Source organism: Saccopteryx leptura, chromosome 1, assembly GCF_036850995.1.
Source record: "Saccopteryx leptura isolate mSacLep1 chromosome 1, mSacLep1_pri_phased_curated, whole genome shotgun sequence".
Taxonomy (NCBI): Eukaryota; Metazoa; Chordata; class Mammalia; order Chiroptera; family Emballonuridae; genus Saccopteryx; species Saccopteryx leptura.
In genome coordinates this window covers 96604919-96749097 of record NC_089503.1, presented here as the reverse complement: position 1 = coordinate 96749097, position 144179 = coordinate 96604919, and the positions used below count along the sequence as shown (strand labels likewise).

General features: G+C 41.6%; 3 protein-coding genes and 1 pseudogene across 6 annotated transcripts; 1 reads left to right on the top strand and 3 right to left on the bottom strand.

Moving 5' to 3' along the window:
- Positions 1–35690: 35690 nt before the first annotated feature.
- LAYN (layilin) lies at positions 35691–56489 on the bottom strand. Of its 4 annotated transcripts, XM_066371647.1 has the most exons (8): positions 56247–56489; positions 55608–55631; positions 53081–53378; positions 46698–46855; positions 43456–43488; positions 42162–42245; positions 38646–38748; positions 35691–36568 (listed from the first exon to the last, which is right to left on the bottom strand). In XM_066371647.1, exons 1-8 carry the CDS (start codon positions 56329–56331, stop codon positions 36202–36204), a joined length of 1152 nt encoding a protein of 383 aa, XP_066227744.1. In that variant the 5' UTR covers positions 56332–56489; the 3' UTR covers positions 35691–36201. The 4 variants fall into 4 exon arrangements, with proteins under 4 accessions (XP_066227744.1, XP_066227746.1, XP_066227745.1 ...); XM_066371649.1 differs by lacking the exon at positions 43456–43488 and having other exon boundaries at positions 56247–56488; XM_066371648.1 differs by lacking the exon at positions 55608–55631 and having other exon boundaries at positions 56247–56488.
- A 2109-nt stretch (positions 56490–58598) lies between these two features.
- HOATZ (HOATZ cilia and flagella associated protein) lies at positions 58599–92314 on the bottom strand. The gene is made up of 6 exons (XM_066360760.1): positions 92121–92314; positions 87538–87956; positions 85978–86039; positions 62792–62851; positions 62141–62193; positions 58599–59695 (listed from the first exon to the last, which is right to left on the bottom strand). Exons 2-6 carry the CDS (start codon positions 87761–87763, stop codon positions 59638–59640), a joined length of 459 nt encoding a protein of 152 aa, XP_066216857.1. The 5' UTR covers positions 87764–87956; positions 92121–92314; the 3' UTR covers positions 58599–59637.
- A 6480-nt stretch (positions 92315–98794) lies between these two features.
- Positions 98795–131212, top strand: BTG4 (BTG anti-proliferation factor 4). The gene is made up of 6 exons (XM_066360759.1): positions 98795–98868; positions 104357–104557; positions 105010–105147; positions 105704–105899; positions 107591–107745; positions 131160–131212. Exons 2-6 carry the CDS (start codon positions 104385–104387, stop codon positions 131167–131169), a joined length of 672 nt encoding a protein of 223 aa, XP_066216856.1. The 5' UTR covers positions 98795–98868; positions 104357–104384; the 3' UTR covers positions 131170–131212.
- LOC136389715 (U3 small nucleolar RNA-associated protein 4 homolog pseudogene) lies at positions 117168–119231 on the bottom strand (annotated as a pseudogene).
- Positions 131213–144179: the final 12967 nt, after the last annotated feature.

Here is a 144179-nt window from a genome sequence, read left to right as displayed (position 1 = left end):
AGAAGCTTGAACAAGATGAAGTCAAAGACATCACTTATTTTAGTCTCTCACAAGACAATGAGTAGAACACTCACTTTCGGGGTTTGTCACAGGACTAGGTAAGGTAAAGCTTAACAGTGGTCTGACACCCCACAGGAGCGCAGTAAGGAGTCACTCTCAAAAAGAGTGTGGCTCCTTTTTTTCAATAAACATTGACTCTGCCCCTGCTGCATTCCAGGGTGAGCTCCCAGTCTGCTGTGTAAGACAGAAGGAAAGAGCAAACTTAATAGAGAGCTCTTGAAATGACCATAAATAAGATAGGAGCCATCAGAATGGACTGCACAGGGCTTTTTCCATAACGGAACATTGAAGCCCAGAGAGGGAGGGTGATTTGCCTGGATTCACACAGCAAGTTAGTGCCAGAGCTAGGCTACACCCAGAACTAGGCAGAGTATCCAGAAAAATGGGAAGACGACATGTGAATCCTCCTTTCAGAGGTTCTTTGTGTAGTCAAAAGTGTGATGTGCACACTTTGAACTCAGACTTTGTTGAATTCTGGCTTCATCATTTATGTGCTGGGGTCTCTGGCAATTCAGTCCCACCTCTCAAGCTTATTTCTACATTTGAAAAATGGGGATGGTTTTCCCTAGTGGGAGTGGGGCTCAATGAGATTCAGAATGTCAGCTGTTCCTGGAATCACAATAGTGATGACGATGCGATTCTTTAACACAGTGAAAGCTCAGCAGTCTGTGGTCCAGCCTCCCTCCCCCTTCCCGGGAGGAGCAGGGAACGTGGAAAAGCACTCAGCATGTACGCAGCTCTGTGCTAAATGCTTCCCATGTGTTTTCCCACCTCGTCCTCACAGGTACCTTATAAGGTTAATGTTCACACTGTCCCCGTTTTACAGATGAGGAAACAGGCTCAGGAAGAGGAAGTCATTGCCCAGGTCACACAGGTGGGTAGGGGCTGGCAGAGGATGTGAAGAGAGATGGTCTGACTTTGGGCTGTGAGTGTGGGGTAACCACTGGGCTCTCTTTCTCCATTTTGAGGGGGTGGAAAGTGGAGGGGCGTATGTGCTTTGCCCTGTGATGTTATCACAAATCTGTGTTTCTGGGGTCCCTGGCTCTCTAGATGCCTGTGTGACTGAAATGCTAGCTGAGCCGGTGCTGGGAGCACGGGCATGGCAGGGCCTGCTGACCATCATGTCCCTGCAAGTGATTGTGTGGGCCTTGATCTTGCACCGTCTGTCACAGCGGGAAGCTGGCTTTCTGCACAGCCACAAGTTGGCAGCTGTCTTCACGAAGCTGGGCAAGAGCTTCCCACCTGCAGAAGAGCTGAGCCGCTGGTCCAGGACCTGGAGCAGCTGATGCAGAACGTGTGAGTGCAGAGCATGGGGCACGGCTGGGGTGGTTTCCCGGACGGTCCATGCACCGCCTGGGCTCTGTGAGAGCTCCTGCCTCCCAGCCATCTTTTCACTGCCCCTTCTGCTCCTCAACCTGCCAGACCCTTTTCTACCCCAGGACTTTTGCTCTTGCTGTATTCTGCAACCTATCCACATCCCTCATGTCTCATGGCTGTTTCCCTGTAATCATTCAGGCCTTCCCTTAGCTAAGAGTAAATTTCTACCCTCACCCATTTCTTTTTCATATCACCTTATTTTCTTCCCAATTTTTACCACTATTTATACTTATTCATTTATTTACTTGCTTAGTATTTACTTGATTGTTGTCTGTCTCCTCTTTTTGGACTGAACTCCATGAGGACAGTCGACGGCATCTGTGTGGTTCCTCCTATGCCTCCAGCATCTGGGAGAGCCTAATGTCTGGTAAATGCCCAAGAAACAAGAGTTAAATGAGCAAATGCCTCCTTTGAATAAAGGTCTGTTCTAAATGTTGCAAGAGCAAAGTTTAATAGAACCAATATTCTCTCTGCATGGGCCTCCCGTTGAAACTCACATTGAAGCAACCACAAAATTGGAGAGGTGGTTTTACTTGCTCATCTTGGTGGTCAATTATATGTGTTGGATGGAGGCTCAAGGCCTGAGTGTTTGTACCTAAGCACTTCCCACCAGAGTCACTTCCAGAGTTCTACCTGCACAGGCAAACCTCCAAACTGGAGCCTAGTCAGAGATGGCAAATACGTTTTAATTCCATTGGTGCTGGTGGCTGCCCAGAGGACCTTGTTGTGAAAGAGTCCAAAGCTGTGATTCAGCCTCTTGGGAAAGAGTGCAGGGCTTGATTAGCCATGTCTGTTATGGGGAAGGGAAGGGAGAGAGACATGCATGCCATGTGTTCACCATTACTGCTGTGGGTGATCACTCCACCTCACTGGATGAGAAATGGCCCTTTCCCTGACCTTCAGGTCCTGCCTGCTCAGGGCTGCTGGCCAGAATGCATGATGGGCAGGCACTGGAGTTGGCATTGCCACCCCCCCCCCATATGGCATATGACTCTTCTGCCACCAGGCTTTCAGGTGTCTTTAAGTCCATCTGCAAAAGTCCCGGGTGTTGCTGATAACTTCTTAAATGGATGGCTTTCTGTGGGCATTCCATAATATTGAGAAGGACTTGTTAATGGAAGGATTGGAGATGCCCATTCCAGGTGGTTGATAAGAGCCACTCACCTATTCATGCCTTCACTCATTTATGAACATATATACTGAGCCCCTCTGATAGGCCAGACACTGTGCTAGGCCCTAGAGATACAGACATGAAGAAGAACCATTCTTGCTTCATAATAGACTCTCAGGAAGTATTATATTTTGAAACATAATGGAATCACTTAGTCCATGACCTCAAGGTCACAGCATGGAGGGAAACAGAAAAGTGAGCAGGAAGTTGTGCTGCAGAGTCTGAGGGGGCACAGAGCAGGGGCTCCTCCCAGCTCTGGCTGGTGTGAGAGGGCTTTCTGCAGGAGGGGATGTCCTCACTGAGACCTACAGACTGAGAAGGGGTAGCCCGGGAATGCCGTGGGGAGGGAGAGCAGGAAGAAGCAGCGACGTGTGGGAAGTCCTCAGCTGAGAGCCGGGCAGCCTCAGGGATCTGCAGATCATCTCTGGCTAGATCAGGGGCCCCCAAACTACAGCCTGCGGGCCGCATGCGGCCCCTTGAAGCCGTTTATCCGGCCCGCTGCACTTCGGGAAGGGGCACCTCTTTCATTGGTGGTCAGTGAGAGGCAAAGCGCTGCGTCACTCACGTACAGTACTACTTTTGGTGACACGGGACGCAAGCTTCATGGCTCTGGAAGCGCGTCATATCACTTGTTACGGCTAGCAGTGACAAATATGGAACTAGACATTGACCATCTCATTAGCCAAAAGCAGGCCCATAGTTCCTATTGAAATACTGGTCAGTTTGTTGATTTAAATTTACTTGTTCTTTATTTTAAATATTGTATTTGTTCCCATTTTGTTTTTTTACTTTAAAATAAGATATGTGCAGTGTGCATAGGGATTTGTTCATAGTTTTTTTTTACAGTCTGGCCCTCCAACGGTCTGAGGGACAGTGAACTGGCCCCCTGTGTAAAAAGTTTGGGTACCCCTAGGCTAGATCATGGGGTCAGAAAGGACAGCAAGGAGGGGAGAATAGAGAGGTGAACAGGAGAACAGTCACTGAGCACCTTGTCATGATGAGCTCGCTTCTCAAGGGCAGTCAGGGGTCACTGAAAGATCTGTAATCTAAGACTCCCTGTGTCCAGCACTTCTTTCCAGCAGAGAGAAGGCATGAGAGAGATTGGGAGAGAGAGAGAATGAGAGACACACACAGAGAGAGGTATCAGTATGAGGTTCTGGCTTATCCAGGGTTTATGAAATTGTATGTCCTACCACATTTTCACACTCTGTGGGTATTATTATTTTTTTCAACTCTTATTTGCCAAAAGAAATATGGTATTTTATTTGCCATTTCTTTATTTTGTAGAAAGGTTGACATTTGTTCATTTGCATGTTGGTCCTGTTGGATTTTCCTTTTTGAGATTCATTTCTCCTTCTTTACTGTTCTCAAAAGTGAAACCAGATAGGGTCTCCCGGAGAATGTGTGGAACCCCCAAAGCTGCCTAACCTGACTCCACTTGCCATTAAGCACCTGCAAACTTGCAGGGTCTTGTTTGAGGGGGCCCTGGATATATTGTACATTACCTTGTAGAAAGACCAGCACCTGGGTGCCCTGTGCTCCCACCTGCTGGCAGCCCTGGGAATGCACCCCTCAGCACCAAGCCACTTTCTCTTTTCCCCTGGATATGCACTGGATTTTAAAGTTATTAAATACAGGTCATCTGGATATTTGAATCTGAACTAGCCTAGCTTAGAACCTTGGGAAGATTCAGGTGTTTATTAGCAATGCAGGGTCCTCGCATTTGGAGTGGAGTATAAGGATCTTGAGATCTTGATGATCTTCCTTCTCCAGTGAGTTACCCACAGTCTACTCGCTAACCATGAGGCCATAGGGAAATCACTTAGGTCCTCTGTTCCTTATTTTCTCTTTTTGTAAATTAAATAGGGATTGCTGCCACTCAAGAGAAGAGAGGAGAAGGGGCGTTAGTGAGTACACAACATTTTGGAAGTGCACAGTGAGTCTTTTTACATTTTCTTTTCTAACTCAGAATTTTCTGCTGTAAAAGTTTTACAGTTTGAGTCCTCTTAGCAAGCATTCATCCATGTATTCGCTTATTTAACTAATAAGTACTTAATGATCATCCACTATGTGCAGGACACTAACTGAAATGTTGGGAATGCATTGGTCTTACCTGTCATATTATGCCAAGAGCAGTGATCTGTACTTGGCATAAGTACTTAATGATCATCCACTATGTGCAGGACACTAACTGAAATGTTGGGAATGCATTGGTCTTACCTGTCATATTATGCAGGATCTGTAAACTGAGACTCCCAATGACCAGCACTTCTTTCCAGAGAGAGAAGGAAATAGACTCTTCCCACCTTTTGGTATACGAAAGTGCATCTTTACATGCAGTGGGTATTATTATCTTTTATTCTTTGCTTGTTTGCTAGTAAAATATAGTGAAAATACAAAGCAATGTACTTCCCCTCATGAATCTCACATTGTAGCAGAAAAAAGCAGTCAAATAGAAATTGTCATAATATGTGATGAGTATTCCAAGACAGGGGGGTAGTATTTGATCTTCTGCTGGTGGTCAAGGAAAGTGTTTTGGAAGGTTGACAGTTAAGCTTCCACTTGAAGGGTGTGTCTGCATTAGCTAGGGGAAGTGATGGGGAAGAGTGTTCCCAGCAGAGGGAACAGCATGTGCAAAGACCTCAAGACAGGAGAGGACCAGAAAGAAATCCAGGTTCTGGGGCTTCAGTTAATCTTTTCACCTTCTTGTAAACTGTAACGTGTCTCTGTCCTTTACCTGCTATGGGTCCAGGGTCTCTGAAGTTATTGCCTTTGGCGTCTGACATTGTGTTAGTAGTTATTTGAGCAGCAATGCCAGCATGCTGTAGCTTCCCCTAACTTTTTATTTTAAATTTTAGATCCACACAAAAGTTGTAACATTGGTAGAGAGTCCTTGCCTCCCCCCAGTGATGACGTTCTTCACAACCAGAGTACATGTCACAACAGGGAGTATTGCCAAGGGTGCAATATTGTTAGCTGCCCAGCAAGTGTATTTGGATTTCACCAGTCTTTACATATATTGTTTCCATTGCTGTACAGTTCTATGGGATGTTAATACATGTATTGTTTTATAGAAACAACACATTCAGGGTGGAGAACTGTTCAAAAGAAACTCATCACCCCAAAGAGACTCCCTCAGGTAACCTTTATAGTCACATCTTGCTCCCAACACTTTCTGCTGTTTTTTTAAGGCAGCATTTATAAGGCTTATGGTTACAGAACTTCTGATTTTTGGAAGGAGAACAAAATAGTGAAATGGAAAATGTCTCAAAGCAGCATCCTCAGATCCAACACCAAAATAGACTTCAATGATTTTGCCGCCATTTAGTGAAAACTTCCAGGTGTTGGACTCTGTGATGTTCTGTTCTCACAGGTCATCATTTAATCCTCCCACTATCTGGGCAGATGAGTTTGTCATTCTTCCCACTATATACTGAAGCCTGGAGAATGTACTCACCCACCCAGGCGAACAGCAATGGAGGGCGTGGCTGAGCTGGGCTCCCACCCAGTCTGTCTGACTCTGGATCCCTTGTCTTCCACTCTTGGCTGCAGGATGGGCAGAGCTATGCCAGCTGGGTGTAGCCCACACCTGCATCCACCTTCTGGGTGGCCTGCAGCAAGTCACTGACCCACTCCGGCCTGATAGTACTCAGGAAGTCAGGTCCTTTCCAACTCTGAAATCTATTACTTGCCAGACTGTAGGATGTTTGCAAAGACTTAGAATCCAGTACTCAACAACTCAAACTAAAACAAAACTGTTCAATGCAAACATTGCAGTATTGATGGCTTCACATGTTATTTTGAGGAGTCAGACGCCAGGGGGTGGTGTGGAGTCACACCAGCACTGTCCACTTTTCATTTTGTGGACAGAAAGGCTTGTTAATTAGTCTTTCGAGACAACCACAGCTAAAAAGCATTTTGTTGCCTCAATAACATTAGAAGGGTAGATATCATCATGCCTCTCCATGACTTCCTGTCTGGAAGGGAAGATGCAGTATTCCTGTGGCCTCATTAAGGCTTTTATTAGAGCCACATATTAAGCAGTTACATGCCCAGCGCCATAGGAAATTAAGCACCTTATGTCTGTTGTCTCTCTCAAAGTCCTGCCAACAGCTCTACAGACATATCATTACCCTCAGTTTACAGAAGGGACAGCTGAAGCTTACATTGGCAATCAGGTGACCAGAGGAGTCTTGAACTCATTCTGTCTGCTCTTAGCAATCAGGCAATAGTGGCCTGACCTGTGGTGACACAGTGGATAAAGCATCAAACTGTAATGCTTAGATTGCCAGTTCAAGACCTGGGGCTTGCCTAGTCATGGCACATATGGGATTTGATGCTTCCAGCTCTACCCCCCTTCTCTCTCTCTCTCTTTCTCTCTCTCTCTCTTCTCTAAAAATGAATAAATAAACTCTTAAAAAACAATAACAACCAACCAGGCAATTATGGATTGTGATCCCTCTGCTGGTCACAATCCAAACCTGCATGTCCTTTCTTCTCGATAGTAAATACTAGGAAAATGATGCTATCATGGACTCTGTGGGTGGTCCCATCCCTGCATCTTTGTTGGGTAAGTGGCCCAGTGCCCTGAGCATCATCTGAATATCTATTCCTGGCTCACGAGGCACCTCCTAAGGGCCTCTCTTACCCTCCACCACTCTCTCCTACAAAATCATCTGTTCTCTGTCTCTTGCTCTGAGGGTCTTGTGCTGGCCCTTCTTAGCAGGACCCTGGGACATTCTAGCTGCCTGGATTGGAGGGATAGTGAAGTGGGTGGCCCATCTGGTGGAAGACAGGAGGATGAACATTCTGGGACTGAGCAGTGCCAACCCCATCTGCTCTGCAGCGAGGCCCTGTGCCCTGGGATACAACAAAATGAAGATGGCAGGTCACTTCTGAGCAGATCCCACTCACCAAGCTCATCCAGAGACACTGCATCCAGTTTTCACCAGTAACAAGACTCGCCCTAAGCGTCCCGTCCTCTGAGTGAGTGGGGTGGGCAAAGGTGCTCTGTGGAGAGTTAGGCTGAGCTTCTCATTGAGTGTTGGGCAGGGAATGAGGTGGGGCCTTGAAGGTCACTCCAGGCCTCATCCTCTACCTCCCCTCACTCTGCCAGATCCAGAGGATCATACGAGTGGCAGCATGAGATGACCGCCCATCGCTCTCTGCCCATGACGATGCAGAGTCCCTGCACCGGAGCTCCCAGGCTACCCTGTAGTGTGTCATGAACAATGTTCTCATTCAGCTAGTGAGAGTCCACATTAGGCTCAGAATTACACTGGGGTCCTGCTCCATGTTATAAAGAAGTTCCCTTTGGCTCCAGATGCTCACTCATCAATCCATCCATCCTCCTACTCCTCCATCTATCCATTCATCTGCTAATATGTCTGCTATCCATCTGTTCATCCAGATGCCAATGTTTTCTTCTATGGAATCTATCCATGCATTTATCTACCCACCAATATCTCCAGCCAGCAAGCCAGTCACTTCTCTTCTGTGTCTGTATCCACCATCCCTCTCTTCCTGCTTTTCCCACTATTTCTTCATCCATTTGCCTGTATTTATATATTCATTCACCCATCCATCCGTTGTCCATTTATTTTTTATTCCATCTGTCCTTATACCTGTTCACTCATGAATATTCATTATCCATTCATTCTCTCTTGTCATTAATCACTCGGTCATGAAACATTTATATAGAACCTGCTAAGTGCTAGATGCTTAGAATAGAAAGATAAACTATCTCATAGTTAATATTTATTAAGCACTTTCTATGCATCAGACATCATGATAAGTGCTTTTAATTGTATGAATTCATTTCAACCTTACAATACCATTTGAAGCAGATGCTCACACCACAGATTAAAACACTGAGGCCCAGACAGGTGGAGTAAAGGACAGAGTTCTTATTTGAATTCAGGCTTTCAGGTGCCACAGCCTGTGCTACTTACCAGTCACCCTCTGTACCCCTGCCCTGGGCCAGGCCCCAGGGACGGGTGATGAGCAAAGCATATGAAGGCCCTACCATCATGAGATATCTCCTTTGCTGTCCCCTCCCTGGAAACATCAGGGTCAGCGCAGTGTTTGAACTCACTGAGAGGAAGCAGAGGGAGGGCGGTTGGCCACTCCAGCTCTGTGGGCACAGTTATGATCACTGGGAGACCCTGTGCAAGTCACTGCTCCATCCGAGTCTCAGTGTCCACATGATGTGGGTATAACTCACTATTTCCCAAGACCTAAGAAGCTATGAATTTAAGATGCACCATTATTTAACCATCAGGACATTTAAAACATCATTTAATTATATACAATGTTTTCTCACAACTTGAAAATCTTATTTTATAACTTTTGAAAGAGCTCTGAGATTGGTTTGGAAATAGAGTTTTAAAAAATAATACATTGCACTCTCAAGTATGAACAAAGGAAAATATAATTGAAATCCATTAATAAAGATAGTCCTAATTCTACTTACACTTCATGGTCCAATTTTCTGTATATTGGTTGACTTAGGAACTTCCATGCCCTTATTTCTTCACCAAATACATTTTCTGTTCTGTCAAGAGAAAGGATCATCAAACTATAGCCCATGAGCCTAATTTAGCCTTCTACCTGTTTTTATAAATAAAGTGTTATTGTAACACAGCCATACTCTCTAGTTTATAGGTTGTGTATGGCTGCTTTCATGCTACAATGGCAGTGTTGAATGGTTGTATCTGACCCTGTATTGGCTGAAAAAACAAAAAATATCCACATCTGGCCCTTTAAAGAAAACGCTTGGTTACCTCTGATCCAGAGTATGGAAAGTGCAGCATTTTTTCTGAGCACTGCACTTGTTTGTTAATTTGCAAGAATGTCTAGATTTGTGGCATCCCGGCAATGGTGAATATCACATTAGGGCTCCATTGCTCTGTTCCAAGCCATCCTGCATACATAGTAACTTTTCAATTCAAAGCTGAATCCCAGTGTATTCTTTTTGAAGACATTTTATTTTATTTTTATTCTATTTTTATTAATTTAATGCTTATTTTTGGAGAGAAAGGCTAGATAGAGAGAGAGCAAGAGAGATAGAGATAAATTTGTTGTCCCACTTATTTATGCATTCATTGATGATCCTTGTGTCCTTAGTAGTGACCATACCCACTTTCTAGGTGCATCAGGACAACACATTAACCAACTGACCACCCAGCCAGGGATGAAGACATTTAAACAACGCCTGTACTGCACATGTGCAGTAAGCACCATGCACAAAACTTAATTGATTTGACCATATGAACAGCTGTACCAGAGGTTGCATGAGATCAGGCAATGACAATGATATACCAGTGAGATCCTACTGATTTTAAGATGCACCCTCATTTCAGGTCCATTAAAATGTGAAGAACAAATGTACATTACAAAGGGATGAAAGACTGCAGCAGAGCTCCCTGCTGTAGTTGCAGGCTTGGGTGTTTGAACTGAAATGACGTGTGTGTGATCCTGAGTCACGCTCAATGCTCAGACTGTTAGCTGTCAGTCTGTAATGTTGTTGAGGTGAATTTGGTGGAGGAACCATCACTTCTACAGGTGAGACCTGGAGACACCCTTCTCCGCTTGGATACAAAGGAGCAGGTGAGAAACTTTGAGGGCAGATTGAAAGGACAGAGGGTCAGGGTGCCGGGTGAGGAGTACACTGTGGGTATTGGAGAGGGCTTGTGGGAAGTGTCCAGGAGATGGGCCATAGAGCTCAGCTGCCATGTTCCCCTCCAATAGACTGGCTAACCTGATGGTAGACAAATGTCTTCTGCTTTGGAAAGTGTGATGTTGAGAGGGAGAGAGCTCCTGCCTGATTCTAAAGAACCCCAGGCTCCATCCTGCAGCAGGACCCCTGGGCCTCAGGAGGGAAGCGTGAGTGTGAAAGTGTTGGGGGTGGGCAGTTCACAGCGGGATCTATAAAACCCATCCTGGGTGGTTGACTGCAAATGGCTTTGCTTCGCATGGCCACCTATAAGAAGGTTTAGGGTGTTCCAGATGGCCATGACCTTGTAGGGAGTGACTAAACCTTTTGGTTCTGGTTATGTGTCTTTGAGTCAGTGGACCATGCCTGATGTTCACTATGGACTCTGGTACCATGACAGGCCTGAGTCTTTCTCTCTCTGCAGAGGGATGGCATAGAGGCTGTGCCAGGGTACCTGTCCCTGGACCTGTCGGCTGATGTCATGACCTTGAAGTAGCATCCAATGAGCTGATGAACCACTTGTGGGACACCTGAATTATGAGAAGAGACAGGACACCAGGTCCCCTTGGCATCAGGAAGTATGTGTCCTGTTCCTGTGCCCTGGCCCTACCCACTGCTCCATCTGGTTGTTACAGGTACTTGGCGCAGCGTTCCTGGGACAGTGGCCCCATGGGTAACTCAATAACTTGGGAAGATTGAGAAACTGACAGGAAGAATCTTAGGGTGTGGGAGTCAGGCAGAGCCCTGGCAAAATACCACCTAGAAATAACATAGATTTCATAAACCCGCAATGACAAACATTCTGCCATCTGCCGCCAACTTTCCCATCACTCAGTTTAAAAAGGGAGGCAGGAAGTGTCAGTGGTGCACATCTGGTCCAGGGCTCTGCTGCTCTGATGTCCTGGATTTGTAGGACCCAGCAGAGATTGGAGTCACGCTCCAAGAAACGGTTCTGGGGCTCCCTGCTGCAGTGCCCTGCACAGTTAAAGACAGTTCAGGAAGAGCAAAGGGAAGCCGCTGTGCAAAGGTGTGACTGTTAGTTCAGCTCGAGGAGTCTGGGCAGGTGGTGGAAAGGAGAGACTGTGGTGTTTGCAGCTCGAAGTCAGCATCTGATCTTATTTTCCTCTTACCTTGTCTTTCTTTCTTAAAAATGTTTGATTATGAGAATTTCCAACATAAAAATAGAGAGGACTTGAGTAGCCATCACCCAGCCTTAAAGCCATCCACCCACCCCTTCACCCTGATCTTTATCCTGCAGCAGCACGCAGACATCATAGCATTTAGTCTGTAAGTATTCACATAAATAAAACAAGGACTCTTTGTAAGTAGCATAACCACAACACTGTTAGTGTGTTCTGTCTAAGGTCAAGCTTCAGTGTGAGTACTCCTTGGCCTTGTGTGTTGAATATTATTCTCGAAGATGGTCACTTCCTGTGCAGAGGTCAATATCTGTCCTCATGAGGGACATTGGTGGGTGCAGTTGACCCGAGGCTGGGCCACACCGTTCAGCTTTAGCCAGGCCCCAGAGTGTGGGTGAATATTGACATTAGCCTCTGTGGCCCTGCATGTGCCAGTGGAACGGATGCCAGCTGTGCCCACCGACACCTCTCTGTGCACACCAACAACTGCCAGCTCCCAGACTCAAGAGTCTCTTTGCCTAAGGGGTTTCTCCAGCCACCAGGGTCGTCTGCCCATGGGTGGGGCACAAACAAATTGTCAGGAAATGAGCACCGCCCTTGTATACAATGGAGCAGCCCTCACCAGTGCCTGGAATGAGGTCATGTCCAAGATCTCAGCCATCTCACCCTCCATTCAGAAAACTCTGAAATGTGTGATTGGCACGTCCCCCAGACTCCCCCACTTCAGGACATCAAGCCACAGTTGCCCGCAGTGGGACCTTGTGTGGTAACTAACCCTTTACTCCCCGCCTCTCCTTCCCACCCCACTTCACCTCTCCCCTACCTGTGCTTCCTGGGACACCTCCCAGATGAGCTACGTGCACTTGAATCCTTGTCTGCCTTGAGGAAACCCCAGCTGAGTCAGTTTATTCAGACAGGGCTCCTCACATGCAACGATTCGTTGTAATGGGGGCTGTCCTGGACATTGTAAAATATTAAGCAGTATTTCTGGTCTTCACCTACTGGATGCCAAGTAGCAAATCCATCCCCTCCCCACTAAACTGTGGCAACCAGAAATATCCCCAGACACTGCCAAAGGTCCTCTGGAGGGAAAACTGTCCTGGGCTGAGAACTGATGGTTTTGAGAAAAGCTCACATCTGCCCTGCAGTGTGGCTCAGTGACTTGTCCTCTCCAGACCTCATTCCCTTGTCTGCAGAATGGGGGTAACAGCACCCATCCCCCAGCCAGGGTCGTATTCTGAGAACTCAATGAGATGAAAATGTGACATGTGACATGCTCAGTGAGCAATAGTAGGTAACAGTGTACTGAGTGCTGCTGAGTGTCAAGCCCACTTCTCTGCTGTCTGCATCCGAATTCATTTAATCCTCCCCACAGCTGTCACAGACAGGTACCTTTGTTATCACCATCCCCAGTTTTTAGAGGAAGAAACAAAAGGCACAGAAAGGTTAAGAAACTGGTTCAGGGTTGCACAGCTGATCTTCGGCGAGCCTGGGATCTGAAGCCTGGTGGTCCAGCGCAGAGATTGTGCTTCTCAAATCCACTCCCTGCAAGTTATTTGAGGAAGGAGGACAGGCTGGATTCTCCTTTCACCCTCAAGGTCAGGTTTAGCCTACGGGGAAATAGTGGGCCTAATAATTGTTTGTCTGTGTGGGGGTGGGGGAGGGGGTGGAGGTGGAGAGCGTCTCATACATTACACAGCGGGATCCCTCGTGTCTCTACCCACTAGATGCTACCAGCATTAACCAATTCCCAAGTTATAACAATAAAAAAAATCTCCAGACATCACCAAATGTCCTTGGATAACTTCATTTTATTTAACACTCTATGGCCCCATTTGATCCCATGTGATGAATAATGGCTCTGAGCCTCCCTTTGCTTAAGTGTCCTCAGCTGGGCAGTGAGGGGCTGTTTTGAAAGCAAAATTTCCCCAGGTGAGAACCGCTGCTCCAGGTCAAGGACAGTGCAGGGAGAGGACAGCCGAGGGGAAACAGCTGAGAGAGAGGACCGCGATCTCGGAGTCTCATCTTCTAGGTTGCAATCTCGGCTCCACCACTTATTAGCTGGGTGGGCTTGGGCGGGCTGCTTAAATACTCCATGCCGTGTCCTCCCCTGTCAAAGGGGACTGTGGTAGTACGTGTGCTCAGGGAGCGGTAGCTGTTGTTAGTGGAAAGAGGGGGGGGGGACCTCAGTCTAAAAGACAAGCTCTGTCAGGTACTGCGTCGGCGCCTTGGGTGACTAAGATGTGTCATCACGCCGAGCCTCAGCTTCCTCTTCTGCAGAATGGGAAGAGAAATGCAGTCCTTACAGGGCCAGTAGGATGAGAAGGCTCTCCTCTGCCCAGCACGGCCGCAGCACAGAGGGGGCGCTGTATAAACAGCAGCACTGTTCCCCTACTCACTCACAGTACAAGGGGGGACTGTGTGCGGGTGGGCAGGGGAGAGCTCAGAGCCCTAGAGACGGTTCTTCTGGTCATTTCAGTGTTTGTCCACCTCAGGCCATCCATTTCACAGGTGCCTTTTGTTTTGTGTTTCAATTTGTCTTCTACCCCTTGGGCACATGTCCCTTACCTCCATGGGCTCTGCCTTGATGCGGTTTCTCTGAGCTGATCTGTGCTGGTGGTGGCCTGGAGCAGTCGATGGGCGCAAACCAGGTAGGACACCACCCTCCTGACCTGGGCTAGACGCAGCAGCTCGCCAGTGGTCTTTGTGGACCAACTCTGCCATGAGGTCACTTGAGTCTTAGTCCCACTGAAGATGGAGGCAGAGGACAAATGGATACCCTTATGCTGTCCAGCCTCCACCTGCAGGGCGCAGCAGGGAGTGTTGTGGGTTCTGTAGCAAAGGGATCCATTGGTGATGTCTGCAGGGTGGGGACTGGGGGCAGAGGCATGCTTGCCACTCCTGGGCACAGCTGAACAGCTCTTTCTGGGCTGTGTGTGCATCCGTTCTGAGTGTCTCCCTGTTCCTCCACCTGCAGGGCTCCCCTGACGCTCCTCTGTGAGAGTGTGAAGAACCAGATCCTCCCCAGAGCCTTCCACGGATGTGCCTTGTGGCTTTATTTGCCATTGTGGTCTCCAGAGAGCATTCACTGAGTGCCTACTGCATGCTGCGATATCGGGAGCAGCCTGGCCGGGGGTTTGGACCTGTGCTCCTCTATTTCCCAGATGTCTAGTTTTGGTGACATTGCATTAACTTCCCTGAGTTTCCATTTCCTCCTCTACAGATTAGGTATAAAATTTACTTATTTTTCCAAAGAAAGGGCACAGAACAATGGATTTCCTGGTAACAGAGGGTAGGCTTAATCACTGTTGCTTTCCCAGTACCCACCTTAGAGGTTTTATTTTCAAGACTGAATGAGAAGCATGTTTAAGGACCTAGCACTTAGCATGCAGGTCACAGGAGCTCAATAACTGTCCGTTTCCTCTTGATGTGGGCAGGCACAGATGAGAGAAGTGTCCTGATCCCACCTCAGGAACTTAAAAATTAAATTCACAATATAAATTCTCTAATCATTTTATTTTAACAGGTGAGGAAACTAAGGCACAGAGAGGCAGTTACTCCCCTGAAATCAAACAATTAATAAGCAATAGAGCTGAGGGTCAAACACAGATCTGCCTGATTGCAAAGGCCCTGTTTTCAATTGATTCCTGGCAGGGTTTCTTTCCCCGGCCTCTTAGCCTGGATGGGGGAGCTAAAACTTGTGTATTTACAAAATTCTAGAGAAGTATTAATACATCCCACATGGCCTGCAAAATTGCAGTGCAGGTCACATCGCTGGGTCCCAGGAGAGGCAGGGAGAGTGTGAGCTCCCCAAGATCAGGGTTTGCCTGTTCTGTTCCCGCCCACCCCCAGTGCCCAGAGCAGGGCCTGGGATGGAACAGGTTCTGGGTATTTATAGAAGCCAATGGAAGAGCTTGAGGAGGAAGGGGAGAGGCTGAGATGGGTCTGAATGAGGGCACCACGTGCTGAGGCTCACTCCTGATGGTGGCTGGGAGCCCAGGGTCTGGAGCCATTAAGTTGGGGTTCAAATTCCAGCTCCACACTTCCTAGTAGTGTGACCTGGGCCAGTGATGAAACCAGTGCCTCAGTTTCTCCACCTATAAGGTGAGGATAATAAGAGCACCTGCTTCATAGAGTTGTGGTAAGAATCAAATAAGATATATAAGCTCCAGGAACAGCCCCTTTGCACATGGATGACTTGTGTAAGTGTTAGCTGTTATAGCATCATCATCGTCATCGTCATCATCCTCATCCTGTTGTTAGCAAGGGCAAGTCCTTAGACTTAGGAAGGTCCAGGTCCTTGTAAGCAATAGAGATGAGATGATAGGGGACAGCCAGAGGGTGGGGACAGCGTCAAGACAAACATAGGCTAGTATTTTACAGGTGTTTCTGCGTGCCAGGCACTATGCCCTCCAGGTGCTCAAGGTGGAGAGGTGAAGGGTGGCTGATGGGTGGGCATTTCTTTAAAGGTGCAGGGCCATCTCTGAAAGCACTGGGTGCATCTCCCTGGTGACTGACTTATCAGGGCCTTCTCATCCTGCTTCAGTTTGAACAAGAGTGGTCTGCCTCTCCCAGTCTCTCGCTCTTGGCATGGGTGGAGGTACCAGAGGCCACAGTGACTGCAGAGTAACTATCTCCACCCTCCCCTCCCCTCTCTGCCTCCAGCTTGTGAATTAAATACCTTGGATTCCAGTAGAGGCAGTTGTGTCACCCTGAGCAAGGTTGAAAAGGTGATAGGTCCTCCTCAATGTGACAGACCTGTTAACCCTTTGAGTAGTGAGTTTTTTGTTAACCCTTTGAGTGAGGACGTACATGAACATTTGTACTACTCAAAGGGTTAAGCAGTCAGGCCAGCATGTGACTCCACCCTTCTGAGCCTGGCCTTTCTGACCTCTAGGTGGGGGTGATGGGAACTTGCTGCGTCATGAAGGCTCAGTAAGATGTGATAAGCACTCTGGAGACTCCATGACACAAGGCAAAGAGGGTTGTGAGGTGGATGATGACCTTTCCCCCCTCCCCCCTGGCAGGCCCTGCCTACAGCAGATGCCTGTCCACCATGAGAACACACCTGTCAACCCTGGACAATCATGTGATTGCATCTCTGGACTTGCCTTGAGATGCTGGTCATGGGCTGACAGCCGGGATCCAGGAACAGTACCTGCAGGAGACCATAGTAAGTCTTGGCCTGGCTCGGCCTTTGGTGAGCTGTCTTGTAACCTCAGGAATAGACCCACCTACTGTGACAATTCAAGGATATTGTGACATATTTGGATTCTGCTTGCCCAAATTGACATCCCTCTCCTTCTTGAGAGTTCCAAGACCCATAACCTTCTTCTGCCCACAGGGATCAGGAACAAAGAGGATAGAAAATATGCCTGCTTACCTGGAGGGAGTAAAGAATCAGTCATCACTAAGCATTTATTAAGCATCAGCTGCTTGCTCAATCTTGCATGAGGTGCTGTGAGTCCCCAGGGAGAAAGAATTTATCATGTAGTTTTATCTACTTAGATGATGATGTAGTTTTATCTACTAGTAACTAAGATAGAGGGAGACAGCAGGACCAAGAAAATGCTGCCAATGTTCAAACTTTTTTCTCCCACCTCTGTCTTAGAGCCTGAGATTGAGATTTTCTTTTTTAAATTTTTCTGAGGTTGGAAATGGGGAGGCACTCAGACAGACTCCCGCATGCGCCCGACGGGATCCACCCGGCATGCCCACCAGGGGGCGATGCTCTGCCCATCTGGGGCATCGCTCTGCCGCAATCAGAGCCATTCTAGCGCTTGAGGCAGAGGCCACAGAGCCATCCTCAGCACCCAGGCCATCTTTGCTCCAATGGAGCCTTGGCTGTGGGAGGGGAAGAGAGAGAGAGGAAGGAGAGGGGGAGGGGTGGAGAAGCAGATGGGTGCTTCTCCTGTGTGCCCTGGCCGGGAATCGAACCCGGGACTCCTGCACGCCAGGCCGACGTTCTACCACTGAGCCAACCAGCCAGGGCAAGATTTTCTTATTAGAATACACAGAACTTTGGAAGTAAACGGTTGTTTGAGAAAAGTTTCATAGTTTGGGAAATAAGGTTAAACAGCTTGCTATATCATTCAGGGCTTCCTAGAACCTTGACTATGCCAACATGCTTGTCACTCTCAGGAAACCGAGGGCATATACATCATTTCCTCAAATGTATTTGGCCACAGAAACTGTTGTTGGAAAAGTACCTTTCCTGGCTTGTGAAAGAGGGAATCCATGTGGAGAAACACTAGTTTAATTGCTGCCAAGAGCAGGCATTTGGAGGAGATGGATGAACCTAGCAACTTGGTCAGCTAGGCACCTTTCCATCAGGCCCTGGGGAGGCCGTGCTGGTCAGCATCAGGTCAGGCTGGCTCCCACACTTTGGGTGGGGGAAGCTGCTACGCTGTGCCTTGATTTGGGATCATCAGAAGACTTGTTGAGAAACACTGGTTCCCAAGTCTGGGGAAGTTTATAGGTTGTTTTATGTTTGACAATAATAACTGTTTTTCTAAATTACAGGGGGAATGCCTCTTTACTATAACAATTCAAAGAATGAAGAATGCAGGCGTACAGAACAAACATTTTTTATTTTTAAAAATTTTATCTTTTATTTTATTTCTTTGGCTGTAAAGATAGATTCTATTCAGTACTATTGTAAAAGGGCAAGGGGATTTCAGAATAGAACTTACTTTTATTTCAAGCACAAGAAAGATAGCTGTTGATTTATGGTCAAGGAGCAGAGTAAGGGAGGCTATTTATGAAAAATTACTAACAGGAGACATCAGGATAGGGGGTTCTTGCTAAAAACGGGCCAAATATTTATTCATCAAGTGTGGGTAATGAGGAACTTGATCATATATGAAGGTGGAGATTCTCACTAAACTTACAGTAACATTCTTGCTACAACTGAGCAAGTCAGGTGGAGGGCAGGGCCCAAGGATGAGGCCTATTCAAAAAGAGGGCTCAGAGGAGCCTGTCTAAATGTTGACTCTCAAGGACAGTGTTTTTTACAGTACAAATTTTTTAAAGGTCATTTCTCTGCTACACTCCTCTAGTTCTGATCCTGTGAATTAATTGAATAGGCTAGTTTGGTGCAGACCACACCATACATTTTATATAAATATATCTATATAGCTGTATCTTTAACTCACTTTTAAAAGATGAGGCAATATATTTATATTTCAAGTTATCAACTTACTGTAAATCAAGGATGTCTTTCCTATCTTGATGTGCAATACTGAATATTAGAATCATAGCACCTTATATATGGGTGGGCCATAATTTATTCAAATCTAGTGATGTCAGAGAAATGGTGGTGTGAGGGATACTCCCGATCTTTCTCCTTGAAACTTTAACAAATTCAACAACTAAACACAGAGAATAAATTTCAGGAGCACCTGAAATATACACACACCAGATAAACGTATGATCGGGTGAAAAGGCGGCTGAAGATAGAATCAGCTCAGGAAGGAAGAAAGACCGAGGACAGTTTTTCACTTTCCTCACTGACCTGAGGAAGGGCGCTTTTGTTTGGAGCAGGGAGAAGTGGAGAGACAGAGATAGAGGGGCAAGTACTCAGACAAAAGAGAGAACACGGCAGGCACCAGTGTCGGACTGCACTGCTGACCCACCTGAGATTGTGGGCACTGTGCTCTGGCACACTCCAGTGCCAGCATCCGCCTGCACCGCTCTGTGGGAGATCGCGGGTGCTGCGCGCTGGCCAGGACTGTGTGAACATGTGTCTGCACCCTGGGCTCCACCTGAGATTGCAGGTATGGGGCACAGGCATGGACCGGTGTGGGTGTCTGCCCATATCGCTGGGCTTGTGGGTGCTTGGTGCACACATAGCCTATGGTGGGCTCCCAAACAGCGTGCGAGTAATGATGGAGATCGGCTGCTGGGAGCTGAGGCATGCTAGATGAGCTCGCAGGCCCACAGTTTTGCCTGCAAGTAGCAGAGAGCAGAGATGCATTTGATCTGCGCCCTGCCCTTCCCGTTCCCGGGTCCCTGTGGCCCGCAGTCACATCCCTGCCCAGAACTGTGCTTTGAGCAATACTGGAGGAAGGACCCAGCTGTGTATTGCTCCCTTGCTGTGCAAACTGTGATTGTGGTGGATTCCCAGAGCTAAGTCTCCAGGCTGCTAGCTCCTGTGAAAGGTAGACAGATGTGGGGAGAGGCACCTGGAGAACCGAGGCTGCCATTGTTAATGCCATAAAATTGCGAAGCCCTAACAAGCCCCACCTACCAACTCAACTAGAGCCCTGCCTATGTCATTACACTGGAGACACATCAGCAGAACTCTGATGACCAAGAGCCCCACAGAGGCAAAACTTGTAGTACAGTGCCATTTGGTGGGAAAAATTTACCTCACAAAACTGGGAAAAAACGTATTTTTTTTTAAAATGCTTTTTCACATTTTTTTCTTCTTTTTTTTCTCCTTTTTTTTTCTCCATTTGAACTTCATTATTCATAGTTGTTATATTTTTTATTCTTGTCTTTTGTGAGAGTTTCATTTCTGAAACCTTTACTTCTTTTTTTTCTTTCTTTTTTTCTCTCTTCCCTTTTTCTTTTTTCTTTGTTTTTTTTTTTTTTTTTTTTTTTTTTGCCCTCATTCAAATGTTATTTTTCATCAAATTATTATATTTTGGACTCATACTTTTCTTTGTGGCATTTTGATTGTTTTTTCTCTCTTCTTTTCATTTTTCCTCAGTTGCTGTTCCTTGTTCTCTGTGATTTTTGTTCTACTTATCATTATTTATAAAATTTTCATTTTTTCACTGTATTTTTCAATTATTATTTTTATTTTTTAGGTATGTTTTGTTAGTGTTATTAGCAATACCACTCTCAATTTCCATCAAGGAAAAAGAAATCAAATATCATGGATATAAAAGACAGAGATGTAGCTCAGATAGATGAGGAAAAATCTCCAGAAAAAATCTAATTATTTGGAAACCTTGGAGCTAAATTACAGTGAATTCAAAATTAAAGTTCTAAAAATACTTAAGAAGATACAAGAAAACACTGAAATGCAATTTAGTGAGCTCAAAAAACAATTTAATGAACAAAAAGAGTATGTCACCAAAGAAATTGAAACTATAAAAAGGAACCAAACAGAGATGAAAAACTCAATACATGAACTGAAAAATGAGGTAACAAGTTTAGCTTATAGAACAGGCCAGATAAAGGAGAGAATTAGTGACATTGAAGAAAGGCAACTAGAGATACTACAGAGAGAAGAAGAGACTCACAAATTTAAAAAAATGAGAAAGCCTCACAAGAATTGTGGAGAAAATATTCAAACAAATAATGAGAACTTCCCAAGCCTGTAGAGAGAGTTAGAGCCTCAGATCCAAGAAGCAAACAGAACACTGAGTTACCTTAATCCAAATAGACCTACTTCAAGGAACATTGTAATGAAATTATCACAAATCAATGACAAAGAAAAAACTCTCAAGGCAGCCAGGGAAAAGAAGACTACATCATATAAAAGAAGGCCCATTAGGTTATCAGATTTCTCAGCAGAAACTCTGCAAACCAGAAGAGAGTGGACCCTAATATTTAAAGAACTAAAAGAGAGGAATTTCAAGCCAAGAATACTCTATCCATCAGAGCTTTCCTTCAAATATGAAGGGAAAATAAAAATATTCACAGATATAGAGAAGATGGGGAAATTTATCACCAGAAAACCCCCACTTCAGGAAATACTAAAGGGGGTTGTCTAACCAGATACAAGGAACAAAACAAAGCAGAACTATAAGTAAAAGCTTCAAGAAGATCATAATAGAAACAAGGATTATCTGTGACAACAAAAACAAAAAAGGGGAGAGGACTATGATTAGCCGTAGCAAGGGACGATGGTGTGCCGAAGCACTCATGAGATAATGGGCTATAATGAATATGATATATGATAAATATATATATATTTAATTACCTAATGGTAACCACCCTTGAAAATGCCACTACTGAAACACAGCTTAAAAAAAGAAGAAACAGAGGAAAGAAGTATGGAATACCACTAAACAAAGCAAATGACAGAAAAACAAAAGAGAAGAACCAAACAAAACACAGAGTGATCAGAAAGCTATATATAAAATGGCAACAGGAAACCCTTAAGTCAGGGGTAGTCAACCTTTTTATACCTACCGCACACTTTTGTATCTCTGTTAGTAGTAAAATTTTCTACTAACCTACTGGTTCCACAGTAATGGTGATTTATAAAGTAGGAAGTTGCCTGACCAGGTAGTGGCGCAGTGGATAGAGTGTCGGACTGGGACACTGAGGACTCAGGTTTGAGACCCCAAGGTCGCCAGCTTGAGCATGGGTTCATCTGGTTTGAGCAAAGCTCACCAGCTTGGACCCAAGGTCGCTGATTTGAGCAAGGGGTTACTCGGTCTGCTGTAGCTCCACAGTCAAGGCACATAAGAGAAAGCAATCAATGAACAACTAAGGTGTCGCAACAAAAAACTAATAATTGATGCTTCTCATCTCTCTCTGTTCTTGTCTGTCTGACCCTATCTATCCCTCTCTCTGACTCTCACTCTGTCTCTATAAAAAAATAAAGTAGGGAAGTAACTTTACTTTATAAAATTTATAAAGCAGAGTTACAGCAAGTTAAAGCATACAATAATAATTACTTACCAAGTACTTTATATTGGATTTTTGCTAAGTTTGGCAGAATAAAGCTTTATAAAACAACTTACTATAGTTAATCTATATTTTAATTTATACTTTGGTTACTCCGCTACTGCCCAACATGAAAGCTGGAACGCCCACTAGTGGGTGGTAGGGACCAGGTTGACTACCACTGCCTTAAGTGTTAATAATTACATTAAATGTAAATGGATTGAACTCACCAATAAAAAAGCACACAGTAGTAGATTGGATCAAAAAGCAAAACCCAACTGTATGCTGCCTTCAAGAAACACATCTAAGCTACAAGGATAAAAATAGATTCAAAGTGAAAGGTTGGAAAACGATTTTCCAAGCAAACAATATTCAAAGGAAAGCAGGTATAGTCATATTCATATCTGACAATGCTGACTATAAGACAAAGGTAACCAGAGACAAAGATGGTCATTTCATAATGATAAAGGGAACATTGTATCAAGAAGACATAACACATCATAATATATATGCACCGAACCAAGGAGCACCAAAATAGATATATGACATCTACTAACTGATCTAAAAATAGAAACCTATAAAAATACAATCATACTTGGAGATCTCAATACACCACTGATGGTTCTAGATTGTTCATCCAAACAGAAAATCAACAAAGAAATATTGGCCTTAAGTGAAACACTAGAACAGGGGTTGGGAAACTTTCTGGCTGAGAGAGCCATGAACACCACATATTTTAAAATGTAATTCCACGAGAGCCATATAACCACCTGTGTACCTTACACATAATCCAATAAAAAATTTGGTGTTGTCCCAGAAGACAGCTGTGATTGGCTCCAGCCACCCACAACCATGAACATGAGTGGTAGGAAATGAATGGATCGTAATATATATTGTACATGAGAATGTTTTATATTTTTAATGTTATTATTATTTTTATTAAAGATTTGTCTGCGAGCCAGATGCAGCCATCAAAAGAGCCACATCTGGCTCGCGAGCCATAGGTTCCCAACCCCTGCACTAGAACAACTGGATATAATAAACATCTACAGGGTATTTTATCCCAAAATATCAGAGTATACATTTTTCTCCAGTGTACATGAAACATTCTCAAGAATAGACCATATATTTGGCCACAAAACTAACATCAACAAATTCAGAAAGATTGAAATTATACCAAGCATGCTCTCTGACCATAAGGCTTTAAAACTAGAATTCAACTGCAAAAAAAGCAAACAAACCCACAAAAATGTGGAAATTAAACAACACACTTCTAAAAAATAACTGGGTCAAAGCAAAAATAAAAGCAGAGATCAAAAAATATATACAAACGAAAATGGCAACATGACATATCAGAATCTCTGGATGCAGCGAAAGCACTAATAAGGGGGAAGTTCATATCATTACAGGCTTATATGAAAAAAACAGAGAGCCCAAGTAAACAACTTAACATCACATCTTAAGGAACTAGAAAAAGAAGAACAAAGGCAACCCAAAACCAGCAGAAGAAAGGAAATAAAAAAGATTAGAGCAGAAATAAATGAAATAGAGAATAGAAAAACTATAGAAAAACATCAATACAAAAGATCAACATAATTGATAAATGCCTGGCAAAACTGACTAAGGAAAAAAATAGAAAGGACTCATATAAACAAAATCCAAAATGAAAGAGGAGAAATTGCTACAGATATCACAGATATACAAAGGATTATTACAGAATATTATGAAAAACTATATGCCACCAAATTCAACAATCTAGAAAAAATGGATGAATTCCTAGAACAATACAATCTTCCTAGACTGAATCACAAAGAAATAGAAAGCCTAAACAGACCCATAAGCAGGGAGGAAATAGAAACAGCTATGAAAAACCTCCTCCAAAATAAAACTCTAGGGCCAGATGGCTATACTAGTGAATTCTACCAAATTTTTAAAGAAGATTTAGTTCCTATACTTCTCAAAGTCTTTCAAAAAATTGAAGAAGAAGCAATACTTCCAAATACATTTTATGAGGCCAACATAACCTTCATACCAAAACCTGGCAAGGACAACACAAAAAAGAAAACTACAGACCAATATCTCTAATAAATGCAGATGCAAAAATCCTAAACAAAATACTAGTAAATTGAATAAAACAACACATTAAAAAATAATTCACCACATCAAGTGGGATTCATCCCAGAAACACAAGGATGGTTCAACATACATAAAAATGATTAACGTAATACACCATATCAACAAAACAAAGAACAAAAACCATATGATCCTATCAGTAGATGCAGAAAAGACATTTGATAAAACACAACATCCTTTTATGTTTAAACACTCAACAAAATGGGTATAGAAGGAAAATATCTCAACATAATAAAGATCATTTATGACAAATAATCAGCTAATATCATACTAAATGGTAAAAAACTGAAAACGTTTCCTCTAAAATCAGAAACAAGACAGGGTTGCCCACTCTCTCCACTCCTATTCAACATAGTGCTAGAAGTTCTAGCCAGAGTTATCAGACAAGAGAAAGAAATAAAAGGAATTCATATTGGAAAAAGAAGAAGCAAAAGTTTCATTTTTTGCAGGTGACATAATCCTGTATATAGAAAACCCCAAAGACTCCACAAAAAGGCTACTAGAAACAATAAACCAATACAGTAAGGTTGCAGGATACAAAATTAATATACAGAAGTCTATTACTTTCTTATATGCTAACAAGGAAACTTTGGAAAATGAACTAAAAAAACAACAACAACCCTTTTACAGTTGCAACAACAACAAAAAATACCTAGGAATAAAAATAACAAAGAATGTAAAGAACCTATATAATGAAAACTATAAAGCATTATTAAAGGAAATAAAAAAAGACAATGAAATGGAAAAATATTTCTTGTTCTTGGATAGGAAGAATAAATATAGTTAAAGTAGCCATATCACCCAAAGCAATATACAAATTTAATGCAATTCCCATCAAAATACCAATGTCACTTTTTAAAGAAATGGAACAAGAAATCATCAGGTTTATATGGAACCATACAAAACCCTGAATAGCCAAAGTAATCCTAAGAAAATAAAACAAAGCTGGAGGGATTACAATACCTGACTTCAAATTATACTACAGAGCCATGATAATCAAACAGCATTGTATTGGCAGAAAAATAGACACACAGACCAATGGAACAGAATTGAGAGCCCAGAAACAAAAACACATGTATATGGGCAAATCATCTTTGATAAAGGAGCCAAAAACACACAATGGAGAAAAGAAAGCCTCTTCAATAAATGGTGCTGGGAAAATTGGGAAGCCACTTGCAAAAAAATGAAACTTGACTAAAGTTTGTCTCCTTGCACAAAAATTAATTCAAAATGGATCAAAGACCTAAACATAAGATCTGAAACAATAAATTACATAGGAGAAAACAGGTACTAAACTCATGGACCTTGGCCGTAGAGAATATTTTATGAATTTGACTCCAAAGGCAAGGGAAGTAAAGGCAAAGATAAATGAATGGGACTACATCAGACTAAGGAGCTTCTGCACAACAAAAGAAACTGACAACAAAACAGCCAACTAAATGGGACATGATATTTTCAAACAACAGCTCAGATAAGGGCCTAATATCCAAAATATACAAAGAACTCACAAAACTCAGCAACAAACACACAAACAATCCAATAAAAAAATGGGAAGAGGACATGAACAGACACTTCTCCCAAAAAGAAATACAAATGGCCAATAGATATATGAAAAGATGCTCATTTTCACTAGCTATTAGAGAAATGCAAATCAAATGTACAATGAGATACCACCTCACACCTGTTAGATTAGCTATTATCAACAAGACAGGTAATAACAAGTGTTGGAGAGGCTGTGGAGAAAAAGGAACCCTCATTCACTCTCGGTGGGAATGTAAATTAGTACAAGCATTATGAAAGAAAGTAGAGTGTTTCCTTGAAAAATTAAGTATAGAACTACCATATGACCCAGCAATCCCCTGCTGGGTATATACCACCAAAGCTCGAAAACAATGGTACATAAAGACACATGTACCCCCATGTTCATTACAGCATTGTTCACGGTGACCAAGACATAAAACAACCAAACTGCCCTTCAATAAAGGATTGGATAAAGAAGATGTAGTTCATATATGCTATGGAATACTACTCAGCCATAAGAAATGATGACATAGTATCATTTATGACAACATGGATAGACCTAGATAATATTATACTGAGTGAAATAACTAAATCAGAAAAAACTAAGAACTGCATGATTCCATACTTAGGTGGGGACACAAAATTGAGACTAATGGACATACATAACAGTGTAGTGGTTATCAGGAAGAGGGGTTGGTAGGAGAGGGAGAGGGTGGGGGAGGGAGAGGGGCATGTATGGAGTGACAGAGGATGATTTGACTTTGGATGATGGGTATACAACATAATCGACTGTCCAAGTGATGTAGAGATATTTTCTCTAAATCTATGTACTCTGGTTGACCGATGTCACCCTGTCAAATTTAATTGTCTAAAAAAAAAAAAATCTAAGCCCTGGCCAGTTGGCTCAGTGGTAGAGCGTCGGCCTGGCATGCAGGAGTCCCGGGTTCAATTCCCAGCCAGGGCACACAGGAGAAGCGCCCATCTGCTTCTCCACCCCTCCCCCTCTCCTTCCTCTCTGTCTCTCTCTTCCCCGCCCGCAGCCAAGGCTCCATCGGAGCAAAGTTGGCCCAGGCGCTGAGGATGGTTCTATGGCCTCTGCCTCAGGTGCTAGAATGGCTCTGATTGCGGCAGAATGACACCCCAGATGGGCAGAGCATTGCCCCCTGGTGGGCATGCCAGGTGGATCCCAGTCGGGCGCATGCGGGAGTCTGACTGCCTCCTGTTTCCAACTTCAGAAAAATATACACACACACAAAAAATCTATTAAAATCTTCCCCATTGATAGACCTCTGGCCTCTCCCTTTTAAAAAAATTATTCCAAACAATGCTGTACTTGACACCTTTATAAGCACATAGTCTTTAGTAGCATTACCTGTTAGAGATACTATATCATAGCAAAGAAGAAAGAAAGTAGTCACTACCAAACTTCTTTGCTTCCTTTCCATTTCCAGCTTCTTTAGGGTTAAAGGAAAATGGCTGAAATGTATACTCTGAGATGAAGAGGGATGTTACAGGTTATAAAATCTAAACTTTTAACCAGCAGGAGCCCTCTCTGATAATAAGAACTAACACTTATGTAAGCAGTTGGCCAAGTGATTCAAAACCACATGTTGAGGCTCCAAATCCTATTCCTTTAAGGGCTCATGTGGCCTCTGTGTGCCCCTTTTCAGGGGAGACCTTATAATTCTCATTGATAGCAGGCATTTTCTTGAGTTCCATTGAAACCTCCCTCTCTGTTGACAGTTTTGCCTTCTGTTGCTCCACAGAATATAACAATTTTGGGGGTAGGGGTATAAATCTCTAATACCTGGAAATAGCATATTAATTTACAGTAGAGTCTTGTTGCCGCAATACAATTAGATTTAATGTGTATAGCATTAATACTAGCTGATATAAATTAGTACTTATCATGTGTTTTGTATTTCCCAGGGCCGCTTTTCAAAGTGCCATAGCCTGAGTGGCTCTAACAACAGAAATTTATTTTTTCACAGTTCTAGAGGCTAGACATCTGAGACCAAGATGCCAGCAGGGTCGGATCCTTCCAAGGGCTGCAGAGGAGACTCTGTTTCTGGCTTCTCAGCTATCAATAGTTTCTCATGGTTTGCCACCAATCTTAGGTATTCCTTGGCTTGAAGAAGCATCCTCCCAATCTCTGCCATCACCTTCACAAGATGTTCTCCCTGTTTGCTATCTCTCTTGTGCCCTAAGAACATCAGTCATATTAGATTAGGGCCACTGGAATGACTTTATTCATGTTATCTACTTACATCTGTTATGACTCAATCTCCAAGTGAGACTGCATTCTGACATACTGGGGGTTAGGACTTCAACACATGACATGGACTTCAACCCATAACATGTGCCAATACTTTGCATATATTTTGTGATTTTATTTTCACAACAACACTTTTAGGTAGGTAACGTAGGTAATATTACCTCATTTTGAAATTGAAGAAACAAGCTTAAATAATTCAGTAGTTTGTTCATTATTACACAGCCAGTAAGTGGCAGAAACGGGATTTAGAATGTAGACACTGAATCCAGAACCCAGGATTTTAACGACTTCTTTATAATGTATTATGTCTGCTTATATCAGTTTTACTTCCCCTTCCCTTATAACTGCAGAAGTTACTTGCTAGAAATTAATGAACTTGAGCAGTAATCTCTATGATACTCTAACACTGACACCTGGTGGTGAAAACTATTAAAACCCATTTCTAACTTGCCAGTAAAATTTGCATTGCATGAAATGCTTGCTGGCCTTTTGAAAAGAGGAGCCCCCAAATGAGAAATTTGGCTTTGGTAATAGTAGCTTTTAAGTTGTAATTAATAGGAGATATGTAAGGGTTAGGAAATAGTTAATCTACTTGCTCTTCTCTTTTAATGGCTCCCTGGCTTTCACTTTGAAATGTAATGAAAAGTTTACCTTTGCAGGAATGCGGGAGAAAGCTTACATTAGGAAAGGACCTGATAATTACAGGAATTTAAATCACAATAGTTGTTTGTAAAAGCCCAGTCACAGGTTTACTGTGAAAAGTTAGGGCCTATATATTAATTAGACACTCCGTTCACTAATCTTAAATCTTTACTTTGTATCCTAAGAAAACAGGGAGTCTTTTCACAGACAGTTCCCAGAAGCAGATGGTCTGAGAGGCACCAGATCCCAGCTGTTCCTGGGAGACACCTGACCCTGGCTGTCTTGAAGATTTACCAAGGATGCCAGATAGGACCATGCTGATTGGATCTGTGCTACATCAGGAGAACTTGCAGAGGAAGTGTTTCTGCGGCTGAACCCCCACCCCTAGCACATTGTTATGTGATGAACCGCATGGACTTTTATTATTTTTTCTTTCCCCTCTGAACCCTATATATACCTGCAGCACCAGAAAAGTGTTAAGGCAGCTTTGTGGACTGGACTCCCCTATCTTCTCAGGGTATTTCTGAATTAAAGACACTCTTATACACTCAGTCTGGTTCATCTCTTTGATTATGACCAGCTGCCTCAAATCCAGCCTGTTCTGGTAACACTTTCCTCCTAATAGCACCAATACTGTCAAGCAATTATGAATTATATTTGATTCTGCTTTGAAGCAAACACAAGTAATATGAGAAAATAAGAACAGAACACACATTTTGAGTTGTTCTGGAGGGATCTAAATTTTACTGCCCGCTAAGGGATGTAAATTTTGCTAATTAAAATGTTACCCACCATAGAAAATGTGAGTAGCTATTTTGTGATAATATATATTGAACACCTTTATATTTTCAAAAGCTGTATATTTTCAGAACCTAAACTGATCTTACTCTATTTTGATAAACTGGTTTCTCCTGATGCCCTTGCTCTGATGACTTGTTATAGACATTTCCTTCTGCTATGCAAACTCAGGATTCAAAAGCAACTCAAGATTAATTAGCTTTCATTCTTTGAAAAGAACCAAGGAGAGGCTGTATGGAAAAACTAGCTTTGCTGCTTTTCCGACCTGGGCCGGTTCACCCCTCCTTAGGCAACCTGGTGGTCCCCCGCTCCCGGGAGGTCACCATATTGATGCCGAACTTAGTGAGGACACCCGATGGGCATAGCGCACTACAGCCCAGAACTCCTGGGCTCAAGCGATCCTCCCGCCTCAGCCTCCCGAGTAGCTGGGACTACAGGCGCGCGCCACCACGCCCGGCCGCTGCTTTTCCTAGGTGCAATTCTCTAGGCCTTTGCTGGGCACCGCTATCTACAGTTTGCATTTAACATTCAGTATGTCATGCCACAAATTCACAAATAATGTGGCATACCATATTTAACAATAAGTTAAAGAAAAAACCATTTTGAAATCAACTACTTTTAGAGCTGGAAGACACCATCCGGCTTATCTAGTCTAGATAACACCTTGTTTGTGTTTTCACAGGGAATTATGGGAAAGCTTAGAAGAAAGGGGTTGGCTGCATTGACATTTGGAGGGTAATGTTTCTAGTCAGAAAGTAGTCATCATGGCTCCCTGTAACCTGCTAGGTCACGACCAATGTGGGATGTGAGCCTTAGCCTGAGGTGGGAGTACTTACTGATGGACAGCTTTAGAGTCAATTCATTTCAGTCTTGGATCAAATTATTTCAACCACAACATCAGCAGCCTGCCTGTAATATGTTCCTCATAATTACAGTGCCATGTTTGCAAATGCTTTTACGCAAACATATTCAAACTAAGAGAAAAGCTGCAAGTACAATATGAAGAAATTCTCTCCCGCCCCAGAACCATCTAAGAGTAAGTTGCCAACCTGATGTTCCATCATCCCTTAATCCTCTAGTGTGTGTTTCCCACAAACAAGGAGTTTCTCAGCAGAGGCAGATTTAATGGTGGGCGCACCGGCTGTACGCCCTGGGCTCTGACTTCTGAAGGGTCTTGCAAAACCCCAACTTTAACATTTAATAATACATAATATTTTTATTTATTTAAAAATATGGTTAACATTTATTTTCCCTGTCTCTCTCTCTCTCTTTTAGGGGACCCAATATTTTCTTCTGCCCCTGGGGCTTCAACTGACCTTAATCCACCTCTGTTTCTCAAGTAACCTCAATATAGCCAACAAATCAGGAAACTAAACCCAAAATGGTACTGCTGTCTAGTCCTCAGACCCCACCCAAGTTTTGCCACATGTTCTAAAAACGTTTTTAATAGCAAAGGACTCCGTTCAAAATCAAGCAGTGCCTTTGGTGCCTTTGTCAACTCTTTGGTGATTTTCACTCTAGAGAAATTCCTCAGGCTTTCTGCTCTCATTACCTTGAGATGTAAATTTTGCAGTTATTTTAGAGAATGTTTTCGCATGATGTTTCCTCATAATTAGATTCAGACTATGCATCTTTGGCAGAAAGATCACAACTGTGATGCTGTGTTCATCTCATTATATCTGATAAATGGTATGCAATTTCAATTTCTCCCACTATTGACAATGTTCACATTAATCATTTAACTTAAGGTGGTGTCTGTATGCAGTGTTGCCTTTGTAATGAGTAAGAATTTTGTGGAAGGAATAATTTGAAACTATGTAAATATTCCAAACCTCATCAAAATATCAACTTATTCTTTAAAAAAAATTTTTTTTGTATTTTTCTGAAATTAGAAGTGGGGAGGCAGTCAGACAGACTCCGGCATGCACCTGACTGGGATCCACCTGGCATGCCCACTGGGGGGCAATGCTCTGCCCATCTGGGGCATTGTTCTGTTGTGGCTGGAGACATTCTAGTGCCTGAGGTGGAGGTCATGGAGCTGTACTCAGTGCCCGGGCCAACTTTGCTCCAATGGAGTCTTGGCTGTGGGAAGGGAAGAAAGAGACAGAGAGAAAGGAGGGGGGGAAGGGTGGAGAAGCAGATGGGTATTTCTCCTATGTGTCCTGACCGGGAATTGAACCTGGGACTTTCACATGCTGGGCTGATGCTCTACTGCTGAGCCAATCGGCCAGGGCCTCAATTTATTCTTTTATATTAATGTGGACTCATGGCTTTCTATTTATTCAATAGGTTAATCCACTGCTATAATTATTTATTTTGCTGCTGTCCCATGGTTTGCCAATATGGGCCACTGTAAGCTGGCCTGTGATATATGATATGTTTCTATCATTCTTAAAAGCTTCCTTGCTTTCTGGCACAAACTTATTTTCTGAGATAATCCAGGAGTTTTCCTGTTCCAGTCAGAGCGTTGGCTGTTTTTTTCAAGGAGTTGTGCCTTGTTTTCATAGAGAATGTTACTGTGAAGTCATAATCTGAGTGCTAGATTTGGATATATATATATATATCTATATATATATCTATATATATATCTATCTATATATATATCTCTCCATACACACACACACACACATATACACACACACATATATATATGCATATATATACTCCATATTGAAAACCATGAGGTCACACCAATATTTCTAATTTCAGTTTAATACTACAGATTCCACTCCAGTTTTCTCCCTTTTTGTATGAGCAGACTCTTGTCTCTGAAGTGAGAAACCAGGCTCTTCTTTCCCTTAGTACACTTACCTATTCTTCAGTCCCCCAAATGTAACCAACCTCCCTATGTGGCTGCCCCAAGTGCCATGCTGATGGCCTCCTCACCTACTCGGGCCACACCTGAGCCAGGTTGACCTCTGCATGGTTGCCTTTCTCACCCTGCTTAGGCCTGGCACCCCATCATGAGCTACCAAGTCCCCTCACCTACCTCTTCTGACCTACCTACTAATGGCTTTAGCACTGAAGTTTCTAGGAACAGAGAGGAAGGAAAGGGAAGGGAAAAGGGAAGGAGAATAGAAAGAGTTGTACAGAATTAAAAATGAATTATAGCAAAGTCTCCTCTACTCTTTTATGTTTTTCCATTTGTTTTGTTTTTTAGTGAGAAAGAAAGAGACAGACAAAAAGGGAGAGAGATAAGAAGCATCAACTCATAGTTGCAGCACTTTAGTTGTTCATTGATTGCTTCTCCTACGTGCCTTGACTGGGGCAGGGGGCTCCAGCAGAGTCAGTGACCCCTTGCTCAAGCCAGCAACCTTTGGCTCAAGCCAGCAATCTTAGGCTTCAAGCCAGTGACCTTTGGGCTCAAGCCAGAGACCATGTGATCATGTCTATGATCCCAGGCTCAAGCCAGCAACCCTGCACTGAAGCTGGTGAACCCACACTCCAGCCAGGTGAGCCTGCACTCAAGCTGGCGACCTTGGGGTTTTGAACTTGGGTCCTCAGGGTCCCAGGTTGATGCTCTATCCACTGCACCACCACCTGGTTAGGCAATTTTTATTGATTTTTAAAAAGACAGAGAGAGCAAGGGAGAAGGGAAGTATTTCAGTCATGCAGCTTTTGGTTATTTCCCGTGTATGCTCTGACTGGGGATAGAACCAGCAACCTGTTGTTTCAGGATGACGCTCTTAATTGACTGAGCTAACTGGCCAGAGCCTACTCTTTTATGTTTTGGTGTATTTTCTTGCCTCATTAGAATGTATGGTCTATAAGATGAGCCTGTGTCTGTCTCATTTACCATTCATACCTAGCACTTAGCATATTTCCTGACACAGAGTAGGAATGATTAAGCTTTTTGAATAAATGAATGAATAACATGAGAAAAAAGAGCTTTGTAGCTAGCATGTTAACAAATGTATGTAACCTACAACCCAATTTATCCAAGCCTTGGCCTGTGTGTCACATCTAGCACAGTGTATGGTGCATAATAGGTATTCAATAAATTCTCTTGAAGTGGATAGACACAAAGAATTATTTGATATACACATTTCATCTGTTGTGTGTGTCACAGTGGGGAAAAAAACCCTGGGCACTATGACTTATTTATTTATTTAACAATTTTTATTTATTAAGTTGAGAGAGAGAGAGAGAGAGGAACACTGACCTCTTCCTGTATGTGCCCTGAACCAGAATCAAACCAACAACATCTGCGCTTTGGGATGAAGCTCTAACCAATTAAGCTATCCAGCCAGGGAAAAAGGAACTATGGTTTTAAATGATGAAACAGATTTACTAAATTTTTAAGTGATATTTAGATAAATAAACCAATGTTCAATTTGAACATAAACACTTAGTAAAAGTTTGTTAAATTAATAAAGTGCAATTATTAGAGATAGAAATGGGTTGGATAAATTTAGGCTAGTAAATCTGAGGAGGAAAAGAGAAATAGAATAATTTAAAAGCAAGCTAAGATTGGCTGCGTGCAAACCAGAGGGCAGAAGCTTGTGGGTCCCAGGGCGGGTAACACACAAATGAAATGGGAAGTTGTTGAAGAGGTCATTCTGATCATAACCTTAGGAATGGGTCCTCATCTCAAGTTTTAGTGACATAATTCAAGCAAGTTGTTAACACGAGTTACCAGCTTCTTCCTTCTTCCTAGGCAGTGGGAGTGCTTAACTCACTTACCTCCCAAACCAGGTGGAGTGTAAAAACAGGTCCTACAAACTTTTGAAATATTAAGACTATTTTAAATCAGTCTGAAAGATGGCTTGTTCATCCAGTCAACAAGGATGGATTGTCCACTCAGTGTGAGGTGCTGTCTGTGGTGTAGGAAGTACAAAGCTGAAAGGGAGGCAGGACCCTAGACCTGTGGCGTTTTCAGCCTAATTGTGTCCAGGGTCGAGGAGTACAGGAGAGGAGGAAGAGACAGAGCACAGAGCCAAGGTGTGTGAAGCAAAACAGGGACTTCAATAATTCAGAGCAATGAATGAGTCATTTAGTCCACGTGGTCACTGTTTTTGCTTGAAATGTAATTCCATAAATTTCACTTCCTTGAAGCAGGCATAAATGATTTATTTTTTTTAAAGCAAGAAAGAGAGATAGAGAGAGACAGATAGGAAGGGAAAGAGATGAGAAGCATCAACTCGTAGTCGTGGCATGATCCCATGTCTATGATACCATGCTCAAGCCAGCCACCCTGCACTCAAGCTGGTGAGCCCATGCGCAAGCTAGATGATCCCATGCTCAAGCTGATGACGTTGGGGTTTTGAACCTGGATTCTCAGCGTCCCAGGTCAATGCTCTATCCACTGCACCACCGCCTGGTTGGACCATAAATGATGTTTTTGTATACACCTTGTTCCTTGTCCCAGTAGGATAGGTCACTGGGCTGTGGTTCCAATCCACTGTATTCAATACGGCTCTCACCCAGACTAGTTAACTTTATGTAGTTTGGGGTTCTATATGTGAATCAAAGTTTTGAACTCTTTAAAATAATATATATGAGAAATGGTTAAAATAATAAGATTAGTAAACTGATAGAGGGAGGTGGCTGGTGATTTAAATAATGGCCTTCAGGGCCCTGGCTGGTTTGCTCAGTGAATAGCGCATCAGCACAGTATGCGAACATCCCAGGTTCAATCCCAGTCAGGGCACATATGAGAAGTGACCATCTGCTTCTCTCCCCACACCCTTTCTCTCCCTCTTTCCTTCTTGCAGACAGTGGCTCAATTGGTTTGAGTGTTGCCCCGGTGCTAAGGATAACTTGGTTGGTCCAAGCGTCGGCCTCAGGTGCTGATCACTCAGTTGATACAAGCACTGGCCCCAGATGGGGGTTGCCTGGTGGATCCTGATCAGGGTACATGTGGGAGTCTATGTTCCCAACTCTCACTTTAAAAAAAATTATAATGGCTTTCAGACCTTCAAAGGGTAAATGACTGATGTTAGGCCACGAAACCTTTCTCTGGATTTGAGTAAAAAAAATATATTGGAAATAGTCAAGTTCCTAAAATAAAAGGGAAGAATTGTTATCATTATTAGTAATATTATGTCAATGCTGCACTAAAACAAATGCACAGACAGAACAAAGTGCAGTGTCAGGGCTGGGAACACAAATAAGCCTACAAGCCAAGACTCAAATATCATTTTTAGTTTCTAAAGAATTTTCAAATTTGGATGTCAGGATCAATTAAAAAGGTTCCATGAGACCACATGCAGAGGAAGTGCTGTCGACACACCGTCACATTCTGCATCCTGCTTTTTATTTGCTCTGATTCTCTGACAAAAAGAGATATAAGAATTGTTGATGTGCAGGCCAGCCCAATGCTAGCATGTGTGGCCTTTGAAATCGTCTGTAATTTCCGCCTTTGTGATAACATGGGCTGCTGCATGCAGAAGAAAAGCAGCACCTAGAGGGAAGTGGGTGTCCGAAGTCCCCCAGCCACAGCCTCATCCCTGCCCATGACAGCACTCTCCCTTGCAAGTCAGCTATCACCAAGCAACTGACACTTATTATCTACCATGTGCCAGACCCTGGGCAAGGTGCTCTCTCATAAGGTCGAACTGGGATAAGGATACGCCACATCTCGGGGATTCAATGAGGGCTAACAGGGATCACAGGGTCACAGGGTTGGCTTCAGGACCTGACAGCATTTTCATAGTGCTTCTGAGCGTTTACCTTATAGACAATAGAAGAATTTTGCTGCTCTTTTCTCTCCTGTTCTTGTCAGTGTAAGTGTTTTTCTTATGTCTTAATAACCATATATTTCATTTTCCACCCATCCAGACTCTTTGCTCCTCCCCATTTGGTCTGGAGAGATCTCGTAAATGTCATTGGTTACAAAACCGCCACTCTCTATGCTTGCCAGAGTGACGAATCCACTTTCAGACGGGTTCACAGCCATGTTGTCATAGTCACAAGACATGTCATCAGGAGTGGCTTCTCCTGAACACACACGGAATGAAATGTTCTTCAGGTCGGGCCGGGTCTCGGCTAAATCAGCTTCACTTTGTTTTTGTATGACATTGTAAACCTCTAGGTCTGGGCTGTGCCCTTGGCAAGGAGAGGGCCAAATGCTATGCTGCTCCTTTGTGCTGGGGCCTGGCTGCTCCCGTTTCCTAGGAGAGAAAACAGGGCTGAGTACTTTAGACAAGGGGACTGAGAGTACCCCTGTGCCTCCTGGTCAGATAGGAGGAAGTCATCCTGGGCAGTCACAAGCTGCACAGCTCAGCTATCTAAATTTAACAGGTCAGGGCTTTCTTTGAGTAGAGTAGGGTGACAAAACAGGACAGTATTGTTATGTTTGAAGTGACTGTATAACCACCATTCACTGCTGGCTGCTACAGCACAGAAGAGAGGCGCTCATCCTGGGATCCTCAGAACCCCAAAAGGTCCATGAATAGAATATGATGGGGAAAATATCACATTAAATACCATTTCTCCTGTCAGTGAAATTAAGCATGTTCTTCAATTCTAAATAGGCAATAAGCCGGAGTAGAATTAGTAATATCTCCGACTTGATGAACAATAGAAATCATAGATATTTTCATATCATATCGCAGTTATTACAGATGCTTTAAAATAGTTTACATTTACCTCTACTTCAAAATTATGATCATTATACCCACCACTAAATAAAGAAGCATTAATAAAGAGGCACATGTATTACTATATCACATTCACTTCTGGAAATATTTTGCTAAACTATATGTTAGGATAATTGCTTCCCTTGCAATTCAATGTATTTTTATTTTATGCATTAAAAAATATTGTTTTGGGCCCTGGCCGGTTGGCTCAGCGGTAGAGCATCGGCCTGGCGTGCGGGGGACCCGGGTTCGATTCCTGGCCAGGGCACATAGGAGAAGCGCCCATTTGCTTCTCCACCCCCCCTCCTTCCTCTCTGTCTCTCTCTTCCCCTCCCGCAGCCAAGACTCCATTGGAGCAAAGATGGCCCGGGCGCTGGGGATGGCTCCCTGGCCTCTGCCCCAGGTGCTAGAGTGGCTCTGGTCGCGGCAGAGTGACGCCCCGGAGGGGCAGAGCATTGCCCCCTGGTGGGCAGAGCGTCGCCCCCTGGTGGGCGTGCCGGGTGGATCCCGGTCGGGCGCATGCGGGAGTCTGTCTGACTGTCTCTCCCCGTTTCCAGCTTCAGAAAAATACAAAAAAAGAAAAAAGAAAAAAAAAATATTGTTTTGGGAATGAGTCCATACACATCACCAGACTGCTCCCGGGGTCTGTGGCACAAAAACGTTACCACCTCTGAAATAAGACCCCAGCTTCAGAGTCACTATCCCCAAGTCCTGGTGGGTGCTGAATGGACGGAGTAAGGAAGGGCCAGAACCAATGCAAAGTAAACAGAGGTAAAACATATCTGCAATTCTTTGAACGGAATTCTATTTTCAGATTAAAATAGTAAGAGCTAACATTTTTGGGTGCTTACTATATGCCCATTTTGCATGTATTAACTGCTTTATTTCCAATAATTCTAGAAGGAAGTTGTTATTAAATGAAGAAGGTTCTACATTGGAATCTGACTAATTCATCTTAAATTGGTCATCAAAGGGCATCAAATCTTAAATTGGACCTTAGTTCTCCAGTTATAAAGTGGGCATACCAGTCTAGTCTTCTCCCATGTGTACCATAGTAATGGGGAATTAAAAGGCTCTGAGCACTTAAATAATCTCAGCACATGAACCACAGAGTGGCGCTAAGCTATTGGTATAGCTATTTTATAGCAATCTTTAATTAAGTATCCAATGGAAAGAAAAATCAATTAAGAGTATTTGGCTATTTCATTTTGAATAAAAGGGATTTAGTTTCATATGTTTTCCAGAATGCTTTGAAAGAGATGTTTTTCTTATGGCTCACCATCCATTCCTTCACTCACCCAACGAAATTTTTTTGTAGTGAGAGCATGCATTTAAGAGAGCACTTCATTGAGGGGTGAGTTGATATAGATGACACAGTTTTACCCCTCAAATCATATAAAAGAGTTAAGAGTGCAAGATCACTTTCAATCACAACTAAGCAGAAATCTTGGTACTTATAAATGTCCTGAGCATGGCAGAGAATTTACTCTTAAATATGCAGTGGTGGTTTCTGGGACATGCCATGGCTTTCAATTTAAGTGAAGGAGGCAATGTCCAAATCTCAAAGTGCAGAAGACACAAAGGATTACCCGATGAAGGTTTTACTTGCCTCCTCTTCCAGATCCAAATCCAGCATACAACTGTGGTGACCACAAGGAGGAGGAGAAGGGGAACGCAGGAGATTAAGATATAGGTAAGATTCCAGGCAGCTTCTGAAAAGTAAAGCACACATTAGTGATGCTTTTATATACTTCAAAACAGGCTTAAGAAAAAGCATAACCAACATGATCAACACAGGGTATTCCAAAGAGCATCTACTTTTTTATTTTTTTTATTTTTATTTTTTTTACAGAGACAGAGAGAGAGTCAGAGAGAGGGATAGACAGGGACAGACAGACAGGAACGGAGAGAGATGAGAAACATCAATCATTAGTTTTTCATTGCGCGTTGCAACACCTTAGTTGTTCATTGATTGCTTTCTCATATGTGCCTTGACCGTGGGCCTTCAGCAGATTGAGTAACCCCTTGCTCGAGCCAGTGACCTTGGGTTCAAGCTGGTGAGCTTTTGCTCAAACCAGATGTGCCCGCGCTCAAGCTGGCGACCTCGGGGTCTCAAACCTTGGTCCTCTGCATCCCAGTCCGATGCTCTATCCACTGCGTCACCGCCTGGTCAGGCAAAGAGCATCTACTTTAAAAAATGAGCACTTTCTACCTGTCCTATTATCCTTGGTAATAGAGAAAAAAATTTAAATTTTGGCCTAACCAGGTCGTGGCACAGTGGATAGGACATCAAACTAGGATACTGTGGACCCAGGTTCGAAACCCTGAGGTTGCTGGCTTGAGTGTAGGCTCACCAGTTTGGGTGTGGGGTCGCTGGCTTGACATAGGATCATAGATATGACCCCATGGTTGCTGGCTTGAGCCAAAGGTCATTGCCTTGAACATGGAGTCACTTGCACTGCTGGAGGCCCCCCCTCCCCATCAAAGCACATATGAGAAATCAATCAATGAACAACTAAAGTGCCAGAACTATGAGTTGATGCTTCTCATCTCTCTCCCTTCCTATCTGTCTGTCTCTCTTGTTAAATTTTTTTTTTTTTTAATTCTGGAATCTCATGTAAAATGTCAGAAGGGCAGTGTTGTTAATTAATTTTTATTCTAGAGAAAAGATATTCTTTCTCCCTATCCTTTCTCTCCCTTAATGAGAAAGGGACTGCTTGGGCACAGTTGAAGTCTTTGACTCTGAAGACAGAAATGGTAGTTCCCAAGGTGGAGTGAAGGACAGGGAGGGTAAAAGAAGCAAGTTAGGAGTCTCAGGGTTATTACCAGGAAGGAGAAAGTCACATGCAGCCCATGGATCAGACTATAGAACAGGCATCCCCAAACTATGGCCTGCGGGCCACATGTGGCCCCCTGAGGCTATTTATCCGGTCCCCGCCGCACTTCCAGAAGGGGCACCTCTTTCATTGGTGGTCAGTGAGAGGAGCACTGTATGTGGCGGCCCTCCAACAGTCTGAGGGACAGTGAATTGGCCCCCTGTGTAAAAAGTTTGGGGACCCCTGCATAGAACCTTCCCCTCATTTCTGACTGAGACTAACTGGATCCAAGTGGGCCCAAGAGAAGTGAGGGGGGAGGAGTGGAAGTTGCTTCAAAGTCTGCTTTACTGACCTCTTTTGTCCTTTAAGTCCTAGAACAAGAGAAATTTTCTTTCAAGGGGCTTTGGGAGGAATCGAGGATTGAGGGCTGACCCCTTTCCTATTCTTACTGGTCCAAGATTCCTACCCATCCAGAGGCTGCTGTTTTGTTTTTCTGTGAAGCTGAACCCCCCTACACACAAAATAAAACCCACTTTAAATACCACCATAACAACAAAGAGCAATAAAAATTCCAACCACCTCCTGCAGAGCACTGTGTACTTTTATCAAAACAATTTTGCATACTATCTTTTGTGGAATAACAAATTTGGTAGGCCTTTGTCCCTGGTTCCTGGAAGGGAGGGGCTCTAAATCTTTGAAATTTTCAGATAATAAGAGTGACTGTTATTCCTGGTCCCCTCAGACCATTTCAGAGTTTATGCTGACAGAGATGTCTCAGGTCGGGGGCAGGTGGAGAGGAAATGGGACCTCGACGCTGAGTTCTATTACATGGCCAATGATCAAATCAATAATGCTAAAGTAATGATACCTCAATAAAACTTCTGTACACCAAAGCTCAACAGAGCTTTCTAGTTGGTGAACACATCTGGATTCTATAGGGAAAGGACACAAAAGTTCCCCACTGGGAGCCTTTCAGACCTTACCTTATGTATTTTTCATTTGGCTGATCCTGATTTGTATTCTTTATAATGAAATGTAGTTATCAGTATAGCATTTTCCTGAGTTCTAAGAATGATTCTCCTGAATTACTGAACCAGAAGAGGTTGCAGGCACCCCCTGGATTTATGGTCAGCTGGTTAGATGTGCAGGTAGCCTAAGCATCCCAGAACTTGTGGCTGATGTCTGATGTGAAAGCAGTCTTGTTGGAGTCTGAGTCCTTAACCTTGTAGGGTGTGGGCTAATTTGGGGTGGCTAGTGTCTGAATTTAACTGCAGTACTGCAATATCCTATTTTATTTTATGGACACAGTTTCTCTGGTAGGTGAGAAAAATATTATTACTTCCATTATGCAAATGATTGAACGGAAGCACCGAGAACTTAAGTGGTTTTCTTATAGTTGCCCAGTGACAAAAACCCGGATCTCCCTCTTGAAACTCAAGGTGAGAGTCGAGGTTGAAAGTCCATTAGTGTTCCAGTTTATCATCCCATTCATTTTTATCTTTTATGATTTAACTTTTGAAATGTTTTTGCCCATTTCCTCTTTTTGTTTCACAAATGAATATTAATTATGTGTATTATGCATCATGGTCTGGGTCCTTCTGCTCTTATTTCTTTTTTTTTCCAAGTGAGAGGAGGGGAGATAGAGAGATAGACTCCTGCATGCGCCCTGATGAGGATCCACCTGGCAACCCTGACACTCTGCCCATCTGGGGCTATTCTGGCAACTGAGATATTTTTAGCACCTGAGGCAGTCTCCATGGAGCCATCCTCAGCACCCAGGGCCAATGCTCTTGATCCAATTGAGCCATGGCTGTGGGAGGAGAAGAGGGAGAGAGAGGGAGAGAGAGAGAAAGAAAGAGAGGGAGAGGGAAGGGGGAGGGGAAAGGGAGGAGAAGCAGATGGTTGCTTCTGTGTGCCCTGACCAGGGATCAAACCCCGGACATCCATACACCAGACCAACACTCTACCATTGGGCCAACTGGCCAGGGCCTGCTCTTATTTCTCTACAGCTATTCTTTCAGTCTCTGCCCATCCCCCTCCCAGGACTTCTGGGTGGTTCCCAAGGCTCTATCTCCATGCAGACTTTTTATCCCATGTAGTTTAATCTCCCCATTGTCTTAGAATAGTTCCACTTGCATATTTCAGTGACAAAATCTAACATTTCATGCAGTTTTTGCAAAGTCACAAATGCCCTGTCTAGTTCCGTTCTTAAGTAGCTGTGGAAAAAAAGAAAGTAGAAATGCAATTGTGGGTAATTTTAGATCAAGAGAGTCCCATGATCTATGTTTCCTGGAGAGTTCTGTACATACCTTTGTTTTCTTTAAATGTTTCTTTGGCATCTTCTTTCTCTGTGTCTTCTGGAAGTTTGGGTGTGGCTAGCTCTGTTCTTTCACCTGAAGACAGACACATGAACTTGAGAACCTGGGGGAAGGTACCGTAATCCAAATATTCCCTGAGGTCCTACCGGTTTCAAGCAGTTTGACCAGTGCCATTTAGAAACACAGAAAAGTAAAGGGTGTTAGGTTCAGGTCCAGGACCCCTTACCGAAAGCCTCAACTAGCCAGGTTGAACTTTAGGTGACCGGGGGCCAGGGCAGTTCCCGTGACTCTCCACCTGAGCAATCCTGATTGCTATCTTAACTCTGCCTGACCCTAGGACAGGACATCCTGCCAGTTAGTCATCCCCCATCACTTCTCTGAACATTTAGTTACTTAGTCAGCACCCGTCCCCATTGTTTAACTGCCACAGGTAACAGAAGTCTTGCCCCTGCGGTGGGAAATACCGCCAAACCCTATCCTAGATAGGCTGAGGTTTCTCTTCCTCCGGCTGCTGACGCCACTAGGGTCTCAGCCCATCTGTTCTGAAGATGCATAAGTACATTTCTTATAACACTCATTAGGACTTGTGAGTCCCTCCTTTGGCAACCTAACAAAGGGGACAATTTGTTGTCTTAGAGGTTTAGCTGTCTTTATCTTTCTGGTGAGACTCTTGCTGCCAAGATTCATGCACCGAAACCTTGGTAAGAGTTGCCACTGAGTGATGGATGATACATGGAGGTTAATTATACCAGTCTTTCTATTTTTGTGTATATTTGGAAATTTTCATGTTTAAAAATTTCAAAATACTTTAAAAAAAATAAAAAAATGCCCAAAGCTGGGGAAAAGCTAGGCTTTGTGCACAAGTGATCACTTTGGTTTACTAACTTTCTTCCAGGCATCTAGTAAGACAAAGGTAGTTTATTGCATGACTGACTGAAGTTATCAGGCTGGCAGTAAGGCTCATACAATACTAGGGGAAGAGTCAAGGACTCACTTCTGGGACCATAACTGATCAGTTTGGTTCACTTGTTTCATTAGACAAAGTTATTCCCTTTATATTGTCAATAATGACAAGTAACATCCATAACCAAATTTGCAACTGTTACACTTTAGCTTTGAGTGTAACAGTTGCAAAGAGCGAGATTAATGAATTACTAGTCACTGCTGATGTGGCAAATGCCTGTTTACATGTTCTGGGTTAACACCAGGGACCATCCAACAGAAAGACCACATGGTTCTAAACCTATGAAGAAGGGCTGTGAATTAGACCAAAACACAGGCTTACCTCCTGGCCCCATGGAAGGAGCTGTTGGTTCCTCTGTAGCAGAAGGAAACAAAAATGAATATAATAACTAAATTTCCATCTGAATGAAACCAATCAGATCCTGGCATGCATTTATTTGCTCATTCAGTTATGCAATAAACTGCCTTTGTCTTACTAGATGCCTGGAAGAAAGTTAGTAAACCAAAGCGATCACTTGTGCACAAAGCCAGCTTTCCCCAGCTTTGCTTGGGCATGTTTTTTATTTTTTAAAAAGTATTTTGAAATTTTTAAATATGAAAATTTCCAAATATACACAAAAATAGAAAGACTGGTATAATGAACCTTCATGTGTCATCCATCACTCAGTGGCAACTCTTATCAACAGATGGCTACTCTAGTTTCAACACTAACCTCTACTCTTCCCCCACTCCACTAAGGCCTGAGTTATTTTAAAGCAATTTAAGACATTTTAACTATTCTTATTGGGATGTTTTAGGAAGCAACAAACACTGATCTCCAAGCAATGGAAGTAGTTGAGGGGCTAAGCAGACCACTGGCCAACCCCTAAGTATAGACTAGAACCCTGAGTCATTCTAACTATTTCAGAGCCTCAGGAAAGTCAGGTTGCATGGACAGCCTATATCAAATGATTTTACTTTTGGCCGTGAGTGTGCCAACTTCTTGTATAGGCAGTCACTTTCTTATGCTAATCAGATGCTCTAGGATTTATAGGGATGGGGTCATGAAGGGCAAGATTTCAGAATTCACAGTTCTAAGCCCAGAATGCCAAAGCCATTCAGAGAGAAAAAAACTTTTAATCATCTTCTCATATATTCATGAATTTGTAGAAGTAATGGAAATCTATTAATTTATTTTAAAAAAGACATTTCTATAGCGCATGTTATATGACAGAAACATCATGCTCCAAGTGTTTTCTGGAAAGAAACACAAGTTATCCTGATAACAGCCTATGAGGTAGGTGCTATTACTACTCTGATTTTGTACATGAGGAAACCAAGGTACAGGGAGGTTGCACAACTCATTCGAATCAGCTACTAAGTAGTAGCCGAATTGGGATTTGAATAAAATAAATTCAAATGAAAATTAAAATCACAAGGAAACAAACTCTGTGCTAGCTAATGAAGATAAAATAGCAAATGAGAAATGGTCCCATTCATCTAAGGTTCTTATACTCTACAGTTTGGCCATAAGATATGGACATACAAGACAATATTGATAAATACTGATTTGCTGATGTTATAATACAAAGTAATTCAATAACATCACATGATCTACTCATTGTCCTGTTTTTCCACGGCCCAATTCACTGTGCAAGCTGCAGCAATCAGCACATTAACGCAGTGTTTCCTTTAGTCCCACAGTATGTCTGCAAGGCATCGTCTCTGACCACCTGTCTCTGATTCTCTCGCCTCTGAAAACCTGTCTCTGATTTTCACTGGGTCTGCGCATGCCTTAGCTTACCCCAGAAGTTACCAAGTGTTCAGAGCTGGCTAGTATGCCACCTACTACTCTGTGGCCGTGCTGTCAAATCTAGCTTTAGGTGTTTTCAACCAGTCCCTGCCACTCTGGCATAATGGATGGTGTGCCATCCTGTTTGAACCACTCTGGATAGCCTTCCCTGAATCGGTCACATGCAGGGATTAACTGGCCAAACACATATGTTTCAGACCTCATGCCAGCCATGTGGTAAAGGGGACAAACTTGTAAACAGGCAGTTTTGAGAGGCAATGGAAGGTTTTCCAGATGAAATTTTTTTAAAATTTCTTATTTTGAAATAACTTCAGATTTATGAAAATTTGCAATAGTACAAAGAATTCTCATATATTCTCCACCCAGATGTTATCATTTTATATTTCATTTAATTGTCCTTTTTTTATTTTTTGTATTTTTCCAAAGTGAGAAGTGGGTTGGCAGACAGACAGACTCCCGCATGCCCACTAGGAGGTGATGCTCTGCCCATCTAGGCTGTTGCTCGGTTGCAACCAGAGCCATTCTAGCTCCTGAGGTGGAGGCCATGGAGCCATCCTCAGTACCCAGGCCAACTTTGCTCCAATGAAGCCTTGGCTGCAGGAGGGGAAGAGAGAGATAGAGAGGAAGGAGAGGGGGAAGGATGGAGAAGCAGACGGGTGCTTCTCCTGTGTTCCCTGACCAGGAACGGAACCCGGGACTTCCACAAGCCAGGCTGATGCTCTACCACTGAGCAAACCGGCCAGGGCCAATTGTTCTCTTTAGTCTCTCCCACCCCTCATTTTTTATTGCTCTGAAAGGTGCCCACTAAGACAGCCTCTGTCTTTGCAATCACCCTGCCTAAGATAACTGCATAGTGGGTAGGGCCAGGACTCCAGAGCAAAGAATTCATTTTAGGGGGTAGAAAGGAAAGAAACCTTTGCATAGCAAATATTGCCTCAAAAGCATAGTCCAATTCAAACAATTTAAAAATGATAGAACTATTTAGTAACCAACTAGATAAAACAAGCCATTCTACTCCTGTCAGGAAAGGATGTAGAATTGGAGCCAAGCAGTTGGCTTTAGGGAGTAGAGAAACTTCAAGGACAGACCAAAAATCCCTTCAAGTTTAGATCCAAGTAAGTTATAGTGCAGGAGTTTGGGAAACTCCAGCAGAATGAGACTATAGTCTTACAGTGAAAACCCTTAACAGATCTAGAAGCAAATGCCAGTTGAATCTGCAAGGTATACAGGGGTGGCCTGGGAATCTGAGCTCAATGATGTTCTGCTCTTTGCTCAAAGTCTGTGAAATTGGTGTTATTTTTATCATCTATCACCTCTGATCATTATTGTTTCCTTAAAGCCCTAGAAAATAATCTCAAATGGCTGTTAGAAGACTTATAGGAGCAATGGCCAGCTTCTTTTCATATTTTTTTCTTTATTCCAAACTCCTACAGCCAACACCACATAAGGAAAGAATAAGAGTTTGCAATTGTCTATGTAGAGGTTCTTTTGTTTCCTGAAGTTCTCACAATTCTGCTTTATTATACTTAAATTAGACCCCTTCTTTTCTTCATCCCATCTCCTAGAACCTGACACCCCTCTCCTTTGCTAACATTACTCCTCAATAAGGAAGGGGCACTACATTTCCTTTACAAGAATCCCCAATGTTTAATATTGCTGGCATTTGCAAGAAGCTTTCTCAGAGACCACGTAAGTTCTTGAAACTAGCAGCTGCTAATGAAATGGGAAAGAAAATTGAGATTCAGCCACATAACTTGGAAGCGGATTCATACCATCGGAATATTTGCAAATGAAATTGTTCTTTATGTTGCATCGGTCGTCATTCCACTGGAACATATAGGGGCCCCCGAGGCCCTTGGGTGCTGATGGCTGATGGTACATGACGACGCAGATCTCGCTGCCACAGGAAGGCTCATCCACATACCAGTTCCTGTAGGAAAGGGGTCAACAGTGGAGGCAACTGGAGAAGGATACCACATGACGTCAAAGCCTTTGTTTCCCCATCAGATTCCACTGAGCCGTGAACTTAAGATTCTGCTTTAGAACACGATGCAGAGAGAGAGAGGAACTGAAGTACTGCCAGTGAGAACAGTCACGTGTGTTATAATAAGGACATCACAACTAATCATCTGACATGCGCCACAACTTCTTTGTAGGGAGGGAGGAATAAATTACCATATGATGTCTGCAAAGTAATTATGAGGAAAAGCAGCTAGTGGTGCAGCCTGGATATCTTATTTCTTTCTTGCTTTTTCATAACTGGGTTTGTTTTCCTTTGTTTAGAAATCAGATGCACTGAGAAGAGGCAGGCTGTATCTCATCCAGAACTGACCTTGCTCTTATCTCCTCACACTTTCCTAGTCCTAGGAAGACTTTCCAAAATGTAGAGGCAGGCAAAGCAGGGAAGGACAGGGACGAGAGAAGGGGGGCCATGCAGCTTTGTCTAGTTGCTTTTAGTTCATCAGGCTGATGAGCCCTCTGTCAGCCTCCACTGCTAAAGTTCTCATCTTTGTCTCCCTGGATCCTGGATGGGCTGCATTAGCAGCCTCGGCTCCACTGTCCAGTGGTACTTGGAATAAACGGTGCTGCCATCCAGCTGGAAATTTGGGTGCCAGATTTTGGATTCCATAGAGAGTCTAAGTGTTATGAGCACCCACGCCATACATTGACCCAAGGCTGGGCTCTAGTCTGTCTGTTACCACCCAAGCTGTTTCCTTCCAGCATTCAGATCTTGCCCTGATGCTCAAATTATTAGCTGAGCCCTGCTACTCTGCATAACTCTTGCCAGAGATCCTCCTTAGGAGATAACTAAGAAACAGGTCTCCTCATAGCACCCCATTATGGCTCTGCTTGAGTGCTATGTTGACATCTACCAAAAGGAACATCATCTGCTGTACCTACCCCCTGGGTTTTCTGTGCCTGGACAACAGCTCACTCTGCAACACTGCTTGGACACTATGCTTGGACAGCGGGCGCCCCCCATATGCCTTACGTGGTATCTTTGCTAGAGCAGGTTAACATGCCCTTGGTCTGGGCCTGGGCTCTTCACTTCGTTAGTTACCTCCAGGCTATTTCCTAACTCCACTGGTGGGCCTCCTACACTGACCTGTTCTCCTTCCCACTGGCCTATGGCTTTATGTTATTTCTTTTCACATATGATAGAATACAGGGACTATTACAGCTGGCACTTGGTTTCTGGACTTGAGCCAGCTTTAAGGCTTGGAACTCACTGATAGGAGAGGCTAGGTTCCAAGGAGGAAAGACCCTGCAACACCATGGCAGTGCATATGGTCATAATTTCCCCTGTTCTCCAAAAAGGACCTATAGCCACTTACTCCAATAACCAAGCACTGAGAAAAAAGAAAACCCAATTATTATAAAGACTTGGACACAAGGTATAAGTTGACATTGATACCCAAAGACTTGAGGTTTCATCAAAGCTACACATTAGAGTGGGAGCATTTTGGGTGCAGGTATCAAGTGGAATCCTGGCCTGGGACCAGCACACAGTTGGATCCAGTATTCAGTGGTCCTTGCCAAGCCCTCAAATATATAAATTGAAAGCCTATAGGGTAAGAGCTATAATAGTGGAGAAAGCCAAGTGGAAGCCTCTGAAACTACACTCTTCCCTGCTCTCTTCAAGAGAGTAAATAAAAACAATGTCTTATTCAGGGGGAGATGACAGAAAATAGTGAGTAGAAAAAGTAGAAAATGCAAGGGTGATATTCTCTATCATATCTTTGTTTAATTCACTAGTCTGCCTTCTGCAAAAAACAAACAAAAAAACCAAAACAGGCAAATCCTCAGTGATAATACTGAAGCCAGTAGAAGATCACTGCAGTGCTATGCCTTACGTGGTATCTTTGCTAGAGCAGGTTAACATGCCCCTGGTACCTAGTATGGGAGACTGCAAGCTGACAAAAGTCCTCGCAGTTTAAGGCTTAAGCCAAAGGGCTAAGCTCTTCCCCACAACCTCTGATTGTTTGAGTAAGTCGGTAAAGGCAATCTACATGCCCTTCATCACAGCTCCATGTTAGCTATAATGCTGACGGTTTCTACTTGTCCATTCCCCATGTCCCTTAAAGATACTGGAGGCAGTTTTCTTTTTACCCTTTGTTTTGTGAAGTTAAGATGTTATGCATGGTGGTGGGGGGGTTTCTATACTTGTGAGAATTAGTTTACCTTGGAAATGTGACTTTGTGTCTGAGCTCTCTTTGTTCCGCAAATGGCTTTTCTCTCTGCACTATAAATAAAGTGCTTTGGGGGTGCAGGCTCACTCTTGCAGACCATCAGTCATGGCAATGAGTCCTTCTAATCTCATTCTTTTTTTCTCCGTGTTTATTTTCTAATCCTCCACCATTCCTACTGGAGACCTGCATAATTACGAGTCACACTGGCTTGCAACACCTAGTATGCAGCTTTAATGGACACATTCTTTCCCATCTTTATTAGGAAAATGAATCAGAAACAGTTTGCATTTATTTGGAGTGGACAACAGTACACATGTATAGTCTTCCCTCAGGACTATACAAACTTTCCTGCCCCCTGCACTAATATGATATGAAAAGACTTAGACTGCCTAGATATCTTGCAGAAAATCACACTGGCCCACTATATTGCTGACACCATGCTCATTGAATCGGATGAGCAAGAAGCAGTTGGGCCTGACCTGTGGTGGTGCAGTGGATAAAGCGTTGACCTGTAATGCTGACGTTGCTGGTTCGAAACCCTGGGCTTGCCCAATCAAGGCATGTACAAGAAGCAACTACTATGAGTCGATGCTTCTTGCTCCTCCTCACCCCCTTTCTCTTTCTCTCCTCTCTCTAAAATCAATAAATAAATTATTAAAAGAAAAAAAGAAGCATTTAGTATATTGGAGGCCTTAGTAAGACTCATGTGCTCCAAAGGTTGGAGATAAACCTTATGAAGATTCAGAAACCTGGCACTTCATGAAAATGTATAGGTGTCTAGTGATCTAGGGAATGCCAGAACATACCTTTCAAATTAAAGGAGTTCATGCAGTAATTTGAAGCAGCCTGCAATAACTTGATGAAGGAAGCATGGCACTTAGCTGGCCTCTTTAGGTTCTAGAGGTAGCATTTTTCACACCTAGGAAATACAGCTCTGGTCCAAAAAACCAAATGACACAAACACAGCTGGTTTTGAGTGGAGTCCTGGACTAAAAAGGACTCTGAAGCACATCTGGGCTGTGGTTCCCACAGACTTGCCAGTTGGACCATATGACCAAGTAGACCCTATTCTTAGAGGTATCAGTGGTAGGAAAAATAATGCCATGCAGAATTTATGAAAAGCCCCAATGAAGAGAATCACAATACAAACCCCTAGGATTTTGTAGCAAAGCCATTCCATCTGTAGCTGAGAATCACTTGGCTTGCTACTATGCAAGGAGCACCAAGAGACCATTTAATCCAACTTGCCCATCATGAGTGAAGAACTATCAGAAACACATAGTAACAGGTCAGGCAGGCCTTGAAGCAATCCATTAGAAGATGGAAAAGGTTTATATAGGACTGAGAGCATTGTATGAGTAGGACCACAGGGCACTGTATGAGTAGGTACAGCAGACTGCCATGACATCTCCCATTGTTGCACCACAGTCTCCTCCTCAGCTCACACCTGTAGCTGTATAAGAGGATCCCTTAAGTGGTATCTATCCCTTATGTGGTATCTAGTTGACAGAGCCAGCCCAAGCTTGGTTTGTGGCTAGGTCAGCCAGGTATGAAGTACAGCTCAGATGGACAACAGCTGCACCAGAGCCCCACTCAAAAATGATCTTGAGTAAAAGTATGGGGATAAGGAGCTATTGGATAAAGTGATATGACAAGAAAGATGGAAATAGGCATAAAGTAAGAGACTGTCATATGGTAAAGGCCATGAGAAAGCATCTGGCATGGAAGAAGCCCTAAACAACGAAGGAGACACAACGACTCAGCTAGTAGATGTCAGCCAGCCTGTTACCAGCTGCCCCAGTGCTATGCAATGGACATCTACTAGAATAGCCATGGTGGTAGGGATGGAAGCCATGCATGGAGTCAACATTACTGGTCTCTACTCTCCAAGAATGATCTAGAGACTGCCAAACATCTAATCTGCCGCCAATAGAGACAGATGCTCAGTTCCTGAAAAAGCTCCAACCCTGGGAGCCCAGCCTGGCACTCGGTAGCAAGTTCACTCCACTGGACACCTTACAGTGATTCATTCTGACAGGAACAGACACAGAGTCTGGGTATGGGTTTGTCTTTTCTGCCTCAGGGCCTTAGTCTGCATCTCTGTCCAAAGGCTTACACAGTATTTTATCTACCAGCACAGAATCCCAAGTACCATCTCATCAGACCAAGGGGCCTACTTTTATAGTAAAGGAGTGGGATTTGCTAGTCGTGTCATATATCATACTCTCCTGAAGCTGCCGGCTTGACAGAGCTGTTGAAAACACAGCTGAAGCACTAGCTTAGGGGCAAGACTTTGTGAGAACAGAGCACCATCCTCCAAGATGCAGTGTACACTTTGCATCTGTGACCTCTGTTATCACCTTGTGTTCCCGAGAGTAAGAATCCATGGGTCTGGGAGCCTAGGGGTAGAAGCAGCAATAGCTTTATTACTGTCACGGACAGTAGAGGAAGGACATGGATAAATGTCAGCTGTGGCCCTGGGACCAGCTGCAGTGGTGGGGAATCTGTACTTCTGGTCTCTGCAATGCTGGACTCTCTGAGTTTAAAGGTCCTGATACCCAAAGGATGCTCATTAGAAAATATAACAAGAACCTTATTAATTATGAGCCATGGCTGCCACTTGGGCATTCTGGGATCCTTGTGCCCAGGGACCAGCAGGTAGGATTCATTATCTTGGCAGAGGGTAACTAACCTTGATCATGAGGAGGAAGTATGTCTGCTGTTACACGTTATGGGCAGAGAGAAATATGTTTGGCACTCAGGTTATTTACTCAGGTACCTGTTGGTACTCAAGTGCCCAATTTTGATGTTTAATGGAAAAGTGCCATCACCGCAGCCTTAGAAGTACAAGGTGACTGGGGCCTCCCACTTCCTGAGCAGAGTGTGAGGGGAATGAGGACTGGACAGCAGAGAAGACTAACTCTCTCTCACTGTGGCCGTGAAACCAGATGCAGTGGTGGAGAATGCAGTCTGTCTATTAACCATCTTTCTTAAGTTTCTCCCAGGAAGAAATGCCCATGAGAATCATGGAGGAGGTACTCCTGGAACTTAGATGAGGATGTGGATCTAATCAGCATAATGGCTAGACTTTAGCAGATGCTGACATGCTGTCTCAAATGTAATAGGTAAAAAAAAGATAATATTTTAACCTTCCTTCTTTTGATTGAGTTTAAACTTTTCTTTTTCCATATGATTGTTTGCCAGTTAGATTTTGTATTTTCTGTAATGTTTGCTTAGGTCCTTTGACTCTTTATCTTTGGGGTTTATTAACTTAAGTAGATGTTTAGTGTTTTATTGACTTATATAAACTCATAAAACAGATACTCCTTGTTAAATTTATTACAACATTTCCCCAGCCTTATGTCTGCCTTTTAATTTGATATTTTTTTTATGTTTGTCCTTATCACTGCATTTCTTGGGGTGTGTGGGGGTGGGGAGGCGATAGCAATGCCATAGTCCAGGGTGGGTTGTGAAATGAGTCAGTCTTGATGCTGTGGGTTTAGGAGGGTTCTACAAACTCCCGGCTTCCTTAAGTCCTCTCTTGGCCAATATGTAGAATTAGGTCTTGGCTCTGATTTCTTGCCCGTCATTATGATTGCTGTGGTCTGAGGTCCTAGCGTAAATCTTAGCCCCCCAGACATTCAATCTTTCACTGGAGTTCTAGTCTGAAGAGCCAGATAGCCAGAGCCATTGGCTTGAAGCATTGCACACCACTGAAACAATGCTCCGGGCCACACCCTCCTGAGCAGGGCTCTCTGGATAGGAGGAGTCCGGCCCAGATGGAGGCTGACTCACCACCTTCACCACACTGCTTTGTCAAGGCTGTTCTGGTGCTGTCATCTCTTCAGGCCTGCTGCCTGGGTAGGCCTTCTCCTCTTCCTCATGCCCCAACACCCTGGAGCTCGCCTGCTTCCTTTTTTTAGTTAAGTCAGGTGAGTTAGCCACTGTGGGTTCCACACACTTACCTGAAAGTTGATATGCTGCCATCGGTCCAAGTGTAGAGGTCCTGACAGGCTGTGCTGTTGCTTTGCTTCTCATCATGCCTCCTGAGCCCAATCCAGAAATCGCCATCAGATGCCAGGAGGTTTTCAATGAACTTTTCTATCAGTCTCTGTTCATCTTCAGACTCGATGCTGACTAGCTGGCCCCCATCCCTCTGGCAGGCTGCTCTGGCTTCCTCAAAGTTCAGTCTTCGAGAAGCATCATGGAAGTAAATGACTTTATAACAAGGCCTCTGTGTTCCACCCCGGCAGACTGGCTGCCCTAGAGAACAAAAAGAAGTCAACTTATTTCAGTGTTCTCCAAAGGGTACCAGGGCAAGATGCTTGGAGTCATGTGAATGAAGCCATCCCCTAGGGCAAGAATTCTGATTACTCATTTGTGGACTGTTGTAATGTCAGTTAGGGTATTAAGAGCAAATTCATAACGCTGACAGCATGAAGATGCAGTGAGTTAAACTATATTGTGTAGGGACTCCATGTTTTGTTTGTTCCATTACAGATTCTTGAACAGCAGACATTTTTGACTATCCTTTAAAAGAGAGGTAGGTGAAAACTTAAGGTTTCACTTAAAGGCACACAAATCACTTTCATGCTATTAGGGAGTCTTGGAGCTTTAGGTGAGTCATCTCTGATGCTCCCTTCAGAAAATACAGGCATTCTGAAATTGAGTGTGGGCTTTTCTACCCTGTATCTCTCTGCCTATGTGGCTGGAATGAGAATTCACCCAATCCATGGTTTAAGCAGAAGCTACGAGCATCAAATCCGTGAGGTTTTCTGCTGCTGATCTTGCCTAAAGACAGCGCAGGTTTACTGAACTCTCAGTATGTGCCATGACCTATGCTAAGGTGTTTTATATTTATATACATTATTTATCTCATTGAATTCTCATTGTAAGCCCATGATGTAGATATTGCTTATGCCACATTTTATAGATGAGAAAACTGAGGCTTAGATAAATTAAAGAATTTGGCTAAGGTCACACAGCTATCAGCAGCATTGCCTAAGTCAGAGCCCAGATTTAATTACAAAAGCATGCAAGTAACCAGTGAACTGTATTGGTCACTCCCCCAGGTTTGGGTTGCACTGGGAGCGCAGTAATGTGTTTCATATGACTGACACCTGTAGGGTGGAAGAGTACATTGGACAGAAGTGAAATTCCACTGAGGAGCAAATAACCAGTCGTTCACCGCCCTAGCTAGTATTTGGGTACCTGAAGCATTGCTGCACCTGAAACAGCCTCATTATTTCTTTGTTTAATCAACATGTATTGACTGCATAGTCTATGCCTAGCACTGTGATCAAGTGCTGGGAAGATGGAATCAAATGCCAGTTCCTAGCCCTCAGGGTCAGACAGAGTAGGTTTCTAGATCCAGATGTACAAAATGAAAACCAAATTTCAACAAGAGGAGAGCCAACTCGTGGGCTGGGGGTGTGAATGGCTGCCATAAGCAAGGGGTAAAGGATTTTGGTTTGGGAACCTCTTTCCAAACCTTATGGAATGTTCTCATTTTCCTAATTTGTTTTGTAGCTGTAGAGGGAGCCAAATAGCATTTATTATTGTCAACCCTGCCCAGAATACAGGGCCAAAGGCCAGTTAACTGCATTTTCCATGCTAAGTGGGAACAGAGTACATCCAGATAGTACAGAAAGCACCTGTGCTTTTATTTTGTTTCTTCTTTCATTGCATTGGTAAAGAAATTCTCAATAAGCAACAAGTTATAAGACTTTTGCATCTTCTTTATTTGTGTCATTCTGCTATGTTAAATAAACTCTAATAGGACTGGAGTGCCAGAGAAATAGGAGGCCTCAGAAGTGGGGCATTGTCGCTAAAGAGGTATTCCAGAGAGGCTGTGGCTGGGCTGCTCCCTGGGGAGAAGGCTGGGACAGCCCAGCTTTCATGAGTCCTTACAGGCAACTCCACATGAGCCAGCACAGGACAAAGCATGAGCCCCAGGAACCCCAAAACAAGTGACCAGCAACACATAAACTGGAGTTGAATTTACTGGTAGTCACTACTAAACCCTGTTGGATTATCAAGGGAAAATATAACACCTTAAAGGAGTTTCCTGAATGGTCCAGCCTGGCCACATATCCCAAGTCAGCTGATGAGTGCCAGAGAGAGAGCCAGAGCTGGCAGGTGGCCCAGGGGCACATCTGGTTCCCCTGCCTTCAGGAAGTGTCTTTCTCTTCTTATTTGCAGGAAAGGGGGCGGGCAGGGGAGGGCCTCCTGTTTCCTAGGATCAACGGCAGAAGCCAAGCAGCCCAATTCAGTACCTCCCTTTTTGCCGCCCAGCACCCCACTCCAGCCTGAAACCAATTTCAGGTTTTTTAAATCAGCCGCTCAAGCACGATAACAGAGCGCATGTTCCCATTCTCTTCCATCCCTCTTGGCCAGTCAGTCGCCTGCGAGGCGGACCTGAGAGGGAAAGGGGCCCGGTCCGTCTACGCACGCCATGCAGAACGCATGCGAGAGAGAAGCAAAGCACTGTACCTCGTTTGAGATCCAAGTTCGAGGCTGCAGAGACACGGCAGGAGGAAGGAAGCAGAGAGAGTCATTCCTCGGAGTCAGGCGGGACTCGTCCCGCGCAAACTAGGCTTCTTTCCCAATCTTCCAGGCACGGGATTCAACCATCCCTCCCCCCAAGCCCCAAAAGACCAGGAGTAACAGGCTAGGTTTCCACGGCACAGCGGACCCAGAATTCCCATTGTACCCGCCGTCTCTGGGGTCAGGAGACCTCCCCGGGTGGGGGGCAGGAAGAGGGAGTTGGCGAGTCCCACCTGCATGGGGGTGCCGGGGTCGGCCGTGCGGCACTTAGTGGCGGGGGAGCCCACTGAGGCAGCTTAGTGGAGCGGGAGCCCACTGAGGCAGCTGTGCTCACTGCCTCACCCAGCCTACGTCCCCCGAAGTCTCGTAACCTCGGGCCGGGAACGCACTGCGAGCGAGGCAGGTACGCAGGAAGCCGGCACGGGTCCGGCCACGGGGCTACTGCTCCCCTAGACGCTGCGTGCGCGGGACGGCCGAGTCCGCTAGCAGGGTGGACTCAGGCCACGAATGGCCGGAGAAGAAGCGCAGCGGCCCCGAAAGCGCAGTGGGGGCGTCAGCCGAGCCCGCCCGGCCCGGCGCACTCACCACTTAGCAGGCGACTCGCCGCGCCCCGGAGCCCCGCCAGCAGCGCCGCCAGCAGCACGGCCGGCAGCGCGCCTCCCGGCCGCATGGCCCGGCTCTGGGGCGCCCTCGGCCGCCCGGGCGCTACCGCGGTGCAGCGGACGAACCCTCAGCGGTGTGCACAGCTGCAGCGGCGGCGGCAGCATCTCTGGCGGACCGACGGACCCCGCACCGGACGGGCTTGGGAGGGCGCGGAGCCAGCCAGTCGCTCTTCCGCCCCCTGGGACGTCACCAGGCGGAGGGGCAGCCTCGCCGGCTGGCCCGCCCCCATCGCCTTCTCTAACGTGTTCGGCGCCAGAAACCCGCCCGCTAGAGACGAGCTGGCGGAGGGAGCCAGCTCCCCGCCCCACAACGAGCTTCTCGGGGAGATCCTGTGTTTGCCTAGGGCTCAGGGCTGGGAAAACCTCGGTGTGGCTTATCTGAAATCTGATGGAGAGAGCACTGTGGCTGAAAACAGGACTACATCTCGCCCCACTTCTGGGGGGCATAGCCAGATTCACTCAGCGCTGCAGAGTGGGTCAACGGGAGTGGCAAGGCACGAAGACCTGGGGGAAGGGTAGGGTGCAGGCAGGCGCACGGGGCGGGCGACTCCTGAGAAAGGCGTGGTGCATGCAGAGAGCAGAGGCTGAGGTAGGTCGTGTGCCACTGGCCAGACAAGTTATGGGACAGGGTGGATGACGTCCAGAGAAGGAGGAAGAGTTGGAATTCTGGTTGAGAGGAGAGCACTCCTCCAGAGACCAAATTCAGAGTCACCTGAATTCAGCAAGGAAATACTATTGTACTGCTTTTTGTAAGGCACGTGTTGGGAGGCTGGGGGATTGTTCAGCCCTGAACTTGTGATAGGAGATGACTGTTCCCCCAGCACAGAGTGATCCCAGGTCCTCTGGAAAAGCTTGCCTCATCAAAGTGTGCTCCTTCTTCTAAACTCTCACAGTAGTTATGTTTTACATTTGCTTCTTACAGTAGGCAAAATGTTCTCAAATATATCCCGACAATAACATTAGCCTCCTGTGTAAAAACGAAGGTACTAAGTGGCCAAAGGTGGGTCTGATCTTGCCTTGTCCTCCTCCATAAAGCTTCCTCCAGAAGCTCTATTAGGGCTACCCGCTTCTGGGCTTTGGTCTCAGCTTGAGCCACTGCAATTCTAGACCAGCAGGTCTGAGTACAGGCTGGGGTGGGGGTGGAGGCAGTGAGGGGAGTGGCCTGTTTCAGGACCAGCTGATAACATGGGGAAGCTCTGCTACTGCAGAAAACAGGAATTTATGGGAATTTCATTTACAGCCAGTTTTTATTTCCAAATTAGAATATCTTGTATCCAACATACAGTCTTTCTAGGAATTTCTTATTCTCCAAACAATCAGAGAGCTGCTATGATGAAACTCAGCCCCAGGGTTGGTATCTGATACTGTTTCCAGTCCTGCTTTTCTTTACTTAATGTCTGTATGGCCTTTGCGAAGGAATTTCTTTTTAATTTTTTTGCCTAAGTTTCAATTAAATCTTGGTAACACTAGAAGTGGCCTTTAGAGTTTTGTGAAGGGTTGATAAGGCAAACAGATATTCAAGTGTGTAGAAAGCTGGACACTTAATGTCAATTGCAAAAGATTTACTCCCAATATTACATCTATTACAACTTAGAGAAGCTGTTGCCTTGGTCCAATTAATTGAATTGTGCCCTGATTTCTCCCTTTGATACTCTGGCCCTAGGTCCAGATAGATTTTGTTAAGGTATGCAGTCACCCTGATGTGGTAGATTGCAGTATCAACCCCAATTCTTCATACCACCCTGTATCCACACCCTAATGTGACTTTGCAATTCCTCTTACTAAAGGGGCAGAGTATATTTCGCTACTTCCTGTCTTTGTGTTTGACCATATGACTTGTTTGGCCTGAGTTTCTGAGCCTAGACTGGAAAAGGCTTCATATTTTTATTTGTTCTCTAACTTCTCTACCACTCTCTGAGGAGAACAGAGCTCAGAACCCATCCCCCCACTGCCGCCTCCGCTGCCACCACTGGTCCATGTATATCCCAGGGAAGGTACAAAGAGTAGAGCTGCTTCAATCAACCGCCATGTAGTGGAAACAGACCCGCCCTAAGGTCCCACAGTCTGAATGAAGCACAGCTGTCTGGCCAAGCCCACTGAGGCATCTATGTGATCAAGAGTAAATGTTTTAGGTCACATTGTCATGCAGCATTGTTGCAGTAATACCTAATCATTACACCTGGTAATGCAGGGAGGTGTCACCAGGGGAAGGCTGGTTGCCAAGAAAGCTCACAAAACGCAAATATTTTATTGGTGAAATTATCTTGGTCCAGGGTCCAATCCTCAGTCTGATAAATTCAAATCCAATCTGAGATACTAATATATTTACATATTGAAAAATATAATCATCAGGTAAACTGATGTTTGCATTGGCATATTGAACACATACTCTCCCTCTGGGCAAAAGATTACTCAATGAACATGGAATTAGAACAAAAGGAATTAGTTAAATGATTTGAAAGTTTAGGCTTTAATAGCCTGCGGTGTCCATTTTCACTATAGAGAGCTATCTGTCTGGCAAACAAACACATTACCGTGATAAGTTACATTTTATTCTTAATAGTGCTGAGATGAGATTCCCATTTTAAAACTTTCTAAACTTTCTTTTTCTAGGCCTGACTACCTTTTTTGGTTCAAAAAATTTTTCTTCAAATAGTGTTGTGGCAGAAACTGCTAGTTTTCCACTAATATTCATTCCCTACTTCTTTTAATAATAGAGTTCTGAATTTTATATACCAGGGAATGACCTTTAAAAGTGAGGAAGGCTGGCACTGTGTACCTGTGTGTAAGACATAGGAATGTTAAGCCAGCTATTCACTGAACTAGAAGCTATTCGTTTCTGACTTCAGACATCTTCCAGAAACTAAATAATCCAAATTTTGGGAAACAGACACATATATATTTTTTTATAGCGAGAAGACTAAAGTTTATAGGACTGCCCTTTCATCCCTATGTCCTTATTGTTTTTTCTGGTGATCTACAAGTTGGGACACATAAAGCCCTGTTTCTTGTTTATCTGATAATCATAATATAGATCAAATACAGTAATTCTGGAAATAAAAACAAGGTAAGTAGGAGTTTGAGAATGTATAAGATGACAGAGATGGTTCTTGAGTGGTGTCAAATATAGTAGTGTACAATAAGAAAAGTAGATACGAGTATTCAATAACTGGTAAAATTCCTAAAAGTCTGCATACTTAACTTTTATTTCTTTTGTCTATTTTAATTAATGATCCCAGTGATCCTGATATAAGAGTAGGTTGTTTCAAAAGTAATGATCTAAGTAAGCCAATCTCTATCATGTATTAATCACATTAGTTCAAGGCTTTGACATCTTCTTGATCTTCTTTATTTGACTCTGGAATCACTTTCCTGTTGGCAATAACATGGATCAGTTCCAATACACAGAACTCTGTAGGTGTGAACACAAAGAGGCATAGAAACAACTTTGGAAAGTTTCCCCAGTAAAGATGTACTGTCTTGGATTGTGACTAATGCATTAGATTTTTCAACTACGTGTAAATTTATATGTGGGAGAAGTGGTTCACACTTCTGATCACACTACTGCAGAGTGTGATCTGAAGGGCATGGGAGAAGACCTCATAACCCTAAATATGTTTTGCTCACCCAAGACTCAAACTCGAAAGATTTCATCATTAGCAATTGGTTTCTTTGGATTATCCGTTGTTCTTTCTAGTCAGCCCTCTTTATAATGAAATATTCCTGGGGTGGATAATAGACATATTGTTACTAAAATCTTACTCTGTATACACTTTCTAGTTCTTTCGGACAGAAAGGGACTTGGATTATTTTAAGATCTGTTGGAGAAGGAATGGTAAGGGTATATCTGTATACCTATGGCATGTTTGGGCAGGAAGGAAAGGATGGAGAGAGGAAAAAAAGAGGGCAAAATTAAAGTACAATATTTTACAAAATGTCTAAAATATTCCAAAAATTAAAAAAAGTTTATAAACTAATTTACAGTTAAAAACATCACTTTCTAAATTAGGTAATGCTGAACCACATATTTCTAAATACATTGTATTTTTCGTTACAAATATTTTCTGAATCCATAAATGTCAGCAGTGTGCTAGGCACTTTGGGAAAGTCAATTTCTTTTCTTTCTTTCCTTTTATTTTTTATTAAGTTGGAGGTGGAGAGGCAGAGAGACAGACTCCTGTATGCACTTGGACTGGGATCCACCCAGCAAGCCCCCTATGGGCAATGCTGTAGCCATTTGGGTTGTTGCTCTGTTGCTCAGCAACTGAGCTATTTTAGCACCTGAGGTAAAGCCAAGGAGCCATTGTCAGGGCCAACTTGCTCTAATCGAGCCATGGTTGCAGGAGGGGAAAAGAGGGCCGGTGGTGGAAAAGCAGATGGTCCCTTCTTCTGTGTCCTCTGATCAGGAATTGAACCTAGGACTTCCAGACATTGGCCCAACAGTCTACTACTGAGCCAACTGGACAGTGCTGGGAGACCCAATTTCTAATAGAACTTGCAATACAGTTATTGACAAGTTATAAAAATGTGAAAAATTAAATAACAGCTCAAGAGATAACAGCAGTAGAATAATTATAAAATATGCACACAAAGTAGTGCTTCATCCATTGACAAAAGATGGTAATAATATAGGAAGCTCAGAGGAAGAAGATGTCACAGTGAAATGGAATGAAATTCAAGGTATCAGGACAGAGGAGGAAGAATGAACAAGGTGATATACAAAAGAAATTGAGTAAGCATTTAAATCATTAAGGGAATTATCTTTTCAAGCTGTAAAATAATGTTTTACTCTTGGGAATATCCACATGGGTAGTAGCAGAAACATTCTGATCATTCCTACAAAAATATGAACAGAAATTGAAGCACCAAGAAATATATCTTGATGCTATTCAAGTAGTAGTCTTTATCCATTATTTAAATCAGGTAAGTGAATCTTTTGATTGGACTAGTTTTTCTCAGAAGTTAAGTCTAATCATCTGGATAAAATGCAAGAAATTAAGTTGCTGAGCATTGTATAAACAATATAGCCAGGTAATTGAATGATCTTCAGAAGTCTTTAAAATCAGTGTGCATATATTAATTTTTATTTAATAACATTTGATAACATTAAAAGGAGTTAGTTTCATTAGCAATAAGATAAGAATAAAAATTCTATCACTTTCTTATTTGTTCTTCCCTGAATGTAGTATGCAAATAAATACCTGTCAAATTAATGTTGTTAGCCATATTTGGAATTTAGTCATAATACAAAAAACAGAGAATTTTTATTAGGATTTTTTATTAGTGGAGGAGAGTTTTCTTTAAACTCTTCTGGACCATGTGCTTGGTCCTGCTCTAACATTATCCAGGGGTAAGGCTATTAACCACTATGAGGGTAAAGTTCTGCTATATGAATTTATATTTAGCAACCTTAGGCATGACATTAGTGATACCAGCATTAATAATTGAGCAGACTCACTGATTTGCAGGTGAAGCTATCTGTGGGTAGGGCAGAGAGGAGCTGAAGAGCATGGGCAGATGAATATAATAACCCAGGTTGAGAAAGGAGGGGAAGAGAATGTGTACAGAGAGATACAACCAAGACTGATTTACTTTCCTGTTTACACCAACTTTTGCTTGCATATTTCACAGATAAGGAAGTGAACACACAGGCTGTAGTGTAGACAAGAAGAAAGTGTAGTCAAGGAAAGAAATCTCTAAATCAGTGGGTAGGTTTTCATATTTACTTTGCATAGGGGGCAAAGTAAATATGAAAAAAGAAGTGCTGCTTTATGAGGGAACTAGAAAAGTGAGAATATTCGACAGAAGTGAACTTACTTTGCTTTGTGTGCTTTGGTCTGTGGTTTATAAGGGAGGGAGATCAGTTCTTTCTAAACAAAAGAAAACAAAAATAAAATTAGAATGGAAATGATTTACTTCTTATACTGACTGAAATGTACTTGAGAAAAAAAATCTGAGATAAAATTTACCCAGAATTTATACAGACTAGCTTCTTAAATCTGGAGACTGTGGGGTCAGAAATGTTCCAGGTTAAGGAATTTGGGTTCATTCAGCAGAGTGTATTTGTAAATTCACAAGTGTACAGGGTGCTATTATTGTTTTTATTGTTTGTTTCTCCTCATTTAGCATTTGTTTTTGCATGATCTAAGTAAAATCAGTCATGATAAAACAAATATTATCACTGAAGTAGCCCATGTTAATGTCCTACAGTTTCATACTATGTGAAAATACGTTCACTGACAATAATCCCTCATTTCTCTGTCAGCACAGCTGGTACACTCTGCAGATACTTTGGCTTATCAAGGATTGCCAAATTATCTGACATCTATACTCTGCCCTCCTCTAATATATATATAAGGCTCTGGACCATGTGTGTCTAGATTTAAGAGGTTAATCTACAAAATCTTTGTGAACTTGACATAGCTCACCACCCCCAGGTAGATTTATCCAAATGCCCATCAGTCTTACCGAGATCCTTTCTTCTCTTTGTTTTCTTAAGAGTTGGAGAATCTCATCCCTCCTTTTAGCCTGTTTGGAGAGAGAGAAAAAAAGAAATGGGTGAATCTTTTTACTCTTTTTTTTTTTTTTTTTTTTTTAATTTTTCTGAAGCTGGAAACAGGGAGAGACAGTCAGACAGACTCCCGCACGCGCCCGACCGGGATCCACCCTGCACGCCCACCATGGGGCGACGCTCTGCCCACCAGGGGGCGATGCTCTGCCCATCCTGGGTGTCGCCATATTGCGACCAGAGCCACTCCAGCGCCCGAGGCAGAGGCCACAGAGCCATCCCCAGCGCCCGGGCCATCCTTGCTCCAGTGGAGCCTCGGCTGCGGGAGGGGAAGAGAGAGACAGAGAGGAAGGCGCGGCGGAGGGGTGGAGAAGCAAATGGGCACCTCTCCTATGTGCCCTGGCCGGGAATCGAACCCGGGTCCTCCGCACGCTAGGCCGACGCTCCACCGCTGAGCCAACCGGCCAGGGCCAATCTTTTTACTCTTTAATAATAAAGTTTTGTGTGCATTAAAGGTAAATTTTTTCCCATTTTTCTTCTTGCATTTTGGGGCAGAATTTAAAAATATTTTTTTTTGGATATCAGCGTAATGGTGGTGTGAGAGATACCCTTGATCTCTCCCCTTGAAATTTCAACAAATTGAATAGCTGTAACTCCACAAAGAAACCCCAGTTGGGCTAGCAGGCTTGCCTGAAAGGATCTGTGCATTGGATAGACTAAAAGTGGGGAGGATAATGGGATGGGTGGAGAGATGTGAAGCACTTGAAGTGGGTCTCGGGTTGATGTAAACAGGGAAGGTGCCTGGACTGTGTGGGATTTTATCTGCCAGGGACCCAGAGTGTCGGAGTTTTCTACTGAGAGGAGCGGAGAGATTGGGGGGCATTTGGAGAGATACTGAACCAAAGCAACAGTAGAGTGTGGGGTTACTGCCAATGTTCCCAGGGTCTGCCAGCAACCGACACTTGAGACAGAGACTCGGAAATACAAACTACAGCCCCCCCAGCCTCCCGGATCCCACCTCCTTCCCCTCAAAGGGCACAGAGAGTGACAGAGACATACTCCACAGCTAGTTCTACAGGGCTACATTTTCCCCTGAAGAACGGAGGTGCTCTGTGTCTGGTCCCCTGGTGTGTTGAGATGCAGGAGGGAGCACCTGGAACAGAGGTGGGTTTAATGGCAGGCACATCGGGCACACACCCTGGGCCCTGACCTCTGAAGGGCCCCACAAAACCCCGACTTGACACTTTTTTCTAATGACACCAAGTTTGGTTTCATCTCTGCAATTTTAACATTATTAATACATAATATTTTTTATTTATTTAAAAATATGGTTAACATGTATTTTTATTTTCCCTATCTCTGTCCTTTTTTTAAGGGGCCCAATATTTTCTTCTGTGCCCAGGGCCTCAACTGACCTTAATCTCCCTCTGATCTGGAGGTTTGAGATCGCCATTGCTGTAACCATAAAGCCTTCACAGCATGCCCCACCCCATCATGGTGACAGCAACATCTCAGTGGAAGTCAGCCAGGGGATTTTACAGAGCTAAAGCTTGTAATCAAGTGCCACCTACTGAAAAAAACAGAAAAACCTCTTGCAAATGCAAAACTACTCCTTTTCATTTACTTGTTTATTTAACCTATTTTAAAATGTTTTTTTTTGGTTTTTTTGTTATTTGTTTGTTTTTTTATTATTTTTGTTCTTTAATTTTTGGTGGCTTTTCTCTTTTATTTTCTATTTTTTATTTCTTGTTGTTGTTTTCTGCTTGATTTCTTAACAATACCACTCTCAAATGTCATAAAGGCTGAGACAACTAATATAATGACTATCCAAAAAAGAGATGCAGTCCAGAAATAAAATGAAGAATCTCCAGAAAGCAATCACAGTCACAAGGAAACCTTGGAGTTAAATGATAAAAAATTCACAATTGAGGTTCTGAAAATGCTCAATGAGATGCAAGGAAATGTTGATAGACATTTAATGACCTCAGAAAACAAAATGAATACTTTACCAAGGAAACGGAAACTTTAAAAACAGAGATGAAGAATTAAATGCATGAATTGAAAAATTAGCTAGCAAGTTTAGCTAATAGAACAGGCCAGATAGAGGAGAAAATCAATGACATTGAAGGCAGGCAAATAGAGATGATACAGAGAGAAGAAGAGAGTCAAGAATTTTAAAATATGATAGACCTCTATAAGAACTGTCTCACTCCATTAGAAAGAGCAATATAAGAATAATGGGTATATCAAAGAAGAAGAAAGGTAAAAGGGAATGGAGAAGGGAATCTAGATGAAATGGATAAGTTCCTATAACTATATAATCTTCCTAGACTGAGTCACAAGGAAGTGAAAAACCTAAATAGTCCTACAAGCAGGGAGGAAATAGAAAGAACTATCCCAAACCTCCCAAAAATAAAAGTCTAGGACCAGATGGCTACACTAGTGAATTCTACCAAACATTAAAAAAAAGATTTGGTACCTATCCTTCTCAAACTCTTCCAAAAAATAAAAGAAGGAGCAATACTCCCTAACACATCTTGTGAGGCCAACATAACCCTGATATAAAAACCTGGCAAGGACAACACAATAAAGAGAAAAATACAGACCAATATCCCTAATGAATACAGATCCAAACATCCTAAACAAAATACTAGCAAATCAAATACAACCATGCATTAAAAAAAATGATATATCATGCTCACGTGGGATTCATTCCAGGAGTGCAAGGATGATTCAATATACATAAATTGAGCAATGTAATGTGCTACATTAATAGAACTAAAGACAAAAATCATATGATTCTACTAATAGATGCAGAAAAGACATTCAATAAGACACAACACCCATTTATGTTTAAAACATTCAATAAAATGAGTAGAAAAGAAAGTACTTCAACATAATAAAGGCCTTATATGACAAACCATCAGCTAAGATTATACTAAATGATGAAAAACTGAAAGTTCTTCCTCTAAAATCAGGAACAAGACAAGGATGCCCACTCTCTCCACTCTCATTCAACATAGTACTAGAAGTCTTAGCCAGAGCAATCAGGCAAGAAAAATAAACAAAAAGCATTTATATCAGGAAAGAAGTAAAGATATCACTTTTTGCAGTTGACATAATCCTGTATATAGAAAACTCCAAATACTCCATAGAGACTCTTAGAAACAATAAACACAGTAAAGTCACAGGGTACAAAATAAATATACAAAAGCTTTCCCATATACCAACAATGAAACTTCAGAAAATGAAGTGAAAAAATTTTTTTTTTTACAATTGCAACAAAAAATAAAATACCTAGAAATAATCTTACCAAAAGATGTAAAGGCCTATAAACTGAAAACTACAAAGCATTATTTTATAAAATGGAAAAATATTCATATTCATGAGTCTGAAGAATCAACCTAGTTAAAATGGACATATTACACAAAGCAATATACATTTTAATGCAATCCTCATTAAAATCTCAATGTCATTTTAAAAAGAAAATGAATCAGCAAATTTGTATGGGACCATAAAAGACCCTAAATAGTGAAAGCAGTCCTGAGAAAAAAAAATGAAGCCAGAGGTATGACACTACCTGACTTAATTATTCTACAGAGCCATGATAATCAAAACATTATAATATTGGCAGAAAAACAGACACACAGACCAATTGAACAGAATTGAGAGCCCAGAAATAAAACCACAAAAATATGGTCAAAGCAGCCAAAAACACACAATGGAGAAAAGAAAGCCTCTTCAATAAATGTTGCTGGGAAAATTGAAAAGCCACATGCGAAAGAATGAAACTTGACTCTGGTTTGTCCCCCTGCACAAAAATTAATTCAAAATGGGTCAAAGACCTAAATATAGATCTGAAACAATAAATTACATAGAAGGAAACATAGGTACTACACTTACAGACTTTGGCCGTAGAGAACATTTTATGATTAGACCCCCCAAAACAAGGGAAGTAAAGGCAAAAATAAACAAATGGGGCTATATCAAACTAAAAAGCTTCTGCACATCAAAAGAAACTGAAAACAAAACAAAAAGGCAGCTAACCAAATAGGAGATGATATTTATAAACAACAACCCCCAAAAGGGGTTAATATCCAAGATATATAAAGAACTCACAAAGCGCAGCAACAAACAAGAAAACAATCTAATTAAAAAATGGAGAGAGGACCTAAACAGACACGTCTCCCATAAAGTCATATAGAAAACAAATAGATATATGAAAAGATGCTCATCTTCACTAGATATTAGAGAAATGCAAATCAAAAATACAATGAGATATCACCTTACACCTGGTAATAGAATAGCTATTACCAACAAGACTGGTAATAACAAGTGTTGGAGAGTCTGTGGAGAAAAAAGAATCCCATTCACTGCTGGTGGGAATGTAAACTGGTACAGCCATTACGGAAGAAAATAAGGTGATTCCTCAAAAAGTTAAGAATAGAGCTACCATATGACCCAGCAATCCAAAAAATTTGAAAACACTGGTACACAAAGACACATTCAACCCTATGTTCATTGCATCATTATTCACAGTGGCCAAGACACAGAAACAACCAAATTGTGCTTTGACAGAGTATTAGATAAAGAAGATGTGGTACATATATACAATGGAATACTACTCAGCCATAGAAAAAAATGATACCTTTCCATTAACAACAACATGGATGGACCTTAAGAGCATTATACTAAGTGAAATAAGTAAATTAGAAACAGCTTGGGTGAACCTGGAAGTTGATGGGGCAGGGTCTCAGGGAATCACCAGGATGGGGGAACAGTGTTAGCCAGGTTGAAGGAGACCCAGGTATGGCACCTGCCTGTGGGCTCTGTGGGGGGAGGGCTCAGAAAAGAAACAATGGCTTCTGCCAGCTCATGCTTCAGACTTTCCCCAAATTTCTCAAACAAGCAACATCTGGCCTCAACATGTCCCACTCCTCTCATTAAGTGAACCCAAGCCTGACACTAGCAGCAGTCTCCCTTGGTGTGCAGCTCGGCCTCTCCTGCGCACCTCCAAGCCTAGAAAAAGTAGTGACCATCTGCCGATCACTTTGTAGCACATGCCTGGTGGCCCCAGGCTGAACAGAAGTGGTGGCTGACCTTGATCTTTACCTCCTGGGAGACCCAGAACCAGCATACCTGGTGAACCACTTTAGATCACATCGAAACACCACCCAACCACCTCCACAAGCTACATATTCAAAAGGCAGTTTCAGTCATCACCAGAGTCCTGCTGAAATAAGTCTTGCTCCAGGAGTGGGCCCCTGCACAGCTGATCCTCCATGGTGGTCATAGCCAGTCTTTGTGGGTCACAACCACTTGGCCTGCAGGTAAATCCATCCCATTTATGTGCCAACAGCAATCAAGGCTCAACTACAACAGAAGGGTGCACACAGCCCACATGGTGTTGGTGAGGGGGAGTGAACTGCACCTGTAGTGCCCAACTTGGGTGACCAGGGAGGCTGTGCCCAGGACTCTCTAGGACACCTATTACATTAGACCACTTAACCAAGCTGGGGAGATGTAGCAGCTTTACCAAATACATAGAAGCAAACACAGGGAGGCTGCCAAAATAAGGAGACAAAGAAACATGTCCCAGATAAAAGAACAGAGCAAAACTCCAAAAAGACCTAAACAAAATGGAGACAAGCAATCTACTAGATGCAGAGTTCAAAACACTGGTTAAAAAGGTGCTCAGTGAACTCAGGGGAAGGGTAGATAAACATAGAGAGAACTTCAACACCATAAAAAAGGACATGGAAACCATATAAAGGAACCAATCAGAAATGAAGTATACACTAAGTAAAATGAAGAATAATTTACTAGGAATCAACGGTAGAGTAGATAAAGCCAAGAATCAAAACAGTGGTATGGAATACCCAATCAGAACAGCAAAAAGAAAAAAGAATTAAAAAAAACGATGATTGTAAAAAGCCTCTGGGACAACTTCATGCCAACATTTGTATCATGGGGGTGCCAGAAGGAGACGAGAAAGGGCAAGAATTAAAACCCACTAAAAATAATAACAGAAAACTTTCCTAATCTGGTGAAGGAAATAGAAAATACAAGACCCAAATATGATAAAGCCATAGAGGCTCACACCAAGACACAGCATAATTAAAACTCAAAAGTTAAAGACAAAGAGAGGATCTTAAAAACAGCAAGAGAAAAGCAGCCGGTGACCTGCAAGGAAGCTCCTATAAGAGTGTCAGCTGATTTTTCAACAGAAACTTTGTAGGCCAGAAGGACTGGCAAAAAATATTCAAAGTGATGAAAAGCAAGGACCTACAACTAAGATTACTCTTCCCAGCAAAGCTATCATTTAGAATTAAAGGACTGATAAAGAGCTCCCAGACAGAATAAGCTAAAGGAGTTCACCATCACCAAACCAGTATGACATGAAATGTTAAACCTTTCTTTAAGAAGAGGAAAAAAAAAGATCAAAAGAACGAACAATAAAATGTTAGCAAATACGTATCCATGAACGATTGAGTTTAAAAAATATATATAAACGAACAAGCAGAACAGAAACAGACTCATAAATAGGAAAATTTTTTGATGGTTGCCAGACGGGAAGGGGTTCCGGGTTGGGTGGAAAAGGTAAGGGGGTTAAGAAGTACAAATTGGTAGGTACAGAATAGTCATGGGGTTGTAAAGTACAGCATAGGCAATACAGTCAATAATATTCTAATAAAAACAATGTATGGTGTCATATGAGTATATGATTTATCAGGATGATGATTCAGTATGTATATAATATCTATACACTGAGATGTACACCTGAAACTAATATCATGTTGTATGTCAACTATAATTGAAAAAAAATCCTGATTTTTAAAAAGACTAGAAGCAAGAAATAACTGAGCATAATTTCATCTACAGTGACTGTTTCCAAATAAGGTCACATTTTGAGGTGGCAGAAGTTAGAACTTCAACACAGTTTTTTTTTTTGTTTGATTTTTTATTTTTGTTTTTTGAGGGACATGCGTCAATCCTTAATGAGCACCTATGATATCATACTATTGTGCCAGGGGCTGAACAAAACACAATTCCTGCCGGCAAAGTGATTGCAGACTTGTGGAGAAAAAGACAAGTAGTTTTAAATGTGCTATGATAGGGTAAATATAGAGTTCAATTAGAGAACTGATGATGGATCCTTACTTCAGACTAGAGTGTGTATGTATCTCTCAGAGGACTCAAAAATGTCCCAGAGGAGGTGATGTCCAAGCTTGGACCTGAAAGTGGTAGTCACCAGATAACAATAGGGAGAGGATAGGGAAGAAAGCTTTTCAGACACAGAAAATGGAGTGTGCAAAGCCACAGAAACTGCTGCATTGCTAAATGATTCCTCAAGATGAGTATTCTGTTCTGACACCTTCAAGAGAAGCTGAACACTTAGGCAAGCTCTGAGACACGTGAGAGGAAGAACCTGTGTCAGCAACTGGGCCAAGAATGCTGGTGCTTTGGCTTTGCATCATTCTGCTCAAGTCATATTAATCTTACCTTTTATGAGCCTGCAAAGTTTTTTATTTATTTTGGGACAAGATTTCTACTTTTTATTTAAATCTCAATTCTGCTATGATTAATGGCAAATAATATCTTTCCTCCTCACTGTAATCACTAATTCATGGATTAGAAGTTTGTGATCTTGGATAAATCAAAGAATCATTTCTCTGAATCTACATACACACTCTAGTCTGAATTAGGGATCCATCATCAGTTCTCTATAAGGAAACTTGTGAGAATTTAAGATAATACAAACATTGCTTAACATAATTCATGCCATATGGTGGATAATTAATAAATGGTGGCTGTTATATTGTGATGATGATGATGGTGATGATAGGAAAGTTTTCTTTTAATGCTTCCAAAATGTAGAAGAATTGGGAAAAGAATTTCTGATGATTCAATCTCTGACCTATTCATGAATAGAGTTTGGAAGAAAAAAGGAGAAACAAAAGATATCTAAGATATTATTTGCCCTGAATTATGTGGTGAAAATTCCTTTCTCCACAATTCTCCTGTGTATTATAAACTTTCTCTTTAGTTAGTCTTCAGGTATTAAAAAAGCTCTTAACACACATAGGTCTTTAAGAGGAAGGTCCTTTTATAAAAGATTTGGTTTTCATGTGAAAATACATATCTTCCTTGTATTGTGGTTGATATTTTTTGACCGAAAAATTTATCAGATAGTATCTGGTAGTTTTTATTTCTAGGGTTAGGGTTAGGGTTATTTCCCTAACCCTAACCCTAACCTTAACCCTAACCTATCTACATTACCAATTTTTTCTTTTGACTACTATATTATAAAAACTAATTTGCTAAATTTAATCTTAAAATATCTTACAGCAGTATTGAATTGATTTAAAAATTAGCTTTTTGCTTAGTTACTTGGCAACCATCCCAATACTTAGAAAATCTTGAATCTCTTGAAACCAGTATGACATAGTAGTTGAGCAGCTTGGCCTCATTGCCAGATGACCTAGGCCCAAACTATTTTTGTGGTATTTTAGATGTGTGACCTTGAAAAAGTCATTTACATGGTCCAGATTCAGCTTCATAACTGTTATAGAGGTATTTTAATGCTTCTCAGAGTTTATCTGAGAATTAAATGGCAATGTGAGTAAAGGACTTATAGTTTATATGCTATATAATTAGTTCTCAAAAATATTATTATTATATAGTGGGAGGAGCAAATGGGCTGAAAGCAAAAAACATGAAGAAAATGAAGTAAGAAGCACCGGGAGCAATATATTAATTGAAATGAAAGAATTTAAAAATTATTTGTTCCTTTTACTGAATATAAATGCAATATATGCTCATGGCACAAACATCAGAAAGTGTGAAAGAAAGCACATAAAAGAAGATAATATTTATAAAAATTTATTGCTGAATTTTAGGATAAGTTTAAAAATTTATAACGTAGAAATTGAGAACCTTAAAGAAGCTTCAGAATAAATAATCTAAGTATTTAAAAATAATGCGTCAAAGGGAGAAAGGCAACTAGGGAAGCAGTGGGCTTGTTCAGTGATCATAATACAAAAAAGACATGGCTTAAAGTTGCTTAAAGGTGGTGATAAGCCTGGCTCGACTGGGATACAGGTATACAGGTAGGATGTTGAATGGCATCATATTGAGGACCTTGACATATAGCTTTGTGTAAACTTAATTTTTTTTATTATTATTACTTCTTAGGTGAGAAGAGAGCAGATAGTGATGCAAAGTCCCTCATGTGCCCCAACTAGGATGCACCCGGCAACCCTGTCTGGGGCCAATGCAGGTACCAAGCTATTTTTAGCGCTGAGGCTAATGCACTCCAACAGAGCCATCCTCAGCACTCGGGGCCACACTCAAACCAATGGAGCCACTGGTTGCAGTAAGGAGAGGGAGAGAAGGGGGAGGGGGAAGAGGGGTGAAGCAGATATTTGCTTCTCCTATGAATCCTGACTGGTAATCAAACCTGGGGATGTCCATAAGTTGGGCCAATGCTCTTTCCACTGAGCCACCTTTCAGGACCAGAAATTACATTCTAAATTTAGAAAATTACTTAAGCAGAACCAAGGTTTTATGATTTTATAGAGGTTGAGAACATTATCTTTTTTTTTCTTTTGGCTCCAGAATTTAAATTCTAAATCTGTGCCAAAGATTGGGAGTTAAATGTCCAATAGGATCGCTAGGGGATTTTAGTTTTTATTCTATACAAAGTCTTAATTCTTAATAGGTTCTGTTTCTGTTTGACATTACAAATGCAATCTTGAGGAAGGTGAGAATTTTTCTTAGCTTGTGGTAAAACTATGTATTAGTAAAAAGTCTCACTTTAGGCTTGATTCCAAAAGGCAGTATGAACCTCTTAGCTTGTTGATTCTGATAAAAGAATGTTTCAACTATGAATATACTCTATGAATTTACTACCATTCCTTGTGTCTATTAATTGAAATATGCTATGTGTATTCTATGATTTCTTATAGTAAATTTATTTCTATTATAATGAGATACAGAACTGTTAGCCCTCAAATGATTTGCTATACACTTTAAAAATAGCCTGAATAATAATTGAAAAAGGCTTTCTCTAGCACTAGTCTGATTTTTAGAAAGTAGACCTAAAACAGTAATCTATGGGAATGGATAAAAGATGTTAGAGGATTATTAATCAGAGAGGGGAAGAATGCTGACTTGCAGGAAAAAAAATGCTTATCTAAGCACCTGTTTGTACTTTCTGGAAATTGATCCTGGCTCATTTCCCAGCCCTGACATATACAATTTCATTTAAAAAATGACAGCTTACTAAAAAGAGAAAAAAAGGTATCAGTCATTACATAAGAGTGAGTTGATATGTTTTTTAAAATGTGGGTTTCAATAAAATATTAATTTATCTGTTTTGAAGAAGAAAAATGTATATTTTCTTTTTCTGTTACATATATCTTAATGAAAAACCAGTAATTACTTGAAGAACAGAGCTTTTGTTTTAAAACATTTACACAAAACAAATGCATGAGAGTAAAAGTATAGGTGACTTTAAAAACTGATTTACTGTTGTTTTAAAAGGCATTTAGATTTGGCCCTGGCCAGTTGGGGCAGTAGATAGAGCATCAGCCCTGCGTGCAGAAGTCCTGAGTTTAATCCCTGGTCAGGTCACACAAGAGAAGCGACCATCTGCTTCTCTTCCCCTCCCGCTCCTTCTTCTCTCCCTCCCCTTCCCACAGCCAGTGGCTCCACTGATTTGAGTGTGGCCTTGGGTGCTGAGGATAGTTCGGGTTGCTGGGTAGATGCTGGCCCGGGTGCATGCGGGAGTTTGTCTATCTCCTCTCCTCTCACTTGAAAAAAAAAAAAAAAGACTTATTTTTTAAAAAGCAATAACTGGAATTTGAATTTTAGTGTTGAGAAAAATATGAGCATAAAATGAGCACTCCATTTTAAAATTCAATAAACTATAGATATTATATATTAAGGATACTTCTGTATATGATTGAATTACATCCATACTATTGATGATTCAGTTTGCAATAATTATCAAGGCTTGTCCTCAGCAAACAAATAATTAATGTCTTCATCATGTTAATGGTTACATAGATATGATGAATGGAACTGACTTTAATTTCAGGTATGTCTTCCCTGTCCTACCCATTAGGAAGAAGGAAGTTGTGAGGGATCCCCAATCCAGATGATTCTATTTCATCTCTGGCCTGTGCTTTTATTTTATTTTATTTTTTATTCTTAAGGGGAGAGAGAAGGAGAGAGAGAGTGAGAGGAGGGAGGGAGAGAAGGAGGGGGAGAAGCAGGAAGCATCAACTCTCATATGTGCTTTGACCAGAGAAGCCAGTGTTTCGAACCAGCGACTTCAGTGTTCCAGGTTGGCACTTTATCCACTGCGCCACCCCAGGTCAGGCTGGCCCATGCTTTTCTAGCCCATATGTTCACTGGTCTATTTGACAGCTCAAATTGGCTTTTCTTTTCTTATATCAAAGATATCTCAAACTCAGTAAATCTAAACTGAACTTTAAACTTCCCGCTTCCTCCAAAAACACTTCAGCACCTGAGCTTCATTTAATGTTCTTTGTTTCAGAATACAGCACCACCCATCCTGGTAAGCAATCCAAAACCCATGATTTATCTTTGATACTTTGCTATGCCTCCCCTTCCATATCTGATATGTAACTCAAGTCCTAGTTGTTTTTCTTGCTAAATATCTCTCCAATCTATTTACCTTTTCTTAATCCAAGCTACCATCACTTTCCAACAAATGATTGCAATGGGTCCACTCTAGTTTCCCCCCTTCTCCTCTGGCCACTTTTAATTCATTCTTCATATTACAGTCTTCTGAACTTTTTCAAAGAAATCTGATATTATCATCCCGAAACCTAACACCCTCTGTGGCTTCTAATTTGTCCTTACTATTGCCTAATCTTTATATCACCACACTGGTCTTTCATCTTCTGAAATGTGCTGTCTTTTCAAAGCATAGGGTCTTTGCTGGCTGATTCTGCTGCCTGGAATGCTTTCCCAAAGCTTCCTTCACCCCTCCTTCTGGCCTAATGTCAATTCTTCCTTCAAATCTCAGCTTAAAGTTTGTAGAAATTCTCCCTGATTCCCTTGGTTGGTTCAATACTGACCTATTAAATGTTCTCCAAACACCATGTGCAATTCTTTCATAAATATTTCTCTTCTTGATTAGATTGCAAAATTTGTGTAAGGACAATCTGTATATATTTAAAAGATTTTTTGTTGCTCTTTATTATTGTGCTCCAGTGTCTAGCAAATCATTTTTCTTTCCGTTTTTATGTATTTGGTGCTCTGAAATTTTATTTTTTATAATAAAAGTTTCAGAGTTTAGATATACAGTTGTCTCCACCTTATTAGTGGTTTTGCTTCTCATGGTTTCAGTTACCTGAGGTCAACTTTGGTCCAAAAATATTACATGGAAAATCCTGGGAATAAAAAAACTCGTAAGTTTTAAATTGAGTGGTGTTCTGAGTGGCATGATGAAACCTCATACCCTTCCACTCTGTCCCACCTTGCAGGTGAATCATATCTTTGTCCAGGTTTCCATCATGTATACAATATGCACCTGATAGTTACTTAGCTGTCTCAATCATCATACTATCATGGTATTGCAGTGCTTGCATTCAAGTAACCCTAATAGTATCCCAATGCTTTATGCCTTGAGCATCACAATGCCTTCATTACTCATCTCACTTTATTGCATCACTTAGGCATTGCGTCGTTTCACAAAATCACAAGGAAGGTGAGGACAGTATGATAAGATACTCTGAGAGAGAGAGAGAGAGAGAGAGAGAGAGAGAGAGAGAGAGACCACATTTACATAACTTTTATTACACTGTATTGTTATAAATGTTCTATTTTATTAATAGTTATTGTTGTTAACCTCTTACTGTATAGGAAAAAACTGTATAGATAGGGCTCAGTACTATCTGTGGTTTCAGGCATCCACCGGGGTCCTTGCAACACATCTCCTGTATAGATAAGGGGAGACTACTGTACTATACTAAACAACTAGTTTTTTACTGAATTATTGTTACCATGAAAATAAGCCTTTTTAAAAGTTACTTAATAGAGTTTATCTCTTTAATACAATAAACTGTAAACTGATTTTTAAAAATTATATAAATTATATTTTACTTTTTTTGAGAGAGAGAGAGAGAGAGAAAGAGAGGGACGGGAAGGGAGAGAGATGGGAAGCATCAACTTATACTTGCATCAGTTTAGTTGTTCATTGATTGCTTCTCATACATGCCTTGATGGGGGTGGTCCAGCTGAGCCAGTGACTCCTTGTTTAAGCCATGGCCTTAGACTCAAGCCAGTGACCTTTGGGCTCAAGCCAGCAACCATGAGAACATGTCAATGATCTCGTGCTCAAACTGGTGAGTCTGTGCTTAGGATGGATGAGCCCGTGCTCAAGACAGCAACCTTGGGGTTTCAAACATGAGCCTCAGTGTCCTAGGCTGATGCTCTATCTACTGTACTACCATTGGTCAGACTGTAAGCTGACTTTTAAATAATATTTTTTGGCTTGCTCTCCTCCCTACCCCCAAATTACCATGTTATGCCAATTTGTTTGTCATATACATTGATGGCTCTAAAATAGTTTTCAGGGAATAACAGACCTGTTTAGCAATGTGACTATAGTTTGGGAAAAGAGTATATACTTCTACAACTTTGCGCTTTTTTTTTGTATAGCCAAGCCCCTCACTTGTAGCAACGTCCTGTATCGAATATTGTCTTGTCCCCTGTTCAATTCTTTTTTTTTCATTTCCTTGTCTAGTATCTCAGCTACTCTGGGACAGTGGTCCTGGCTTATTTTCCACTCTTGACCCTATATCTTAATTATAATATCAACGTTTTGTACATGCTGTTGAAACTTGGCACCATGACCTTAAATTTCTATTGTCTTTTCCTGGTATCACTTCCTTCAAAGAACATACAATGCTCATCTTCTGTGGCTTTTTTCTGTGACCTAAAGATATTTTCACTCTGTTGCTTGCACACCCTTTTGCACCACTGCCTACATGCCTGGTCAGTACCTATGAGTCTGTGAGGCCTCTGAGTCTTGGTCAATCCTATTTTGAACTGTCCTCCTATGAAATGAGTGTCTCATATGCCATCAGTTTAAGATGGCAGGCTATCATGCAGGATCCTTGTCCAGACAAGTTAAATCATCCATTTACTCATTCGTAAGCATTTATTTGATAGAGTAGGCAATCATTTACTACTTTTCCAGCCCTGTGATTATAAAGTCAAAGAAGTTATGCTTTTTAACCTTAATGTAGAGCCTGTAGGAGAAATACATCAGCTACACCACAGCACTATATGTCAGGATTATGACAAAGGAATGTACAGGGTCCTAGGAAAGCACAAAGGAAGGGCATTTGTATCAGATTGGGGAGTATGTAAGGATAAGAAAGCTTGAATGTGACAATTGAATAGTTTTTAAGTAAAAGTAGGCATTAGGTAAATGGCAAGAATGGGAGAAGGGCCTTTCCAGATAGAGGAAATGGTAGGCTCAATGTCACAGAGGTATGAAACACCTTGGTGGATTCTTGGAAACACAGGTGGCTCACAGTGGCTGTAGTGTGAATTGCACTTAAAGGAGAATGGTAGTAAATGAGGCTGGGATGGTAGGCAGATAGTGAGAGACTTTGTATATTAAACTACAAAAATTAGGGGATCATGGAACGTGCAGATACTCCAGTACTTTCAGCCTTTTGTATAGTGCATTTTCACTAGTGAAATAAAAGTTGGTTTTGCATCTCATTTGCTAATTAAACAACTTTCTTTGACTTGTTTGCTTTTCTGATGTTCTTGTTTAATAAAAAAACAGCAAATGCTTCTTTTTTTATTGCTTCATATTAATTTTGAAATATTCCTTAATTTTTATGAGCAGTATTCAATTCAACCCATTTTAGTACAGTCAATTCTCATTTGTGGTAGCTATGCTCTAAAGTTGCTGTGAGCTCTGGCCAGTTTGCTCGGTGGTAGAGCATCTGCCTGGCATATGGAAGTCCTGGGTTCAATTCCTGGTCAGGGCATAGAGGAAAAGAGGAGAAGTGTCCATCTGCTCCTCCAACCCACCCCTTCTTGCTTCTCTCTCTTTCTTTTCTCCTCCTCTCCTGCAGCCATAGGTCGATTAGAGCAAGTTGGCCCTGGGCGCTGAGGATGGCTCCATGACCTCCGCCTCAGGTGCTAAAAACTGGATCTGGTTTCAAAGGAGCAAGGGCCCCAGATGGGTAGAGCATTGACCCATAGTGGGCTTGCTGGGTGGATCCCAGTCAGGGCGCATGCAGGAGTCTGTCTCTGCCTCTCCTCCTTTCACTAAAAAAAAAAAAAGTTGCTGTGAACACTGGTTAGCAAATACTGAAGCATTGCTCCTAGGTTCCTGCCTGCCTTTGATCACATTTCATCAGTGGATCAATATATAACCTTGTTTTATGTGTGTTTTTCTTTAAATACACCTTATTTAAAATTCATTGTTGATTCATCAATATTGAATTCCTGGCCAGCATCACTTATAACTCATGTCTGAACAAACCTCATCTATTGCATGTATTTCCCCCATAGGACACACCACTACTTCTTGCACTTAAGAACACTAGACAGCGCTTCGGCCCTTGGAAGCTTTTTAAAATTTTTATTTCTTTTGATTTTATTTATTTTTAGAGAGAGAGAGTAAAGAGAGAAAGAGAGAGAGAGTGAGAGAAAGGGGGAGGAACTTGAACAGGCAAGCTCAGGGTTTTGGACCGGTGACCTCAGTGTTCCAGGTCGACACTTTATGCACTGCACCACCACAAGTCAGGCTTAAACAGCAAAATTATTTTTTAAAAAGCTAAAAATATGGCACTAAATAAAACTGCAAGAAGGAAACCTGTTTCTAGTGTAAGACTCAAAACAAAAGGGCAGAGCCTCATCACCTATCCATCCTCACTGAGGAATGTGTGTGTTTGGTTAACTCAGAATTTTCACTGTTCTGTGAACGTCTAATAAGGACTTTGAAAGCACCATGAGTATTGATTTCAGAGTTACAAAGAAATTGTAGCTAGTAAGTGAATTTGCAAATATTACCCACACAGTAGCTTGGGGAACTGTAAAATCTCGAGAGCCAAGTAGACAAATGACTGCATCACCTCAGGCTCTGAGAGCGTTCTTGACCACTTCACGTGCCTAACATACCTTATCAGAGGAAAATAATACAATGATGAAGTGCGTATAGATACATACATTGTTTAACTTTATTATCTGGCTTCAATATAGCTTGCCCATGTTTTTTCATCTTGCCTTTCATAGAGGCAAATGGTAAGGGCAGTTACTGTTTTGATTTCAGGTTATGTCATGATTCTTTTCTGAATCTCCTGACCCACAGAATAATCCAGTTCTTTACTACATATTTGATTTGCCCTGTGGCTATTCCAGTATTTACTAATATGAACAATTAGGCATCATGTAACCGACATCATATTGATAGTTGATAGTTTTGCGTGTATTTAAAAATACATGATCCTTTTTCATTTTGCTTCATTCTGCATGTAATAGTTTCATTCAATCATTACAAACAGATGATCAGTCTGGGTCCCTGTCCTATTGTACCTTAGGGTTTTAATTTCTTCCAAAGATCTAGCCACTGCACCACCACTAGTCAGGTGAAAATTTTCTTGATCTGAATTCCCTACATCTCTGGTTTGGCTCTAGGACACTGACTTTTAGTGATTCTCAGTATGCCTGTTACTCTTTTGAAAGTGTAGGATAACAAACATTAGTTTTATTTCCACTTTCATAATTCAGTGCCTAAAAATATACCTTATGAAGCTTCTTAAGATTCTTCTTCTAAGAATGTCCTTACTATAGTACAGTTCACAGAAGTGACGTATAGCTAACTCACTTTTGATTTAACTTACACTATGATTGATATTGGTTGTATAGGTTGTATGATAGGACAGATTAAAACCCTATTCCCAATAAAGTGTTTATTTGAGATGTGCAGATTGAATACTTTCCTTTTGAAAATATTTTATATTCACTCCTATTAAAACTTTGGTTCCAGATGGACATTTCCAAATATGTCATCTATATATATGCCTTAAAATTTCTCTCTATATGTTCTGATCTCTTCTTCCTTCTCCCAGCAAATGAATCATTTACAATTCTTTTCATAAAGAGATAATCATCTAAAGAGCTTTCTGAAATGTGACAAAACTAGAAAGTAAATTAGTTTTGTGATTTCAAGGAATGAGCTGACTATTCATTTATTATAATGTCTTCAGACTACTTTAGAACTCTCGGAGGAAGAATAATGGTCCAGTATAGTGCTATAAGATTTTCTTTATGGACAGAGTAAGCCATCTAATCTTGATAGACTCAATTGTTTTTGGTTTTCTGCCATGGATATCCATCACAGAAATAGAAGCTGGTATTATTAGCATTTTTTCCCACTAACCAAAAAGTTATAATGTATATCTGGAGAACATTCAAAAATGGAAGATAGTAAAGTTTCAAAAAATTTCAACAACTGAAAAATCAATAACAGTTTAGGAGAGAAATCCATAAAGTATTTTTAAGAGCAGTGAAAAAAAATTTTTAGTTTTTCATTAAATTTAAGGAGATAGTGGAAAAAAGAAAACCTTTAAGGAATTGATCAAAAAAAATATTTCCCCATTTTAAAATGAAACTTATTCCAGAAATTTACTTATCATGTATATGTTCAAAACATGTAGGAGATACTCTTAAATTAAACAGATTATAAATGTTTTGTTAGTTAAAAAGAAGTTCTAGTCCTATTTATTTTCTGCCATCAAGATAAAAATTCTAGAATAGTGGTGGTAGCAATACAGAGAGAGTACAATAGACAGAAAAACAGTGGTACCCAAAAAATAGATTCTGTGTTTTAGTAATTAGAAGGAGTCACCTTTGCTCTCATCATATAGAGACCCATGAGATAAAAACAAAACTAAGGCCCTGGTCGGGTAGCTCAGTTGGTTAGAACATTGTCCAGATGAGCCAAGGTTGCAGGTTCAATCCCTGGTCAGGTCACATACAAGAAGCAACTAATGGATGCATAAATAAGTGGAACAACAATTTGATAATTCTCTCCTTTTCTTTCTAAAATCAATCAATCAATCAATCAAAAAATTTAAAAAAAACTCAAGCCTGACCAGGTGGTGGCGTAGTGGATAGAATGTCCAACTGGGACACAGAGGATCCAGGTTTGAAACCCCCAAGGCCACCTGCTTGAGTACGGGTTCATCTGGTTTGAGCATAACTCACCAGCTTGAGACCAAGGTCGCTGGCTGGAGCAAGGGGTCACTCAGTCTGTTGTGGTCCCCTGGTCAAGGCACATATGAGAAAGCAATCAATGAACAACTAAGGTGCTGCAATGAAGAATTGATGCTTCTCATCTGTCTTCCTGTCTGTCTGTCCCTATCTGTCCTTCTCTCTGTCTCTGTCTCTATCACACACACACACATAAAAAAATAAAAACTGAGAAGAGAGGTGATATGCAAAAATTGGTCCTAAAGCAGATTTGCAAACAGATTACCTTTGGGGAGTAATCTTGCAAAAATTATCAGCCTAGAAGATTTTCCAGATGAATATATGTGAAAAGACTAAACAGAGTGGAAATATCACCATAGAGAGCGTACATCCACTCCTTCATTAATTCAATTATTTATTTAACAAATATTTGAGTTTCAGTAACTGGAAAGTCATAGGGGTTGTTAACACCAAATAAAAAATGACCTATGCCCTCATGGAGGAAAAGAATACTAAGATTTGTTGAGGACAAACTATGGCCGGGCACTTTATAACTTATATCAACTCTCTGAGGTGGTTATTTATTTATTTATTTATTTATTTATTTATTTATTTATTTTACCATATGTGCTTTTATATCTGAGGAAGCTGAGCCTTACAGGTGATTAATAGGTTGGTCAAAGTCACACAAATAGTAAGTGGCAGAGTTCCATACCCACTTTGTCTCCAAAGCCCACTATACTACGGTGCTTGCAATCGAGTGGCAAAGACAAAAACACACCCAATTACCTGTCACACAGATAAGAGACTGTGATAAATACTAGGAGAGAGGTATATGGGATTTGGTAAAGAAGCACAAAGAAGAAATCCGTTCCTATGCTAGTCTCTAGGTCACCTTTGGCAAGGCCTCACTGGGAAGGTAGTATTTGAGCTTGGTCTTGAAGATAAATGGTGAGAGCATTATAGACAGAGACATAAAAGTTCATTGTAGGTTGAAAAAAATAGCTATTGTCCCACAGGGCTGGGAAAGATGCTTCTCACACTTGTATTCATATGGCAGCTTTGAATTTTAGAATATTTGGCAGCATACCTGAACAATACCATGGCCAGCAGTCATTATAACACAATGAGTCTCATGGGCTCTGCAGTTAGGATACAGGCTTTGAATCTTGGCTCTGCCACTTCCCAGTTGGGGGAACTTTGGAAAATCATTTAAACTTTATTTGATTAAATGAAGATAAGTGTCATGAGGCTGTTTTAAGAAGAATATGAGTAGACATGTGTAAACTTCTTAGCATAGTAGTATATTAGGACATGGCATAGCCTCACTAAATTGGCCATAGGGAATACTGTATCACAGTAGTAGTTGACGATATCGATAAGAGCCTTCAGTTACTGCAGGATTGTCTTGGTTGCTGTTTGCACTTGTTATTGTCTGAGGAGAACTGTACTATACTTTGCAATATTGACTAGACTCTCCTGTATACTCACGAGGCACAGTTCCAGTAGCATTCTCTTATTTTTCTGCTGGCCTGCTATTTTGTTAGGCCTCTTCTACTCTCAAAAGCATAGTTGTCTTCTATACTGCATTGTAGGAACCACATTTGACTTAATGTACAATTTGGCAGATATCACAGAATAATGTATATGTTTAGGCTTAACAAAAATATATTTCACCCACTCATCACTTTGGTAGCACATATGGGGAGGGATATGTGGCCTAGCCTAGTGGTTGGCAACCAACTGTAGAGAGCAGTTTATGATGGGGACGGGAGAGAGGTATAAAAGAAGGAAGAGAGTGGTAGGAGAAGTCAGGCCATGTCAGATTGGAAAGGAACTTAAATGCCACATAGAAGAGTTTGGTCCTGCAGAAATGGAAAGCCATGGAATAAAATAACAGTAGGTGTATAGACTGAACTCTGTTTCCCTCATATTTCTATGTTGAAGCCCTAACCTCCTAGTATAACTGAATTTGTAGATAAGGCTTTTCGGGAGGTAATAAAATAAAAGAGTATAGGGAGAGATAAATGGTGATGGAAGGAGACTTGACTTGGGGTGATGAACACACAATACAATATACAGATGATATATTATAGAAATGTGCACCTGAAACCTATATAATTAAAAAAAAATATTGCAAGAGAGAGGAAAAAAGAGAGAGAAGAAGTATCAACTCGTTGTCGTGGCACTTTAGTTGTTCAATGATTGCTTCTCATATGTGCCTGACCGTGGGGCTCCTGCCAAGCCAGGGAGCCCTTGCTCAAGCCAGCAACCTTTGGTCTTAAGCCAGTGACCATAGGTCATGTCAATGATCCCATCCTCAAGCCAGCAACCCTGTGCTCAAGCTGATGAGTCCACGCTCAAGCTGGCGACTTCAGGGTTTCAAACCTGAGCCCTCAGCATCCCAGGTCAATGCTTCATCCACTGTGCCATGAGTGGTAAGGCTGAAACTTTTATAATTTTATTAATCAATGTCACCCCAATCAATTCAATAAAAATATATAAAAAAACTAAATTATACACCCTAGCCAGCTTGCTCAGTGGATAGAGCATTGGTCCGGCATGTGAATATTTTGGTTTTCATCCCTGGTCAGGGCACACAGGAGAAACATCATCTGCTTCTCTCCCACTCCTTCCCCCCTTCTCTCCCTCTTCCCCTCTCACAGCCGGGGGCTTGATTGTTTTGAGCAAAGGCCTCAGGCACCGAGGACAGCTCAAGTTGCCTGGTGGATCCCAGTCGAGGTGCATGCAGGTGTCTATCTCTCTATCTCCCCCTTCTCACTTAAAAAAATTAACTTATCAAGGGGTGAGACCTAATATGATAGGACTAGTGTCCTTATAAGAAAGAGACATCAGTGCTTCTCCTCTGCCATGTGAGGACTCAGTGAGAAGGTGGCCATCTACAAGCCAATGCAGAGTCTTCATAAGAAACCAACTCTGATGGCACTATAATCTCAGACTTCCAGCCTCCAGAACTATGAGAGAAGAAAATTCTGTTGTTTAAATCATTTAGTCTGCGGTATTTTGTTCCAGCAGCCCCAGCAGACTAATACAGTAGAAAAGCAGCATTTAGTGCAGTACGGAGAATTGCTCTGCATATTTTTTGTTGGGTTAAATCTATACATTCTTTGAAACCAAACTCTTTTGAGAAGAGCTCTTCATTCTTTAAACTTGATTTTAATGTGCTTCAGTATATTCCCATAGTATTATGTGCATATATTTATCATAATAATGTATCATAATTCTTGAGTTTAATTGGCTATCTTCCCCACTAGATTGTAAACTCCTTGAGATCAAGAATCACATCTTATCTTTACATTCCCAGCATCTAGTACAGTACTTGGCACAGAGCACGTTCTCAATAGCTATCTGTGGAATTAAGGAATTCCTAAGTCAATAGAAGAATGCGAGGCAAAGAAACCAGTTCTAAGAGTTCTAAGACTACTAATATAGTAGTCCATTAGCAGAACATCACCTGTAACTCATACCATATGGTCTTCATTGTATGACAAAAGATAAAAAATTTGATAATACTTTAACCTTTTATATCTAATCCCTCCCCAAAATAAAATTAAATGAAACCTTAACTCCAAAAGTGCTGAAAAAGTTGATTTTTAATGATTTTTTGCCTCTAAAATATTAGGCTCCTTCCCTCCCTTTAAATCCTAATATAAATAAATATACAGTGTCTAATATCCTCAAGAGAGAGAAAAAATGCTGACTATTTTTAATTACCTAATTTATTTGGAGGAATCACCAACAGCCTATAAAGTGAATTAATGTGATCAGCAAACCCAAATGCATTGTTTTATAATTTATGCAGAATTCCCGATAAGTCTTTCAGAGTTTGCCAATATGTGTGCAATGATTAAAGACATTAGGCCAAAGCAAATACTCTGTCTTTGCCTTTAAAGTACAGGAACAGTTACAGGACTGGAATTTATCCATTAATCAAACAAAATATTTCTATAAATCACTGCATTAATTGCTGAGTTAAAGGCTGTGACCACATCATGAAAAGCAAACAAAGGATATTACCAAAAAGAGATGTGTTTAGTTGATCTGACACCACCAATGTGTTTAATTTCAACCCTTAGTGAAAATGGTTCTAGATAACAGACTTACTCCTCTGATCATTTCACTTTTATCTATTAAGACAGTCAATTATATTTATCTTTTTGTACTCTCACAATATTTCTGTTCTTGGAGCATGAGTTGGTGCCTTATTGGATGGAAAGTATGTGAATACATTTTTCTCCATTATTCTGTTGTTCCTATACTTCCTTGGGCTTTTGCAGAGACTAAGAATAGTCAAAAATTTAATCAAATTTATTTTTTTCTCTTCTTTCTTCCTCTTTTTTCTTTTGTGTGAGAGAGAAGAGAAAGAGACAGGAAGAGAGAGAGATAAGATGCATCAACTCATAGTTGCATCACTTTAGTTGTTCATTGATTGCTTCTCATATGTGTCTTGACTGGGGGTGGGGGAGGTTCCAGCTGAGCCAGTGATCCCTTGCTCAAGCCAGTGACCTTGGGTTTGAGCCAGTGACCAAGGGATCACTTTGATGATCCCATGTTCAAGCCAGTGGCTCCTTGCTTAAATTGGTGAGCCTGCACTCAAGCCAGATGAGCCCATGCTCAAGCCAGTGACCTCAGGGTTTTGAACCAGGGTCCTCAGTCTCCCAGTTCGACACACTCTATCCACTTCGCCACCACCAGTTAGGCTAATGAATTTTTTAATCTTCAATTAAAATTCTAATAATGGTTTTCCATTTGCTCAAGCAGATATACCAGAAATAAAAAGTTCTTAATATACATATGTTAAAAAATGAATAATTGGGATTATTTAGAAAATATAATGAAAATCCGATGACCTTCTGAGATGTTGGCCTACCTTTTGGAGATACTTTTCTTTCTCCTCCATCTTTAGGGTTTCAGCAATGACATCTGTATCCTCTAAAGAAAATAAATTCAGATTCAATCTGAAATAATTTTTATCATAATTTTACAATAATATTGATATAAAGTTGCATAAAGATTAAAAGGTAATACATAGAGTAGGAAGGTGGACACAAATACATAGTGTCTTAAAACTTTATAAACCAGATTCATAAAAGATTAGAGATGGAATTAATTAGCTATGGCTGTGAGGATCTGGTAATCTCTTTAGAAGATGAGCAAGCCTGAGCTTAGAGACAAGGAAAGGTCTCTAAAAAGAATGTATTTGCAGTATCAGAGATTCCAATTTCTACATTCTTATTCAACACATTATAGAAATTTAGGTATTTTCCTTTGAATAAATAGGGTGGTTCCTGAGGTAGGGTGTTAGTATGCAATTCAGAAAGTTATGCCAACGTGTAAAGTTGTATCCTTTTACTTACTACCTATTTTCTGAAGAATCTCAGAATCAGGATGTTGAAAGGTATGATATTGATACTTGGTACTTTCTGTTTTCCTCAAGGTCAAAAGACTGTAAGTAATTTTTCTCTAAAGATGACAAAAGAATAGAAATCTCTGGGAAACCACAGGATTAAATGTAACTTAAGTTTTCTATGCCTACAAAATTGCATAATAACAGTTTCCACAGCTTTGGCTTTACTTAAGTCTTACGGGCCAGGGAACTTGTCTCTTCATGTTCAGTCCGCCTTCAATTTCCTCTAGGGATCTCATGTTTGCACTCAATTGTGTGCATACCTATTTTTAATATCCTTTCAGCCAGTATATAATATTTCCCCAGATTATTCTATACCCTTTGGCCAAATAGATGCCGAAGCCTAAAGGGATATTTTAGGATGTACTTTTGGATGTAACAGAGATACCATTGATCCTTTTTGGATAGGATTGCTGAGAAGTTTAAAGAACTATTTATGTAGGGTCTTGACATTTCAAATGGAAGATTCTTATTTTAGAATTAGGTTTGATAGACAGATGGATAAAGAAGATGTGGTACATGTATACAATGGGATATTAACCATAAAAACGAATGAAATCTTGCCACCTGCAACAACGTGGATGGACCTGGAGGGTGTTGTGCTAAGTGAAATAAGTCAAACAGAGAAAGACAAATACCACATGACTTCACTTATATGTGGAATCTAAAACAAAAGAAACAAACAAAACAGAAACAGAAACAAACTCCTAGATACAGAGAACAAATTGATGTTGCCAATGGAAAGAAGGTTAGGGGGATGGATGAAAAAGGTGATGGAGTTGATAAGTACAAACTATGTAGGATGAGCACTAAATTCACAGGGGAGGGGTATCATTTGGTAAGTTATATAAATGCCTAATCACAATGTTGTACACTTGAAACTAATATAATATTGAATATCAACTATAATTAAAAATCATTTAAAAAGAATTCTGTTCAGTAGTTTCTCCTGGGAGAAGTTCTGGTATCTTCCATAGTAGTCAGAGTGGAGGCAGAAATGACCAACAGGAGGTGAGCACTCACCAGCGCCACCGCTCTTACGGAACCGCACCGTGGGCCGAAGCTGACTGCGAGCTCCGGACAGCACCAACTGGGATTCCTTAGGAGAATACATTGAAGCCGCGGTCCAAAACTGCTTGGCCAAGTTAATGTCCTTTTCTGAAGAGCCCGTGAACACCAGCAATCCCTGGGGACAAATTTCACAGGACTCCTTTGCGCCGCTGGGACTTTCACTGGGCCTCGTATCCATGGTAATTGAGGACGCTTCTCCAAACTCCCCGGCCCCTCTCCCAGCCCCGCCCCTCGGAGACTCGTCAAATTGGCAACAACCGGCCTCTAGAAGCCCTCAGTTTTCTCCGTAGATGTTGGGGTCCCGGCGTCCGTTAGTGGGCCTTCTTAAGTCCACTTCTGCAGTGATCACAGGCTTCGGGACCAGTCTTAGACTGGAAGTCGAGACAGGAGAGTTAAAACATCAATTTGGGGGCGTGTCCTGACCTTTTGGAGTCAGTGGGGAGGCACTTGGCTCCCAAGGCTAGTCAGTCAGCTTTCTACCCGCCTCCCCATTCTTCAGCTTCTAGCCACCAAAAGATATCTAAATAAAGCTGTCAATTCCTTAGCCCCACGGCACACCCCCAACTTCCACACCAGATTGCCATAGCTCAGCACCCCCTAGGGAAAGTTCTGGGCCTGCTTTGGTTGGTGAATTAAATAGGGCGGTTAGCATCATATTAGAGGTCTGAACTGGGCCGATGGGTACTCATGTACCCATGAGTAGTTTGTAGTGTAATCCCCTCCCTCATCCTTTAAGCCAAATCTTAGGAAAAAAAGCTGGATTTAGATTGTATGTACTTATGGGTCCCACTAAAAGCTACCTAGACTGCAACAGTTATAAACGATTATTTAAAAGAAGGAAATACTCTGATAGGTGAACTCAGTCACAAAAAATATTTTAGGAAAAGTTTTGTTAATGTGGCCTTATAAAAATATTAACAAGTGCTTGTGAATAGCTTTCCCAGGAGGTTTTATCTAGGAACAATTTAATCACTTCAGTGATAAGAAAGTTGTAATTACTGTGGCAGGAATTGAGGTGATTCTCATAAAGGCAACTTAGGAAACGAACACATGCTAATAACCACGATTTATGACGTTGTGGCACTTTATTCTTTCCAAATATTAATACAGTCTCGTAGAAAAGATACTTCAAAAGTTGATCATCATAAGCCTCTACAATGCCATAGGTCCCCAGGTAAGGAAATCCTACTCTCCAATATATCTGAAAGTTTTCTGGTTAAAATCCTGAAGAAATATTGAAAATTTATTTATAAAAATACACATATATTACAGACGTTGTATATTTAGCAGCTAAAATGTTGATTTCTCTCTTGGCTGAACTATTGATAAAGAGGCAGCAACTAATACTAGGGCGTTTCAATCCTGCCTCCCCCCAACCCGCCCCCCACATTGATATGCACAGGTAGCTCATTTGGATGAATTCCTAAATCTTTTTACCTGGCCGTGTGGTTAGTGATTGGTACTATTAGCAATCAGCTAACTACACTGCCTAGTAACTAGACTCACAGAAAAAAAAAAGCTTATTTCCATCATAAACCGAAGCCTCAAGTTGGCGCCCCATGCATTGTGATAGGCAAATCACTGGTTCAGCCGTAGCTTACTTAGCTCACTTTAGTTGGTGGGTTTGTGAACACCTTACTAAATTATGAAAAATAGGCACGATGAATCACAAGCTATACAGCATTAAACGTTGCATAGGGGGCTCCTCCCAGCAGTTTAAAAATCTGTATCTTAACAATTAAAGCCATTAAAACCCATATATTTCGCTTTCCTTTCATAGGATTGTGCAATCTTGCTTTCACTCCTAGAGAAGGGAACATTTTAAGTATCTAGAAGCAGCAGCCGCCGGAATTTGCAGGCGTTTACTCGCACTTGGGCAACGCTCTCCACGAGCAGCGCAAGGCCCATCAATTGCTGACGCATCAGATCTCGAAGCGCAGGTTTTGCCGCCGAGGGTAGGCGATCTCCTCCCGGCGGGGCGGCAGGTGATGCTGTGCCTTGTTTTGATGGCAGTGGAGTTAGTGATTGCAAGCATCAGAGTACAATCAGCTAATTACACTGCCTACAAACCGAGCACCGGGCGCCCGCGGGCTGCAGCTCCCGGACGGTCCGCAGCGCCGACGCGGTGTTTCCGAGCAGGGACCCTATAGTCGACCAGGGACGACGCCCGAAGTGCCTGGGCGCGAGGCCCAGGGCGAGGGTCTCTGGAGGACGCCGCCAGACCCACCGGGGACCCTTGCCCTGCCCGCAGGTTGCGCTGCCCCCGCAGGATTCGCCGCGCCCGCTTGGCGTGTCACAGCCGGCGGGCGGCGCTCCAGAGTAGGCCTGCAAAACGGGGCCGGGCCGGGCCCCGCAAGCCCGGGTGACTCTCGGGAGCGCCCTGCGGGCTGACTTCACCTCTGCTTCGGGTCCCGGTTTCCGGCCTCGGGTGCCCCGCAGACTCCCGCACTTCCCAGGGCAGGTTCCCTTCCCTTTTCCTTTCCCTGGCGCTTTCTCGGCTGGGCTCCCACCTGCCGCACCCCCAAGCCGGCGGCCCCATACTACTTATCTACAGTTCCCAGCCCAAGCCCTAGAGCCGGCTCTCTCAACCCCACTCGCCCTGCAGCTCTGAGCTGCCGAGTGACCGTGGCCGTGGTGAGCCAACCGCCCTTGGAACCCCGCGGGCAGAGGGGCGGGGCGAGCACGAGCTGGGGCCGGGTGGGGGAGGGGCCGGGTGGGGGAGGGGCGGGGTGGAGGAGTCAAGGAAGCTGCGAGAAGGGGCGGAGGGTCGGCCCCTGTGGGGAAGAGGCTCAGGACGCCAATGCACAGGTTCTTGAAAGTTTCTGTACCCAATAAGACAGGAAGAACAAAGAGCGCCTTATTCCCTCTTCCTCTTCAAGAAGCCCCGCAAGCCCACTTTTCATGCCTATCCCGGTTAGGGAAGACAGTTTGCTGGGTACCAAACTAAAGGCTGAATTTTCCAAATGGAGATAGGCCTGCATATCCATCCTGCGATGTGCAGAGTACTGACTGAGAGTTTCACTTACACTCTTGCATTCCTCATATCTTTGGAGGGCCATGCGGTGAGGTGGAAGGTTGGGTCTTCTCTGTAGTCAAATATTGAGCCAGCCAGTTTGTTAGATAAAAATATGGTCCTCATGAGATCAAGGCCTCAGTTTTGCATTATCAAGATCTGCTTTAAGCAAAACTGTTCCTATTTCCAGCACATATTTATTTAATTGCCAACTATGTGTTCAGCACCAAAGGTTTATCCCACTCTCCAGGCTTACAATCTAGGTGGTAACAAAAAGTGAACACATTATTTAATGTCCAAGACAGTATATAATAAATTACTAAACTGGGTAGAGACAGAAGGTGATAGGGTGGACATGGAGCAGTGCAATTGGTCAGGGAAGAAGGTTCATGGACTTGAGTAGGTCCTGGAAGCAAGACTAAAGACTAAATTTGGACATTCAGGGTGAGGTCTGGAAAGGCCAGAGAATATTTTGTGACCAGTTCCATTTTCTTACGCTCACAGTGTCACCTTTGATGTAGATGTGCTTATGTGTGTATTTGGAGTAGATGGGGCAAAGAGGACAATTATAGAGAACTTCTGGGAGGCCTCTTCTAATAATTGTTTCTTTAGTTATTCCTTCCACCCTTTTTCTTCAATGAATGAATCAGAAGAGGATAAAGAATATTCTCTGATTACATACTTTGTGGAAAATTGGAAGTAGCTCCCCTACCCCTAATATAGTCTTCATGAACCCAGTATAGTGCATTATTGTTGACCCTGAAAGCTTAGTTTTAAATTATTTTCCACAAAGGAAAGCTTCCCAGCTATGGATTGATTTCCTAAACCCAGCAAATGATCTTGTAGATGCCACTAGTAACATAGATGGGCAGGTGATCATTCACACACATTACAAACTCACTATTAATACTCCAGAAGAACTTCCCAAGGATAAGTTTTAATAGGTTATAGCATTATCTTTGAATATGAAAGCATATATTTTGGTCAAATTCATCATTTGTTCTATGAACACCAAAGTGAAGAATAAGAAACCAAAATCAAGTATAAAATGTACAGTTCTGAAAACGCTAATATAAAAATTAACTTGCAAAGTTAAATTGCAAAAGACAGGTCATTTACAACTAACTATAATTTGTATTCATTTTGTCTTTGGGAGAGGCATAATATTGCAGGACACATTATATTAATCTCTTATATGCCTTTAAAAATGTACAATAATCCAAGCCATCCCAGGCAACACCCTTGAAATCAGAGCTAATTATCCTCTGAGCTCTCTAGAGATAACTGTACAGCCAATTTTGCATTTTATAGTTACATATATTGATACATATATAAATAAAGTCAGGAACAAAATACCCTCCATTCCATTAGTAATATGCTGCCTTTTTAGTCTTGATTAGGGCATAGTTACAAAAACAATTCTGTTCTTTCATATTGTTAGTCATTTTTTTCCCAATACAAGACTTAATGCCTCTTTCTGATTGATATTTTATGATTGTTAGCTGAATCTTGCATGTCTTACCTCAGCTGCATTGCTGCCATCCAAGGCAATGGCTGTGGTAGATGCCTTGAAATTTAGGTTTTTAAAAGTTTTCTTCTAATTAATTAAAAAAATATAAAAGTCACCAAGATGCATTGCCTACTAAAATAAAATTTTTAAAGGCAGTTTATTTTGTAGGTAGTACAACTAAAAAAGTGAAACGAGAAAAAAGTGTGTGTGTGTGTGTAGCCCTGTTTTGTTTTTAGAATGCTTGTTCTTAGAGTTGTTGATTTGTCCTGCAGTTACTAGAGAAACTCCAAGGATCGCGTTCCCTTTATGGTTCATGTCCAGGCATGCCTGGAGACCAGGGAGACCACGGTTTAATCTAGGTAAGAATGCCTGTGGTGTTTAAAATGCCCAAACACAAGATTGTGTTTGTCTTAGACGGCACCAGGAAGGTACCTTTTGGTGGAATTATTTACTGTTTTATTCAATTTCTGGGTTTCTGGTGAACAGTGAGATGGGGAAGGAGCCCTGAAGAAAGGAGGTGGGATTGGTGATTAGAAGGAAACCAAGAAGAGTGTGGAAAACAAACAGCTTCTGCTTTAGCTTTGACAAATTTACAGGGGCTAAATTTACCACCCCTGCATGAAAGACTAGAATTGATGGAAGCCGGGAATTACAAAAGATGGAGACAACTCACTCCCTTCTTTCTACACATACGAACACACCAGCTGAGCTTTGTCTATTTTACACAGCTTTTGAAGTGTGTTGTTAGGGAGAAGAAAGTGAAGAATCAGGCCAATTAGAAATTATTGGAGTTTATCAGCTTCTTCTTCAACTTGTTTTTTTAAATGTGTGTTTTTCTCTTAGGAAATATAAAACCATGTTTTGATTTTTATAGAAATCAATAGATGTCAGATTCTCTTATTAACATTCATGATATTACATTTAGGAACTAGCTTATGTGTTGAAGCAAGATTGAAGTCAGCTCAGTGCCTTTGAAGAACTAAACATCAATGAATCTGTTTAATTATGAGAGATTTTCTCTTTCTAGCTAAAAGGAACTGCCAGTGGTTTGCATAATTTTATACTTCTGATTCCATTTCATTGTACTCTCACTAGTAAGAGTGCACCAGATTCTTAATTAGCTCCTTGTGTATATTTATTGGTTGATAATGTTGCTTTCAATATGGAAATGTTAAAATAATCTTTTAGTAAATCAGAAACAATCTAAAAATGGGCTTTATAATTAAAGTTCCTTGAGCTCTTAGCAGTACAGAGTAATCATGTTACATATTTACCATCTTCAGGGTTTTAAGATCTAGTTGGAGAGATACACAATTTGTAAATATAGATATTTGAGATAGAGTACAGTCATCCCTTGGTATCCACAGGAGATTGGTTCTAGGACCCCACGGGATACCAGAATCTGCAGGTGCTCAAGTTCCTTATATAAAATGGTGTAGTGTTTGTATAAATATATAACCTACATACAACTTTCTGTATACTTTACCTGGTTACTTATAATACCTAATACAATGTAAATGCTATGTAAATAATTGTATCGGGCCCTGGCCTGTTGGCTCAGTGGTAGAGCGTCGGCCTGGCGTGCAGAAGTCCTGGGTACAATTCCCGGCCAGGGCACACAGGAGAAGCGCCCATCTGCTTCTCCACCCCTCCCCCTCTCCTTCCTCTCTGTCTCTCTCTTCCCCTCCCACAGCCGAGGCTTCATTGGAGCAAAGATGGCCTGGGCGCTGGGGATGGCTCCTTGGCCCCAGGCGCTAGAGTGGCTCTGGTCACGGCAGAGCTATGCCCCGGAGGGGCAGAGCATCGCCCCCTGGTGGGCAGAGCATCGCCCCCTGGTGGGCGTGCCAGGTGGATCCCGGTTGAGCGCATGCGGGAGTCTGTCTGACTGTCTCTCCCCGTTTCTAGCTTTGGAAAAAATACAAAAATAATAATAATAATAATAATTGTATCATTTAGGGAATAATGACAAAAGAGTCTGTGCATATTCAGTACAGACACACCATCCTAAGTACATGTCAGCAGTAGTTTAACATTTAAAAAATCTATATTATTGATCCATAGTTGGTTGAATCTGAGGAAGCAGAACCCATGGATATGGAAGACCAATTATATATTAACTATATTAATATATACAATATAATGTATATATTATTTATATATTTATATTGCATATAATTATATTGAGTACCAAGATGGTACTTAATTATTATGTGTTTAGGTTTAGGCATGTTTAGTTTTAGGTAATAAAAGGACATTGCGGTGGTATTAGGTACAGAGTTGGAATTCTGGAAAGAGACTGGAACTAAAAAGATTTTCTGGTTTTCTGAAGCTGTAATAAAGCTGTGAGGGTAAGTGAGATCTCCAAGAGAGCAATCTGGTTTTATTTTTTCATTGCTCCTCCAGCAATTGTTATGGTTCACTCTGGACAGCAAAGGTGACTAGTAGTAATGTGTTATTTTCACATAATAGGGAATAGAATGAGGAAACTAGAATTGTGACCAACCTTGAGAGCATCTATCTCCTATTTAAGGGCTGGCAAGGGGAAGTAAATATTGAGAAGGATTAGTCTACAGGGAGAAGCAGAAGAGAGGATTCTCATAGAAGCCAAGTTGTTTTAAACAGGGTCATATACACATATGAAACCAAGAGTAACCACTGCCTTGGCACCACCACATCATACGCTTTGGTCAGTGGAATTAGCCATAGGGCAGCAGATGATTGCACTGACTCTTCCAGAATGTTTTGTCTCAGTGTTTGATGCAGTGAATCAGTAAAGGATCCATAAACTTTTCTATTAATAAATAGATTAACTTTCCTGGACACTTTCCACCACTGATTAGTCCCTGTCACTTCTTAAAAAACAAACAAAAAAACCTCAGCTAGATTTTTAAGAATGATAAGAGGTAAGTTTAAGGTTCAGTACAACTAACAAGAAATCAGGGTGCACAGCTGAAGAAAATCTATTCTCCATAAAAGTTCTGGGATATGTTCTGTAATTCTAAGAGCCAAAAAAATAAAATTGGCTGATTATCTTGCTAATTATTTAATTTACAAGCATGAAAATACTTTATGCTATTTTTTTAAAGCATCTCTCTATGTCTAATTATTCATATTTCTCTCTTTGGCACTTAATCCTTTTCTCTAGGTGGATTTATACTTTTTACTTATAAAAAATTACATAGCTTTCATTTGTTATCTTTATTTCCTCTAATCCATAGAATGTATTTCAAGAATTTCAACATGATTAATGTGAATAAAATTCACATTATCTTTCCCCTCTCAGCTCATCTATAGCTTGTTTAAATCTCATGCTCAAATCCTATTTCTTGGGGGTAAAATTTTCCTTGGTGCCTTTAGCTCATCTTGATCTTTTCCTCCTCTAATTCCTTTTGTCTTTAGTCTATTTACTCTGCGATTAGTATCTTCCATTAGCAAGGGAGCATTATTCTTCAATATCTAATTGTATTTTGAAAGAAAGCATTTGTAATAGTAGAGTGCGCTGGTATATATAACACACAATTATTATATTAGCACAGCATATTGTCTATACATTTTCTTACACCCTGAATTCTTTTTAGTGGACTACCTTTCTTTTCATATTGACATGCATAATGCCATTTACATTATGAGTGCTCAATAATTCACACAGAAGATTCAAATAGTCAGAAAAATGCTTACCATAAATAAAGCACTGTATGGTAATTTTATGAGAAAGAAGTATTGTGTAGTTTAAGGTTCATTTATCATTATGAGTTTCACTTAGATTTGGCAGCTCTACTTTAATTTCTTTTGGGTTCAAGTGAACATTGCCTGACTGTACAATTTTACTAGGTAACATTTGGGTGTATGGATTTTGTTTCAATAATTAATGTAACTTCCTTAATATGTGATTTGAACACAATGGGATTGAGTTTATGCATGGGTTGCAGAATATTTCATCACTATATAAAATAGTGTTACTTAGTTGCTTTTATAAAAAAAATACATTTTTCTGTCTGAAATAAGATTTTTGCTAAAACATCTGCATTTTTTCTCTCATTATCAATGACACGCACTTGCAAATGGGTGGATGAGCCTAGGGATATAATTTACAACTTAAGGAAGGGAAGCTAATGAAATCAGATAGGTCTGATTATAAGACTAGTTATGATAATCAAAAGTCCAGTGAATCTAATGTTTAATTTTTAGATGACATTTTAAATTATTTTTTATTTTTTTAGTGAGAGTGAGAGAAAGAGGAACTGACAGGGACAGACAGACAGAAAAGGAAGATGATGAAAAGTATTAACTTTGTTGTGGCACTTTAGTTGTTCATTGATTAGTTTCTCATATGTGCCTTGACCAGGGGCTCCAGCTGAGCCAGTGACCCCTTGCTCAAGCCAGTGCCATCTGGGCTCAAGCCAGCAACCTTGGGCTTCAAACCAGTGACCTTTGGGCTCAAACCAGTGACCCTGGAATTATGTGTATGATCCCACACTCAAGCTGGTGACCTGGCACTTGAGCCAGGTGAGCTTGTGCTCAAGCTGGGTTTCAAACCTGGGCCCTCAGCATCCCAGATCGATGCTCTATCCACTGCACCACCGTCTGGTCAGGCTATTTTGTCTATTTTTAACTGTTATGTGCAAAAATATTTTTATTTTATAGCTGAAGTTTAGATAAAGCCAAGAAGGCAAATGTGGAATGAGATTTTCAAGGTTTACCTTTATTGATGAATCTTGTGGGGCTTGAAGATAGGTTTGCAGTCAAATTGAATTCATATTAAAATAAAGAAATGCAATTCTAAAAACTGTTACTTGTACAAGGTCATTCTGGTCACTTTCATGTTTTATACCATTTGATTTTTTGTTACAGGAGGTAGAATGCCTTTGATACTCCCCTTGGTTCTGTTCTTCATCTTCACTCCGAATGGCCAGAGAGATCCCATGTTTCTCGTTTTCTATGGTGCCTCCTGCCTTAACCAGAGTTCTTCCCCTCTTCCCAACATCTCCAGAAACAGCATGATCCCTTTATTCTATTATGGATAACTCATTTGACACTTCCAAAAGGAAATCATGAAAAGACAATGTTAATCAAGGGAATAAATGTCTTATAATCAGAATATTTGGCCTCACATAAAAATGGTGGAAAGCTATTTTCCTTGTTCAAATTTCAGCAGCCATTTGCTATTCTATCTGTATATAAGGCTGGCTTAGGCTGGCTCAGGCTAGACATTATGCTAAATTCTAATATCCTTTCAATGGACATCACTACCTAGATGTTTCATTGCCATTGAACACTCAGTATACCTTAATCTGAACCAACCATTGTTCTTTTTATCTTGGCTCTTTTTCTGAATTTGATTATTTCAGTGATAACATTATTGTCTTGGTTACTAATGCTTGAAACTTGGAGTAATTTTTGAGTATTGGATTTCTCAAACTTCATATTCAAAAGCTGCTGTGTGCATATCTGATTTCCTTCTCTAGATTATAAACCTCTTAAAAGGCAGATATATATTTTTTCAACTCTATAGCACTTAGCAGAGTCTAGTATGTGGTTAATGGTCAGTAAATAGTCACTGAGTAAAGGTTAATTATAACAGAAGGGTTGGTTGTCACTAATGTGTAGGAGGTGATTTAAATAAAGTGTTTAAAATAATCATAAACAAGTAACTGAAGGAAGTCTTGTGTTACGTTTAGTTTCTCTTTGCTTGTTCTTCCCTGAAATTTAAGTGCATTGTTATCCTACTTCCTATTTCTACTTCCAAGGCCTGCCTGGGCCTGTTCAGAAAATAATGGTAGGAGAGTGTTCAAAAGCTTATCAGCTAATGTGATTCACTAACTCAAAGTACAATAGAACAGTATGGCATCTGGGAAGGGGAAAGAATAAAAGAAATATTAAATATTTGACACAATTTAAATATTATCCATGCAAACACGAATCATTTGAAACAGAAGAATGTATGTGCTAGTGTAGATGTTGCCTTGATTTCTGAAGCAAATTATATTTAAGCAATATATGAGTAGCCTTGCTTTCAATTTTGTTATTTCTAATATAAATTTAAAAAGTCTCTTAGCAAAAGTGATCCTAGCAAAGGTGAGGATAAAAAGAGAAGATGCAAAATTTTTATAATAATATTTGTTAGGCTTAAGGCATTACTAAGCAATCAAAAGTATAAAGTAATTCAATTTTTTTTGACAGCTGGGAGAGCTCTAGCTTAACAATATTTTACCTTTGCTGCACATTAGAACTACATGGGGAGTTTTTAAAATCCTGATGCCCAGGCTACACTTTAACCCAGTTAAATCAGAATGTCTGGGAGTAGAACTCAGGCATCAGTATTTTAAAAAGATATTTAGGTGATTTCAAATTGCAATTTGGGAACCCAGGCACCTGAGGAAGGGGAACAAGTAATATATCATGGAAAGTTGAAATAAGATGCTATAAAAGTGGAAGATCAAAAAGGTCTTAGTCACACATTTGTTTTTGTTTTATATTGTTCTGGGTATATAGTACTTAAACACTTACTGAATTGAACTTGCCATATTAAGTCATATCATTATTTGATGACAGCCACTGTGTTTCTATAGTCCATATATTATCATTTTTCTTAAACATTCAAGCTATTACACTAGCCAGTGCACCCCCTAGTATCTGTATTTCGTCTTCATCACTGATGAGAGTTTTAACACTTACACCACCACTCCAGCATGTTGGGAGCCATCCATATCCATTCACACTCTACTACCATGAGCAGTGAGATTTTTATTCCAGCCATCAGGTGAGTAATCCAGCTCCCAAATCCCATATTAGTGCCAGCTTTCTTAAGACATTCCCAGTACAAACTGTATTAGATTGGGTTTCATAGAAACAAACTCTGAGATCGGCGTTGCATGCAGCGGTTTACTGGGGAGTTTTCTTGAGAGATATACCTATGAATAAGTGAGAAAGAGAAGATTGAGTAGAGGGAGAGATGGACCAGTGGTTGCAATTAAAGCCTTAGCCTATTTTATAAAGAGCTCTGGAAATGGATGGCCCTTCAGAATCGTTGCAAGCTGAAGCAAGAGGACCAGGTTTCTGTTTGTCTTTGTTAGTTGGTCAATGGCTGCAGGCTACCCCTTGGGAGAGGGGCAGATAACTTTACTCTGAGGTAGTTTCTCTGAGCCATGCCCTAGGAGGTGGCAGCTATGAGCCAACAGTATCTGTTAGTTCCATCTGCTGGAGGATGGTTGTGTTGACCCTGAAGAGGGGAACTGTTATAAAGTTCAAAATGACTTATCTTTGGCAAAAGGGAGTGCTTCCTTTTTGGGTTCTTGTGTCTTCTGACACTATCCTTTGGTTTTGTATAGCTTCCTTGCTTTCTGGTATAAAATTTGCCAGGTTCTTCTAGTATATTACCTGCACTAGAATTGGAATCAGCTATTTCTCCAAGGACTTATTTTTAAAGAGGTAGTTAGAGACCACCAAAATGAATGTTAGAATTCATTAATTTTAGGCCTTCCCAATGGACAGAACTAAAAAATATATATTTTTTAAAAGAAAAAATCGCCCTGGCCGGTTGGCTCAGCGGTAGAGCGTCGGCCTAGCGTGCGGAGGACCCGGGTTCGATTCCCGGCCAGGGCACATAGGAGAAGCGCCCATTTGCTTCTCCACCCCTCCGCCGCGCTTTCCTCTCTGTCTCTCTCTTCCCCTCCCGCAGCCAAGGCTCCATTGGAGCAAAGATGGCCCGGGCGCTGGGGATGGCTCTGTGGCCTCTGCCTCAGGCGCTAGAGTGGCTCTGGTCGCAATATGGCGACGCCCAGGATGGGCAGAGCATCGCCCCCTGGTGGGCAGAGCGTCGCCCCATGGTGGGCGTGCCGGGTGGATCCCGGTCGGGCGCATGCGGGAGTCTGTCTGACTGTCTCTCCCTGTTTCCAGCTTCAGAAAAATGAAAAAAAAAAAAAAAAAAAAGAAAAAATCAGAAGTTCATATTCATATTGCCATCTCAAATTTAACATTATGGGATTTTTATTTAATTTCTTTGATTTTATACTTTAAAAAAGGATTTTATTGTTCAATTCCCAGCCAGGGCTCACAGGAGAAGTGCCCATCTGCTTCTCCATCCTTCCCCCTCTTTTTTTCTCTCTATCTCTCTCTTCCCCTCTGCAGCCAAAGCTCCACTGGAGCAAAGTTGGCCTGGGCTCTGAGGATGGCTCCATGGCCTTTGCCTCAGGTGCTAGAACGGCTCCAGTTGCAACAAGCAATGCCCCAGATGGTTAGAGCATCACCCCCTAGTGGGCATGCTGGGTGGATTTCTGGTTAGGTACATATGGGAGTCTGTCTCTCTGCCTCCCAGCTTCTCACCTCAAAAAAATAAAAAAAAAAATAAGATTTTATTTATTGATTTTGCAGAGAGAGGAGAGAGAGGGGCAGGAAACAAGGAGTATCAACTCACAGTTGTTTCACTTCAGTTGTTTATTGATTGATTGCTTTTTGTATGTATTTTGATGGCACAAGCTCAGGGCTTTGAACTGGCAACCTGAGCATTTCAAGTCGATGCTTTATCCACTGCACCACTACAGGTCAGGCTGATTTTATACTTTTTATCTTCCTTTCCTTCTATTAAAAATCTTTGTTCAGAATATTAAATATTTGTATTTCCTTATTCTCCCCCATCTCATATATGTTTCAAAAAAGTAATGCTACTGTTCCTGTAAACAACTAGTCTACAAAATAACTTTAAAAAAATAACCCTTGCAGCTATCTCTAGAATATGTTCCAATGGGTTTTAGAGTCACTAGATTGTGTGAAAGCACTCTGCTTGATTTTATCCTCTTCAGTTTTTTAATTCATTATTTGTAGCAGGACACATTCTTGTCAAATTTACAGAACAGGCAGCCAAAAAGATAAGAGAATTTATTAGAAGACAAAAATGAGGGTCACAGATAATATGGATTCTTTTTAGTGATGGTCTAAATTTGGTTCAATGAGATATGATAGGTTTAACTGCATTTAGGTAGTTTTATACTCCACTTAATCCACAAAGCATTGGAAAAGACCTATAATAAAATGATAAATATAAACAAATTTATTGAAAAGAAAGGCTACCACTCTTTGAGAACATACTATATGCCAGACACTCTGCTAAATGCTTCATATAATTTTTAAATTTAATATTGGCGAGAACCTCATAAGGTAATAGCAGTAGTATGAACACTAAACTATACTACAGCTAGTAGTAATGTCTAGCATTTGCAGATCATTTCTTGAGTACCAGGTGCTGTTTGAGGCAGTTTATACTTCAACAACCACACAGATTGGGTACTATTGTTATTTCCTTTATATAGATTAGAAAATTGAGGCACAGAGAAGTTAAAAATCTTGCTAAGATCACACAGTATATTGAGTTAGGATCCAAATCCGGCAGTTGGATTCTGTGGCCTTAAGTATACCTCTTTCATGAGAAACGATGACAGTATCATTTACAACAACATGGCTGGACCTTGAGAACATTATACTGAGTGAAATATGTAAATCATAAAAAGCTAAGAACTATATGATTCCACACATAGGTGGGATATAAAACTGAGACTCATGGACATAGATAAGAGTGCAGTGGTTACCAGGGGGAGGGGGAAGGGAGAAGAAGGAGGGGGATAGGGAGGGGTGGGCATAATGAGGGACAAATATAAGGTGACAGAGGATGATTTGATTTTGGATGATGGGTTTAAAAGAGAATCAACTGTCCAAATGATGTGGAGTGTTTGCCCAAAATCTATGTACTCTTGTTGACCAATGTCACCCTGTTAAATTTAATCATTTAAATTAAAAAAAAAAGTATACTTCTTCCCCCTCTTTTTTTTTTTTCATTTTTTTTTTTCTGAAGCTGGAAACAGGGAGAGACATTCAGACAGACTCCCGCATGCGCCCGACCGGGATCCACCCGGCACGCCCACCATGGGGCGGCGCTCTGCCCACCAGGGGGCGATGCTCTGCCCATCCTGGGCGTCGCCATATTGCGACCAGAGCCACTCTAGCGCCTGGGGCAGAGGCCAAGGAGCCATCCCCAGCGCCCGGGCCATCTTTGCTCCAATGGAGCCTTGGCTGCGGGAGGGGAAAAGAGAGACAGAGAGGAAAGCGCGGCGGAGGGGTGGAAAAGCAAATGGGCGCTTCTCCTGTGTGCCCTGGCCGGGAATCGAACCCGGGTCCTCCGCACGCTAGGCCGACGCTCTACCGCTGAGCCAACCGGCCAGGGCTCTTCCCCCTCTTATAGATGAGATTCTGAAGATTAGAGAGGTTGAGAAATTCCATGAAGTCTCTTGTAAACTCAAGATTGGGATTAAATTCCACGGCACTTGATTGAACAGCTGATTTCTTAACTGCTCCACTGTAATGCCTTCCTATAAAACTATGAGGTAACTAGTAGTTACAGCAGGTGCTTCGACTATTATTGGTTCTAATCTTGATAACAACCCTAGAAGGTTACTATTTCACGGACAGGAAACTGAAAGGCCAGGAGGTTAAGTTGCTCCAGGTGACAGTTGTTAAGTTTATATCAAGGTCTGACTCCAAAGCCCATATTCTTAAACATTATACTGTGTAGGAAGATACAGATATAATTAAATAATAGCTTTAGTAAAAAAGACTACTTGCAAGTTCAATGTGAAGCAGTGGTATGTTGCTACTGCCACCAAGGTATTCAGAGCAAGAGAGGAGACAGTCCCACTCTGTTCTGTAATGGCAGAGCACACCTGGAGTATTGTCTGTGATTCTGGGCTCCACATTTTAAAAGCTCCACCGACATGCCTGAAACTCAGCCAGAAGTGAGTGCTGACTGTGGTGAAGGCTTTGTAACATCTAGAAGAAGAACTGTTAAAAAGCTGAGACTAGGTCCCAAAGAGGAGATTCAGAGAAGGCTGAAGAGCTAGTATTTCAAGTGTCTTTATGAGGCAGAGGATTAGATACAACCCAGAGGAACAAACTGGGCTGCATATATAATCCAAGAGTGGACTTGGCTCCTCATAGATTGGAGCTTTTTAGAGATGAAGTAGGCTTCCTGGTCAGAGAATGAATTCTTTTTCATCGACAAGAACCTGAATGACCACTTACTGTGGGTGTAAAAGACTTAGATGTCAGGTGCAATAGTTCTTCAATTTTAGGGCATATACAAATCAACAGGGGAAGGAACTTGTTAAATGCTGATTTCCAGGCCTCACTTTTAGAAGTATTGACTCAGTAGATCTGGGATAACGTCTAAGAATCTGCCCTTTTAACAAGTAGCCTGCTGGATCCAAACCAGGTGGTCAGTGACCGCCTACACTTTGAGAACCAGTGAGACTAGATAAACTCTGACATCTCTTCCACTTAATTTGCGAATAAACATTTTTTAGTAAAAAATATGTGTGGCCAACTTATAACTTTTCAAAGAAAGCTGTAAGTTTCATCAGGATTCAAGACAAAATTCTTTAATATGTTAGTTATAATTAGAAACAAAATTTTGGGGATGTGGGATATGATATTAGGATATGGAAGGAGAATGCTTGATTCTCAACCTGTCAAAAATATAAGACTTTGAAAGTAAAATGGAAGATACAAATACAGTTTGATAATCTTTTAAAAAAACCTAGCTACATCCAACAAGGAGCAATTCATGAGGAACTTTAAAAAACTAATTATCCTAAATGACAGCACCTGAGTAAGGTTAAAATTTACCAGGCTTTGGGGCCCACGCTTATATAAATTTCAGCCTGAAACTAACAAAACTGATGTGGGTGAAAGTTAGAAACTTAAAACATAGCTGGTTTCTAACTTGCCCTCTTTTTCTTGGGGCTAAAGAATTTTTGCATGCAGGTATAGTTTATTTAATTAATCTTAACTTTTACTTAAAGTGTGCAACCTGAGAGGCACATTTTAAAACTATACTGTATCCTGAATGGTGTTTTGCTCTCTGTAAATATGTTTTTAAAAAGTGCAATTACTGTCCTCTATAAGGGCTTTTCCTTTTACTTATGTTGTGAAATAATGTTTTATTTGTTTCTTAAGAGTATTAAAGTTTAAAAAAGATGTATTTCCTTTGAAAATTGTTAAAGAAAACTGGCTAGTTGAGGAAGTGCTGCTTTGGGCTGTTTTGTTGATTGATAGTATTAATGTGCTTATTTAGTTTATTAAAACTGGTGAATAATTTCTGTTTTAAATTTAAGGTGCATAAAATTTCTGAATAACAATGACAGGTCGGTAATTTAGGCCCTTGTTTCTATTTAATTGCTTCTTCTTCCTTTCAATGGTTGCAGACCTCCTCGTAGACTTTTTTCTTGAATCATGAGAGATGAAATTGCAACAGCAGTCTTTTTTGTCACAAGATTGGTGAAAAAGCATAACAAATTGAGTAAGCAACAGATAGAAAACTTCGCAGAAAAGCTGATGACTATCTTGTTTGAAACATACAGAAGTCACTGGCACTCTGATTGCCCTTCTAAAGGGCAAGCCTTCAGGTGAGATCTAGTGTGTGGCATGGCAAAGGGAGGTGACAAGTATCGGCAATGATTTTGTTGGCAGTTTGTGGGATGTAAGCTTTATGGACTCAAATTTATTAGTTTCAGTAGGGACTTGAAAGAGTTGCATAGGTAATAGAGCAGTTGATTATTATAGCACAAACCCTCTAATGTGAGGTGGATTAAGCAGTTTCTAACTTGTGTTTATGAAAGATAATGCAGTGAACCTTTGGTGAACTAATTGTGTGGCTTAGTGATGCAACTCACATTCTGAGTTGCTGTGAGAAAAGTTGATGATTCGCTCTTATTTGTACAACTGTGGAAGGCGAGGAAGGGGTGGGGGAAGACTGGGGTGAGGTGAGAGCTGTGTGTATGGCAGCAGTGTGCCTACAGCAGGATTCTGCTAAAGCTCCTGTCACTGTGCCTTTGTTCCCCTACCCTTGTTTTTAAAGGTGTATCAGGATAAACAATAACCAGAATAAAGATCCCATTCTACAAAGGGCTTGTGCTGAAAGTAACGTGGAATTTTCTCACCTGGGACTTCCAAAAGAGATGACTTTATGGGTAGATCCCTTTGAAGTTTGCTGTAGGTGAGTAATCTCATTGAAAGTAAGAGTTTGTGTTCTCTCTGACAACTGGAAACTTTAGGTTTATGAAAGGTGATGCTCCCAAACCCCAGGTTAGCAGGGAGGGCAATGGTTGGTTAAGACTTTAGATGCAAACTTTATTAGATAACACAGACTTCCAGCAGGGGTGGGAAGTACAAAGATTTGGCATATTTTAACTTGATTTTCATCCCTGCACCCTATTGCCAATAGTAGATTATAATGTTTAAGTATTACAGGCAGTATCAAGGGGGAAGGAGACTTATCTACCATGGGGCAATTCAGTCCGTTAGCTGAATCAAAAGAAATTAGCCTTTGTCTTTTTCTGAGAGATTAACCAGGATAGCTCTTACAGAATACCCAATAATTACAAGTGTAGTAGTTGAAGGTCTCTCAAATGGCTTTGCTCTCAAGTTATTTCAATTTGTTTCTCAAAAGCAATTCTTTCTTTAAGTTAGTGAGTGGTTTCCAGAAAAGCTGAGAGATAAAACTGAGAGACCTTGAATCTCAAACAGATACTTTATTTTCCTTTCCTACTTAGGTATGGTGAGAAAAATCATCCATTTACAGTTGCTTCTTTCAAAGGCAGATGGAAGGAACGGGAGATCTCCCAACAGATCCTTCATGCTGTCAGTAGAGCCACACTAGACTATTCCAGCACTTCCTCGGGTGAAGAAAGTTGTAACAAAGAACCTCAGACAATTCCTAAAGTCAGCAATCCAAAGAGTGTTTACCAGGTAAAGTGTGTTTCAGTTTTTCTGTATATTTTTATTCCTATTCTAATTCTACCAAGGATATGTTCACTGTAAAAGCAAAGAAACAACAGTTGGAAAACATGGAAAAAACAGAACTAACTACAAAGATTAAAGTCACAATATTTAATATGCTGACAAAATGTTTTTTGTTTTCTTCTATATGTGATTCCTCTACTTGGCTGAGTGCTCAGGATCGAACCATCTTTCGCAGTCACATTTTTTCCATATAGTATGTGAAAGCTTCCTTTCACCTAAATTTCTTTAGAATTAATAGTAAAATTAGTGGGCTTTTTTGACAACAGAAAAATAACATAGCACTTATAGGTAATTTGGAATACTAAGGAATAATCAAGGTCTGCAATCTCATCAGCAGACCAGTTTTTATAAAAAAATATTTTTATTACCACAATCCATAGAAAGATAGGCACAGCTATATATTAGAAATAGGTTTCCTGAAACAGTACTTACCCTTAGTAGATACAGTGCTCCCAACACTTTGCATCAAGTTAATTGGATTAAATTCAACCACCTAAATTGATTTCATGACTCACTAATAGTGCAACTCACAGTTTGAAAAACACTGATCTAGAGAGATCTGTGTTGATGCTTTGTATGTATATACTTGTATGTTTTCTTAAAATAACCACTTAAGTATTAACATGTTAAAGCAATACTTAAAATTTTAGTATGCATTTGCTTTCCTATTAATTTACTTAGTTAATCTGCTATTGGCAGATGTCTAGACACTTTCCACATTGTTGTGATATAAAAAGGCTGATAATTTGTACAGCAATATTTGAATTTTAAATTATTTCTAGAGACTTGATTCTCAGACAAGTTCTTTCAAAGCAATATCCTTTCAAAGTATAGTCTGCAAAACATCTGTATTGGTCATTTGGGATGTTTAGAATGGATATTTCTAGACATCAGCCTTAGAGATCATGATTAGACAATTTTGGGTTTGGCCAGTCAGATGGGGTGAGTTAGGGAGAAATTAAGAATATATAGAAATTTTTTTTTTTCATTTTTCTGAAGCTGGAAACAGGGAGAGACAGTCAGACAGACTCCCGCATGCGCCCGACCGGGATCCACCCGGCACGCCCACCATGGGGCGACGCTCTGCCCACCAGGGGGCGATGCTCTGCCCATCCTGGGCCTCGCCATGTTGCGACCAGAGCCACTCTAGCGCCTGAGGCAGAGGCCACAGAGCCATCCCCAGCGCCCGGGCCATCTTTGCTCCAATGGAGCCTTGGCTGCGGGAGGGGAAGAGAGAAACAGAGAGGAAAGCGCAGCGGAGGGGTGGAGAAGCAAATGGGCGCTTCTCCTGTGTGCCCTGGCCGGGAATCAAACCCGGGTCCTCCGCACGCTAGGCCGACGCTCTACCGCTGAGCCAACCGGCCAGGGCTAGAAATTTGCATAAATGTGTTTTTCATGGTTTTAGTTTGATTAAATAATTAATTTTGTTAAAAGGTATGAAGTTGACTTACTTTATACCCCCAATAATGTTAGCCAATTTTCCAGAGATGATTATCTACTTTTATTTCTCTTCATTTGTATTTCTTATACTTTGAAAAGTTTAACTTCTGACTTATTGGTTTTATTTCATCCATAAAGCTATCTTATTAGTTTCCAGAAGATCTTTATACCACACCTTTTTCATTTTTTTTTTCCAGGTTGGAAAGTTGAAACGGCCCTTTCAATCTTGGTTTCAAATCCCTCACAAAAAATATATGGCAGATGGCCACCTGGGCCTCCTAGGAAATGTTTATCACGTGTTGCCTAAGAACCCTAAAGGTCCCAACCTTGCTTCTGGATGCCAGGTGGACAGGTACCACTGGTTCAACACAAACCGATAAAGTAGTGCTGGACACTCAGTGGGACAGAGCTCACAGGAGCCACTTTATTTTATCCAAAATGAAACTAATCTAAGATTGAAAGTCCCATGAAACAGAAAAAATACATTAGGGACCAGTGTGCATGATGGTGAATCCTCTCACTCAAATTATAACTTTTCTGAGCTGTACTTTTAATTCTTATATAATTTTATATGAAGTTTTATGTAGCACAGAAAAAATACATTAGGGACCAGAGTGCATGATGGTGAATCCTCTCACTCAAATTATAACTTTTCTGAGCTGTACTTTTAATTCTTATATAATTTTATATAAAGTTTTATGTAGCACTAAGTTTTTTATGTAATAGTTTTATGTATCACAAATGTACTCAATAAGGTAATAAAATGAAGATATTGAGGTATGATTAAGATTCAATGAATCATTAAAAGTAAGTTTAAATAAACATTATGTTTTTAATATATTCCTTGTTTATTTTGTTTTAAGAAAACTTTAAAAGTTTGTGTGTTTCTTCATTAGCCATTAAAAAAAAAAAGTAGATCTTTATTTCAGGAGGAGGAATCTTTATAATACAGTTTTCTAGTTTCTGTTTTGTTAACTGGCTGTTATTTTTATTTCATAAGGCCAATGAGAGCTTGTTTAAAAATTACTTAAGATACATACTTCCTTTTTTAAAAAATTGGTTTATTTCTAAACCTCTTAATAAACTTAATAATTATGATGATAATAATTAAGAGTGATACATGCTCACCATAAAGAATTTAAGCCAAGCAGAAAAACACAGCGCCAAGAAATTAAAAATCAATCACATCTAGCCAGAAATTACCATTATTAACATCAAATGGTGACCATTTTTCCAGCCATCCTCTTATACACACAGATGGAAGAATATACAGACAATCTGATAAGAAAACCACTCTACAGAAGCTGCTTGTTAAACAATAGATCTTAGCAAAATGAAGAAACCTAAACTGAAACAAAGAATTATTAAAATGGTCATGATTTTCTATCACAAAATATTTTATTTCCTGAAAGAGTTTTTATTTTCATTTTTTAAAGGAAAACACTAAGAGGTTGCAACAGTATTTATTTATTTATTTATTTATTTTTATTTTATTCTATTTTTGTGTTTTTCTGAAGTGAGAAGCAGGGAGACAGAGGGACAGACTCCTGCATGCGCCCGACATGAATCTACCCAGCAAACCCACTAGGGGCAATACTCTGCCCATCTGGGGTGTTGCTCCATTGCAACCAGAGCCATTCTAGCCCCTGAAGTGAGTTCATGGAGCTGTCCTCAGTGCCCGGGCCAACTTTGCTCCAATGGAGCCTTAGCTGCAGAAAGGGAAGAGAGAGATAGGGAAGAAGAAGAGGGGGGGGGGGAGAGGGTAGAGAAGCAGATGGGCGCTTCTCCTGTGTGCCCTGACCAGGAATCGAACCTGAGACATCTGCACGCTGGGCCGATGCTCTACCACTAAGCCAACTGTCCAGGGCCTATGCAGCAGTCTTTAAAACTTAAATATTTTTATACAATATTGATTATTTATTGCTATGTAAGCTGTAGAAATTAGCACTCTTAATTTTTTCCTTGTCTCTTATTTCTCATGTCATTTTTTTAAACCGAGATGTAATTGACAGATAACATTATTTTCAGGTATACAACATGATTTGGATATTTGTATACCCTGTTAAATAATCACCACAATAAGTCTAGTTAAGATCCACCACCATACGTAGTTATAAAAGTTTATCTTCTGGTGAGAACTTTAAATATTTACTCTCTTGGAAACTTTTAAACATGTGACATTATTATTATTATTATTTAGTGAGAAAGATAGAGGGAGAGAGATGAGAAGCATCAACTCGTAGTTGCAGCTCCCCAGTTGTTCATTGATTAATCTCTCATATGTGCTTTGACCGGGAGGCTACAGCAGACCGAGTGACCTCTTGTTTGAGTCAGCGACCTTGGGCTCAAGCTGGTGAGCCTTGCTCAAACCAGAGGAGACCATTCTTTTTTTTTTTTTTTTAATAAATTTTTATTAATGTTAATGGGATGACATTAATAAATCAGGGTACATATATTCAAAGAAAACATGTCTAGGTTATCTTGTCATTAAATTATGTTGCATACCCCTTGCCCATAGTCAGATTGTCCTCCGTCACCCTCTATCTAGTTCTCTGTGCCCCTCCCCCTCCCCCTAACTCTCTCCCTCCCTCCCTCCTATGTCCTCCCTCCCCCCACCCCTGGTAACCACCACACTCTTGTCCATGTCTCTTAGTCTCGTTTTTATGTTCCACCAATGTATGGAATCATGTAGTTCTTGTTTTTTTCTGATTTACTTATTTCACTCCGTATAATGTTATCAAGATCCCACCATTTTGCTGTAAATGATCTGATGTCATCATTTCTGATGGCTGAGTAGTATTCCATAGTGTATATGTGCCACATCTTCTTTATCCAGTCTTCTATTGAAGGGCTTTTTGGTTGTTTCCATGTCTTGGCCACTGTGAACAGTGCTGCAATGAACATGGGGCTACATGTGTCTTTACGTATCAATGATTCTGAGGTTTTGGGGTATATACCCAGTAGAGGGATTGCTGGGTCATAAGGTAGTTCTATTTTCAGTTTTTTGAGGAACCACCATACTTTCCTCCATAATGGTTGTACTACTTTACAGTCCCACCAACAGTGGATGAGAGTTCCCTTTTCTCCGCAGCCTCTCCAACATTTGCTATTACCCGTCTTGTTGATAATAGCTAATCTAACAGGGGTGAGGTGGTATCTCATTGTAGTTTTGATTTGCATTTCTCTAATAACTAATGAAGCTGAGCATCTTTTCATATATCTGTTGGCCATTTGTATCTCTTCCTGGGAGAAGTGTCTGTTCATGTCCTCTTCCCATTTTTTTATTGGATTGTTTGTTTGTTTGTTGTTGAGTTTTATGAGTTCTTTGTAAATTTTGGATATTAGGCCCTTATCTGAGCTGTTGTTTGAAAATAACATTTCCCATTTAGTTGGCTGTCTGTTTATTTTGATATCAGTTTCTCTTGCTGAGCAAAAACTTTTTAGTCTGATGTAGTCCCATTCATTTATCTTTGCCTTCACTTCTCTTGCCGTTGGAGTCAAGTTCATAAAATGTTCTTTAAAACCCAGGTCCATGAGTTTAGTACCTATGTCTTCTTCTATGTACTTTATTGTTTCAGGTCTTATATTTAGGTCTTTGATCCATTTTGAATTAATTTTAGTACACGGGGACAGGCTGTAGTCGAGTTTCATTCTTTTGCATGTGGCTTTCCAGTTTTCCCAACACCATTTGTTGAAGAGGCATTCTTTTCTCCATTGTGTGTTGTTGGCCCCTTTATCAAAGATTATTTGACCATATATATGTGGTTTTATTTCTGGGCTTTCTATTCTGTTCCATTGGTCTGAGTGTCTATTTTTCTGCCAATACCATGCTGTTTTGATTATCGTGGCCCTATAATATAGTTTAAAGTCAGGTATTGTAATGCCCCCAGCTTCATTCTTTTTCCTTAGGATTGTTTTGGCTATTCGGGGTTTTTTATAGTTCCATATAAATCTGATGATTTTTTGTTCCATTTCTTTAAAAAATCTCATAGGAATTTTGATGGGAATTGCATTAAATTTATATATTGCTTTGGGTAATATGGCCATTTTAATTATATTTATTCTTCCTATCCAAGAACAAGGAATATTTTTCCATCTCATTGTGTCTTTTTCTATTTCTCTTAATAATGCCTTGTAGTTTTCGTTATATAGGTCCTTTACATTCTTTGTTATGTTTATTCCTAGGTTTTTTTTTTGTTGTTGTTGCAATCGTGAAGGGGATTATTTTTTTGAGTTCGTTTTCTAATATTTCATTGTTGGCATATAGAAAGGCTATGGACTTTTGTATGTTAATTTTGTATCCTGCGACCTTACTGTATTGGTTTATTGTTTCTAATAATCTTTTTGTGGAGTCCTTCGGGTTTTCGATGTATAGGATCATATCATCAGCAAAAAGTGATACCTTTACTTCTTCTTTTCTGATATGGATGCCTTTTATTTCTTTGTCTTGTCTGATTGCTCTGGCCAGAACTTCTAGCACCACGTTAAATAAGAGTGGAGAGAGTGGACAACCCTGTCGTGTTCCTGATTTAAGGTGGAAAGTCCTCAGTTTTACGCCATTTAATATGATGTTGGCTGATGGTTTATCATATATGGCCTTTATCATGTTGAGATATTTTCCTTCTATACCCATTTTGTTGAGAGTCTTAAACATAAAATTATGTTGTATTTTATCAAAAGCCTTTTCTGCATCTATTGATAAGATCATGTGGTTTTTGTTCTTTGTTTTGTTGATATGGTGTATTACGTTAACCGTTTTACGTATGTCGAACCATCCTTGAGATTCTGGGATGAATCCCACTTGATCATGATGTATTATTTTTTTAATATGTTGTTGTATTCGGTTTGCCAGTATTTTGTTTAGTATTTTAGCATCTGTATTCATTAGAGATATTGGTCTGTAGTTTTCTTTGTTTGTGCCATCCTTGCCAGGTTTTGGTATGAGGGTTATGTTGGCCTCATAAAATGTGTTTGGAAGTATTGTTTCTTCTTCAATTTTTTGGAAGACTTTGAGTAGAATAGGAACCAAGTCTTCTTTGAATGTTTGATAGAATTCATTAGTATAACCGTCTGGGCCTGGACTTTTATTTTTGGGGAGGTTTTTAATATTTTTTTCTATTTCCTCCCTGCTGATTGGTCTGTTTAGGCTTTCTGCTTCTTCATGACTCAGTCTAGGAAGGTTGTATTGTTCTAGGAATTTATCCATTTCTTCTATATTGTTGTATTTGGTGGCATATAGTTTTTCATAGTATTCTACAATAATTCTTTGTATATCTATGATGTCTGTGGTGATCTCTCCTCTTTCATTTTGGATTTTATTTATTTGAGTCCTGTGCCTTTTTTCCTTGGTGAGTCTTGCCAAGGGTTTGTCAATTTTGTTGATCTTTTCAAAGAACCAGCTCCTTGTTTTATTGATTTTTTCTATAGTTTTTCTGTTCTTTATTTCATTTATTTCTGCTCTGATTTTTATTATCTCCTTTCTTCGGCTGGTTTTGGGTTGTCTTTGTTCATCTTTTTCTAGTTCCTTAAGGTGTGAAGTTAAGTGGTTTACTTGGGCTCTCTCTTGTTTGTTCATATAGGCCTGAAGTGATATGAACTTCCCTCTTATTACTGCTTTTGCTGCATCCCAGAGATTCTGATATGTCGTATTTTCATTTTCATTTGTCTGTATATATCTTTTGATCTCTGCGCTTATTTCTTCTTTGACCCATTCGTTTTTTAGAAGTATGTTGTTTAGTTTCCACATTTTTGTGGGTTTTCCCCCCTCTTTTTTGTAGTTGAATTCTAGTTTCAAGGCTTTATGATCAGAGAATATGCTTGGTACAATTTCAATTTTTCTAAATTTGCTGATATTGTCTTTGTGGCCCAACATATGGTCAATTCTTGAGAATGTTCCATGTACACTAGAGAAGAATGTATACTCTGTCGCTTTGGGATGAAGTGTCCTGTAGATGTCTATCATATCCAGGTGTTCTAGTATTTCGTTTAAGGCCACTATATCTTTATTGATTCTCTGTTTGGATGACCGATCTAGAGCCGTCAGCGGAGTATTGAGGTCTCCAAGTATGATTGTATTTTTGTTAGTTTTTGTTTTAAGGTCAATAAGTAGCTGTCTTATATATTTTGGTGCTCCTTGGTTTGGTGCATATATATTAAGGATTGTTATGTCTTCTTGATTCAACTTCCCCTTAATCATTATGAAATGACCATTTTTGTCTCTGAGTACTTTTTCTGTCCTGTAGTCAGCATTATTAGATATGAGTATTGCTACACCTGCTTTTTTTTTGGTGTTGTTTGCTTGGAGTATTGTTTTCCAGCCTTTCACTTTGAATTTGTTTTTATCCTTGTTGCTTAGATGTGTTTCTTGTAGGCAGCATATAGTTGGGTTTTCTTTTTTAATCCATTCTGCTACTCTGTGTCTTTTTATTGGTAAGTTTAATCCATTTACATTTAGTGTAATTATTGACACTTGTAGGTTCCCTACTGCCATTTTATAAATTGCTTTCTGTTAGTTTTGTATCTTGTTTGATTCTTCTCTTTTGTTTTTCTATCATTTGTTTTTGTTTGTTTGTGTTCCATACTTCTTTCCTCTGTTGCTACCTTTTTTAAGTCAAGTGTTTTTGTGGTGGTTTTTTCAAGGGTGGTTACCATTAAGTAATGAAAAGGGTACCTACCATATTCATTGTAGTACCCTATCTTATAAGTATTTCTGCACTTCATCGTCCTTTGCTACTGTTAATCTCCATCCTCTCCCCCCTTTTTTTTCTTTTGTTGTCACAGTTTAAGTTTGGTTTTATTGTGTTCTTGGTGGAGCTGTTACTTGTGGGTTTGTTTTCTTTTGTTCTTTGAATCTGGTTGGAAAACCTCCTTTAGTATTTCCTGGAGTGGGGGCTTTCTGCTGATAAATTCTCTCATCTTTTCTGTATTTGTGAATGTTTTTATATCTCCTTCGTACTTGAAGGATAGCTTTGATGGGTATAATATTCTTGGCTGAAAATTCCTCTCTTTCAGGGCTTTAAATATTGGGGTCCACTCTCTTCTAGCTTGTAGAGTTTCTGCTGAGAAATCTGATGATAATCTAATAGGCCTTCCTTTATATGTTGTACTCTTCTTTTCCCTGGCTGCCTTGAGAATTTTTTGTTTGTCATTGGTTTGTGTCATCTTCATTATGATGTGCCTTGGAGTGGGTTTGTTGGGGTTAAGAAAACTCGGTGTTCTGTTTGCTTCTTGAATTTGAGGCTTTAGTTCTTTCCACAGGCTTGGGAAGTTCGATGAGACCATTCTTAAGCTGGCGACCTTGGGGACCCAAACCTGGGTCCTCCACATCTCAGTCCGACGCTCTATCCACACTGCGCCACTGCCTGGTCAGGCAACATTGATTCTTTAATCAGCATTTTGAAGTTGTTAGCATGCAAATCCTATACAGTACTTGAGATTTATACCAAGAATTTCATTTTAGAGTAGTTAAAAGAGGTGTTATATTTTTACATTTTGGTATCTATCCATGTATTTACTGGTCATAGAGATAGAGATATGCTTATCTTTTATTTGGTCATCTTAATGAACTCATTAATTCCAAAAATTATTTTTAACTTTTTGTACATTCCATGGGATTTTCTATGTAGACAATAATGATATCTGTATATAGGGATAGATTTATTTCTTCCTTCTCAATCTGAATGTCCTTTCTTTTTCTTCCCTTGTTGTAGTAGCTAGAACTTCTAACACTGTGTTAAATGAGAGTAGTGGGGACATCCTTACCTTGTTCTAATCTTAGGGGAGAGCAGACAGTCTTTTACCATTATGTAGATTCCATTATGTAGATTCTTACCAGTTTTGTAGATGTTCTTATATCACATTGAAGAAGTTTCCTTCTATTTCTATTTTTCTAACAGTTTTCAATATAAATGGGTCACATTTTGTCAAATACTTTTCCTGTATCCATTGTTATAAACTTGAGATTTTTCTGCCTTAGCCTGTTGATATGTGAATTACATTGCTGCTTTTGAATATTGAACCAACTTTGCACCTATGGAATAAAGCCCACTTGATTGTGGTGGATAATTATTTTTATATATACATATGTTATAAATATATATAAATATAATATATACATATATTATAAAAACTTCACAATGTAATTTGGAGAGTGATCCCTCTTCTGTTTTCTGGAAAAGATTATGTACAATTATTGTTAATTTCTGTTTTTAAATATTTGGTAGATTTATATGGTGAAGTCATCTGCACCTGGAAAATTCTTCTTTGGCAATTTTAAAATTATGAGTTCAAGTTTCTTAATAATTATAAGGCTATTCAAATGATTTATTTTCTGTTGGATGAGTTGTAGTAGTTTGTTTTTTGATGAATTGGTCCGTATTATCTGTTGAATTATTTTTTGTAGAGTTGTTGTTTGTTTCCTTATGATTTTTTAAATGTCTGTAGTAATACCTCTCCATTGATTCCTAATATTGGTATTTGTGTTTTCTCTCTCTTTTTCACTGTCAGTCTTGTTAGAGGTTTGTCAGTTTTATTGGCCTTTCTAAGAAAAACAGATCTTTACTTTATTGAGTTTTTTCTTATTGTTTTTCTGTTTTCAATTATGTTGATTTCTGCTGTTTATTATTTTCTTCCTTCCACTTGTTTTTGGTTTATTTTGCTCTTCTTTTTCTAGGTTTTTGAGTTAAAAGCTTAGATTATTGATTTGAGAGTTTACCTGTTTCCTAATATATGTGCTATAAATTAGTGTTATATATTTTCCTCTCAGCAAACTTTGATATGTTCACTTTTCATTGTCATTCAATTCAATGAATTAAAAAAAATTTTGAGATGACTTCCTTGACTCTTTGATTATTTAGAAGTATATTGTTTAGTTTCTAAGTGTTTTGAGATTTACTTTTATTTTTCTGTTAGTGATTTCTAGCATAATTCTATCCTGGTAGGAAAATACACAATTTACATCTTCAATTCTTTCAAATTTGTTTTATACCTCAGGATATCTTGATACATGTTTATTGGGCATGTATAAAGAATGTATTTGGATGTTGTTGTAGGACAGAGTTCCAGAAGTGTTAATTAGTACTATTGGTTGATAGATTGTATTGAGTTTTTCTATATTCTTGATGATTTTTCTATGTAGTTTTATGAATTGTGGGGGGGGGGGTGTTGAAAATTCCAACAATAATTATAATATGTCTATTTCTCCTTTCACTTCTAGCTGTTTTTGTTTTACATATGGTATACCTCTATTGTTTTATGTATACACATTTAAGACTGCTATGTCTTCTTTGTAGTTAATCCTTTTATCATTAATATCCCTCTTTGTCTCTGGTAATTTACTTTGCCCTGATGTCCTTTTACCTGATATTAATATAACCACTCTTGGTTTCTTTTTATTAATGAGCACATGGTATATCTTTTCCTTCTTTTTATTTTCAACTTGCTTATATTGTTATATTTGAAGTGAGTTTCTTACAGATAGCATACAGTTGAGTCATTCCTTGTCTTTCAGGTGGTGTATTTGGAATATTTATATTTATTATTGATATGTTAGGTCTTAAGTCTATCATTTAATTTCTGTTTTCTGTTTGTTCTCTCTGTTTTTTTTATTTGTTTTCTTTTCCTTGCCTTTCTGTGGGTTACTTAAACATTTGTTAGAATTACATTTTAGCTTATGTATACTATTTTTTCTTAAAGAAAAACTTTGTTTCATTATCATTATTTGTGAAAACAAACAAGGTAAAACAATTCAAGAAAGTACACAGGCAATGCCCTGTTTTAGGTCCCAAATTTCTTCTTTTTTGATGGGTGTAGGAGCTGAGCAATGATGTCAAGAGGTCTTCTGCTACCACCAATGTTCTTTCATCCAAAAGATCCAGGAAGAACAGAAGCTTATATATCTTAGAAAATTTAAAGGCAGGGACTGTGTGCCTCCTGATGACATCTGATTCATTTATGAGAGGAAGTAGATGGTAGAGCAGGTTTTGTCATTTGGAAGAGATAGTGACTTGATAATTCAGAATGTGTAGGCATCATGGAGAAGAATGTGCATTGGTTTCTTGGAATAAAAATTGATGTATTTGGTGGGAGTATGCCTTTGGAGCCAAGAATGATAAAACACCTGCTTCTGGATGGTCTGGCTCTACTCTGTATAGTGTTTGTCTAGGATGCTGTATTCAAATATCCACTGGTCAGAATGAGCAGTGACAAAGTTGTTGGTATTGGGGATGATGGTCATAGCAGATACAGGGAAACTAACTGTAGGCAAGCACCTGACAATGAAGCTTTAGATGTTTTACATGCTCACATGGATGCCCCACTGGTACCTGATACAGCTAGCCAATTCCCACCTAGGCTGGTTGCCAAAAGACCTATGGACTCCACTGGCCCTGAGTAAAGCTGGAAAGTAGGCAGGTGTTTGAAGCATCATTCTAACAACTGAATCATGTGTAGAGACCCTTGATTTGATGGCACGAGAGCTTTGCTGAATCTTTTTTGTTGTTGAAGCTTGAGAAAACAAAATCTGAAGGGCAGAGTAAAAGAACACTGGCATTTTGGAAACCCCTTTGGAGGCTTAAATTGTCGTGTTCATAATCCAATTGATAGAGAAAAAACTGAGAAGCTGTAGGATAGGCTATCCAACTTCTATGTGGGAAGATATTGCTACAGATAATGTTCTCAGGGTTCCTTTGTCTTGAGGTGCAATAAATGATCTGCATCTTTAGAGAGTGGAAGGGTATCCTCATGCTTTCCTGTTGCAACTGTAGATCCTAGTCACCAAAGACCCAAGAGATAAGAAAACTGGAAGAGGAGAGGCTGCCTCCTTTTTGAACAAGAAATGAAGTATCGATGGGGAAAAATGATATTTCAGAGAGCAGCAGCATCATAATTCTTCATCTTCATTTTCTCCAGGATAGGAAAAATGACTAAGTGGGTGTCAGTGCTTCAAGATATCACTGCTGTAGGGCTGCAGGCCATGGTTTGAACATCTTGGGTAGGATGCTGGAATGTTTTTGTTCACTGTTTCTCACTGCTCTTGGAAGTCACAGAGACCACCTGATAATGGAATACTGTCCTTTCAGCTGCGCTCACCACAAAATTGTCTTCTTGATCAGTACTGCAATAGGCTGCATGTCAGCACTTGCAATGAGATGAATCTTCACAAGAGTCCCAGTAGCTGGCTCCCAGAACTGCACCTTTCCAGCAGAGTCCACACTTATGACAGTACCATCTGACAAGAAAGCAATGCCCTATTTGATACACTTCTGCTTAGATATACCCATGTGCTGCCTATCCAGAAGCATCTTATGAATAATGCTACCTGATTTGACATCAAACACATTAATGTACTCTATGAGCCTGTGGCAATGTGGGTATGAGAGGGATGCTAGCTGAGACTCAGGATGTGACTTTCCTATCAAAATTTCTTTCAAACTGGGTTTTGGATGATATGAAATAGTTTCACAGTTCCATCTTTATAGTCAACCACTTTGGGTTGTGAGAGCCAGTGGGGCTGGAAGCTATGCTCCAAGTGGATCCTCCAAAGGCATCCACAGAATACTTGAGGTTTACTGCTTGTGAACCATACCCACCAATCTCTGTTTAGCCCAGCACTAAAGAATTGCTGTCCTTTTGGCCAACACAGAGCTTCTGTAGCTCAAGACTCACAAGCTGGGAAATATTTCTCCTGAAAATAGTTTACTGACAAGTTATAAATTTTCACAGTGCCATCTGTTCTTGAAACAGCCAATCTGTTTGACTGGTTATTGTAAGCCACACAGCAAATCCCTGATGAAACATAACTAAACAAATGTGATGGACAATAAATTCACCTATTCTCATGGATGGGTGTTCTCTTCTTTCTATCCTAGCCCTATGGGAATGTGCTTTCCCATGGTCTTACCAGAAGTGCTCAGTGCCTATATATAGTATTTTTTTTTACTTTTTTAAAAATTTAATTGTGTTTACATAGATTCTAGGGTCACCCCGAATGCCTCCCCCTCCCCCATTCCCCTCAACATCTCCCTTGCCCCCCTCCCTACAGCGCCCTCCCCCTTCCCTTCAGGTTTATCCCATCCTATCATCCCCTTTCCCTTTGTCCTCTTTTCCTCTGGTCTCTTTGATCCCTTCTCTGTCTCAATTCCGTTCCTCAGTTCTCATTATTCCTTGGATTCCTCAAATGAGTGAGGTCATATGATATTTTTCTTTCTCTGCCTGGCTTATTTCACTCAACATAATAGTTTCCAGGTACATTCATGTTGTTGCAAAAGGTAATATTTCATTCTTTTTCATAGCCCCATAGTATTCCATTATATATATGTACCACAGCTTTTTAATCCACTCGTCCACTGATGGACACTTGGGCTGTTTCCAGATCTTTGATATTGTGAACAATGCTGCCATAAACATGGGGGTGCATTTTTTTTTTCAGTCGGTGATATGGTGTCCTTGGGATATATTCCTAGTATATAAGTGGGATGGCTGGGGAAAACAGTATGGGGATTCCTCAAAAAATTAGATATTTATAGTATTTTTTAATATAGACTTTTGAGTCTCTTTGTATTGCTTTTATAGTGGTTGCTTTAGGTATTGCATTATTTACATGTCATGGGCCACCAGTGTAGTCATTTTATCAGTTCATGTGAAGTATTGAAACCTGAACCCCCTTATTGTTTTTTATCCTTCTCCTTTTCTAATATAATTGTATTAAATATTTCCTCTACATATATTTAGAGCCACATCAACAATATTAAAATTTTTACTTCAACTGTTAAATATAATTTAGAAGTCTATTATATTTATCCTTATTATTGCTTGCCATGATTTTCCTTCCTGGTGTTCCAACATTTTTTCTTTTGTTTCCTTTCTTTTTAAAGAATTTCCTTTAGCCTTCCTCTCAGGTTAGGTAGGGCTATCACATATTCTTAGTTTTTCTATACCTATAAATGTCTTGATTTTTCTCTTCATTCCTAAAGAATATTTTCATTGGATATAGAATTCTAGATTGATTGTTTCCTTTTTTTTTCCAGTTCTAGAAAAATGTGCCACTTCTTCCTAGCTTCTATGGTTTCTAATAAAAAATATGTTATCAAAATTATTTTTGACTATAGGTAAGATGTCATACTTCTCTGGCTGCTTTCAAGATTTTTTTCTCTGCTTTTAGTTTTCGGAAGTTTGCGATATATTGTAGTGTGGATTGCTTTGGATTTATCCTGTTTGGAATTCAGTCAGCTCTTTGAATCTATAGATTTTTGTCTTTTCCCAAATTTTAGTAGTTTTCACCCACTTTCCTTGAGTACTTTTACAGCCTTCCTACTTTCTCTTCTCTTTCTGAGACTCTGATGACTTGAACACCAGACCATTATTTTATAGTATCATATGTTCCCAAGGCACTATACATTCTTTTGTTCAGTTTTTTTCTCTGTTTTTTTTGGAATGGTTAGTTTCTATTGTTCTATCTAAAAATCCACTGACTTCCCTTTCCCTACCCCCAATTCCTTCCATTTTACTGTTAAGCTTATCCAATGAACTTTTTATTTTGGTTTTTGTATTTTTCCATTTTCAATTTTTCATTTGGTTCTTCTTTGTTTTCTCCTTTGCTTGGGGATTTATAGTTCCTTGCTGAGACTTTTTATTTTTTAAATTTGTTTTGAGCATGTTCATAATTGCTTAATGAAACACTTCTATGATGGCTCCTTTTAAGTCATTGTCATATAATTCAATATACAGTGTGCCCGTAAAGTCATGGTGCACTTTTGACTGGTCATAGGAAAGCAACAAAAGATGATAGAAATGTGAAATCTGCACCAAATAAAAGGAAAACTCTCCCAGTTTCATACCTATTCAGTGCAGTTCGATGTGGGCTCACGCACAGATGTTTTAGGGCTCCTTAGGTAACTATCCCATATAGCCTCTACAGACTTGTCACTGCCTGATGGCCTACCAGAACGGGGTTTCTCCACCAAACTTCCGGTTTCCTTCAACTGCTTATCCCACCGAGTAATGTCATTCCTATGTGGTGGCACTTCGTTATAAATGTACCAATATTCAAGTTGCACTTTGGTCACAGATTCGAATTTAGCGAGCCACAGAACACACTGAACTTTCCTCTGTACCGTCCACATCTCAACTGGCAGGGCTAGTGGGCTGCTCTGCTGTATACACGGTGTTATGTCATCATCTGCACATGCGCACATGCTGCCACATCATCCTACAGAAACTGGGAGGGTTTTCCTTCTATTTCAGTGGTTCTATTTGGTACAGATTTCACATTTCTATTGTCTTTTGTTGCTTTCCTGTGACTGGTCAAAAGTGCACCATGACTTTACGGACACACTGTATTTGTCATTTTTGTGTTGGCATCTATTTATTGTATTTTTTCACTCATTTTATTTCTGGCTCTTAGTATGATAAATGATTATAAGATTTGAAATCTTATTTAAATTTTGTGTTGGCTAACTTCCTTTGACACCATTCCAATGTGGCATGTAGGGGGACCAGAGGGTGCTGCCTTGTTATTGCCTTGTAGAAGACAAAAGTCCAGGTTCTCCACTTGGCTTTCACTAATACTTTAGGAAGGCATTCTTCATATCTGTTAGATAGGTACAGTAGTTCCAGCTTCCCATGTGGTTTCCACTAATACAATGGTGAGGGTAGCCTTATTACCACTGGGCAATGGTAAAAGTTCTAACTCTTCACTTGGTCTCTGATGATGTTACTCCAATGAGAAGGTGGTGGTGAGGGGACTTATTACTGCCATATGTTGGTAGCTGTCTAGATTTCCCACGTGTTCTCCAGTGGCATCATGGGGTGTACGGGTGTTTGTTTCTGCCCTGTGGGGATGAAAGGGTGAAAATTCCCAGCTCTCTGCTTGGTTTCTCTGGCATCACTACAGGAGAAAGTTGGGGTACCTGGTTATAGGCTGGCAAGAGGGAAAGTCTAGATTCCCCACTTAACTTTTGCTGGTGTGAGTGTAGACAGGTGTGTGTGTGTGTGTGTGTGTGTGTGTGTGTGTGTGTGTGATTGTTGGCTGGAGTAAAGCAGTCATTATCTAAAAGTTTTCTGTCTTGCTAGGCAGCCCTTTTCTTAGTCCTTTTGCTAGAAAGAAAAGACTTTTGTGGAACTCTTTTGGTCTGTGCTCATTGGTGTTTGTTTGTTCATTTGTTTTAATTGCTAAGTCTGGAATACATAAAGGAAAAAGAGAATTTGTGAAATTTACTACCATGTCCTGCCTTGTGTTCTGAGGTCCCAGGCTGTTCTGTTTCCTTCTGTACATCTTTTAGAAACTTCTTATTTGTTTTAATATATAATGTCTGGGGATTTGGGTTGTGTTTGGTGGGAGAAGTAGGAAAAAAATATGACTACTCATCTTCTTGGAAACTGAAGTCTATGTACCATTTTTGAAATTAAAAACCAAATCTTAAAATAACTAAGTATTATATTGTTGGGAAAGGGTTCTTTTTGTCAATAGTTGGTGAAATATGGCTTCTATATGCCTTGTGGGCACACATTCAATATTTATCATATTATCTCAAGGTACTGGAAAAGTCCTTAATCCTATAAAGTTATGCATTGATTAGGGGGTGTGTTCTGTACAAGAATTTCTAGTTCATGGAGAAGACAGGAGAACAGCTGCCTAATAGACCATTTTATGTGTGTCTGTGCTGCAAAGGCAGTCAGTGATTTTAATGGAGATAGTAATTAAATAAAATATAAGGCTGATAAATTTGGTACTTACTTTGCCTAATGTCAAATCTAATAATTTAACCAGAATGGCTGCTTAAGATGACTAAGTAACCAACTTCTAGTAGCAAAGAAATGAGAACTCAAGGTCAGTATTTGATGGTAGAAATGAGAGAATTAGATGTAGTACATTGACTTTGAGCAGATGTTCTTTATGGCTTGATTTAAAACTTTTTGATAACCTTAATTGCAAATCTTCTTGACTTATTGTCTCACAGTGTGTTTTAATTTATTTTCTCATTTAATTTATTATTAGTATTTTGGTTGAATTTAGAGTTAAATATTTAGCCATGTGTGGACATATCTTAATTATGACAAAGCCTGCAGAGCTAAAAAATGTTGCATTTGAACTGGATATTGCGTTCACTATTTAGTTATTATTTATTATCTACCCACATAGTATTTGTTTAAATTAAAGTTTTCTTTACTAGCCTGTCTTCCTTGGATTGTTTGAGATACTCAATAACAATTGTTATATTTAAAAATTAATTTAATTGTTATATTAAAAATATAATTATTAATTAATTGTTATATTTAAAAAAAAACCATTTAAAAAAAACTCTGAATAGGAATCATCGTGGAGCATGATAAAGGGAATTAGCCTTGTGCAAAGCAGCTTAAATTGCTGGCATTGAATTTGTAATTTGAGCCCCCTTAGGATTTGGAGTTTGTATTTGAAAACATTTTTTTTTGGCTTACATTGGTTCATGTGATGGTTTCATCTCTCCTGATGAGCACCCAAATACACCCTGAAACTGTGGTTTCTGATGACTGCTTCTCTCTCTGAGGTGTGCAACCAGGACCTCCAAAGTGAATTTTGTGTATGCCACATGGACTATATTTTATGTACTCTCTTAATCCTCATCACCAAATATTGTGCAAATATATATAACTTCTTTGAGTGACTTGGCAACAGACAATTTTAGGTAGGTAGTCAGCTGGACAAATGATAATATATACAAATTTTACATTTCTAGAAAGAGATTCAGTCAGTATCTTTAATTAGTGAATACTTTAATGAAATACATGGTCTAATGATCTTTTAGTCATAGTGAAAATGTCAGCATGTTCTTTATCTTTTGGGCCAAATATTAGTCTCTGTTGTTTTATATCACCCAAGATTATAATATACATATATATGATTCATACACAAATGTTAGATTTTTAAAAATAGTTTTATCAGCTTCATCAGATGTTGTATTGACATATTTAATACCATTTAATCATGCAGACTGAAATGAGGTCATCATTTTCTTTTTAGGTCTAAAACAAAAAAAAGAAACACATGTAGTTGTTTTTAATAAAAAGAATCCACAGAATGAAGTAAAATTGTTTCAGGATAAAGAATTTCTATCAATCAAGTAGGCAATCCAGTGGAAAATGAGCAAACAACTTGAATAGGCACTTTTCAAGAGAGGAAATTCAAATGATATATTGTACAAATATATGAAAGATGCTCAGGTTCACTGGCCACCAGGAAAATGCAAATTAAAACCATACACCCAGCCTGACCAGGAGGTGGCACAGTGGATAGAGCATTGGACTGGGACACGGAGGACCCAGGTTCGACACCCCAAGGTCTCCAGCTTGAGCATGCACTCATCTGGTTTAAGCAAGGCTCACCAGCTTGGACCCAAGATTGCTCGCCTGAGCAAGGGCTTACTTGGTCTGCTGTAGCCCCACGGTCAAGGCACATATGAGAAAGCAATCAATGAACAACTAAGGTGTTGCAACAAAAAACTAATGATTGATGCTTTTCATCTCTCTCTGTTCCTCTCTGTTCCTATCTCTCTCTCTCTCTCTCTCTGACTCTCTCTCTGTAAAAAAACAAACAAACCAAACAACACAACCTCCCCCCAAAAAAAACCCCATACATCCAGAAGAGTGGATAAAATAAAAAAGATGGAAAATACTAAGCACTGGTAAAGATGAAGAGGTACCAGAACACTTATCCATTGATGGTGACAATATATATATACAGAGGTGGGAAAAAGTAGGTGTACAGTTGTAAGTACATGAAACACATATTTATTCTTGTATTATTATAATCATAACCTGTATATCTTTTTCCCATACAAACAACTGTAAACCTACTTTTGCCCACCCTTGTATTTAAACAATCACTTTAGAAGTCTGATTTGTAGTACCTACTAAAATTGATATCTCCATTTGTTGTTTGTCATTATATAACATTTTAAATGCTTATGATTGAAACAAACAACTTTTTATAAAACAGCAGTAGGTATTATTAGGGTGTACTAGAAAAAACCCTGAATGAGGAGGCACTGGACCCAAGTTCTAATTACTTGTTGTCCTTTTTCAGCTGGTGGACTGGGACAAGTCTGAGTTTTAGTTTCTGCTCTCTAGAATTCATACTTCACCTGCCTGAAGGCAAAGGGAGAAACTCTTTGATTGCTTGGGTCCTATATAACTGTTAGATCTAAGATACAACATCTGCTTGTACTGGGAAAGCTCTTGAATGAAGTGTGGATGATCTACCTATTCATACCACCATTAGTTTCCAATCCTTTGCTCTGCTTATGTGTTCAGTTATAAATATGGCCCCAAACACAATAAAAAGTGTCAGTGTATGTAGCAGAGCACAATCTTAATGCTAGATTATAAGGGCACCTTACCTTGTCTTCACTCACAAGCTGATCTCTTGGTTTTCTTGGGGTTTGTTGCTCTGCAGCAAGGATGCTTTTCAGGAAATGTTCCATATTGGTGAAGAGGAGAAGATCTTTGTTTTTCTTAATATACTATAGAGAGTGTTGATGACAGAATTAATACTTTTGTTCCTGTTTATTTTAAGTACTTTTGGATCTTCTTTTAAAAAAATTTTTTATTGATTGATTTTAATGAGAGAGCAGGGAGGAAAAGAGAGAGACAGGAACATCTATCTGTTCCTGTATGTACCCTGATCAGGGATTAAACCGGCAACCTCTGCATTTCAGGATAATGCTCCAGCCAACTGAGCTACCTGGCCAGGGCCTTTTGGATCTTCTTAGCCAGAATGTAGACCTGAGAGTACTATATGTAATTCTGCTTTCAGAATAAAATAAGACTTCATTATATATATGTGGTGGTTGGAAGAAGACTAACAGTCCAGCTCCACAACTATCTCTTTATTGGAAAATTGTTTTTACACTTTGAAGCCTCAGTTTCCTCATCTGTAAGTTAGAAATAAAAGTAGCATCTACCTTATAAGGGCATGAGGATGATCAAATTAGATAATGCATGTAAATAGCAGAACATTGGGCATGTGGCAAGTGTTGTAATAAACGTTTGCTATTATCCATCTTGTAGTTAGCTTTGGTAGATTAGAATGTTTGATTATTTAGCATCAGGATTCATATAAGTCTATTTATTCATGAATATAATAAACATATCAGAAGCCTACTATGAGCCTGGTACATATCAGGAAAGAAAACAAATATCTCTCCCCCTTTGGAGCTTACATTTTAGTAGGGAAATAAAAGTAATAAACAATAAATATAAGTAAGTATGCTACACAGTATTTATGTTACTAATATTAGTATGCTAGGCAGTAATATGGAAAAGAGTAAAGTGGGGTAAAAAGAGTAAGGGCAAGCTGATGAACAAGGGGTAAAGAGGGCTTCAAATTAAGATAGGATTGGCAGTGTAAGCCTCATTGGGAAGGTAACACTTGAACAAAGACATGATGGCATGCTCTGACTCCTTAGACCAGGGTTTCTCAACCTCAGCACTACTGACATTTGGGGATGGCCAACTTTATTTTTTATTGTTGCATTGCAGCAGTATCCCGGTCCCCTATCTGCTAGTTGACAGTGGCAGCTTCCTCTCCTGAGTCAGGACAATCAAAATGTCTCCAGACATTACCAAATGTCTTCTGGGGGAAACATTGCTCCTGGTTAAGGACCACTGCATTAAAGGAAAGAGTTTTGCAGGCAGAGGGAACCCTTAAGAAGAAAGTGAGTGTACCTGGTGGCTCTAAAGAACAGCAAGGAGGAAAGTGTGATTGGAGTGGAGTGAATGGGAGGAAGAGTAGCAAGTAAAGATGTGGGAGCCAAGGGCTGGGGCTTCTTTTGGCTTTACTCTAAGTGAAATTGGCACAGCAAGATTTTGAGCATGTCAGTTTTAATTTTTAAAGGGTCCCACTGACTACTGTGTTGAGACTAGACTAAAAAGGCAAGGTTCGACTCAGGGAGACCAGGGAGTAAGTCTGTAAGTATTATAGTAATCCAGGCAAAGGTTGATGGTGACTTGCACCAGGCTGGTAACAGTGTAAGTGATGAAAAGTGGTCAGATTCTGGATATATTCTGAAGGTAGAGCAACAGGGCTTCCTGATGCATTGGTCGTGGGCTATACACAACACAGGGAGAGGTTTCAAGGAAGGCTTTGGCCTGAAAAACCAGAAGAATAAAGTTGCTGTTAACTGAAACCAGGAAGGTTTTGTGAGTGGAGCAGGTATAAGTTGAGGCATGCTGAGTTTGGGATATTTATTAGATATCCATATGTACATGGCTAGTAAGCATTCGGATACATGAGAGCTGGTTTGGGGCTAGAAATAAAAATTTGGGAGTCACTGACCTATGGATGGGATTTAAAGCTGAGGGCTGGATGAGATTCTCCCAGGGAGTGAATACAGACAAAGAAGAGGACAAGACTTAATGCTGGTCCTTCAACATTAAGAGGCTGAGGAGGGATCAGTAAAGGAGATGGAGAAAGACCAGTTAGAGAGGCAGGAGGAAGACCAGAGGAGGCACAGTGGAGAAAATGTACCGAGGAAGAAGTCACTGGATGTGTCCAATGCTGTTGTTAGATGAGGACAGAGAATTGACCATTCTCTGTAATTTGTGGGAGTTAGGATGTAACAAAATTCTGTGATCTCAGTGACCTACATCACCATCACCATCAACAACCACAAAATAAATCTCTGATCCAGTAACTAATGGAGATTTGATTACAGAGAAATGTATATGGAATATTTGCTTATACATTCAGGAGATCTACAATCCCTATACATGATTTAAAGAGCCAGGTACCCACCATCTTCCCTGTAGAATATAGGATATTAAAAATATTATCTGGCCCTGGCCAGTTGGCTCAGCAGTAGAATGTTGGATTGGCGTGTGGAAGTCCTGCATTTGATTCCCAATCAGGGCACACAGGAGAAGCAATCATCTGCTTCTCCATCCTTCCCCCTCCTCCTTCTCTCTTCTCCCTCCCCTTCCTCTCTCTCTCACTCTCACTTTTCCTCTCCCACAGCCATGGCTCGAATGGTGCAAGAAAGATGGCCCTGGGTGCTGAGGATGGCTCCATGACCTTGCCTCAGGTGCTAAAAGAGCCCCAGATGAGTAAAGCATCACCCCATAGAGAGCTTGCCAAGTGGACCCCAGTTGGGACACTAGCAGGGGTCTGTCTCTCTGCCTCCCCACTTCCCATGTAATAATAAAAAAATAAAAAAATTAAAAATAGTGTCAGGTATAGTTTGAGAAGCAGGCTAAGTGTCAAAGCAATGTGCCACCTAGGGAGGCCAGAGATATTTGAAAAGTTCATGCACCGAAGCATTTACTCTGTGATGGAGTCAATTTTTAATCAAGACCATATGCTACACAAGTTAAAGTTAGTTACCTCTTCTAATGACTCTGGCTCCAAGTGAGACTCACGCTTCCTTTCAGTGAGTTTAGAGAGAATATCTCTTCCTCTTTCAGAGATGGGCTGCTCTTCCAGTAGACTAGCACTTATGCTTTGGGCCAGCTTACTGTCCTGGGAAGCTGCTGACATCTCCAGTGTGATAGAGAATGCCTCCCTGAAATAGGTCTTCAGCCCCTGATCACAGAAAAGGTTAAGGGGGCAGTTTAGTGCTTCTTCTAGGCAATTGCTATTAAAGCTTTAAAATAATAGTTGAAAGAAAAATGGGGCTTGAGATTTATCATTTTTACATTATGGGTTACTATTGTCATTTGCAATTAGCGTGAGTTTATATGTTGACAATGAAATATCCATGGACAGCTGTTCTCATAGGAAGACCACTTCTGTCCAGAATTCTTACAGAATAGTGCATGCATTTTGTCACATGTCACCATGGCAAATTTGATCAGGAAGATCTTTCTGGCCTGGCAGTAGGAACCAAAGGCTACTAATAGGACTTAAGTAGATTTGAAATGTTGCAAAGCTTATAGCATTTATTATCCCAGGAAATGGAGACTGAGTCACAAAGAAAGAGAAGCAAAAAGCCCTGTGCATGTTATAAATACCTTGTAGAATGACCTCAGAAAGGCGGGACTGGAGTCCTGGTGGAAGTCCTCAGAGGTGATATGGGCCAGGCAGTGAACCAACAGCAGAATGAAGGTCCCCACACATTCCAAACACTCTCTCCCAACAAACAGCGTGTTTTCAGCACTCTGAGTGGAGAAAATGCCCAGACACAGAGATGTCGACCTCAGGGAACATTTTCACTGCTTCTGTGTTTTTCCAGTTTTCTATCTTTTAAAATAACTTTTGAAATCATAAAGTCAGAGACTCCCTGGGCTTAATGGAAATGTACTGAAATGAAGATTCAGAAGACAAAGGAAAAACAATTGTTTTAGTTAAAGTCTCTGAATAAATCATTTTCTCCACTGTCTCCCAATTTTTATTTATTTATTTATTTTTTACTTAACAAAGTATTGGAAATTCAGAAGCAAAATTACTCAGGTACCTCTGTGGTTTTCTGTTTTTTTTTTTTTTTAATTTATTATTATTTTTTAACAAGCTTCTTTAGTCAGTGTTTCCTTATGCAATGGTTCTCAAACTTAAGTATGAATGAGAATCATATGGGAGCAATTCTATTTTGGGGGCCCACCTCATAATTTCTGGTTCAGTGGGATTTAGGTGGGTCCTTGGCGTTTCCACTTTTACCAAGCCCCCGAAGTGGTTGATGCAGAAGGTCCGAAGATGGCAGTGTGAGGGTCTTGTGTCCAAGGGCTCTCAGGCTCTCTTTGTCTTTCATGCCCTTATTGCCATTGGGTTCTCAGATATCCTATATTGCCTAATTGATTCAAAATGACTCCCCCCATTCATTCTCTTAAGAGACAATATTTGGAATGGAATGGCCTTAGGTAATCTGGAATCAGACAGTCTGAAATCTGTCTCTGGAATCAGCTGTGGGCAGTAGCAGCACAGACTAGGGGTGAAAAAACCGAGTTTGGGTCACATACAGCTGGGCTCTTGTCAGCTCTTGCTGACACTGTAATTTTGCACAAGTTCTGGGCCTCAGTTTCCTAGTTCATAAAATAAAGGTAACAAGAGTACCCACCCGTTAAGGTTGGTTACTGTAAGTTGCAAATGAGGTAAATGCATGTAGGCACATAGCCAGTGCATGCTACACAGCACTCAATGGATCCCATCAGTAAAATGGAATTAAAATCTTGCCTTCTTCGTAGATTGCTTTGAGGATCACATGAAATAGTGCCTGAAGAGTACTATAGAGGAATAATTTTTGGTCTTATTAAATCCCCTAACAGCCTACTAGTCAAGTATAAACCATTTCCTAGTCCTCTAATATTGATGAGCGGTTCCTCCTCTCACAATCCTTGTTTACCAACGTACTGTCATCAGTGTTTAAGGTCTATATACACTGGCTTAGAGTCCCCACCAGGACACCGCCATCTACGTCTCCACCAGGACACTGCCATCTACACATTTGAGGAACTACCAGAACAGGGACAATTTAGTTCTCTTTCTGTAGAAAGATGCTGATTATACAGATGTCCTGATGATGGAACTATAACTCTTACAGGAAATGTGAGTCTGGAACCACTGACTTTGACAATGATAGAGATTCATTAACAGGCAAAGAGCCATTATTACTCACTGGGAATAAGCCAGGACATAGTCAATTCACTGATTAGAGAAAGCTCTTACATAGTGATATTCATTATGCCTTAGCTAAATGACTTATTACTAAGGGGAAATTACAATATGTCAAGACTTGAGAGAGGAAAATGTTTTCTTTTTTGTTGTTGTTTGTTTGTTTTGATTCTATCTTTACTATGCCCTAGAATTCTATAACTCCACATCCGGGACTCAACTTGCAGCACCTTATAGAAGAAGGAACCTTGGAAGGCATTGTCTGAGGCGTCCATGGCAGGAAGACAAGAAGCAATCTTCAGGGTGATTTCTGGAGCCTGAAATGAGTAAAAGACAAAAGAAACAAAAATTAAACCCCTCCTCTTGCTAAAGAATTATCATGAAGCTCAGTTACATAGCACAACCAAATTCATGGGAAGCAAATGCATGGGAACATCAATTTAAAATGTAACAGGGTAAGTCGATTTAGTATACACTACAGGGAAGTGGAAAGAATATTTATGTGTTTGATATTTACGCTGACTGCAAGCATAAATTTACTGCTTTTCTAAACAGAAGAAGGCTAGGGTGGCTTCAGGGCTTTCCAGCCGTGATGCCTGGATTCCCACCTGGCTCTAATCGTTTGGTTGTATGATTTGGGTAGGTTGATTCAATGATCGTAGCTTTCCTCCTCAATTTTAAAATGAGGGAAAAAAAATAGCATCTACAATATAGGTTTTTGTGAAGATTAAAAAAGTTAATTCATGCAAATTATTAGAATATTTTCTGGCATGTACAAAATGCCTAATTCATTCTACTTATTATTAATAACATTAAAAAATTTTAAAAAATTATTTATTGATTTCAGTGAGAGGGGAAGGGAGAGAGAGAGATAGGAACATGGAAAAGCTCCTATACGTGCCCTGACTAGGAATCAAACCGACAACCTTTATGCTTTGGGATGATACTCTAACCAATCAAACTATTTGGCCAGGGCATTATTAATAACATTTTAGACATTAGACTTTATAATAGTAAAATGACTCCTATCAGTCCCCTTAAAGGAGAGACTAGAAAGTTCCCTGCTCTCAACACTTAATCCTCTGAAATACCCACCACCCTAAAACCTCCTTCCTGGTTACGCTGATCTTTTTGGCTGCTCCAGAGAGAGAGACCAGAAACAAAACGTACATGAAGCTTGGGGATGAGAAGGTGTAGAATGGAGAGGCCATACTGGTAAACCACAAACTCCCTGGCAGAAAGGTCTGTGGATTGCACAGTTATCAACTCTTCCTTCTGCCTTGTCTGAGGTTTTGGGAGATGCAGCAAAGGGCTTTTCAGGGCTATAGAGATCAAGAAAAAGCAGGAATTATTTCACTGAATTTTCTGTAGAGTAATGACCTATTAACAACAACACAACTCAGCTTGGAAAAAGGTCTATATTCATCCACCCACCCGCCCACCCATCATCCCACGCTAGATACGCACTATGCCTCAGGCTCTCCTGCCCATCTTCATGGAAAAGCAACTGAGTCTCAGTCAATAAGAACAGTGGAGCCAGAACAACAAAATGAGAGTGCCAAAAAGATGGCAACAGATTTCCTTCTATTGCATAAGGTAGTCTGGGAGCACTAAAGGTATTGTATTCAGAACAGTGTCTGGTGCACAGTGAGTACGCAGTAAATGTTAGATGTATTAGCAGTCTTCCCCACAAAATTGTCTCTAATGGGCCTTAACTCTTTAAAATTTTCTATTGTCAAAAAAAATTTTTTTTCTATTGTCATTTTGTTCTTGAGAAGACAATGACAAAAGGCTTGGTAAGATAGTGTAGGAAAGAATGGTGAACTATCAGTCAGAAGACCTAAGTTTTGGCCTAGCTTCTATAAGACCCTGAGAAAGCACTTCTTTGAGTATCAGTTCTTTATCTATATTAAAAAAATAAGTTAATAATCTTTCTTACACTATCTTATAAACCTTCTAAGTGAAAACAAGACAGTGTATTTAAAATTTTTCAACATTATAAAGTCAATGTAATTATAAGACAAAAAAGGTTAAGGTAGTTGTGGGAGCTCTCAAAAGAGAGTCTACCTCTGTCCATCATCTTCTTAGTGTCCCCCAAGGGAGGGCAGAATTAATACTAAGATTGGTCAAGTTCTGGGGGCAGCAAAATTTGTCTGTAAAGGGTTGGAGAGTAGATATATTAGGCTGTGCTAGCCAAGAGGCAAAAATTGGGATTTAATTTTATTGTTCCCTCTCATCATGTGACCTCATTCTCCTACAAAGCCTTCCCTTGCTTCTCTGGCACACAGTGATATACCTTCCTGGAAACTCACCAGAGCATCTCCTTTTTGGCACTGCCTTTATAACATTAGGTAATTTTTCATATGGAGAGGCAGGCTGAGAATACAGTCTCTAGGGTAAGATTCCCTGGGATTGAATTGCTGCTGAACTCCTCACTAATTTAATTATGAACTCCTCCATATAATTTTGACTACTTACTTGACCTATTCAGAAGCTTCACTTTCCTTATCTATAAAATGAGTAGTAGTACCTAGTTCACTGGGTTGTTGTAAGGGTCAAATGTGGTAACATATCCAAAGATTTAGAATAGATAACACCTATTGTACAGCACCCATAGAAATGTTATTCTTCTGACATCTTTTTGCAATTATACACAAATGTAAAATTATTTTTAGCTTGTGGACCACGCAAGAACAGATGGCAGTTTAAAGTTGGTCTGTAGATCATAGTTTGTTGATCCTTGGTCACATTCAAGCATGTTCATGGAACTGCGCTCACTAGCGGCCTGCATCCTAGTCAACGGAAAGGACTGCACTCATTTTCTATTACTCCTCTTCCACTTGGAAGATGGGTAGGTTGAAATAGACCTGACTCTTCAGGGCAGGCCTGCCACATTCTGTTTTGACTCACAATTCCAAGTAATGCTATTGGTAATGTGATCTGGGGTCCCTTTTGAGAGGGGGGCAAGGTCTTCTCTCTCTTTGTCTCTTTGGTCTTTCTCCTTGTGTCTCACTTTTTTGTTTTTACATTAATGGTTTTGTGACATGTGACTAGCCAATACAGGGTTAAACCCCAAGATTTAGACTCAGTGTTTAGTGAGGCCATAATGGCCTTTAGGAATTTCCTTTGGAAAACTGGCCAAGTTATTATTACAGTAGGACTTTGATTTGTACTTGTTATTCCTTACATGGAAAAATCCCTTGGGAATCTTAGGGCTGGGGTGGGGAGAAAGGGATGATTGGCAAGTCAGGATTCTGACATTCTTAGTCCCTGGGGGTTAAACCACTGAATACCTTTGGTGTGCCATGATCCTTCCAGACAGGGGCTGCCAGGGAAGGGCAGGTACCTGGTTTGTGATGTACTTGTCCTTGCAGTTCAGCTCCCTCCTTAGAGGCTTGGGACCAGATGTCTACTTTCTTCAGGGTAGAAAAGGGTAGTAAGGTCCCCATGATGCCAACTTTATCTGCATCTGAAGCGAGGGGAAGAAAATAATTGTTGAAATAAGGGCATAGAACTGTGGCCAAAGTCAAATAGAGCTGGACAAAGCATCAGGTATGACAGACAGCCTCTAAGATGGCCCTTGACATCCACATGTGCATCCATGTTTCTGTGTAATCCCCTCTCCGTGAATGTGGGTTGCATCTAGAGATTCACTTCTAATGAACAGAAGAATAAGGCAAAGGTGATGAGATCAGTATATAAGATGTAGCTTCTATTTTTAAAATTTGCCTCCTCCTGCTTGCTAAAGGAAGCCAGCTGCCACACTGTGAGCTGCCCTATGAAGTCCACGTGGCAAGGAATTGACATCTGTGGCCAACAGCCAGTGAGGATTTGAGGTCTGCCAACAGTCACAAGGGTGAACATGGACTCCCCAGTTAAGCCTTGCGAGCCTGCAGTCCGGCTCGACGTGATGCAGCTCAATTGAGACCCACAGCCAGAAGCCCCCGCTATGCTGTACCCAGATTCTTGACCCACAGAAACTGAGATAATAAATGTCTGTTGTTCTGAGCCACAAAAATTTGAATTAATTTGCTACGTAGCAGTGTATAACTAATACATTGGGTTTCTCTATGGTCTTCCTAAAGAACCTACCATGGCCACACTTTTATGGTGCCTGAGCCCTTATTGTGGTATTAGAACTTATGACCGAGATTGGCAGCAGTAGGGAACATGGGACCAGTGAGCAGCCTTACCTGTGCCTGGCGCCCAGTCCTCCAGTCCTCGGCCTTGGCCTTGAGCGCCCACTAGCGCTTCAGTAAGGCTCTTCAGGAATGGGACCAACAGTGGGCAGGCAGCAGCCTTGTCCCTGAGAGAAGTGGTGACTGTTCCATAAAATCTGTTTCCGGGGTAATTCTCCAGACACACAGGGGTTCCTGAGGCAACAATCTAAGATGAAATAGAATCTAGTTCCATGCTTGGTTCACACCTGTCCCACATAGCTTCTTTGGGAGTTTCCCTCTGAAGCCTCCATCAAAGAGGGACATACAGATCTTCTTGTCCATGTGCAAAGGTCAGTACCTGGGTGTGCAAGAGGTGGAGGCGGCTCAGCTCACGTTGGTACTGCAGTTGACTGAGGGCCCTATCCAGGAAGCTCTGTCTCTCCCTCACCACCGCCTGAAGCTCATCAGAGAGATGCTGAACCACCTAGAACTCAGGAAATGTGATGCCCAAGCTAAAGCTGAGCTTCTCCGTCCTTCCTCCTGTTCCCCTCCCAGCCCACCCTCTGGGCCTGGGGCCCACCTATCCCTGAGTCTTAGATTGCCCTGAAGAGTTACATCCTATGGTGTGGGAGGGTGTGCTCTTCCCACATGGGTCCTGCTGTGAGTCTCTGAGCCTCACCTTCCTGGGACGGGTCCAAGCCTGTGGGCCGTGCTGTAGCCAGACCTCCTTCTCTTGGCCCCGCAGCTGGCCAGCTGCATGTCTGAGCTTTTCTGTGGCCTGTCCTAAACTCTGCAGGACTTTCCACATGCCCAGCACCACCTGTGCCTCCTGTTCCCACTCCTCTCTGTCTGCTGCAAGGGGCAGAAAAAAAGGGCTGCGTGGTAGTGGCCACTTCCGGGGATAGGGAGAAGAAGCAAAGACAGTGGTTTATTGGAGCCAGGAGAGCCTGTCAGGTGAGAGCCAAGGCCTGGCTGGGAGCTGGGGACATGAGCACATTTGGAGGGCAGGAGGGATGCCTCCCTGGGCAGCTGTGGGTCATAGCATCACTCCCAGAAGACTCTGCCTTAGGGATCTGGGCCCAGGGGACACTTTTGTACCTTGGGAGAGCAGGCGCCGCTCCGGGCCAGTCTGGGTGCTCAGGGCGCTGGCTCTCCTCTCTGTCTCCTGTAGGCAGTGGGACTCCAGGGCTGCGCAGGCATCCTCGACAGCCCTCAGCTACACAGGACAGAAAGCACAAAGGAACGGGCCGTGGGAGGGAAGGCAGAAGCTTTGGGCTGGCTGGTTCATCTCATGGTGGTCCCTTCCGTCCTCAGTCCTGCTGAGACACTTAGGTGTGACTGAACTCTAAGACCTGGAGCTGGGGAACCGTGGGGCTTGTCTGCCCTGAGATGGGTTCCATGCCTGTGGTCAGGGGGAGACGAGGGCTTTACGCTGCCACGGGAAACATGCAGTCTGGGCTGCCGGGTGGTGGTGCTCCTGGGCCTCACCTGCTGCCTGGTGTCTTTGCCTGCAGCAGAGAGGAGCTCCCGGCCCAGGTCCCCCAGATGCTCTGCTAGTCGCGCCTCTTCCTGCTCCTGCTGGTGCCAGTACTGCTCCCGGGCTTTCAGCTCCCTCTCTAGGGTGTCCACCTACCACAGCCAGCTTGTTTAGTTCTCATAAACTGTTCCCTCTCACAGCCCCATGTGGCCAGGCTAAAGGTCCCCAAAGCTGCTGAAGACATGGGTCTCCCCCACCCCTGGGCGTCAATGACCGAGCCTGGTGAGGCAGTTGACTTGTTTGTAAATGGAAAAATGATAACCATGCACCTTCTTCAGGCTCCCAGTCCCCCCTTCCCTCCTTCCACCGCTGGACTCTGCAGTCGCCTGTGCCCCTGCTCTCCTCTGGACTCTGCAGTCGCCTGTGCCCCTGCTCTCCTCTGGACTCTGCAGTCGCCTGTGCCCCTGCTCTCCTCTGGACTCTGCAGTCGCCTGTGCCCCTGGCTCTCCTCGCACCTTTCTCTCGGGAGGCCGGGGAGACAGGCACACGCACTGGGCAACTGTTCTCACCTCCTCACACCACACCTTCATGTTCGTCTGTGAAACTGAGTTGGGGCTAGAACTTAAATTCCTTGGCTTTTAACGAGACCTTTTACAACATGTCTTCTTTGTCTCTGAAGCATTAACCAGATGGGAATGTGTGGGAGGACCTTAAATCATTTTCGTTTCCTGGAGCTCCGCCAAGGGCTGAATTACAGTCACCTCCTGACGGGGCTTCCTGCTCCAGTCTGGCCCTGCTCCCATCCATCCTCTGCACAGCTGCCAGAGGGAACTCTCCAGAATGCTGATTCATGAGTAATTTATTTTCACTTTGTATTGTTCCCTACTTTCCAAATTTAAAGTTCTTAAAAATATTCATCTCTGATCGTATCCCACGTCTGCTTGGGTCCTTCAATAGCGCCCATGGCTTTCATGATAAGTCATACTCAGTAGCCTCAGCCAAGCCCACAGGCTATTTCTGATTGGTTTCCTGCCTTCCTCATTGGCTTCACATGCGGCCTTTGCCTCTACACCTTCCTCATTCTCCCGGAACATCTGTGGTCTCACACCTGCCACTTTGGCACTTGCTGGCCCCTGAGGCTTTTCTCTGGTGCCTTCTTCAGGTTTCAGCCCAGATGTTGCCTCGTTAGGGCGTCTTCCTTGGACTCTCCTCCATGTGATCTAGACGGCCCTCATTTGTGTTCTCTTAACACCTTTGGAAACCCTGTAACTGCATTCACGGAAGGAACCTATGGCCAGTCAGCTCCCTGAGGACAGGAGCCCTGTCTAGCTGTCTTGACACCTCAGCACCAGACACAGTGCTGGGACATAGAAGGTTCTTAATATGTAGTTTCTAAGTGAATAGATCAAACTTTTCCTACATACCAGCACAGGGTCTCTCACTCCCCGAGGCAGGGCCTCCAGCACCTGGACAATGGGCACCACCACTCTGGCAGAGGGATCCGTTTGAGCGCCAATGACAGGACCAGTTTTCCCAGTCAAGGGGTCTATGGCTTGAGCCCCAATCGAGATTGGGACAAGACCTGTGGGATGCCAAGCCCACCACTGGCTTTAGTAACCAGTGATGGGGAAAGAAGGAAGGGGAGTCATGGGAAGAAAGAAACATGCTGGAAGGGGACTAAAGAAGCCTTAGAACCCCTTTTATTCTCAGAGGGTCTCAGCTGGATTGGAGGGCTTCCTGGTGACCATAGACCCTGAGGGCAGGCTGGGTGGTAAGTTTCTGAAGGGCTGATCTTTTAAAGGACCTGTTGGTTTTCTCAGTGGGGGATTAATGACCTGGGGTCCTGTGATTCTGGAATCTGAACATGTTAATCTTGGGTTTTAGTGGCCCTAGTAGAAGCAGCAGAATAACCCTATTCCTTGGCTCATGAGGGACTAGACTGGGCGTACCCTTTCTGAGATTTACCAGGTTTTCTGTCCCAGCGCTAAGTCACATTGCACGAGCTTTTGGAGGCCCCAACTTTCCTCCTACCTTTGCCATTGGCATCTTCCATTGACCCTGCCAGGGGTGTGGCATCAGTAGCGTTTCCATCACATTCAATGCCCAGGATGGGCACCATGAGCCCCGAGCCCTCAGGGTCTGGAATCTCCATCCCGTACAGGACTGGGACCCACAGCTCTGACCCAGGATAGCACATTACTCCTAACACAGAAGGCAGGGCACAGGAGGGAGAAGTTGAGCGTCAAGTGTCACACGAAGGGTTTGTTTAGGCTCACAGAGCTACATCCCTAACCTGAGAGGCTTCCTGCAAAGACAGCATTTGTTTCCTTTGGGGCCCAGCTAAGCAATTTAAATTTGGAAGAGAAGAACTGAGTGGAATCGGGATCTTTTGAGAAGCTGAAAACAATTTCTAGGCCACACTGAAAAGGTGGAAGAGGACAAACATTCATAAGCATCTACCAGGTGCCAAAACCTGAGATAAGAACTCTATATTAATTGTATTTTCTTTGGTCCCACAACTAAATCTCTGAAGCATGTACTATTTTAATCCTCATTTCAAAGATGCTAAAACAGAGACAAGATGAGGTTTAGTAACTTGCCCATGGTCAAAGTTAATCATCAGTGGGGCAGGTCATCAAACTCAAGCCAGTTCTGACCCAAAACCCTGGGTCTTTTTTGTCACACCCTGGGCAGAAGGAAGCTTCTAGAGAAAGAAAGCAAAGTAAGCTCTAGGAAGATGCCACCCCTAGTCCCTCTCAGTAGCCTTCCTTGTGTTAGTGCTGAGGGAGAGCTGGCAGTGTGATGGGCTTCTTTCTTGAGTTTGTTATAAAGTGAGGAATAATTGAGAAGACAGTTGAGGACTCAGGGGACTCAAGCTTTAGGCCTGACTGTGCTAACTGGATGTGGGACTGTGGCCGGGACAGTCACACGGGTGTCCTGAAGTTCAGTTTCCTCACTGTAAAATGGGTATCATAGCCCCTGTAATGGTATTTGAGGAGCCTATGAAATCAGAGAATATACACTTTGCAAACATAAAGTATGAGACCAAATGGAATTGGCACAAGATGAAATGACAGGGCCACAGCCAAGTATTCATGAGGTCAGGGCACCAAGTCATTAAGTTTCCCTTTTCCTGTCTACTGTGGGTCATGGGTGTGCAGGGCTGCAGTCCGACCCTGAGCTTATAGGCTGAGGGTCCCTGAGGCACTAGGTCATTCTGGAACTAGGATTTCAGGGCCTGAGGACGTTTTACCAATGTACCTATTCTGCCGCCACTGGCCTCGATGCCTTGCGCTGCCTCCAGCTGTCTCTCTAGCCTCCGAGTCTGCTGCAGGACATGGTGTAGACTCAAGGCCAGGGCCTGTCTCATGTCCTTGATGGCAGCCTCCAGAAGCTCCTGCGTTCTAGGTGCTGTCCTCTGCTGGTACTGCCGCAACACCGCAATCACCTGCCTCTGGGCCACCAGCACATTGGCGTCCAGCAGGGCCTGTGACCCTCCCGCGTGGGGCAATGTCTGGCCGTCTTGTCGGTAAGCCCCCTGGAGCCGGACTGTCTTCCCGCTCAGTGGCTCCACAAAGCTGTCACCAGGCAGCATGATGTTCCCCGAGGCATCTCGCAGCCCGCCCAGAGCCAACACCTGACCTGAAAGTGGGACCCATGAGGCTGAGGTGGAAAGGGTGTGCCACAGAGACGCAGGCTGATGAGGCACAAGGGAGAGTAAGAGCGAGGGAGAGAGCAGGCGGATAGTCCACAGTGGTGGCAGGAAGGGCAATGATGCCCCTTCTTGGTTGAAAACACCCACTTATTGTCCATGCAGAACAAGCTCAGTTCCCTTCTTCCTCCCTAGGGCGCTGTGCCTGAGATGGGGGAGGGGTGAGTGGAGCGGAAGGAGAGAGAAGGGGGGATTAGAGGCAGAGAGAGACTAGTGAGTGGAAAGGCAGGGCTAGGAGTGGGGTTTCCAGCTTGGAGCAGGATCCTGAGGTCTCAGGGCGGAGGAGGGGTGGGAAGCCAGGCCGGCATGGGGGAGAGGTGGGAGGGCAGCACCCCGGGCTGCTGCAGAGACCTGTGTGTTCATCCAGTCCGACTCCCAGGATCGGTGAGATTCTGCCTGTGACAGGATCCTCCACAGGGCCCCCCAACTCTAGGGGGGCCAAGGTCTTGGTGAGGGGATTGAGGTACATCCCTCCAAGAGTAAGCCACTGCCTGGTGTGGGGGTGCGAAGTCACAGCCAGCACGGGCACCTCGATGCCAGTGGTGGGGTCTGTCATGAGAGCTCCCAGCTGTGAGGTCCTTCTTGGCTGCAGGACAGGCAGGCAGGGGACTGGGGCGGAGCCTGTGGCAGGACAGGCTGGATAGGGCACATAGGGAAGGATGGGAGCTTCTGATGTTCGGACACCATCTGGATGGGGAGACAGGAAAGCGTTGATACCCTTGACATGCCAGCCTTCTTCCCTTGCCCTGCAGAGCGGGGGCAGAGAGCGGCCTTGGACACCTGTTTCTTTCATCTCTCAGTTCCCCCCAGTGTGGCACCCTCTGCAGCAAGAATGTTAAAGTAAAGGAGGAAGAGAAGGAGTTCACTATTCTGTCGGTCACCAAGTCCCACTGTGCAAGAACCCTTCTTTCTGGGTTGTGCCCCTAGGGATTCATTCCAGAGGGCCCCAGTGAGCCCTGGGTGGGCTGGGGGCTACTTACTGGTCAGGGTCTCACCAGAACTGAAGTCAGTGGTAGGCACCAGGGTAGCTGTCTGCAGATCATATCCCAGATTTCCAGCCTCGGGGAGCACCCGCCCAGTGTCAGGGTGGACAAAATAGCCAGGGGGTATGGCCCCTGTGTGACCACTGGCTGGAATCATTGTGCAGTTAGGGCCAGGGACCATCAGCTTGGTGATGGGATTCACCGTGACGTCATCGGCACCCCCTTCAGAGCGTGCTGAAGCTGCAGGACAGCAAAAGGCTGCTCAGCTGCCTGTTTGAGGGCAAGAGAGCAGGCCGGGGGCTCTCCAGGCTGGGGTGGGGACCGGGAACAGTAGGCAGGGAGCCCCCATGGCCCCCATGGCCCCGACAATAGGTGCTCTTCAAGGGCCCAGAACCTTGTCTTTTGCTGAGTCCAGGTCAGAACTCCACATTCAAAACATGGCACTGTGACCTCATATGGCAGGCTGGAAGGGCCTGGGAAAGCCTTGGGAGATGGTGGTGACAGCTGGGATTGGAGGACCACCTGGACTCACCATGCCCATGAAGTTCACAAGGGGATCCATCCTTCTCCCATTCTTCCTTTCCAGGCGAGTCTAACATTTTGCAAATGCTGCCATTTGCATTCACCTGTCAGGCTTTTGCTCTCACTTAGTGTTACCTTATAATGTAAAGCTGCACTTTGTGGTGGTTTTGCTTGTTTCCTTCTCTGGCCCTCCCATTCTGAGGCTCCCTCCCACTTCTGTGAGGCAGACACTTGCCCAGAACATTGCACAGGAAACCTCTCCTGACCCACTTTGTTTGTTCCCCTCCTCCCTTCTTCCTCTGAAGAGTGCCTTGGGCCCAGCGCCCTGGCTTCAGGGCCAGGCTTCCTGGGGCCCTGGCTGAGGCCAGCAGGGCTCACCTGGCCGCCGCAGCTCCGCCCCCGTGCCTGTGCCCAGGACACCCCAGGCCTTCATGCGGTGACCCTCCTTCAACAGGGTCCAGGAAAGATGGCCCAACACAGTATCCAGCTGGGGGATTTCCCTGCATTGACATGGAGGGGGTGTCGTCAAGCGGAGGTGCAATTTTGGGTGGGAAAAGTACACTGTGGTATGGTCATGTCCAGGACCCTGTGAAAACCACACTATTTCCTCTCCAGGCGCAGAGCTCACGGAAGTCTGACTCAGGTTCACCAGGTACATACCCTTCCGGGTTCTGCCGTGTCTGGGGGGACTTCGCGGGCCAGGGGTCGGTCTGTGCCTTCAGGAGCCGCCGTGCTGCCAGCAGTGCTGAGCAGAACGAGGCCCACTGCTCCCGCCTGGCACTGAGGTCTTGGTGAAGGAGCTTCAGCTGGTGATGAAGGCTTGTTGCATACTCGCCTGCCAGGTGCCGCCTCCGTCTGGCCTCTTCCTCTGCAGCCCTGGCAGCTGCTTCAGCAGCCTGGGGTCAGAGACAGCCCGGCAGGCTTACCCGCAGAGGCTACAGCCACCAGGGACCGCAGCTGCAGGGACTGGACACCCAGCTTCTCCTGGGAGCTCCAGAGCATTGTGGGCAGGCATGGTGGCAGTGGCGCAGGGGGTGAGAAATCCCCAGGGGTCAGTGTGGGTGTGAAGTTAAAAACCCTGGGGCCGGGGAGCCTGAATGGTGGCAGAGGTGCTGGGGCAAGGAGCCTGGCCTCAGCGGGGGAGGGAGGGTGTATCTGGGCACAGGGAGCAGCTGGGGAGGAGTGGAGACAGCCCAACCTGTGGATGCTCCCGCTCGGGGCTGCCCAGATGCTGGCCAGTGGAGCCCGGAGGGCCCTGCTCAGCGCCCCACAGCTGCCGGAGAGAGCGGACTTCGCTCACAAGTTTGAGGCAGAGGAGTTTGAGCTGTCAGAGAGGGAGGCACAGCCTGTGAGCTCCTGTGCCACCCAGCAACGTTCACTGCTGTGGTCGCACCGCCCCCTGCTGCCAGTCTGTGCAGGGACCCCAGAGGACAGAACGCAGGAGAGGCTGGAAAGGAACGGCTGAAGACCAGCTGGGGCAGGTCCCGGCACGTTCCAGCTTGCACCTCCTGCCTGCGGAACCCCGGGCCCAGTCTCTGTACTTGGACTTGTAGCAAGTTCTTTTTGCTCCCAACATCCACCACCTACTGCCAGGAATTTGCTCACCCATTCGGGCTACTGAAGACCAGGAGTGGGGAATCTAAGAAGAGACTCCGGAGACAGCATTGAGCTGAGACCCTGAGTCTCATAGACTCCGTCTTACAGTTAATCTGAACTCTCTATCTTCCTCTCGTATACTCTCCTTTTTTCTGGTTCCTTATAAATAGACAGCGGATTTGTTTAGGTGCTGTGTCCCCTGACCAACTCTTCCAGAGGCGATCTCCGCTTACCTCCTCCTTGGTCCGGCTGAGTTGGGTCGTCACTGACAGAGACTGACTGCGCAGGATCCCGAAGAAGGTTTCTGTGTTAAACCACTCCAGGTCCACCTGTTCCTCGGCCTCCCACATGCCCCCTGTGCAGAGACGGGGAGCAGGATTATCCCCTGCAGTGCAGATGTGAACTTCCCTTCAGATCCTCAGTGAAGTCCAGGCACAGTCTTGCTACTAAAAGTGTGGTCCACTGAGGAACTCCTTAGAAATGCAGAATTCCAGGGTCCATCCCAAACCTGCTGCAGCAGAGACCCCCGGGTAATTCACAATGACTCGGAAGTCTGAGACAAACAGATTCCAGGCTGCTCCCCGAGGTATGTACACTGAGTAGCAAGGGTAGAAGGTGAAACACCCCAGCATGACACTGTCTGCCTTCTGCAGTTTGTTCCTTTCGGCCATTTCTGAACTTGGTTACCGTATTTCCTCATGTATAGGACACACATTGTTTCAAAAAATTTGGGGTCTAAAAACTGGGTGCATCTTATATAG

Bases quoted from the DNA above. Each gene is read 5' to 3' on its own strand.
- HOATZ (XM_066360760.1), bottom strand. From the start codon at position 87,763: ATGGATACGAGGCCCAGTGAAAGTCCCAGCGGCGCAAAGGAGTCCTGT. The intron at 86,040-87,537 runs GTGAGTGCTCAC...TATTTTCTTTAG, and splicing joins CCGTAAGAGCGGTGGCGCTG to AGGATACAGATGTCATTGCT. The intron at 59,696-62,140 runs GTAAGTTCACTT...TATTGCCAACAG, and splicing joins ACCAAAGCACACAAAGCAAA to GAAAGTGATTCCAGAGTCAA.
- BTG4 (XM_066360759.1), top strand. From the start codon at position 104,385: ATGAGAGATGAAATTGCAACAGCAGTCTTTTTTGTCACAAGATTGGTG. The intron at 104,558-105,009 runs GTGAGATCTAGT...TTGTTTTTAAAG, and splicing joins TCTAAAGGGCAAGCCTTCAG to GTGTATCAGGATAAACAATA. The intron at 105,900-107,590 runs GTAAAGTGTGTT...TTTTTTTTCCAG, and splicing joins ATCCAAAGAGTGTTTACCAG to GTTGGAAAGTTGAAACGGCC.
- LAYN (XM_066371647.1), bottom strand. From the start codon at position 56,331: ATGCGGCCGGGAGGCGCGCTGCCGGCCGTGCTGCTGGCGGCGCTGCTG. The intron at 55,632-56,246 runs GTGAGTGCGCCG...GTGTCTCTGCAG, and splicing joins GGCGAGTCGCCTGCTAAGTG to CCTCGAACTTGGATCTCAAA. The intron at 36,569-38,645 runs GCAAGTAAAACC...TTTCTCTCCTAG, and splicing joins ATTTGGATCTGGAAGAGGAG to GAAACGGGAGCAGCCAGGCC.